General features: G+C 36.2%; 6 protein-coding genes and 2 long non-coding RNA genes across 12 annotated transcripts in view; 6 read left to right on the top strand and 2 right to left on the bottom strand.

Annotated features, from left to right (window-relative positions):
- The window catches only part of chn1 (chimerin 1), a 69,294-nt gene extending 27,090 nt beyond the window's left edge, over positions 1-42,204 (top strand). Inside the window, exons 6-13 of the mRNA XM_058786582.1 lie at positions 354-642; positions 27,656-27,733; positions 30,315-30,399; positions 36,688-36,861; positions 37,776-37,853; positions 39,401-39,538; positions 40,012-40,117; positions 41,207-42,204. Coding sequence (XP_058642565.1) covers positions 354-642; positions 27,656-27,733; positions 30,315-30,399; positions 36,688-36,861; positions 37,776-37,853; positions 39,401-39,538; positions 40,012-40,117; positions 41,207-41,378 — 1,120 coding nt within the window. The 3' untranslated portion in view covers positions 41,379-42,204. The remainder of the gene's footprint in view (positions 1-353; positions 643-27,655; positions 27,734-30,314; positions 30,400-36,687; positions 36,862-37,775; positions 37,854-39,400; positions 39,539-40,011; positions 40,118-41,206) is intronic.
- A 7,498-nt stretch (positions 42,205-49,702) lies between these two features.
- On the top strand, positions 49,703-52,279 carry LOC131547469 (uncharacterized). The gene is made up of 3 exons (XR_009272942.1): positions 49,703-49,735; positions 49,897-49,976; positions 51,802-52,279. It is a non-coding gene; the product is annotated as an uncharacterized LOC131547469 (long non-coding RNA).
- Positions 52,280-54,913: 2,634 nt separating this feature from the next.
- Positions 54,914-62,853, top strand: wipf1a (WAS/WASL interacting protein family, member 1a). 2 transcript variants are annotated; one of them, XM_058787227.1, is made up of 8 exons: positions 54,914-55,111; positions 57,287-57,371; positions 58,456-58,585; positions 58,763-58,906; positions 59,958-60,623; positions 61,499-61,684; positions 62,289-62,393; positions 62,599-62,853. In XM_058787227.1, exons 2-8 carry the CDS (start codon positions 57,318-57,320, stop codon positions 62,643-62,645), a joined length of 1,332 nt encoding a protein of 443 aa, XP_058643210.1. In that variant the 5' UTR covers positions 54,914-55,111; positions 57,287-57,317; the 3' UTR covers positions 62,646-62,853. The 2 variants fall into 2 exon arrangements, with proteins under 2 accessions (XP_058643210.1, XP_058643208.1); XM_058787225.1 differs by having other exon boundaries at positions 54,915-55,111; positions 59,955-60,623.
- Positions 62,854-64,331: 1,478 nt separating this feature from the next.
- On the top strand, positions 64,332-88,875 carry gpr155a (G protein-coupled receptor 155a). Of its 3 annotated transcripts, none has more exons than XM_058787224.1 (16): positions 64,332-64,613; positions 66,552-67,036; positions 68,512-68,911; positions 71,086-71,254; positions 71,805-71,960; positions 76,592-76,675; positions 76,845-76,965; positions 77,581-77,665; positions 78,197-78,287; positions 79,130-79,319; positions 82,479-82,565; positions 83,440-83,579; positions 83,968-84,063; positions 84,156-84,220; positions 87,331-87,465; positions 87,767-87,903. In XM_058787224.1, the coding sequence occupies exons 2-16, from the start codon at positions 66,610-66,612 to the stop codon at positions 87,771-87,773; spliced, it is 2,253 nt and encodes a 750-aa protein (XP_058643207.1). In that variant the 5' UTR covers positions 64,332-64,613; positions 66,552-66,609; the 3' UTR covers positions 87,774-87,903. The 3 variants fall into 3 exon arrangements, with proteins under 3 accessions (XP_058643207.1, XP_058643206.1, XP_058643205.1); XM_058787222.1 differs by having other exon boundaries at positions 64,338-64,613; positions 87,793-88,875; XM_058787223.1 differs by lacking the exon at positions 82,479-82,565 and having other exon boundaries at positions 64,336-64,613; positions 87,793-88,875.
- A 202-nt stretch (positions 88,876-89,077) lies between these two features.
- On the bottom strand, positions 89,078-98,359 carry scrn3 (secernin 3). 2 transcript variants are annotated; one of them, XM_058788108.1, is made up of 8 exons: positions 98,194-98,359; positions 96,884-97,040; positions 96,557-96,738; positions 94,085-94,284; positions 93,784-93,996; positions 91,924-92,086; positions 91,383-91,563; positions 89,079-91,089 (listed from the first exon to the last, which is right to left on the bottom strand). In XM_058788108.1, exons 2-8 carry the CDS (start codon positions 97,037-97,039, stop codon positions 90,928-90,930), a joined length of 1,257 nt encoding a protein of 418 aa, XP_058644091.1. In that variant the 5' UTR covers position 97,040; positions 98,194-98,359; the 3' UTR covers positions 89,079-90,927. The 2 variants fall into 2 exon arrangements, with proteins under 2 accessions (XP_058644092.1, XP_058644091.1); XM_058788109.1 differs by lacking the exon at positions 98,194-98,359 and having other exon boundaries at positions 89,078-91,089; positions 96,884-97,039.
- An 844-nt stretch (positions 98,360-99,203) lies between these two features.
- Positions 99,204-106,632, top strand: cir1 (corepressor interacting with RBPJ, CIR1). Its single transcript, XM_058788095.1, has 10 exons — positions 99,204-99,420; positions 99,668-99,762; positions 99,935-100,008; positions 100,258-100,271; positions 100,592-100,644; positions 100,719-100,767; positions 100,884-101,001; positions 102,718-102,824; positions 103,129-103,214; positions 104,525-106,632. Exons 1-10 carry the CDS (start codon positions 99,349-99,351, stop codon positions 105,210-105,212), a joined length of 1,356 nt encoding a protein of 451 aa, XP_058644078.1. The 5' UTR covers positions 99,204-99,348; the 3' UTR covers positions 105,213-106,632.
- A 2,050-nt stretch (positions 106,633-108,682) lies between these two features.
- On the bottom strand, positions 108,683-111,235 carry sp9 (sp9 transcription factor). Its single transcript, XM_058787571.1, has 2 exons — positions 111,132-111,235; positions 108,683-110,489 (listed from the first exon to the last, which is right to left on the bottom strand). Exons 1-2 carry the CDS (start codon positions 111,150-111,152, stop codon positions 109,191-109,193), a joined length of 1,320 nt encoding a protein of 439 aa, XP_058643554.1. The 5' UTR covers positions 111,153-111,235; the 3' UTR covers positions 108,683-109,190.
- Positions 111,236-111,399: 164 nt separating this feature from the next.
- LOC131547391 (uncharacterized) lies at positions 111,400-143,833 on the top strand. The gene is made up of 3 exons (XR_009272920.1): positions 111,400-111,529; positions 111,978-112,048; positions 143,486-143,833. It is a non-coding gene; the product is annotated as an uncharacterized LOC131547391 (long non-coding RNA).
- The last annotated feature ends 346 nt before the right edge of the window (positions 143,834-144,179 follow it).

The following is a 144,179-nucleotide window of genomic DNA, read 5'->3' as shown; positions in this document are numbered from 1 at the left end:
TTGTGCAAAAGCCAAGATAAACTTAAAATAGGTCAAAAGGTTAAAATACAGTGATAACCATGTAGAAAAGATGTTTAAATGTGTGTGTAAACTGGGCTATGAACTCTGTGTGTGGGGGTTGGGGGGAATCAGAGTATCAGGTCTTCATATTGATCAACATATGAGCTCATTACTCTCCAGGTTCATTACTACTACAAACCAAAGTGCAGGAAGTTGATACGTCCAGAGATGTTCAGAGAGTGTGTGTGTGTGTGTGTGTGTGTCCATGTCTCATTTCTCTGTGGATCGTCTCACAGCTGTGTGTTACAGCACTCGAGTCCAACACACACTCAATTTCTCTTTCTCTCTCTCAGCTTTGGGAATCAGACCCGAAACTTCCGTCTGTTTTACGATGGGAAGCATTTTGTGGGAGAGAAGCGCTTTGAGTCCATCCACGACCTGGTAACGGACGGCCTGATCACGCTGTACATCGAGACCAAAGCCGCAGAATACATATCCAAGATGACCATCAACCCCATCTACGAGCACGTGGGCTACACCACCCTGAACCGCGAGCCGGCGCTGAAGAAAGCCCTGCCCGTCTGCAAAGACATACCCGACGGGAAGGACGCCGCCGGAGAGGAGACCGGCCTGGAGGAGAGGGTGAGATACTGCAATGCAGTTACCCAGCATGCCTCTGTGTGTTTGTCTTGTCATGAGATTTCTTGAGTTTTGCTCTCAGATGACCTCTGCTTCAGCCATATGTGTGACAGGGGTGAAGAGTTCAGTTACAGCGTTTATGAATATGACTTCTACTATGGAAATTATCCCTCATTGCCATCATGGTCTTGTGCACCGCACTGTCTCCCAATTTAATTCTTAGTTTGTTTGTTTGTTGTTTTCAGGATGATGTGAGCTTTGGCAAAATGGTATTTTTCATTTTTTTTCTCCAGATAAACTGGCTGTTTATCGCCTGTTTTCTTGTGGTTTCTGGTGGTGCTCTGATTTATTTTTTTTAACTCTATGGCCTGAAAGCTTGAGATGTGTTCCTCATTGGCACCATTATGCTAAATGACCGCATACTATATAGTCAAGCTACCCATTTGAAACAATAGTCAACTATCGGTGACTGTGACTAATAAATAGTAGTTAAATACATATACAAGCTATTTAAGTGGTTAGTGTAAGACTTACATTGTTACAAAAGATTTTTATTTGTAATAGATACTGTTCTTTTGAACTTTCAAAAAATCTATCATGATTTTCACAAAATATGAAGCAGCAGAACTGTTTTTAACATCGATGATAATAAGAAATGTTTCTTGAGCAGCAAATAAATATATTCAAATGATTTCTGAAGGATCATGTGACACTGAAGACTGGAGTTATGATGCCAAAAATCCAGCTTTACATCACAGAAATAAATTACATTTAAAAGTGTTTGAAAATGGAAAAAGGTTAATTTAAATTGTAATATTTCACAATGTTACAATTATGTATAAGTATTTTTACTATATTTTTGATTAAATTAATGCAGGCTTGGTGAGCATAAAAGACTTTTCAAAAACTTTAAAAGACCCCAAACTTTTGAACCATGGGGTGCATACTATACTATACAATATAATAGATCATAGTATAGTAAAGCTTCAGATATAGCTTTTTAAATGCAAGTAAATACCTATTTCTCTATAAAAAAAAATGTATGTGCAGGGCCTTCTGGGTTAACTGGTGAATATTTTTATACCTGTTAGAAATGAGCCATCTAAATGAATTGTGTGTAAAAAAAAATTATAATAATAATAATAAAATAAATAATAAAAAAATTAGGTTAAGAGTGTCACTACTTTCAGTTGCTTCAAAATCAAAACCTATGTAATTCAAATGCATAATGCTGTTAATATTTAGAGGATTTTACTTCATGTTGCTTTTAATATTTAAAAGTACCATAGAATGCATTGATACAATATTTTAAATTGTTCTCTGATATCTACATAGAAGGTATGTGGCTTAGGTAAGGGCACAAATTCTCCAGAAACGGTTTTACATGTGCATTTACAACTCTAGGATTTCTGCCTAGAATGAAATGGTCTGTTATTGGCTTATTTGGAAGGGTCATGAATAATAATGTTGAGCTCTGCTCTGATTGGCTGTTTCACAGTGCTAGCTCACACAGCAGGAAGGAAACACAGGGAGGAAAATATACTGTATATTTCAATTCTTTCTCTCACGGTTATATCGTCGGGTAATTATACTGTATATAAAATGCGGGCATCAAGGAGCCGCTATTAATATGTGAGCACTGAAACTGCTTTCAAATGCACGATCACTTTTTACTTTCACTTTTGTTTTCGAGATTCGCGATCACACTAACTGCTTATACTATGGAGCGACAGTACTTGCCACACATTTTACAAGATCAGATGCTTGTCAGTGGTGCTCAGGATCTGTAAATCATTCGCCATCATCCTCAGTCATCTCTCCTTACTCTGTTTATGTGGTAAGTGAAATCTTATGTACTGCAATGTAACAGGCTACCGCTAGCAAGGAGCTAACCATGTCCCTTTAGTGGCTCGCGTTATTTTATTAGAACACGTTATTTGCTTTCCGTGTCTTTCTGAATACAGACACCAACCCATCCCTGCACTTCACATCCCCTGCACAGCCTGGAACATAACATTTATTTCCATGATCTGCCATTTTCACTGTTGTCCTCGCTTGCTTCTTCACAATACCTGCAAAACTTCTGATGGTTCGGCTGGCGGCTGGCCATAAATGGGTGGGTATGTGCAAATGTTGGGGGCGTAACTATTAGTGATCCCGACTGTTACGTCACAGTCGGTGTTATGTTCTGATTCGCCTATTTTTCAGTGGTCTTTTTTTATTCACGATATTTACATAAGGAGGAGGAAGCAATGGTGTTTGAAACTCACTGTATGTCATTTCCATGTACAGAACTCTTATTATTCAACTATGCCAAGGTAAATACAGTTTTCCATTCTATGGCACCTTTAAGATCCCCCCTTACATTGTAAAGCGCTTTGAGTGTCTAGAAAAGCGCTATATAAATGCAACAAATTATTATAATATTTAGAATGATCAGCATTTTGACTCACAAGAGCAGAAAACATCTGTTTATTGGATGTGAGTGATTGAAGAGCTGCTGTCGTGGCGACAGGACATTCCATAGTGCTGTGAGCTTTCAGATAAAGTTACGATTCATTGTCACTTCAGTTTTCAGCAGGACACTAAACCCTGAAAGATTTCAGATTTCACACTATGACAAGTGTAATGGAGAGGATAACTGCACACTCTGGCCAGGATGAATGGCTGATTACAGTGGCCTGACTCATCATGTTCATCTTAAAAGCCTTTTGAAAGCTGTTTGTGCTCATGCTGGCAATGCAAGGTCAAGTCCAGCTCGCAATATTTCCTGATCCCATCCCCATCAACTGCCCCATAAGAATGGCAAAATGGCTAAAAATAATGTTTAATAACAAAGAAAATGCTGTCATCATTTACTCACCCTCATGTCGTTCCAAACATGTATGACTGATTGACTTCTGCAAAACACAAAAGATATTTTGAAAAATGTTGGTAAACAAATAGTTTTTGTTCCCTTTGACTTGCATTGTATTTTTACCTTATAATGGGAACCGGAAGTCTTAAAAATAGCTTATTTTGTGTTTTGCAGAGGAAAGTGAGACATACAGGTTTGACACGACATGAGAGTGAATAAATGAAGACAGAATTTGTACTGTCCCTTTAAGCAGGTGTGTGAGTGATTTGTCCTTCTGTACAGCTGTGATTGGCCTTGAGTTAATGAAGAGCAGCTGACAGATGCACAGACTGAATTTATCTCCACATTAATTCATGCATGTAATCAGACAATCAGGGATGATTTAAACATGCAGTAATTACTCACAGTGGCTCGTCGCTGGTCCTCACTGAGGCTCAGTCTGTTCACAATGGCTGGGAAAGCCATTTTCAAGGGCATAAATATTATGATGGCAGTGTTTGTGTATTAATCTGATATGTGATGTTCTGTTCTGTCAGGTCTGTTTTGAACAGATATGCTTTGTTTCATAAATGTCCCAGTGCAGTGTGTTCGTTGGATCGTCTGTTCAGTGTGACTGTATCCAGACCAACACGTCTTCAGCAGAACTGTAGTATGTTATAGTAACAGACAGTCATATCCTGGAGGCCAGCAGGTATGATTAACACACTGTCTTTGGTAATATGAGCACAGATAATGAAAGAAAAAAAAACCCTCTGGCAGCCTTTCTGTGTCCAGTGCTGGCTTTTGACCCTTGACCTTCAAGTTTATCTATTTGGATCCTTACTTAATCTTATTTTTTAGACATTCATATTTTAGCCATATCATAATGAGTTGAAACAGTTATGAAAGTATTTCCATATCAGCTGATGTTTGTACCAGTGAGTTCTGCATGTGTAAGATGGCCTGTTTTCTCATGTTTACTTGCGACAGTAAAGAGACGCTGTCTTGGTTGCTGTAGGACATTTAGAGCGTGTTTAATGAACACTTGTGTAAAATGTGGTTATGCACGTTCTTATTAAGCAATGTTTCTGTTCATTTCTGCCCTTGCAAGCCTGGTCTGTTGTCATTTTTAGAGAGTTAGGCTGAACGATGATGCACAGTGTTTAAACAGCCTTAGCCTTTTTTTTCTTTTTTTATCTTTTCCATACTTTCCCTGAAGTTGGGTTACACTTTATTTTAGTGTCCTTGTCAAATTGTAGTTATGTATTTGTATTATTATTTAAGAATATGTACTTACTGTAAGATTAGGATTAGGGTTTGTTTAGTGTTAATTGCATGTAATTATGCATAAATTACATAAATGTTTTTACAACAGTAAATACATGTAATGTGTAACAGGGTCACTAAAGTAAAGTTTTAACCTAAAGTTTAACATCAATGCAGTGTGTACAGTGCATGTGTGTAAGTTTCGTCATCAGCATTAGGGGTGGGCGAGATGACCAAAATCTTCAAGATATAAGTAATTTCATTTCACAGTAAAAATATATATCAAAATATAGTTATTTTTGCTTTTAATAAGGTATTTATGAATACTATATGAATTTCAAAATTTTATCACCAGTGTCAAAATATCACAAAAAAATTCAAGCTCACTGAAGACAAGTAAACACTCAGTGATTAAATAAGAATAAGAAACTAATTACAAGCAATAGGACAAAAAACTACAGAACGAATAAATGCTACATACATTGTATAAAGTAATCAAATTAATAAAAACACTGCGTATTTTTCACTGTGTAAATTAAATATAAATTTTTATTAAAGTTGCAAAAGTGATTAATCAAGAGCAGTGAGAGATTTTTCTCTCTTCTGATGTTTGTTTAACATAAATGACAGACAGCAGGAATATTAGACTGCTGTCACTTTAAGAGCTGTCTGAATACAATATACTGTACTGTGGGTAAGTTACTCAAAGTAATCAACTACAAATTACTAATTACTTCTTTACAAATGTAATTTGATTACATTACTGATTACTGCATTTAAAAAGTAATCAGATTACAAATTATTTTACTTTCTAGTTACTTTCAAGTTTAATTTACTTTTCAAGTTACCAAACCTAAAAAAATACACTACAAAGTGAAACTGATAGTTTGTAAATTAATTTAATATGACATTTGTATAATATACAGGAGTAATTTTACAGCAACTTGAAGCATCACTTGCTTTTTCCTGATAACAGTGAAAAGAACGATGTTTCATTTTTGATCGTACAGATAAGAGTAATAAATCATTTGAAACTGTAGAAGGTCTACTTTTATTTGTATACACAATATCAACATATATTGCAATATCAACAAAACCTTTTTTTGCTTTTGTAAAATAAAGAAAACCAATAGGGTGAGCGTTCTGCATTCTCAGTCTCCGCAACTATCTTGCTGAAACAAACGAAAACTCAGCAAATACTTGACACACATACATGAGAAATGTAGTTAAAGAAAGCTTGAAGTGTCTATTTTTAAATTAAGTCATGTCGAAAACAAATATTTTCTGATAAAATAATCTGTATGAAACCAACTTGAGGTAGTCTTGAGCTCACCTATAATACATTGCGCGCTGTAAGTCAAGTCATCTTTATTTATATAGCGCTTTTAACAAAACAGATTGTGTCAAAGCAAATTTCCAAAATCAAAATAGGAAAATAGTGTCAACAATGTAAAATGACAAGATTAAACGCTCAGTTTTCAGTTAAAGGCATTTCATTATTGAATTCTGTGATGTTATCATCCCGCTCAGTTCAAGTTTAAATAGTATCTGTGCAATCATGTCGACGATATTCAAGATTCAAAAAAAAAAACTTTATTAATCCCAGAGGGAAATTACTTTCCATATTACAATTACAATTACAATTACTCTCAAGAAAAGAAAGAATGAATAAATAATTGTAGTAATAATAATAGAAATAAATAAATAAATATATACCTATATAGCAACGATGTCAAACCACAACAATAAAAATGACAGTTCAGATCAAATATGAAGTTAACTGAGGCGCAATGGAACAACAAATGCTGATCATGATAAGTCCAGCATGGTAACGGCAATTAAGCACAGCAATTTTACAGTATGTACTGCATACCAATCTCAGCACTGACAATAAATAAGCAGCAACAATAATAATACATTTGTATTGCACAAGAAAATCCCTTATTGCACATGAAATGAACATGTATTGCACTTGCATTACTCCTGAATGACCCAGCACTTATAAAGAGGAGTTATACAACCTGATGGCCACAGGGATGAAAGATTGCTGGAAATTAAGATCTTAAATATAAGATCATCCACGTGAAACCAGGCTTGAGACTCGCAAATATGTGAACGCCCACATCGCCTCTGTAAACAAAAAAAGATTCATCAAGTTCATCTCGGCTACTTTTTTCGTTTTTGAAAGAAGACGCACTGTGAGGAATAAGCCTTAAATTTACCTCAGAAGAAGAATGTGATGCCGACGCAGCTTAATCCAGCAGATCCCATTGTAATCATCATTTATTTTTACTTATATTAGTGTTATTGTGACACAAACTTGTACACATTCACTTGTTGAACTTTTCTCAAACTATAATGCCAGACTGAAATATGTGAAATTTTGAATTACGTCACTATATTTGGCCAGGTTCCTAACCACACAACAAGAGATTGAAGACGCATTTATTCAGTCAGGGCAGACAAAGCCATTGCAGTTCCTTCTGATTGGCTGAGAATGTTTGAATTTAACCAATCAGCTATTTTGTTTTTGTTTGGCAGTGTAACGGTCACATTGTAGAGAGAGAGAGACGGAGACGGCCTGTTTAACGAACAGTAAGATTCTGCTAATAAGACAAAGACAGAGCATTCAGTCTGCGTGAGTGACTGAGAGCAGATTGCTTGTTTGATGGCCGTTGGGGTTGTGTATCTTGGCAGTATCAAGCAGTCATCCTCTATTCACCCTCATTAGGCTTGTTAAAAGATTATCACACAGTTAAAAAAAGAACCAATACACCTCTCTGTCCTTGCTTATCAACACTGACCTCAAAAGATATATCGACACTTAAGCTGAATTTGTGAATTTTGCATTAGATGCAAAGTGGCATGTGAGTTGAAGTGCTGCTAAAGCTTTTCTCAGAACTAACTTCATTTAAAAAAAAAAAAAAAACTCCTGTGTCTTTGAATCAGCTGGTGATTTTTAGTGGATGTATGATGTCAGTTCTCCTCATGTTCACACAGGAACCACAGGTGTAGAGAATCACATTAACTGTCAACATGATGCACTAACATTTGACCACTGTAAAAGTGTCACAGTTTGGCTTCATTTTAAACAGTATTTTTATTCTTTTAACATTGAAAGGAATAGTTCAGCAAAAACTGAAAATTTGATAAATAGACGGGTGCATCTCAATAAATTAGAATGTCGTGGAAAAGTTCATTTATTTCAGTAATTCAACTCAAATTGTGAAACTCGTGTATTAAATAAATTCAGTGCACACAGACTGAAGTAGTTTAAGTCTTTGGTTCTTTTAATTGTGGTGATTTTGGCTCACATTTAACAAAAACCCACCTATTCACTAACTCAACAAATTAGAAGATGGTGACATGCCAATCAGCTAATCAACTCAAAACACCTGCAAAGGTTTCCTGAGCCTTCAAAATGGTCTCTCAGTTTGGTTCACTAGGCTACACAATCATGGGGAAGACTGCTGATCTGACAGTTGTCCAGAAGACAATCATTGACACCCTTCACAAGGAGGGTAAGCCACAAACATTCATTGCCAAAGAAGCTGGCTGTTCACAGAGTGCTGTATCCAAGCATGTTAACAGAAAGTTGAGTGGAAGGAAATAATGTGGAAGAAAAAGATGCACAACCAACCGAGAGAACCGCAGCCTTATGAGGATTGTCAAGCAAAATCGATTCGAGAATTTGGGTGAACTTCACAAGGAATGGACTGAGGCTGGGGTCAAGGCATCAAGAGCCACCACACACAGACGTGTCAAGGAATTTGGCTACAGTTGTCGTATTCCTCTTGTTAAGCCACTCCTGAACCACAGACAACGTCAGAGGTGTCTTACCTGGGCTAAGAAGAAGAAGAACTGGACTCTTGCCCAGTGGTCCAAAGCCCTCTTTTCAGATGAGAGCAAGTTTTGTATTTCATTTGGAAACCACGGTCCTAGAGTCTGGAGGAAGGGTGGAGAAGCTCATAGCCCAAGTTGCTTGAAGTCCAGTGTTTCCAAGTTTCCACAGTCTGTGATGATTTTGGGTGCAATGTCATCTGCTGGTGTTGGTCCATTGTGTTTTTTGAATGTGAGCCAAAATCATCACAATTAAAAGAACCAAAGACTTAAACTACTTCAGTATGTGTGCAATGAATTTATTTAATACACAAGTTTCACAATTTGAGTTGAATTACTGAAATAAATGAACTTTTCCACGACATTCTAATTTATTGAGATGCACCTGTACTCACCCTCAGGCCATCAGAGATGTAGATGAGTTTGTTTCTTCACGTGAACAGATTTGGAGAAATGTAGCATCACTTGCTCACCAATGTATCCTCTACAGTGAATGGGTGCCGTCACAATGAGAGTCTAAACAGCTGATTAAAAAAACCGTTGCAATAATCAAGTAATCCACACCAATCCAGTCCATCAATTGATGTTAGGTGAAGAGAAAAGCTGTGTTTGTAAAAAAAACAAATGCATTAAGAAGTTTTTATATATTTAACTTGAAGTACCCCATGAGATTTTAAGTAAATATTTTAATAATTTAATGGCCTTTGCATGTTTACTTCAAAAACATTTTTTATCCGTTTTAAAGTTTTTATCCAAATTATTTTACATACTGTAGCTATCGTTATTAGAGTTAAAATGGCATGAAAATTTCACAATTATTGTGACCAGGGTTTGGGAAACCTTCTTTAAAGCATAATTTTGTAAATAGTTTTGCTTAAAGTGTGACTTGAATATCCAAATACTTTTTGTTTGCATTAGATTGCCCTATACACTATATATTTAATATACTTTTTCCTCCAGGCATCTACTAACTAGCATTATGACGTATAATAAAATGATCTGGTGGTCTGAGGTTCCGTGTGCAAAATGAGGTCTGTGAGTGCGAATATCTCTCCATGATGATTATTTTTGACTTGTCTCTGGCGTAGCTGCTGCAGTAAGAGCGCCGCAGGGCTCATTAAATCAAGCTAAAGAAGTCTGACATTTGTGGAGCACACTGGACAGTGCGTCTCTGTGTGTGTCAATGGAAAGTCCCAGTTTGACTGATGATCAGCTGTGCATGTCATAGCCGTAGTCTCTGGTGAAATATTGTGTTGGTCACTTCATATTTTACACGTCACACTTGTATGAAGTTCCCTTGAATGTGAATAACACCAGCTCTTCATGACATCCGTTTATCTGTTACACTTGTAGCCGTATTATTCTGTTTGCTGAATATCTTTTTCCTCCTCACCCTCTTTACGCACAGCAGTAAATATTAGCGCTGAAGAGCTAGAATTTTCCGTTGTGTGCTTACGAATTATGAATCAGGAATGAGGCTCTATATTAAGCTGGCTTGTTTAGATATCCTCTCTAACACAGATAAACACTGTGCATCAGTGAAGAGAGCTCTGATGTAGGAGTTGTGTATGTCTTGAGATTGATGAATTTCAGTGTGTGAACAGGTTGAATGATTCAGGCAGGAACTGTGTTTTAGGAGCGCTGTAGTTTCCAGAAATCACCGCAGATGTTCATCGGTCTGGAAAAGCACTGTTCATTCGTGCAGGAAACATGCACACGCCACACTTGACGTGATCTGTATAGCGCAAACCTCTGATGATTTTACAAAAATAGCATGCTCTCATTCTTAGAAACGTGGGTTAGTGATAGACTGATGTATCTGCCAGAGTGATTCATCTGCTGGGGTTTTTTGGCCTGTTTGAGGTTAATAACATCCTGTAATTGGGCCAACATCCTTCCAAAGTTTCATATATAAAATATTTTTATCCAACAATTTCTCACAATTTAGAGATTTTTCTGACTTTGAGATTTGTCAGTTTATCACAGTTGTACAATGGCATTTTAGTGTCACGTAAAAAAGAAAAAAAAATATGATTACATAAGAATAAAGTCAAAATATATGAAAATAAAGTCTTAGCATTGTGAATTAAATTCCTAATATTTTGAGAATAAAGTCAAAATTACCATAACAATGTTGTATTAATATGAGAATTGTTGTGATTTTTTTTCACACAAAATATTACCTTTATTCTCAAAATATTTCAACTTTAATATGTTATTTCTGTGATTTTTGTTCTCATAATGCTATGACTTTGTTCTGGTAATTTTGACTTCATTCTCAAAATATTTCAAATTTAATTTCACAGTGCTTTACTGTCTCTTGTAATTTTGACTTTATTCTCAAAATAATTCTCTTTATTCTCAAAAGACTCTATTCTCGTCATCTTATTTTTAAATATATATTTTTTGATGTGGCACTAAAACAGTGATACAATTCAGACTTTCCTTCAGTTGCAATTTGTAAACACATTTCAACTATTTTATGCAATTTTTTCAGACTTTTTAAAACTTTTAAACTGATAAGATTGTGAGGTATATGGAAATAGTCAAATTTAAAGAAATAAAGCAAGAATTGTGAAATAAAAGGTCTCATAATCTTTTTTTTTTAATAATAAATATTGGAAATAATCTATATTCACATATTTCTGAATGGATTTTGAGTCAGTATTTAGTGAAATATTAGTTTCAGAAGCACATGAGCACATTTTATTTGCTAAGTAACAACATTTTCATGAGCAAAATCAGCTCTCCTATCGCTCCATTTTTCTCTAAGTGCCATTCGTGTGCACTTACAGGTTTCACAGTAATTATTATAGTAATTGTCTTGATCCTATTAGCAGCTACATATCTGATCTGACTGTTGAAACTAAAGATTCACACTTATTTAGTGCATTCTTAAACTCATCAGGACATCTATACAGTGATTTAAGTGATCAGATTTTCATTCACTGGCTTTTGTACTGATATGCTTTAGTCTCAGCACAACTGTCAATTGTTTTGTAGTTTAGTGGTTGGGAAGAACATTTTCAGACCCCATGACTATTTCAAAAGGTTGAGGTTTTAAAGATTGTCCGTTTGACTAAATTTGGTCCATGTGAAAAGCTGAAATCTCAACTACATCAAATGGATTACAGCTGTATCAGAACAAGCATTGTGATACAGGTATGGGTTAAAACACTTTGCTGGTCCATACGAGTCTCTAGTGTGTGTCTGTCCTTGCTCTCCTGTCATGCGGGGGAGACGGGAATGTAGCTGAGTTGCGTAACGCTATCGATCAGCAGTACACTGTGTGACAGTCAGAGGAAGTGAACAAGAAAGTTAGGATAGAGAGAGAGAGATGGAGATAAAGAAGCAGGGTTTGTGTCTCATAATTCTGCAGTAAACAGCTGTAAACTCAAGGGAAGTGTGCACTTCACTGCTGTACAGCATCAACAACATCAACACTGCCTGCGAAGGCTAAACACAGTTGCGGTGACAACGCTGGAGCTGAGAAAAACATGTTTTTGGTTCAATTGTGATGTTGAAATTGATATCAAATCATTAATTTGGTTATGGATATCAGTTGAGGCGAACCCATCTGTCAAAGGACGCCCATCTGTCTTATCATAGTATAAGAGACCCATAACTCAATTTTGACTCAATCTGCAGTTATTGTTTTGCTTTTGTAGCGTGGAATTGAAGTATGAAAATTCAGTCAAAAGATTTTTGTGCTTGTCTATGCAAAACTCTCTGGAAATTAGCCAGGGTGCTGCTATGGGGTTGCTAAGGTGTTATGAATATTTTTATGGTGTTGCATTGCGGTCACTAGTGTGTTAGCTGGTTTCTAAGTGGTTGCTGATCCAAGTAAAAATAAAAAATAAAAACATTCAAAGACTGTATAATATTATGTCCCTCCTTAAATGTACACAACCGTTCAAATGTTTGGGGTCGTAAGATGTTTATGATTTTGAAATAAGTCCGTTATGTTCACCAATGATGGGTAATGTTTTATCAAAAATGCAGTAAAAGTAATATTATGAAATATTATTAAAATGTAATTTATTCCTGTGATCAAAACTGAAATTTCAGCCTCATTACTCCAGTCTTCAGTGTCACATGATCCTTCAGCAGTTATATTGTTTAATATTTTTGTTGTTAATATATTTTTCATGATACCTTTTTCAGGATACTTTGATGAATAGAAAGTTTAGAAGAACAAAAGAATAAAAAAAAAAAAAAACAATCTTTCTGGCCTTAAACTTTGGAATGATCGTGTAAGTCTATGGAATTTTGTTGCATCGAAAGTCTATTTACTTATAGTCCAGGTGATATGTGAAAATAATGTTCACTTTTTCATAAAAGCATGAAAATTGTTACACTTGTAAAGTTTGCTGCCCTAAACATTTTCAAAAAAAATGGAACACCTCAAGGTTGCCATGACGACCATTTTACTAAGTCCATATTATGGCTATTATTTTTTTCTTTCTTTGATAATTAACTAATATTTTATTCAATAATACATTAAAAGATTTTTTTCAAAAATGCTGTCATGTATTTCAGAGAAAATCATCTCAGGTAAGTGCATTTTTCCTTACTTCTCAGGCATAGACAGGTAGGCGGTAGTGTGACGGCAATGCTATCAGGTGAACAGTTAATACTTAATTCAGTGACTTTATGAGAAGGATTACAATGAAATCTCATAAGATGCAGAATGAAATTTCGAACATATTTCATGTAAACTTAATTTACAATCATTCTCTAGGGCCAGAGTTGTCTATTATGTTGTCCACAAGGGGGAAGCCAGGGTCCTGCATGCGGGCAGGTACATGCAGGTGAATTGCTAATATTTGATGTAACGGGTGGAATAATATTTATGTGTAGGGTGTGGTGCGGGTGCAGGTCGGACGGTGACCAGCACGGGCGGGTTGCGGGTCCATTAACCAAGACTATTTCGACTCAATCTAGTACACGCTGAGCAATGTACCCAATCACGCTTCCACTAATTGACAGCTGTAGTGATTATATTAAAGTGAGCGCTCTTTGCTTGCTTTCTGTATTTAATCTTTTCACAATTTGAATAAAAGTTTTAATAAATGAGTTTTGTCTACCTCACATAGGAGATTTAATGCAGGTGCGATTCGGGTCCCAGTTTTTATGTCAAATGGGTCGGGTTTGGGATAAAATTTCTGTCAGATAACGTGTCGGGTGTTCTGTTAATAACCACGATTGTGGGAAGATCATTTCACCAGCCAGGAAAGGTGAACAAAAATGCCTCTCTGTGATGTTACCATGAGGCATCACTTACTTACAGATCTCAGGCTTCTGGAGGGGATGTAGATTCGTAATAGTGAGGAGGGAGTAGGAGGGAGCTGAGCCTGTGGCTGTTCTATATGCAAACATCAGTGTCTTGAACTTGATGCGAGCCACAACCGGTAGCCAGTGCAGCGAGATAAAGAGAGAAGTGAAGTGGGCCCTTTTGGGCTTGTTGAAGACCAAGATTTGATTGCGCATGATGGAAGTTCAGCCAGAAGAACATTGCAATAGTCCAGCCTAGAAATGACAAGGGCCTGGGCAAGAAGTTGTGCAGCATGCTCTATTTGGAAGGGCCTGATCCTCCTGATGTTGTGCGATTGCAGCATGATCGAGCTGTCTTTATGGTACGTGAAGCTCAGCTGGTCACCAAAGAATGATTTTTGATGAACCAAGCAGGATGTTGAAATCATGCTGTAGAGTCGGAGTGGCAGGGAAAACGAGAAGCTCAGTCTTTGCCAGGTTGAGCTGCAGGAGATGTTCCTTCATCCATGCCGAGATGTTTGACAGGCAGCCTGAGATCCATGCAGCTACTATTGGATTGTCTGGTTAAAATGAATGATAAAGCTGCGTGTCATCAGCATAGTAATAGTAGGAGAAACCATGTGCTTGTATAATGGGTCCCAGTGATGTAGTGTATATGGTGAAGATGAGGGGTCCAAGAATTGATCCCAGAGGAAACCCTGTGGCCAGTTGATGTTCTTTGGATACCTCTCCTCCCCTGGAAACCCTGAAAGACCTACTTGTGAGATAAGATTCAAACCAGTGGAGTGCAGATCCTGTGATGGTAGACGGGAGAATTGGATGATTCACAGTGTTAAAAGTGGCACATAGATCCAGCAGAATAAGAACTGATGATTTGGAATCAGCTTTCGCAATCTGCAGGGCTGTACTGACCGACAGTAAAGCATTTGAATGGCCACTTCTGAAACCTGATTGGTTAATGTTCAGTTGGTCATTCTGTGAAATAAATAATGTAACTGTGTCTATGAAGGTGTGGACCAAATGGTCCATGCCATTGGAATAACAAAGGAACAGTATTCCTCAGGAACGTCTTGTAGATTGCAGGATCTCCAGCAGGAAGGTCCTAACAGTATTGTTTCTAGCCCTTTTGTCTTCAGGTGTAAAATTCTATCCCACAGACAGAACTTTGGGAGAAGCTAGGATTCACAAGGGATTGTTTGAAGGAAGACATGCTAACATTGCTATTGAAGAACTGCTACACTACCATCTTCAATAAATTGTCCCCACAAAAATTTTGGTCAAGCTTTCATTCTTTGTTTTAGAGAAATCTAGTACATTGGTGAGCCACCCAAAAGACTGCTCGCAAATATACAGTAAATATGATGATACAATACAAATATGATGGGGCAACTTTTTAGGTTAGAAGGGTAGTATGCTCAGGCCTGTCTAGACAGATATTGTCTTGACAAGAAGTTAAAGTGGATCATAAAGTGTCAGTTGCTGTATTTACATCCAGAGATGAGAAATGAGTGGGCGAGAGAAGAGATGATGACACTACAGAGGAAAGATGGAAGGGTGAAAGGGAGTGTAGGTTTTGCATAAAAGTAACTGGTAGAGGAGTTGGTTTCACACAGCTAGTAATATGTAGGTTAAATGCAATAAAGAAATGATCAGAGATGTCTAGAAGTTTTACCAAATGTTGTCTGTGATACAATTGCATGTGTAAATTTAAGTCAAGCTGGTTGCCTGATTTCGAAGTCACCAAAGACTACAAGTGGACTGCCATCCACAGAGAATGAGGACAGCAGCCCATAAAGCTTCTCTATAAAGTTGCCCAGTTGATCAGGAAGGCGATAAATCATTACAATATGGAGTTTAACAGGAGCTGTTACCATAATAGCATGAAACTCAAAATAACTTTTATTGCATAGGGAAGAGTGGGTTGAGTATTTCCAATTATTAGAAATGAGAAGACCAGTACCCTTCCAACCTGACGAGGGGTGTGTGTGAGAGAAAGGGAAGTTGTTAGAGAGAACAGCAGGAGTTGCAGAGTCTTCTGGATGAATCCAGGTCTCAGTCAAGTCCAAGATACTAAGAGTAAACTGAGAAGTAATGGCCAGAATGAAGTTTGTTGATAGCTGACTGACAATTCTAGAGACCCACAGAAAATGACAGAGGTGCAGATAGGACACATTTTAGCAAGATTGCATTGCCGTCAGCGTGTGATGTTTGTTGAGAGAGAACAAGAAAGTATTGGAAACATACTACTGCATACCTGACTCTGCCTGAGAGGTAAGGAAAAATACACTTACTTGAGATTATATATTTTTTTATATCCCGGAAATATATGTTTGTATTCTTGAAAACAATCTTTTATTGTGCTGTTGAATAAAATATTAGTTAAGCTGGTGTTGTGTTGGGCGTTCTGGCGCAATATGGCTGCTGTCATCCAGGTGGATGCTGCACATTGGTGGTGGTTGAGGAGATTCCCCCTTCCATGTAAAGCGCTTTGAGTACTCAGAAAAGCATTAATCTTATTAATAATTATTAATAAGAATTAATAATTAATTAATTAAAACAATCTTTATTGTACTATTGAATAAAATATTAGTTAATTATCAAAGAAAGAAAAAAATAATAGCCATATGGACTATTGTAAATGCTGTGATACTGTGATGCTCAGATACTGTCATTTCCTTCTCACATTGCAGATTTCACTATTAACTCTTCACCTTAACAGTTTATGTTTTTGTATGTGGTATCGTTGTAATCCTTGACCGTCAAAACATAGGGGTAGACTTCACCTTTTCTGTTATCATGTTTGGTTCAGGAGATATGACACAAAATACATAATTTGGTTATGGCAGAAAGTAAAATGGTCACCATGGCAACCACGAGGTGTTTTTGCGTTTGCTCCATTTCTGAAAATGTTCAGGGACCTAACCTGTACAATTGTGCCAAGTTTCATGCTTTTATGAAAAAGTGAACATATCACCTCAAATTTTGCACATATAACCTGGACTATTAGAAATGTAACAACACCTCTTTCCTCAACAGGCTGCATAATTTTATTTTTCACACAATATTCTGGGTTCAGCAATTGAGCTTAATCAACAGCTTAATTAATTAAGGTTCTTCCTTTTCTTTAAAAATAAGCAAAATTTGTGTTTTATAGTGAGTCACTTACAATGCAAGTGAATGGGGCCAGTTTATAAATGTTAAAATATATTTAATTTAGTAGTATAGCTACAAATGTTAAACAACATGCATGTTAACATAATTTTAGTGTGTCATGTCAACACCACTCTAAATACTAAAACACTAAACCAACTGTAAACAATGATTTAAACACCTGTAAATCTCAAATAATACATGTTTTAATAGAAGAATTAATGCAAGTAAATTGTCTCTCTTCATTTCCATTAGAAGTGCTTCACTGTAGCCTACATTTTGATGTTTTTAAATAAAATCAGCGGTAAGTCAGTTATATCTATCAACATTATGCCACAAAGGCTGTTGAATGAGCTTAAATTATATTCATAGCTCAGGTTGGGGTTTGTATGAGCAGTAGTGTAATATATGAACCATCTCTGATGCTGTAGTAGCATTGTATCTGGGTTTGTACCAGCTTTATCGTCCCTGTTGTTATTTGTGTTATGAGGATGATGACGATGATGTGCGTGGTGAGACCTGCCTCCCTGTTCCGGTCTGCAGTCATTCATCATATATGGTGCTGTGAGTGTTTGCCGCACCGTTTGATCGCCTGCGCTGTGATTATGCATCACTCCATCCTTATGTAACGTTATATAACATAACCACCCACATCACTGCCGCTCTGACTGAAGAAACTTTCTCAAACTCAAGTGTGTGTGTTTCAGGGCACTGATGGAATGAAGACATTTTGATGATTGTAAGCCTGTTGAAACACTGAAACTCATGATGTTGATGTTATTGACATTTGTATGTTGCTCAGAAAAAGCAGAGAGTGAGCGGTGGGGAGGAGAGGATGGAGAGATGGAACAGGAAATGAGGTCAGGTAGCTGACGGTTATCATGCAAACTCAACAGCGCATTTAACATTTTATATAAGCAGAACATTTTATTCCAGTTTCTGCGTGGTTCGGGTTTGCTAAAATGAGGCTTTTGTTTATGAGAAGTGGGTGATAGTAGATTTCATGGCGACGCAAATTCCGCTTGCTTTTTTGAGATTAAAGAGTTCATTGTACTATGAATCATACTGTACGTTTCAGAGCTCAAAACTTGAGTCAGAAAAGGGCATTTATTGAAACTTAGCTGCAGAAATGACTTGTTCTGAATATACTTGAAGTTTTCAGATATCGTTTCATTTTTGGGTGAACTAACCCTTTAAGTAATATGATTTAGATTGAGAACTGATTTAGATTGCTTTAAAGGGTTAGTTCACCCCAAAATGAAAATTCTGTCATTAATTACTCACCCTCATGTCGTTCCAAACCCGTAAGACCTTCGTTCATCTTCGGAACACAAATTAAGATATTTTTGATGAAATCCGAGAGCTATCTGATCCTCTATAGACTCAACCATTCTTCTTCCCCGAGTTATGTCTTCCGCCATTTTGGAGAGTACCCAAGAACTTATTTTGACGTAATCAGCGTTGTTTACGCTTAGGCGAAAGCATGTGTATGCATTGTGACTTACTAAAACGACATAACTCAAGGGAGAAGAATGGTTGAGTAAATTGTTATTTTTGTTTTCTTTGCGCAAAAAAAGTATTCTCGTAGCATCGCAAAATTGAAGTTGAGCCACTGATGTCACATGGACTGTTTTAAATGTGAATCCTGCATGTTCTGTGTTTCTCTGTGTGAATGAACGAGCTGCGCAGACTTGCGGTTTTGTTTACTACACACAAGCTACTGAAACGCATGTGTTTTTAACCTCTGCCGCCTGAACACATGAACGGAAATCTCCAGAGCTGCACTGAGAGTCAGTTAATGAGCATTTTACTGTGTCTTTTGAGAAAAACTATCTTCATATCATATACAAACAGAAACTTAAAGGTCTTCACAGCAACCCATCAAAATAAAAGTTCAGTTTAACTTGAAGAAACTGTGACAGAAATATATTACTTAAAGGGTTAGTTCACCCAAAAATGAAAATTCTGTCATTAATTACTCGCCCTCATGTCGTTCCAAACCCGTAAGACCTTCGTTCATCTTCGAACACAAATTAAGATATTTTTGATGAAATCCGAGAGCTATCTGATCCTCTATAGACTCAACCATTCTTCTTCCCGAGTTATGTCTTCCGCCATTTTGGAGAGTACCCAAGAACTTATTTTGACGTAATCAGCATTGTTTACGCTTAGGCGAAAGCATGTGTATGCATTGTGATACTTACTAAAACGACATAACTCAAGGGAGAAGAATGGTTGAGTAAATTGTTATTTTTGTTTTCTTTGCGCAAAAAAAGTATTCTCGTAGCATCGCAAAATTGAAGTTGAGCCACTGATGTCACATGGACTGTTTTAAATGTGAATCCTGCATGTTCTGTGTTTCTCTGTGTGAATGAACGAGCTGCGCAGACTTGCGGTTTTGTTTACTACACACAAGCTACTGAAACGCATGTGTTTTTAACCTCTGCCGCCTGAACACATGAACGGAAATCTCCAGAGCTGCACTGAGAGTCAGTTCAAAAATTCAAATGGGAAAAATGGAATTTCGGAAAAAAAAAATAATAATTTTCATAGGGATTTCATAGGGCCCTAGTATAAGTGTGTTACTGCCAATGTGATTTTTTTTTTTTTACAGACTCAAAATAAAAGCGTCAGAACTATTTTGTAGTTAAAACAGCATAATCCAGATGATTATAGTTTAAGCTGTATTTGACCTTTTAATATTGCTGTAAAGATTGCATTGGAAGATAATATTGAGTGAAACATGTAATGCCTGACATATTAAATAATAGTAGGAAAAATCTATTGTTTTGATTTATTGAACCCTTAGACAAAATTTTATTAATATTTGCATATGCGTTTTTTTATAGTATACATTTATATAGTATGATCTAGTCAAATCTGGAGCTTGAACGTGAAAAAGTTTTAATCAAAGGCCCAAACCGAGCAAAATATGTAATATGGTGCAGTTGCTGATGTTTATGTTACTAAAAAGTAAGATGAAATTCTGATAGCCTTTAGTGTAAACCAGTATAACAGACTTAAAAATTGCATAAAATGCATGTAAATATCAGCTGTCACTCAATATTTCCCAATAAAATGTCTTAGTAAGATGATTTTTGAAAGATGTTTTATGATCAAATCTCAGTAGTTTTTATTGTGGGGAACAAAACAATATAATACAATGCAATACAATGATGATTGAGAGATGAACATGTAAATGTTCAGAAAAAGTCTGATACTCATATTTTAAAATGATTTTACTAAAAAAAAAAGGGTGGATTATCAAGTAAACTTATAATTTTATTAGACGAAGACCTTTTACTTCCTAAACTATCAGACAACAGAAGGCATGTATAAGTGTACAACATGTTTTTCAGCAGTTTTGATCATTTAAAGGCCTTTATGGGGTTGTGCTTAAAGGTGTGTCATTTCTGTGCCATAAATGGTGTCAAACAGAAATGCAAAAAAAAAAAAAGAATAAATACAATTGTTTTTGAACGGATTTCCCAAATACTCCCAACATCTGCCATTGGTCGGTCAAACTGACTCATGGTGTCAGTTATCACAACACTGGAGTCAGCTTTATGTAAAGCCAAACATCAAATAATGGCATCAGATTTAACTATTAATAACTCAACATCATACAGCAGCAGATGATGTGGCCAAATTGTTAGTCTGTGCATGTGTGTGTTTTTTTTTTTTTTTCTCTCTTTGGGCAAATCTGGCTCAGAGAACGTCAAACTCCTGTGAACCCATCAGGTGCTGAGTGTCAGACTGAATGAGAGATTGCACAAGCAGATTGCCTCGCTCGTGTCGTTTTGGGAGAAGAAAGGAAATGGCCTTGAATTAGCCATTCTTCTCCTCCGCCCCATTTATGACCAGCATTTTGCTCCAGACGCATTTGAGAAAGCAGAAAGATCAATCTTGTCAATTAGAGATGGGACTGTAAGCCCACTTCCTGCCAGACTGACTGGTCAGATGCAGCATGCTGTTGCGCTCCGGAGTAGCGGTCCTCAAGCGCAGGCCGAGTGCACTGCACACATATGAAAATACCTGCTGCCGTGTGAAGCCACCTGGCACAGGTAGCCGTCAGGGTCCGAGGGTTCCTTCAGGTCTGCCGGGAGATTGACTCTGACGCCGAGCGTTTCATCTCGGCTCCAGCGGTTTCATATTCTCTGCCTCCGTTAGGCTTATTGATCTGGAAGCCAGCAGGCGGGAGGTCTCTCATCCAGCCCTCCATTTGGGCACTTTGCTCACTGGCGCTGGAGAGGATCGAGTCCTGTGGTATTGATCAAAGGGAAACACGTGGTGTGTGTGTGTGTGTGTGTATGTGTATGTGTATGTGTGTGTGCTGGCATGTCTGGATCCAACATACTGCTGTCAGAAGAGGATGAACAGTCCAGCTGAGATAAGAGAGAAAGACAGAGGAAGAGTGTGTTCGATTATAATTAACATTCAGTTCAAACTACACATTTGAAGTGCTTCACACATGCAGCATGGCACATTAGTGGCAAAGTTAATTAATAAAACAATGAAAAATAGAGTTGTGCAGGAAGGCGCCGCTCTCATCTTTTAAAAAGCAAAATTTGTCGGTCTTGGCTTAGTGAAGTTTAAGTCAATCAACCTTCCTCAGGCTTGCACTAAACCTGGAAGGTTGATTGAGAATTTAGTGAGAATGCAAGTGTTTGAGGTTTATTATACATTGTTTGAGATTAAAGTAGATTTAAAATGAAACTAAAAGCATAATGATGCTACTGGAACATATGCATCTTAAACATGCATCTTAAGTTGACTATTTATTTATAAAGCAGGAAGACTATATTTAGTGTGTGTGTGTGAATTTTGGGGTCAGTAAGATTTTTGTTTGGAAAAACAATTGTTTTTGTATTTTTTTTTTTTTTAGCAAGGATGCATAAAATTGATCAAAAGCCATTTGATTTCCATTTGAAATCAGTCCTGTTCTTTTGAACTTTTTATTAATTAAAAAAAAAAAAAAAAATCTAGAGCACAACATATTGGTAATAATCAGAAATGTTACTTGAGCATCAAATTGGAATGATTTTTTGAAGGATCATGTGATGCTAAAGACTAGAGTAATGATGCTGAAAATTCAGCTTTGTATCACAGGAATAAATTACATTTTACAATATATTAAAATAAAAAGCTATTATTTTAAATTGTAGTAATAAATCACATTATTACAGGTTTTACTGAATTTTTGATCAAATAAATGCAACCTTAGTCTGCAAAAGGCTTTTTACAAAAAACATTAAAAAAAAAAAAAAAAATCTTACTGACCCCAAATTGTTGAACAGTACCTAATTTTACTTCAAATTTACCCCCAAAACATTTGTAAACACAGTGCATGTTTTGATTGACAGCTGTAGGTAAGTTTCAGGACAGACAGAAGTGAAGGTGGATTTAAAGCTGTAGTCCGTATGTTTTGCCTCTTTATCGCCATCTGTGTTTGAAAACCTGGAATTGCAGTTACTAGCGGAATTATCTTGCTTGCGTGGGTTGTACTCGCAGCTCCAGCGCGGATGAATCTAATGTTTTGAGGTGAATGTGTGGCAGTCAGTCACCGCACCGTTGTGGATATTTACTGTACTTTGCAATCACAGATTAGTTTACATCTCGGAATATATGACCCAAATAAGAATTTTCACCGTATATTGTCATCTGAACAAGTAACAAGTCTGCCACGTTTGTTCTGACCAACTAAGGAAAAAAGCATTACCACAAATCGCGCAACCAATGGTGATTTAATCTAAAGATCGGTTAGCTCATATCACATCAAACCATGCAAATTAGTATTATTCTTATACTTTATTCTCAAATTAACACCATCAGCATTGAGTCACTATGGGTATAGTGTGTATTAGCGTGTGGATTTAAATTTCTGTACAGTTTAATCTAATTGTCATATCATTCGAATTTTATATTAAGAAGTTCTTTTAACCCAAAAAGCAAACTATGCTCCCTTCGAACTGGTTTTCTTTCAAATACAAATTTAGTGTAAACTCAGGCTATCTGCTAATCAGAAGCACATTTAAAACTGGAATATGATTTAATTTCATTCACATGTGTTTCATAAACACACAATCCTTTCTGGATTACAATTCGCCATCAAAATGATACATTTAATTATTCTAGCTGCTGTGAGAAAAGGCTATAAACGATCCGCCACCTGCAGCATCCACACGTGCTATAGCCTAGTAGCCGGGACAACTTCTTTGTTTACAGATGTGACGTAAATGACGCAGTGCCATGCTCGAATTTCCAGTGAAAACTTACCCATACCACTCAAATTACAAAACATTATTATAAGCTAACCGTTGTGAATTGGGCTAAAGTAAGGCAGAAGTTTTGAACACTGGCTGGTTATGTACTTGCTCAAATATTGATTTCGGTTCATTTTTAACCAAAAAAAAAGGTACGGACTGCAGCTTTAAGACAGGCGCAGTTGTTGACCGATGCCTTTCCAAATATCAGGCAGATACCAGACAATTAATCATCCTGGCCAATATATCAGTGTATCAGTGTATAATGTGCAGTATAATAATAGCACACAAACAGAGACAGTGTTTAGACATAATCTCTGTCTGATCTGTTTGGGAAAAGATCCAGAGTCATTTGGCTGATGCTGTCATTGTGATTTATGAAGGCAGATTGCAGTATCTGATCGTGTGTGTGTGATGAGGAGGAGGGACTCATGAGCGTCTGTATGAAGCAGGAAGTTGATTTCATTACACACGGTGAGCAGGTTCAGGCCCGGTGAATCCCCGTGTCCAATATAGAAATTCACTCCACTTTTTTCTGGTGTTTTATTAATGTTTTATGACAAACCCATTTCACTGAACAGTAAATAAGTACATGGGACTTGAAATATTGATTTGAGTTGAAATTCTTTTATTATGTGTGAAGGAAAAATCTCTTGTATAATTCATATGTCTTGGCGTGATAAAAGAGATATGAAACTAGCAATTAAATAATTAGGGCTGTAATCAACCAAAGAAAATCTTGGTCGACTGAAGTCCTGAAACTTTCGACTAAAAATCGACTAAAAATGACGTTGTGGAGAAAAAAAAAAACGTACATTACATTAATTAGATGCGCACTGTGCTCAGTACTTGGTAGCCTTGTTGTCTGCCTAAATTAATTATAAATAAACATAAAAAACTAATAGGCTATTTGCAGTATATTAAATCATTTTTGACCTAATTATTTTGCACTGAAATGAGTCTGACACACGAGTCTGTCGTCTCTGACAGCGGTGCATCACGTGCACCTGCGCAATATCATAGCCTGTGATTTCTGAAAACAGTACTATGTTGTCAACTAGTGATATCACAAGAACTTTTGAGGAATGTGCAACATAATTTAGAAAATTATTTTTGTCATATGTTATAAGTATAACTGTCAGACACTATCATTTCAGCCGCTCTGCTCAGCTCGCACAGAGCGAGGCTGAACATAAGAGCTTAGCTTCGCGGCTGAGACACGAATAGACTTAAAGCTTTTACTCTTAATAAACACAAAAGGCGCGTCCACTTTAATAAAAAAAGAATATTTATTAAACAAACAAGAGCAGAAACCAAATAAAGTGCATAACTGAAAAATAAAGCATCTTAGGCTCAAAACTAACACAAAACAGTGGGCACAGCGCAATTGCGCATTCCAAATAAAAAATACAAAAAATAAAAAAAGTGCCCAAATCCAATAAATAATACTAGAAATAAATTTGCAGTTTTCACAATAATAAAAGGGAACCATAAAAGTAAAGTAGGCTACTACAACATGTTAATCATCCAAATTTTAAACGAAACCAAATAAAGTGAATACAACAACAAGGTAGCTGCACTCAGAACAAATACAAAAATAAGTAAATCAAATGCCCAAATCCACAAGTATTTAAAATTAATAAATGTGCAAAATTATAAAATGTTATTAATGTCCAAAACGAAATAAAGTGCAAAAAATAAATAAAGCATAGGCTCAAAACTAAAACAAACAGTGTGCACATGAAATGAGCGCGGCAAAAAATCGACCAATCAGAATTTTGGTCGAACCAGACCGTATCGACCAATTAATCGACTAATTGGCTGGGACGTTACAGCCCTAGAAATAATTAGGACATTGGTTACTGTGGGCAACAGTCAGGTTTGCGTAATAATTATATAGAAATATTTGACCACACAATTACTCAATTGAGCATTGTCAAGTATTCCTGAGAGCGGTGTCATAAGATACTTAGTAAGGCTACAAAGTTAATTAAAATGAAACCTCAATCATGATATGAATATATGCGCTGTGCTGTGTTACATATTGAAGTGCAGCACTGTGTTCATTTACACTTGAGCAGCTTATGATGCGCCAGTGTTTTTCGCTCAGAGCGGATTAGTTCACAGTAAATGCTGCTCCACACAAACTCCATCTCTACATCTGTATATAACATTGAAGTTTTAAAAAAAAAAAGAAAATAAGATATATATTGGTATTGGTAAGTATTAAATACTGTAATTTTACAGTAGTATTAATAGTAGTAGTAGTAACCTTCTTCATCTTCGTATTCGTATTTTTTCTTTGTATTCTTCTTCGTGTTCTTTGTGTTATTATTTGAGTTCCATTTGTAAAATTTAGTAATAGCCATATTTTTAATTAATAAAATCTATTATTATAAATGTTGTTGTTGTTTAATGTTTAAACATCTCAAAATGAATCAAATATTAAAAATTGTATTTAATTGAATAATTATTAGTATTGTAATCTTACACTTGCAATATAAAATAAAAATATTAATTAGTATATTTTTATAAAATACTCTTTTTATGTTACAGTGAAATATTACAATAGTTATTGTATTTTGCTCTTTAATTATTTATATAAAAAATATACATATTAGTCTACGTCTTGGAATATATGACCCAAATAATAATTTTCACCGTATATTGTCATCTGAACAAGTAACAAGTCTGCCACGTTTGTTCTGACCAACTAAGGAAAAAAGCATTGCCACAAATCGCGCAACCAATGGTGATTTAATCTAAAGATCGGTTAGCTCATATCACATCAAACTTTCACATTCTTATACTTTCTTATACAAACACTTTCTTATACTTTATTCTCAAATTAACACCATCAGCATTGAGTCACTATGGGTATAGTGTGTATTAGCGTGTAGATTTAAATTTCTGTACAGTTTAATCTAATTGTCATACCATTCGAATTTTATATTAAGAAATTATTTTAACCCAAAAAGCAAACTATGCTCCCTTCGAACTGGTTTTCTTTCAAACACAAATTTAGTGTAAACTCAGGCTATCTGCTAATCAGAAGCACATTTAAAACTGGAATATGATTTAATTTCATTCACATGTGTTTCATAAACACACAATCCTAATAATTAAAAATAAAATAATATTGTTTGACATTTAAAAATTAATTAGGACATCCATAATTATTAGTAATGCAATTTTACCGTTGTAAATTATATTAATTTTCTTACACTCTTTTTTTGCGTTTTACAGTGAAATATTACAACAGTTATTGTATTTTGCTCTTTAATTATTTATATAAAAAATATTATATTTTTCTTATATACACTCTTCTATTTAATAACAATAGCTTTTATTATTGTTGTTGTCGATGTTTAATATTTAAATATTTTAGAATAAATTGACATCCATAAATATTGCAACAAATATTACAAAAACAGCTGATACATAATCACAAAATTTTAGCCAAATTGTGCAGCCTTACAAACAAGCAGCAAACCTGTAATTCTTTTCAAATTTGTAATCGCAGTTTACATTTTTTCGTGTCAAGTCGTGCAGTCCTCATACAGTGTGGGTTCTGTTTATGGTGGATTGGTGTGGTGGCTTTGTGCTTTTATTAGAGGAGTATGAGCTCAGAGCTGATCCATGACTCATTCACCTCTCATTACCGTCCCACTCCTTATCTCCCCCACGCGCTCTCTCTCTCTCTCTCTCTCTCTCTCTCTCTCTCTCTCTCTCTCTCTCTCTCTCTCTCTCTCTCTCTCTCTCTCTCTCGCTCTCTCTCTCTCTCTGCCCACTCATGCGGTGGATTGGTTGCTGTAGGGGCGGAGTGAGCTCTCTCACAGACTCTGCTGGATTGGCTGATTGAAGCTGTGTAATTCAGTGTGACTGTGGTTGGGTCGTCCCCATCGCCCCCCTCGCGCTCTCTTTGAGGCAGCGTTCCAGAGAGGATATCTGCTGCTCACAGGCAGGACGGGATTAACTCAACAACTCATCTCATCTGCATATAGATGCCCAGAGAGAACCAGGCGCAGGGGCTTCACACACTCGCTGAAGAAACTCTGTTTGGACTAATTGGACGTTCACATTGGTGATTTGTTTTGGCATCTTCAGATCTCTGGCAAAAGATGTAGAAGAGTTTGTTAGGGGATCTCGGAGTTGTGCTTAAGTTTTCTTTAGTCGGTGTCTTTGGTGTGGAGTAGCTCTTCAAGCGTGCGAGATGCCGTCTCGCGAGTCCTATGTTCTCCGTAAGGAGGAGAAGTCTCTGGTGCACAAGGCCAAGGCAGAGGGCAAGGAGCAGGGGATGGTGGCCGCTGCTCTGGGGATGAAGATGAGTCCTCAGAAACCTCCGGCCACTCTCTGGCAACCTCTCAAACTCTTTGCTTATTCGCAGCTCACATCGCTGGTCCGTCGAGCCACGCTGAAGGAGAGTGAACGGGCTCCCAAGTACGAGAAAGTCCATAACTTCAAGGTAAGGATCCACAAAGGCTCATGGCCTATTTTAATGGGATTATCTTGCTAGAAATCATGATGTTTGCATAAAGTCTTGAAATAAGGAATATGCCGAGCTTTTGCTTTTTTTTTTTTTTTTTTTTTGTCAATTTGTTTGTCAGAATTTTCAGAAAAAGTTTATTTTTGTTACCCGACTGGATTTTTTTGTTCTTGTTTCATGCATAAAGCTTATTGTAGTGAGTTTGATAATCTTGGTGATATTTCTTGGTATAATGTAAATAATGTTGGTAATCTTATTATTTGTGGTCAATCAAAACATTTTTTTCATTTTTAAAATGATTTCAATTTGGCCTCAATTTTGCCATCATTCATTGAAATGTTTTGTCAGTTTTATGTTTTTGTGATTTTAATTGTCTAAAAAACAAATAATTTAAAGTATGATTGGTACATGATTACTGGATTTCTTTCTTGTTTCATGCATAAATCTTGCTGAATAAATTTTGATTTGTGCTTAAAAAATAGCAAAAACTATTTGCTATTGGGATTAGAAAAATAAATTTTGGTATATTACCAATAAATAATTTTGAGAATTATTATTTGTGGTTTATCAACTTATTTTTTTTTTTTTTGCATAATGGTAATATAACTTGCGTCTTAATTTTTCTATGATTCATTGAAATGTCGACTGTGTTGTTGTGACTCACTTTCAGAGCGACTATGTCATAACATGTTATGCAAATTCTCCCCAAATGTGATTTAAATGCGTCCCGAGGGGTGTGTTGTTGCTGTGGCAGCGAGTGCAGGTTTCAGGAGACGTTGGAAGAGTTAAGATGCTATAAGCCGTGAGTCTGTTTAAGACGGGGTTATTTAGAGGCACTTCAGCCAGAGGTTCTGAAAAACAAATCAAATAAAAACATCTTCTGTTTGCATGAGAGAGGAAGGGAGCACGAGGGAGGTTGTTTGGGGTGACAGATGGAGAGATTAGGAACTGATAGAGGATTGGTAAACATAACGGCGTTTCCTCATTTGGCTTCTGTCATCAGCAGGTAGTGGCGCCCCAGACCCCAACCCCCTCTCAGCTTCAGTTTGTCTGTAGAGTCCAGAGACAGAGGTGCGCAAACCCTCACAGACTGCTGACTCCACAAAGAGCTGTTTCTGCTGCTTGCTTTCTCTAATGCGTTTTTCCCTTGTTGTCGCATGGTAATTGATGCTCAGATACTGGATAGTGGCTGCTTTTGTCAGCAGTAGAGTGAAAATTACTAAAGATTCAGGTTATTATTGTTAGAAACATAGAACCATCTGTGTTTACACTGCACATTCATATACTAGACATGGTATAGTGGGATAATGTACAGCCAGCCAGTCACTTAGCAAAAAAATAATAAAAAATGCTACATGGGGGTTGTTGTGTATGTAATATATAATTTTATAATAAATTATAAAAATTAAAAATTATATTTTTATTCATAATTTAAAAATGCTACATAGATGTTTATTTATTTATTTTATTTATTAAAAATACTTTTTTATGAATAATTTATATTTATACACTAGTCAAAATTTGAAGTGGATCAAAACCTTTCATCAAAGTTGTCCTAAAACCAAAATCATTTTTTAGAATTTTTTTTTTAAATCCTCTTCAAATGTTGACTAGTGTATGTACACTATATATATATAGTTTCACTATTTCTTATTTATTACGAATAATACGAATAATAATAAAAATAAATTATTGAAAATTATATTTTTGTTAGTTTAGACAATTAAAAAAAATATATATATATATATATATATATATATATATATATATATATATATATATATATATATATATATATATATATATATTTATTAATAAGTGATATTTAATTTCTCTTCATGTTTTAAATATAAAATATATAATTATTTATTTACTGTATAAATAAACAAATTAAATATTGATTTGAGTTTTAAAATCGGATGCCATGGGCAGCAGTAAGTTATAATGTTTAGCCAATCAGAATAAAGTATTCCTGAGAGCCATTGTAAAATAAATGATTCCATAAATATTTATTTCATTAATAAGCAAGGCTTTCTTTTGATAATCCAGTAAGCATCATACTTTTCTTTGTCCTCTTTTCCATAAACTGTTAAATCCCCCAGCTCTGTAAATATTCAATCATTTAAATTCCTTAGGCCTCTTTTATATGTAAATAGGGCACTTCTCATGTTGATGTCAGTGTGATGTACAGTGATTTCATCATCTACTGTAAGATGGTTCTGCTGTTAGGATAGTAAACCCTGCCAGTTCCTGCTGCTAGACCTTAAGGGCTCTCAGAGAGCCAGGGGCCCATCCCTCAGGAGCCATATGCTTCTGATTGGATGAGCTGTTACCTGGTGGAGAAGAGAGAGCAAGAGAACAGGGCTTTCCTCCTGATTAATGCAACCCCCCCCCCCCCCTCTCTCTCTCTCTTTCTCTGCCTGTTGATTAATTGTGATTGGATTCAACAGCAGCCAGATTTGACACTGCTCGTGTCTCTAATCACGCATTCATCTTTATTAGCAGGTTTAAACGGCTCAGAGGAGCAGAAGTTGATTTGTGTTTGCGTGTTGTCCTGCAGGTGCACACCTTCAGAGGGCCGCACTGGTGCGAGTACTGTGCCAACTTCATGTGGGGACTCATCGCTCAGGGAGTCAAATGTGCAGGTAAATCAAAACACACCCAATGCAAAATCACCATAGAAAACATGCTTTCTCCCAAGTACCAGATTATTACATGGTTATTACATACTTGTGTAGTTATTGACTATAACATGTTTATTTTATTATATTTTATTATTTTATATTTACATACATTCACATAGAGACTCTTAAAAAAGGTTCCTAAAGGTTTTTTTTGACAGTGATGCAACAGAAGAACATCTTTGGTACCCCTAACATCCTTTCAGTGAACAATTCTTAAAAGAACCATAATTTTCTTGGTGTGAAAATCTAAAGAACCTCTTCCACCATAAAGAATCTTTTGTGGAATGGAAAGGTTAAACTTTAAAGGTTCTTCATGGAACCATTTATGCCAATATAGAACCTTCTTTTTTGAAGCGTGTAAGAAACATGGTATTGACCAAATGCAATGTTTTTACATAGTTATGTCACTATTGCATACTTGTGACTACAATTTTTATATATATATATAGTTGGTTTGTATTACACACTTTTTTTTTTTTTCCAGCAATGCAATAGAAGAACCATTTTTGGTTCCCCTAAGAACCTTTCAGTGATCAATTAATAAAAGAAGCATTATTTCTTATTGTTAAGATTTTAATAATCTAAAGAACCAGTAAAGAAGCTTGTGTGGAATGGAAAGGTTCTATGGATGTTAAAGGTTCTTCATGGAACTACAGATGCCCAAAAATAACCTTTATTTTTAAGACTGTGGGAAACAATTTCTGAAATCAATTGAGATGCCGGCATGAAAAAATCTAAAAGTCGGGGGTTCTCTGTGATTCTAATGGTGTACATTGTTACACCCTTGTGTTTGTAAATATAATGTAATTTGTGTGTCATTAAAGCTATTAACTTCCTCCCTCTGAACCCCTCCTGAAGTGTTCAATAGCTTCATCTGATGACATTAGGACAGATTTGGGGGTTTTTAAGGGGGTGAAGTGAGGATTCCTGCATATATCGCAGCTGTGATGCTCATGCAGAGTTGAATATGTGTTTATTCACACACACGATCAGAGCTCATATAGGTCAGTGTGTTGCTCTGGCTGATGTATATGTGAATGCTCATTAGCCTGTGGAGGCAGCGTAGACTGGCCTACATCTGCAAGAAACCGGTTGATCACATTATGATGATAACAGACAGATGAAGACTTATGTTTTATTCCTTATTGAGAGATGCATTGTTTTAAAAGAATATCCTCCACTTTCAGCCATTTGAAATTAAACCATTTTATTTTATGTATGCATGCATAAATGAATTTTTTACATGAATAGTGATTTGAGTGCTTTAATTGAATCATGGTTTAATTAATATTTTATTATTTTGTTGCTATTATAGATTAGACCTTGTTTTGATGATCATGTAAGATATAAAATGTCCATCATTTGTTTTTTTCTGTACAAAACAGGTTTTTTAAAATACATATTAGGAGTTCTAATCTCTGTTTAATTCAGGTTTTTTCTTTGAGGAATGATATTGTGGTTGCTTGTTTGTGTTTTAATGATTTATTTATAGGACAATGTGAGCGACACACATGTTTTCATGAACTGGCTTCATGAATAATGCATGAAGCTATTTTGAAAGCAGCTTGTGTTCAAAATCCCTTATTCTGAGACCCTTTTTACGCTACTTGTATCCACCTCCTTTTCTCACCTCTACCCATATCATTCTCTCTCTCTCTCTCTCTCTCTCTCTCTCATTCTGTGATGCCAGCAGAATCTAGGGCAGTGAAATCTCATTTGATGTAGAGATTTGCATTCAGCGTTGTGATCTGACATGCTTTCTTCTTTCTTTTGCTTTTTGTCTGTGAGAGCGAGACTCCGAGCTATTATTTTGGGTGTCTGCCAGCGTGCCAGCCCCAGTGCCCAGGCATGTTGTGCCACATTGCCTCATGAGAGGATAAAGCGTCCCCCTCCCCCTCAGCCCAGTCCATCATGGCAGAGACTGAAAACAAAGCTGGCACGTCTTTATAATGAGAAGAGGGGCTGAGAGCTCGCAACCAGCTCCACTTTACACACACACACACACACATACACACACATTAAAATTCAGGGCTCGTCGCAGCACTGGGTCACACAATGAGTGTGAGAGGGAATTTCAGGATACAGGAACTGCTCAAAACATTCTCACAATGGAAGAAGACATCTGAATTTAGCTCAAGATGCCTCTACAATGCCTTTGGGTAACACTTTAACTAAAGCCTGTATTTATAATGTGTTATGGATGCTCCTGATTAATTATAACACAGGCATAATGCTTTACTCTTTGTAGTGCAGTAAAAAAAAAAAAAAAAATTGTACTTAATTTTGTCATGCATAGGCAAGTAACCATGTATGCATGTGCCTATGCATGATAAAACTAGAAAATGTCTTAAGATAAATGCATTATATTGGCATATCTATGTTGTAACTGGTTTAAGCAGAATAATTGACTCTGAAGGAATGTGCATGCAAAGGATGCCTTGCAAACCCAGGTGTGCATTAATTTTCAATAATTCAACGGAACAGAGTCATTTACAGCTGATTATTGCGTGTCTTCTCAGCAAATGTGAATGCATTATAATGCAAAACTAAAACACTAGAAAAAAAATTTATTTACAAAATAAAATAAACATTAAATAAAATAATAAAAGAAAATTATTTTGATTTTTCATTTCAGCTGGCTTTCAAGGCAACAATATCTCATTTTCATTTAGTTTAAGTTGTAATTATAAGTAATAAAACAACTAAAGCTAAATACACTAAAACTATATAGACAGGCTAGACTATATAGGCTGTATAGGTAAAATACAAACTAATACTAATTACAAAAAACACAACAAAATTAATAAAAATTCAACAAAAATTAAGATAATATATATAAAACTAAAATATAATTTTAAATATTAATGTAACTGATAGTATATCAATGATACTAAAATAAGACTGCCATTTAATATCGTTATATTGAATTTTATATACTGGCTTCAAATAAACCCATTTTTCATGTAATAGCGCTTCTAAAGAAAATCTTTTGGCTATTTTAGCTGTCCTAAAGGCTTAAACTACATGCACTCGTTCTCAAGCAGAGATATGTTTGTTGTATGTATGCATGTCCTGATATGTATCTGCCCACATGTGGGCCAGGGGTCACCTCTACGCCACTTTGCTGAACAAGGCCTTGGCAGACCAGAGTTAAAAGATTGAATGCATTAGAGATGTGCCCTCTATTAGCGCCTGTCTCCTCCGCTTATCATAAACCTCGCTCTTCTTTTTCAAAAATAATTACAGTTCTGCATGGCTGAAGTCTCAGGACGACAGAGTCGCTCAAGGGGCCGTTTTTTAATCACACGCCGCAGAATCTTTACAATAAGTGTCAGCGAATAATTCACTATTTGCATTCAATGGTTTGGATTAGACTTCATTCTAATTCCAGGAGTCAAAAGAAAAAAGAAAAGAAAAAACTATCACTTATTATTGTTTTGAGGTAAAAAAGGAAATAAGCCGCCAGCTACAGATTAAAAATTGGGGTCAAAGATGTAACATCCTTTTTTTTTTTTTTTTTTTGCCCGCTCTTAAGCTCTTTATAGTCTTAAAATGCATTCTTACAGAAAACAACTTCAATACTTTATCTTAAAAAAAATAAATAAATAAAAATGTCTAAAAAGATCAGATGAAGCAGTTCTAAAATATTTTTTGAAAAAAAAAAGTATCTCGAAAATATCCCAAATTGGAAATTTATGACATAAAAACATTGTTCATGATTAAGAAATGTCATGTAAATAATGCTTTTTGCAGCACCTTGACAAAATATTTTTGTAAAACTATATATTTTTTTTTTATCTTTATTTCTTTTCAGTGTGAAGATGTGTACAGTAAGATTCATGAAGGAAGGTGTAACTTGCCATTTTTAGAGTCATTAAATCCAACTTTTTGTATGAAAACAGAGTATGAATATTATATGTCTAAGATAGTGGCACATGCATTTTAAGACTTAAGATTTTTGCTTTTCATCATCCTTAATTGTAATTGCTCTTTAGTAGACAGTCAAAGGCTGATGAAGTGATTCAGAATGGCAGTCTTGTGGGTTTGAATCTTGCAGGCAGTCAGAGAGGAGAGCAGAGCAGGGAGGGCGTTTGGCCCATTTATTGCAGGAAATGAGGTCTGGTGAAGCCCGCAGGACTGACAATCACTGCCCACTCCACCATTATGTTTGAGTACAGATCTGAAGAGCAGTAGCACTCCATATCTCTCTCTCTCTTTCCTCCAGGTCACGTTGTTTTCAGTGTGGCTCACTGAGCGTCCCACACATCTGGCCTGAGCTCGCAGTCTTTTATTTGTCTGCTTCTTGTCTCTGTTTTTCTGCGTTCTTCCTCTTTTTTTTTTCTGTTTTCTCTCTGGTACCTGCTTTGAAGCAGCTGGCCCATTTAGTAGGCCACATTATATATTAATCAGCTAATTTGCCTAAATTTGCATATGTCGTGCGAGTTTGTGTGTGTGTGTGTGTGTGTGTGTGTGTCTGGCCTGGCCTGGCCTGGTTGCTTGGGTGCAGTTGGGGGTTGGTTAGTTTTTGCTGTTTAAAAGAACTCATTTAAAGGTTTTTTGTTTTTTGATAGTGTGCCATTTAAGGTATTATTGATTTCCTGGTAGAATGTGAAACACTATCAGAAAGTATTGCTGTTTGTTTCTTTGTTTAAGAAACTCAACATAACAACATTGGCTCAACCAATAACATGAGTTGGAGGCGGGACAATATGTTTGTCCCATAAACGAAAGACAGGGAATTCCCATTTGAGAAAAATATTTTGTTTTGTGTTTTGAAATTCAGGTTCATTCATTAAACGGGAGCAAAACTCATTTTCATATAAATTTATTCTTATACAGCTCTTATGTAAATTTCTCATTCTTGCGTAAAATGTTCGTACAATTATTCTTGCATAAATTGTCACATTTTATGTAAATTGTAACAATTTACATATTCCGCTTGTGTTTGATGGATTCAGCTTTTTAGTTTCGCGTTTACTTATTTTTATAGGAACACAACTACATTACTTCGTTTCCTAAAACAGTTTGTTTGTTTGTTCGTTCATTTGTTTATGTATTAGGAGAAATGTATATTTGGTGAAGTGTTTTATAGTTCCACCAGAAATGAAAATTGTCATAATATTTTCACTTTCATGTCGTTTCAAACCTGCATAACTTATTTTCTTCTGCAGAACATAAAATGTTATTTTGAAGAATGTTGGTAACTACATAGTTTTGGTTTAAATTGACTTCAATTGTGCAAACAAGAAACACAATAAGTTAAGTTAAGGTCACTGAAACTGTTTGGTTACCCAAATTCTTCAAAATATTTTCTTTTATGTTCCACAGAAGGAAGAAAGGAAGCCCGTTTCCACTACTAAATAAAATATAAAAAAAGGTAATTGTGACTTTTTATCTCACAATTCTGACATTTACATATCGCAATTCTGATTTTTTTTTTTTTTTCGCGAAATTTAAATATAAACTCATAATTGCGAGTTATAAAGTCCAGTTTTGAGGGGAGAAAAAAATATTTTTCTCAGAATTGCGAGTTTATATTCCATAACTCTGACTTTATATCAAGCAATTCTGATTTGAGAGATTAAAAAGTTTTTTCTCAGAATTGCATGATATTAAACTCGCAATTGTGAGTTAAGAATTGTGAGATGAAAAAGTCACAATTGCCTTTTTTAATTTTCTTTTTTTTATTCAGTGGCAGAAACAGGCTTCCATACATACAGTTTGAAACAACAAATGTTGAAACAATTTTTATTTTTGGCTTATGTAACCATCCCTTAAATTAGCTATTGTTTATTTCATTTTTTCACAGGTTCTCAGAGATTTACTTTTGAGGGTTATGAAGCTATTAGGTGCCTGGAATTGCTCATGCATATTTTATAAGGCACCATTTGTATTCCTGGCATGTTCTGTCATCGCCAAGGTGACACTATTGAAATCCCCATCAGCCAATCAGAAGCGCTGTCATCACTGATCAGAGGTCAGGGGGGGTCACTGATTAAGCAGAATGAAAGCTCAGCATACTGGGGACTCTACTTTAACTAAAGCATATCCACCTCAGGATCGATAATATCTGTCGAAAACGCTGTCTTTTACACACAACATACTTATTCAGTGATTTCAGCGTATGACTGAACACAGTGGATTTACTGATTGATTTAGCCATTGTTTTGACAGGAATGATGAAATGAAGACTAGGATGGAGTTGTTTGGTCAGCTGAAGTGTATTTGTGTTTTGTGTGTGTTTCTCAGATTGTGGGTTGAATGTCCATAAGCAGTGCTCTAAGATGGTGCCCAACGACTGCAAACCGGACCTGAAGCACGTGAAGAAGGTTTACAGCTGTGATCTCACCACACTTGTCAAGGCTCATAACGCTAAACGACCCATGGTGGTGGACATGTGCATACGAGAGATCGAATCACGAGGTAACTAACTCACAGACTCTGATTTACACTAAACACCGATGCAGAGATATAAAACTTCTTGCCTGTACTGTTGACCAGTGTTATGGCCAATGGCTGATATTATAAGTATTTTATGTTGTGTACTTTTTTTTTTTTTTTGGTTTGTTTCTTTTTTCTTTTTTTTTATGTTTGGTTTTACATGGTGAGTGATATATTGTGCTTATCTGATAAAAACTGCTTGCTAACACTGATAACCGTTGTTATGGCCAGTGGCTTATATTATTTTATAAATATTTTATGTTGAGTTTTGTTTAAGTTTTTGTGTTTTGTTCTTTAATGTTGTGTTTTTTGTTTTGTTTTTATTTTTTGTTTATTTTTCACAACATGGTCAATGATATATAGTGGTTTTTCTAATAAACAAAAACTGCTTGCTAATGCTGATAACCAGTGTTATGACTAGTTCCCCCCCCCCCTATTATTTTCTTCTTCTTTTTTTTGCTTGTTTCGCGTTTTTAATTTGTTTTCACAAGATCAGATAGCCAATGTAGTGATATTTTTTTTTTTTTTTAATTCATCTATTTATTTATTTGTGTTTCGTGTTTTTAATTTTTGTTTTCACAAGATCAGATTTTCTAATAAACAAAAACTGTTTGCTAATACTGATAGCCAATGTTATGACCTGTAGGTTCTGTTTTGTTTTGTTTTTCTTCTGCCCATTTATTTTATTTTATTTTATTTTTTGTCATGGTTTTTTTTTTTTCACAAGGATGTCTTGTGAAATCTAAATCTAGATTATCTAAATAATCTTTTAGTTTAACAATGTTCAGAGCTCTTGACAGTTCTACACATAATTACCTTAGCTTTTATTGCATTATAGATGCTGCAAAGCATTATATGTACTGTATAACTCAATCTTCAAACGTCTTGTCTCTCAGGTTTGAAGTCGGAGGGTCTCTATCGAATCTCTGGATTCAGTGACTTAATTGAAGATGTGAAGTTATCGTTTGACAGAGGTGAGTGGCATTTTGTACTGATCCGTCACAACCCCACATTCCTAAACGCACATACACACGCGCCTACACGCGTATCTGTTTGTGTAATCCTGATGAATCGCATACACATGCTCACCGCTGCTTTTTTAGGTCACTCTTTGTCTTGCGTATAGAGCTGTGGGTTTATGTAATGTGAAATAGTCTGAGCTGCTTAAATGTTAAAGTGGCACATTTGTAGGAGGATTTTCGCCCATCTGTTGGTATTCAGATGCAATACTGTTTCATAATGACTCAAATTCCGGATATGAGGATATGAACAAGCTAGAGAGAAAGAAATCGTGTGATCTCTACAGGTTTCTACTGGATGCTGTGACGGCTGTGCGGCTGCAGTGTTATTTCAATTCAGTACAAGTAGAGTTCTCATAAAGACAGTTATTTGTTTATTCATTTATTTGATCCATCAGGGTTTTTATGTTATTTTTACTATTTACTATTTTACTATTTTTATTTTTAATTATTCCATTTTTGCGTTTTGTTAATTTAAATAAATCTCAGATAAAATTAGATAGATAGATAGATAGATAGATGAAAACTTAAAAATGCATTTAAGTTGAAGTAGTAAAATTACTAAAACGAAAACATTTTGTAAATATATAAAAAAATAATAATAATAAACATAACAAAACCATATAATTATATGATTACAGCTATACAAGGAAGTTCAAAAATGTTAATAAATATTATAATAGTAAACACTACCAGTCAAAATTTTGAATAATTCAGAATTTTATTTATTTATTTTTTTTGGAAAGACGTCTCTTCTGCTCACTAAGGCTGCCTTTATTTGATCAAAATAGAGTAAAAACAGTATATTATAAAATATTATTACAGTTAGTTTTCTATTTAATGTTAAAATGTAATTTATTCCTTTGATTGAAAAGATGAATTCCATCAGGACCATTTCCACAAAAATATTAAGCAGCACCAACTGTTTTTAACACTGATAATAATAAGAAATGTTTCTTGAGCAGCAAATCAGCATATTAGAATGATTTCTGAGTGATCATGTGAGACAGATAAAAGATGCTTGAGTAAAGATGATAATTGCTAAAAAATTCAGCTTTGCATCATAGGAATAAATTGTATTTTCATATATATTAAAGTAGAAAAAAAAAGTTTTAAATTGTAATAATCTTTCACAATTTTACTATATTTACCTCTATTTTTGTTCAAATAAATGCAGTCTTCAGAGAAATTTGAATGACTCTAAATGTTTGACCGGTGCTGTTTAAATAATACTGAAATAACACTGAAGCCTGGAATACAGAAACAGTTATATTGCATAATAACACTAAAACACCTGCACCATGCAGCGTCACAGTACAGAAGTATTCTCACAAGCTCAGAATAAGATAAAGTTAGCTAAATGTCTTCATGCTCAGTCCCTGGAGCCAAACAAGAGCGCTGTCTGTGCGGATGAGTGCAGTTCCCATTGCATTGCTTCTAGTAGCAGAGGACTGACTCTCCCTGGAGCTGAAGGTGAAATGTGTTTGTGTGAATGTGTTCAGATGGAGAGAAAGCAGACATCTCCGTGAACGTCTATGAAGACATCAACGTCATCACAGGTGCTCTTAAACTCTACTTCAGGGACCTGCCGATCCCTGTCATCACGTATGACGCATATCCACGCTTCATCGAGGCTGCCAGTGAGTCACACGCTCCGCATTTCTCCATTAGACAATGTGCCTGACGCTCAATTCCGGCTCTTTCCCCATATTTCACCTCCTTTTATTTAATAAAAAGCTGAATTCATCAAAAGTAAGAGACATTTGCTATGCTGTGCGCACAGAGCAGCATGAATCCTCCAGCTGTGTGTCTGTGATGAGCCAATGGCAGAATTGCCAGAACTGTCTTTTGAAACATATTGTTGTACATTAAATTTTCATGTTTATTTAATGTTTGTTCTTTGAACATAATCACATCAGCGTTTTAAACTTCAAAATTGTACCAAATTTTGGTACGGAGAAAACTACAGACCTCAAATGTAGTAAACAGAAAATAAAGCATCTCATATAATGTCTAGAAGTCTTGCTGCCTGCAGATCTGTTTGACAATCACACTGCAGATGTGTCGAGACAGATGAGAGTATTTGACCTGGTTGTTTGTTTGTTTGTGTCAGAGCTGACAGACCCAGATGAGCGTTTGGAAGCTCTGCATGAAGCTCTGAAGCAGATGCCTCCTGCTCACTGCGAAACACTGCGATATCTCATGGCACATTTAAAGAGGTGAGAATTATATAATAATATTAATATAATGTTAATATTCCATCTGAAGTAACAAAATGTGTTTTGCACCTGTAAATTACACTGATAATATTGCAGGTGGTAAATCAGAGACATGTTAAATTCACAATAATTTTATAACAAGTAGGTAAATACTAATATATAATAGATGCACAGTGTCATGCGTGTAAATACAAAACACCATCATGGAAACACATGACACTAAAATAATGCAAAAACGTTAATTTAAAGGGATAGTTCACCCAAAAATGGAAATTTGATGTTTATCTGCTTACCCCCAGGGCATCCAAGATGTAGGTGACTTTGTTTCTTCAGTAGAAAACAAACGAAGATTTTTAACTCAAACCGTTGCAGTCAGTCAAAACAAACATACACAGACAAAACCAAATTAAACCCTGGGGCTCATGACGATACATTGAGGTCTTAAGACACGAAACAATCGGTCTGTGCAAGAAACTGAACAGTATTTATGTCCTTTTTTTACCTCTGATCCACCGCAATGTCCAACTGTCCTGAGTGCATTCACAACAGCCGGCGCGGAAGCAATCTGTCGCGCGTATACGTCACTCATTGTTTAGATTGCTTCCGCGCAGTCGCTAATGAGGTATCTACGTGTGTGTGTATATATATATATATATATATCAACGTGCTCTGGCACATAGTCGCGTCATGCGCCGGCTGCTGTGAACGCGCTCAGGACAGTTGGACATTGCGGTGGATCATAGGTAAAAAATTATATACATAATATTCAGTTTCTTGCACAGACCGATTGTTTCGTGTCTTAAGACCTCAAATACCATTAAATGTAGTGTGGGAATGTCAGTTTACGGTTTTTCGCTGTAAATTACAAAATGACTGCATTTTACTTCCCAAATCTGTACATTTAACAGTACTTTAAAATTACATGAAATATCCCATTAGATTTATTAGTTTTTTTTTTTGTTTTTTTTTTACCATATTCACAAACATGATGTTAACCAATGAATAGGTTTTTAGCGTAGCACTTTTACAGTGTCGTACCATTGAAAGTACAGTTAAAGTTCATTTTTATTGACACTCGTGTGTGTGCAGGGTAACTCAGAACGAGAAGGATAACCTGATGAACGCTGAGAATCTGGGGATCGTATTCGGCCCGACTTTGATGCGGGCGCCCGATCTGGACGCCATGACGGCTCTGAACGACATCCGCTACCAGAGGCAGGTGGTGGAGTTACTCATCAAGAATGAAGACATCCTCTTCTAGCATCACTGTCGTGAATGCACCTCCATACTGTTTACCGCAGCTCTGCGCTGCGCTCTTCTGCTCTGACTCAGTCTGGACTCCCATATGAAGGACTCTTGTATTATAGTGCATTTTTGGACCAGTACTTACTAACACTTCTCCCTGTCTGATGGGTTCTTTTCCTGTATCTTGCATGTCTTCCTCCCCATTTTTGTCGGGGGTTGCTGAAGCTGAAGGGTGTGACGTACCTCAGCATTATTATGGGATGGCATCGCTCTGTCGTGTCAAAAGCGGTGGAGTCCGGCAGATCGGCTTTTTTGTTTTGTTTTTGTAAAACGTGAATTTTGATATGGTCAGTTTTGGAGACACTTTACCTGAAGAGCCATAAATAAAGATGGTGACATTGTGCAGGCATAATAATCTCTTCACATGATATATAAACTCTTGTTCAGACAATCCTCAGTCATCATTCATACTTATACATACATACATACATGAATAACAAACCATGAAAATGAATGTTTATCTTTGACATATTTATGGCTCAGCAGGTAAAGTGTCGCCAGGGGTTTTTCAATATCTGTGATTTGTTTTTATTTTTGGTTGTTTTTTATTCCTTCCGTCAGGTTGATCTGACTTTGTTCTGCCTTCACATGTCGAAAGTCAAACTAACTTCTGCTGTAGTTAGGAAGATTATTTACAGTCCATGTACATTTCAGGATCCTTGATCTTAGACTCGCCTTTAGAAAACACTCTTACGCTCACATGACTGCTTGATGTTTTTTGATTCTGTGTTTTTGTATTTGATTTCAGCATGGATACGTTAATTTATTAAAATTTACTTTTAGTGCCGTGTTCTGGGTCAATTAATTCTAAACAAATCTATCCATTAAAATGGTATCTTTTATTTTAATTAATATTTGAAAATGATTACATAATATGGAGGGCAGCAGTCCAGGAAGTAAAAAAAAAATCCCATTTATTTTCTCAATGGAGGATTTGATTTTTAGCAATAGTTTATAAACTTTTATAGACAGACCTACTGTTGCGAGGTTGTTAATTAATGGAGTGTTTCGTTAAGCCTTCAGCCCACATTATTTCAACTTTTTAAAACGATTATCATGTTTAACAGTGGCATTTCTTATGAAAAACTACATTACCCATGATTCTGCAAAGACCTTTCAATCAGAGATTCCAAACAAGCAAATTGCATCAAAAGAACTTTAGTGCCACAATAAAATGTTTCTGTATGCACAATCAACATCACAATCAATATTTATCTGTTGTTTTTTGCAGTGCTTCATGGTAGTGTTTCCCTAATGAAGGCTGTTAAGTACAGTCTTGCTGATTATCAAATATTTTTGTTTCGCATTTATAATGTGATTCGCCTCGTAGCTGGTTGGTTTGGTACATGGCTTATAACTATTTGACAAAGACAAAAAGACAATAGATGGGGAAAAATAGTTCAGAAACCAAGGACAGTGAAAAAGGGGGCAGGCACTGTTGAACTCCATTGTGACACCCAGGAAGTGACATCATCTTAGCATGATCACCATTTTTACACAAATTGTGTTGAATGCATTTGTTAAGTTAAATCGCTCAACCTTGTTACCCAAATTATTGTAAGCAAAAATCATTTATGGCAAATAAAAGTTTTGTAAAAATATATATTTGGTCACAAACTAAATAGTTGCTACTGAATGCTTAATTTAGGATAAATCTGTTACTTGCAATTCTGTACCCGTTCTGACTTTATTTTCATTTTGAATTCCTTCTATTTTAGAAAATAATCCCACATGGAAATTAAACTTCAAAATTGTCCTAAATTTTGGTAACAGGGTTGAAAAAATTGCACTTCTAGTATTCAAGAAATAGAAAGTAAAGCATCTGATATAATGTTTTGTTTGTTATGCTGAACAAACCACCACCTCCTACTGAGCCGTTTTCTGAGAACAAATAAAACATGGATTTTTTAAGATGTTGGAGCACTATTGTGTGCAGCATATTTTGAATAATAATTATGAATAATTACAAGTAATTGCATGTTTTTTTAGTCATAGCAGATGAGTTTGCTGCAGCTGGGTTTGTGTGAGATATGTGAAGTGACGGCTGATGTAACAGGCCTGAGCCCTGCAGGTCTGTCTCAATCATGCTGGTTTATTTACAGATGAACACAGACATGAGCGGTCCTGCGGCGGACCCTCTTCACGGCCGTGTTTTAATTGCTAGATGTACATGCAAATCGCTTTAGAGGAGACTTGCATGGTTTCACCCTGCAGTAACAAAAATGCTGTCAGGCTTTATATCACATTATATCAGAGCAAGCTCAGGGCTTTAGTTGACAGCCTGTGTTTCAGGTCGGACGGCTCTCCTTCATTCGTGACCCTTCTGTCAGCTGCAGAGCCTTCATTTTCCATGAAATCCCATTCTTCTCACTGGTACCCATGAATGGCCTTCAGAGCTGCACTCATAAAAATACATGAAGCGTGATGAGGTTTGATGGCTACCCTTGTTTTGGGGTTCTGTGACCTTTATTTGAATATTATCCATCATTGTTATGATGTTAATTTAAGGGTTTAAATATCTATCTATATATATATTATATAATAAAATAAAATCTGCAGGTGATATATATGTGACCCTGGACCACAAAACCTTAAGTCTTAAGTGTCAATTTTCCGAAATTGAGATTTATACATCACCTGAAGACTGAATAAATAAGCTTTCCATTGATACATGGTTTGTTAGGATCGGAGAATATTTGTCTGAGATACAACTATTTGAAAATCTGAGGGTGCAAAAAAAAAATCAAAATATTGAGAAAATCACCTTTAAATTTGTCCAAATTAATTCTTAGCAATGCATATTACTAATCAAAAACAACGTTTTTATATATTTACAGTAGTAAATTTACTAAATATATTCATGGAATATGATCTTTACTTAATATACTAATGATTTTTGGCATAAAAGAAAAATCGATAATTTTGACCCATACTGTGTATTTTTGGCTATTGCTACAAATATACCCCAGATGTCACATAATAGTATATAACATTCAGAATTTATTCAATACTTTTATTGAGCAAGGATGCGTTCAACTGATTTGAAATAATAGTAAATAGTTTAACATTATTAAAAAATAAAAAATCTGTTTCAAATAAATGCTGGAATTTATGTTTAACAAAGAATACCAAAACAAAAACATATATCACAATTTCCACAAAAATATTAAGCTGCACAACTATTTTAATCATTGATAATATAGACAATAAGATAATTTTTAATGCTTCTTGAGCAGAAAATTTGTATATTAGACTGATTTCTGACTGGAGTAATGATGCTGAAAATTCAGCTTTGATCACAGGAATAAATTACATTTTAAAATATACTGAAACAAATTGGAATAATATTTCACATTACTGTTTTTACTGTGCTTTTTTCTGAAATAAAATACATTCAAAAACATTACAAAATCTTACTAACCCCCAACTTTTAAACAGTACTGTAGTAAAAACAAATGTATAATAACCAAATCACTCCAGAATCAGCTGACAAAATTGATTTAATGACATTTCAGTATTTATCACAGATAAAGCCAAAACCAGAGGCATTTATGAAGCTGAGAGTGAAATATTCTGCAGTCAGATTCAGACACAAGACTGTCCAGCTTTATAACAGACTGGCTGCATCATTTTCTGTCTGTGGTTTGAACAGATTGTATTCACAGTTCTGATTCACACCACTGACTCCATATAAAATGGACCAAAACAGTATCATTTATGGGGGGAATTATTGTGTGAATTAGTAATCCATCTCCATTAGTAAAGAGTCAGTCTGCTGAATAAGAAGGTGATTTCCGGCTGGCTGCTGTGGAGGTGATGCCACAGTGCTTGATTTACACTCCACATGTGTCAAAAGACGTGCCACGGCTGCGAAAGAAATTACGGTTTGATGGAATATGTATTTGTGCTTGTGTGTGATCCATGAAATAAGTGACCTTTCTCTGTGCGCTGATTGACATTAATTCCAACTTTCCACACATGGTGTGCTCACTCAAATAGGCAAATGCTAACAATGAATACTGATATAACCTCAGGTGTTTGAGTGACCTCAAATGCTCAACCTCAAATGATAACTTTGACTCTTCAACATACAGTACATGCATACATGAGCCAATAGGTAATTAGACCATCGGAAAAAGAAAGAAAGAACCACCCCACAATAACATTAGTGGTCAACAAATCTATTTTTAATGATCAATTCTTTATTACCTCCAAACCTAAACGTATAGTATAGCCTTGAAAAGTTATTTATGTTATTTATTGTTATGCTACTCTATTGAGTATGAATGTTTGCAGTTCATATATTAATAATTTAAAGAAATAACTGGGTAGAGTCTATGTTTGACAGCATTATTTCAGAAAATGTTTGTTGCCAGTCCTGTTACAATCTTGTTCAAAATGTCTTAGGGTTGAAAGTTATGAGTCATTATGGCTAATATAACATTATTGCCCTAGCAAGTAAATATCATTGTGCCACTATTAACTATATATATTTTTTTTTCTTTCCCATAAAATATTGAAAATATGATTTTTTTTTCCTTTAAAATGTTGGAAATATTGAATGTGACAAGGCCAATATAAGTGTTATAATGAAAAATGGATTTTCTCTGCTAGAGAAAAAAATCATGTGATACAAAAAGACTTTTATAATGTTACTCCCTCAAATATACTCAAATATAGTAAATTCAAACTTGAATCATTTCTCCACAAATCCAGAAATAGAAAATGAAAATACTGCACTGACCGTAAAAGCACAGTGTTTTAATATCAAAGAAAGTTTTATTTTCTATATGGGGACAGACAAATTAATTTTTTGAATAGTTTAATAATAATAATAATAATAACAGTAATAACAATAATAATAATGAAAAATTTAGTTCTTCGTTTTAATTGCATATCATTTTGAGGGTTTTTATAGTAAGCCAGTGAGACACAAATGTGTCATAAAATGTACATTTCTGAGAATTACCTATACATGCATTATAATGCACAGATTGCTAAATAAGAAAAAAAGAAATATGACAGTGAAAGCACTGTTATTGATGTTTTAAAATCAATAAAATCCACATTTAAGAAGAACTTTTTAAAATGTTATATATGTGGGGACGTGCAAGTTAATTCATATTCTGATTTATTTAATAATCATTTTATTTATTAATAGTATTATTTCTATAAGTTCATATTTTGATTAATTTAATAATATTATTTTTATAAATATAATTTTTATGTATATTATTTTTGATAATGATATTATTATTATTATTACTACTACTACTAATTAATAATCGTATTAATAGTGCATTTTAAGTGTAGTTATTAACTTAATTTTAGATCATGTTGAGGGTATTTAAATCAGTAGTAAGCCATGAATACACAAATGTGTCATAAAAGGTATAACTTTCTGAGAATTACCCATTGCATGTATTGTAATGGACAGACTTTTATATAACAATTAGCATCTAAGCCTGTATATCCTGGTGTACACAGTTAAGTACTTTGGTGTTAGCTATTAACATGTATATATAATGTTCCTAGTGCTCGGTGTTGACAGGAAGCCTTTCCAACGCATGTCTTTGTTGACAGAAGAACAAACAATAATGAAAAATATCCAATTACACTCCAATGCCTAGAGAGAAAACTCTAATCCAGCCTGAGGACATGAGAGGACACGGGGGTGAGTTTACTCTCCCAGCATGGCTAACAGATGTTCAGCATGGTCCCCATGTTTAGAGTCAGCTTTTACAAGCCTGGTAATCAAATGTAAAAAGCACATTAAGAAAAGGGCAGGCTGTCTGCCCCTGCTGGGACGCAGGGCTCTGCCGGTGTGCTTCAGAAAGCTCTGCGTTTGACTCCTCTGAATGGCCTTCTCCTCTCGGTCAAGGTCGAATGGCTTTAATATTTGCGGGGGACACGTGTGGGGGTGCTGAAGGGCGGGTGGAGTACTGATCTCTCTTAATTCAGAGGTTGCCAAATGTGACAGTCCGGGTCTAAGTAAGATGAATGAAGCATGGTGTTGAGTGTGTCCTGTGAAGGGGAGAAACGGGGAACGCTCACCCCATCAGCAGCTCAGCAGGATGGGGGAGGATTTCAGACGGCGTAGGGGTGGGGGTTCTTTCCTTCTTTCCTTTTGGAGATTTGGGGTTTGGCTGGTGAGAAGCAATAGATGTTAAGTCTGTAGTGGTGGGCTGTGCATTTACTGGGATCATCAGCCAGTGATATTGTGGTTTTGGGAGGCGTATAAGCAAGGGCAGCGGGTCTGCGGGTGGGGGCAGGTTGTGTTGAATCTGTTGGAGGCGGGCGGCAGTGAAATGGATGTTAGACGCTGCTATCTGGAAAATGAAAATCTAAATCAATCCAGTCAATCACCTTTGTGAGGTAATGGAACAGGACACACAATTTTCAGCCCTGCGTTTGTGTGTGTGTGTGTGTGTGTGTGTGAATGCATTTATATGCCAAACACACCCATTCAAATAAATATATTCACACACAAGAGCCCTTTTCAGTGGCAAAGACAAAACCCTTACAAAAGGTGCTGTAGTGGTGTATATATGATTATCATATTCATATGCCACAGTATTTTTATGGTAACCGTGCTGAAAAGAACAGACCAGTATACATTTTTACTCTAATCCAAGTTGGTTTATGAAGATTAGATCCACCATCATATAGCACACCATCATCTAAAATATATTTTTTATAAATATGTAATATATAAAAATAAAAAGATTTGCATTTACAGCAGATTTATTTACACCATAACTTTATCCGAACATGTAACATCACAACTATGGTTTGTCAAATGCGTCACTTCAATAATATCACATCATGAACAAGAGTGTTGTTGTTCCAAATATCTCAAACCTGTGTAGGTCTGATACAGTATAATTATGACTTTGATATTGCTTTCATGGAACAGTATAATAATAACAAGAGTAACACTGAGTTAATATTTTAGATACGATACTGCCAGTTAATCTGCATTGTCTCAATTAAATAAAATTGTTCTAAACAATGCCACAGCAGAACGAACCATTGCATATCTCTGTAAAACACGGTAGTGATCGAGTCAGGTGAACAAATCGGTTGAGTAAATCATTCAATGACTTACAAAGATTTTTCACTTTTTTCATTCCTAAATAGGCCAGTAGTTTTGAACAAATTGGTTGAGTGCATAATTCAATGACTCACTCATAAAGATAGTGATTTGTTTCACTCCTTACTGGATCAGTGTTTTTGAACGAATTGGTTGAGTGAATGATTCAGTGACTCACTCATTAAAATCAAGCAATTCCCTACTATATAGTAGACCAAAAACAGTACATGAAATGTCTGAATTCACAGTATTCATGAAACAGTACCCAGAAGACTTACTGCTTCTGGTGAGATTCTGAAGTGTACATCCAGTGGACATGTCATGTTGCCACAGGATGTCAGTGAAACAACACAACTGACACTGGTAGGTCACATAACAAACAATTAAATTAAAGGGATAGTTCACCCAAAAAAGAAAATTTGATGTTTGTCTGGGGAAGTCGTGGCCTAATGGTTAGCGAGTCAGACTCGTAATCCAAAGGTTGTGAGTTCTCGGGCCGGCAGGGATTGTAGGTGGGGGGAGTGAATGTCCAGCGCTCTCTCCACCTCAATACCACAACTGAGGTGCCCTTGAGCAAGGCACCGAACCCCCAACTGCTCCCTGGGCGGCGCAGCATAAATGGCTGCCCACTGCTCCGTGTGTGTGTTCACTGCTGTGTGTGTGCACATTTAAATGCAGAGCACGAATTCCGAGTATGGGTCACCATACTTGGCCATATGTCACTTCACTCATGATTCTCATGATTCTTACCCCAGGGCATCCAAGATGTAGGTGACTTTGTTTCTTCAATAGAACACAAACAAAGATTTTTAACTCCAACCTTTGCAGTCTGTCAGTCCTATAATGCCAGTCAATGGGCACAAAATCTTTGAGAGAAAAAAAAACATGCACACACAAATCCAAATTAAACCTTGCGGCTCGTGATGATACATTGATGTCCTAAGACACGAAACAATCGGTTTGTGTGAGAAACTGAACAGCATTTATATAATTTTTTACCTCTGATACAGGCAATGTCCAACTCTCCTGAGCTCATCCACAACATCCGGCACGTGAACATAGATGTATATATACATAGATATATACGTAGATCCTTACGTATGGCAGCCCATAGAAACAGTCGCTAATGAGGCATCTATGTATATATATCTATGTGCCAGAGGAGGTTGACGTGTCACGCGCCGGATGTTGTGACAGTCGGACATTGAGGTTTATCAGAGGTAAAAAATTATATAAATACTGTTCAGTTTCTCGCACAAACCGATCGTTTCGTGTCTTAGGACATCAATGTATCGTCACGAGCCGCAGGGTTTAATTTGAATTTGTCTGTGCTGAATCTCAAAGATTCTGTGCCCATTGACTGTCATTATATGATTGACAGACTGCAACGGTTCGAGTTAAAAAGCTTCGTTTGTGTTCTACTGAAGAAACAAAGTCACCTACATCTTGGATGCCCTGGGGGTAAGCAGATAAACATCAAATTTTCATTTTTGGGTTAACTATCCTTTTAATACTATACACATTCGCACTTCATATTTTTAATGGTTGTGAACTAATTACTTATGCAAAATTAGTTCCTATTTAGGGATCATGCAATTTTATACCCAGCCATAGTCACTAGTTTCATTCATAAATAGATCCAACAGTTTTGAATGAATCAGTTGAATGAATGATTCAATGACTTACACACAAAGACAATCGATTATCGCCACCTTCTGGTGTGTTGATGTAACCTGCAGAAAGTCACTGAAAAAAAATCTCTAATGCACAAATTGCCAGTCTGCCTGAAATGCACGAACACAAGCATTGTCATAAAGTGAAATTTCACTCTTTGATCACCGCACTGTCATTCAAATGTGAGGACTGATGTTTATACTCTGTGGTAGGCTTTATGGACAGGTACCAATCAGGTAGCAAGAAATAAGAATCAAGCAGGGATACAATATTCACAATACAGTTGTATAATATAAACTGTTGTATAATGCAAGAATATTGAATGTTCTAAAACAGACAGAAGACGAGTGTAAATGAGAGCACATTATAGAGGTATGGCCACTGTGTCTCACGGTTTCATCTGTAGTGACTGCTGGCAGCTGGCAGGTGCGCCAAAGCAGTTGGCATCAAAAAAGGCACAGACTGCGTCCACAGAGCACTGCTCTCAGATCAGCCACTAGAGGAATGACAAAGAATGAGCAAGAGAGGACAAGTTAACCTTTCTGCCTCCTTTTTCTCCTGTGAAGGAAAGATGAAATGTATAAGACTGTTTAGCCAAATGATGGTACAAAATTACTGCAGTATCTGTGAAATAATTTCATTTGCTGGTGTTTTGCTTGGGTAAAATACACAAAAAATCTATTATTATTTTGACACGATTTCATTTATATCATGCCACATTGGAAAGGCTTGTGTGTAATTCTGATGCTGTAGATGTGTGAAAGTAGGCTAAGTCATGCCCTGTGACAGTTGGTGATTCAGGCACTTTTCTAATTCTGATCATTTCCACACATAAAACAAATCTTCCTAAATTGGACATCTGTTTTAGCTGATATTTGAGCAGCTGATATGGTTTATTAGTGATACTCTGTGCCCGTCATAGCACCTCCCTACCACCAGAGGTCGCATTCCTCAAACTGTGCTCTCATCTTGAGAAAAATGTCTTGTTTTCTAGCATTTATAGGCCAAAACAAATGCGATGTAATTGGCTCTAGTTACACAGCATTTACTGGCTAATGAATTAATTGACACAAAATATTGATTTGAGCTGAAATTTCGCTTGCATTAGGCCTACCATTCTTTAAAAGATAACACAAGACAAAGTGTACAAATATTTTTGGACAGAGGAAAGAAAGAGTGTGTATATGAGACACATGAGGCTGGCAGAGCTGTATAGGAAATTTGTTGACCTTTTATAGTTTTGTTTCCTTATAGAAAAAATATTTGGCCACAGAATGGCACATTTGACCAGTGACACACAACTGACCATCAAAATAAAGAGTCTAAAACCTTTCATGGTCATGTCATGTCTCTAAGAAAAGATATTTGTCAAAATATCCTAAAAGATGTGTAAAGGAGTCAGAAATAATAGGAATGAATTCTAAAAGGATTTTTTTTTTAAAGTATCTTCTAAGAATCTGCAAAGATCCCACTGGATAAACTGAAATAATTCAGATGACTTTTATGACAGAAATTCCATTAGCAATTCTGTAAACATCTTAAAGATGATTTTAAAAGCTAAATGTAAATATTTAAATACGAAATCAGTGTTTATTATCTTCTGTGATTAAAGGAAAGCACCCTTCAGCAATGGGAGGATGTGAATCCCTGCCATGGACAGATGTGGACGGATCCAGAAGATCAGAGTTCAGTGCGGGAGAGTTTGGTGATAAGATCAGATCCCAAATAAGCTTGATCACCATCTCATAAACAGACACTGCTGAGTATTGTTGAGCTCTGTCCGGTGTGTATGGGACCGGAGGACTCCATCAGGATAATTGAGTTCTCTCCATCAGTATGCACACACACTCAGGGCTTTTTCTCCCTGACGACGGCTCTTGAGCATGTGAGCCCTGCACTGGTTGCTCTCTGGTTGGCTGGCACGGCTTGCAGTGAGGGTGGTGTTGAGCCAGGCTCCTGGCAGACTGTCGTTTTGTCTCCATTCTCCTTTCCATCCTGTCTCTTCTCATATATAAGCTACACTTCCTTATTCTATTCTTATCCAGAAGGCAAGGTTCAGAATTCAGTACTTGCCTACTACAAATACTGCTATGCTACCTACCGCTTTTATTTTACAATTTAAAGTATATTAAATAGTATGCAGTGTACAATAAAACTTTAATGGTGCGGTGTTAGTGATTTAGCTTTTTTAATCCATTTTTTTTCTAAATAACGAGTCAAGAAAACATCTTAGGTTATGTTTGATGTTACTTCCTGTTATTCATCACACTTGAAATGGAAGGTAAAACTGAATGCACTGCATTGTAGGATACAGTTTTACATACAGTGGAGATTTGCATATTGCGCACAGTAAATTTAAACCATTTTTAGATACATGTTTTGATGCCAGCAGAACAACTCAAGTCAACTTAGTGGCAATATCTGGCTCACTGCTGCCACCTGCAGTTCACACACTGAACAGTGGGGTGTTGTGGCATAGCAGTTAAAGTGAAAGGCTTTATAACCAGAAAGGATGAGCAATATGAACAGTATTGTGCCTCAGATTACTCCAGAGGATTGTGAAGTAACACTTTAATTTGATAGCCCACTTTAGACATTCAAGTAGCTTAACTTTGCAGCTATGTCATATGGCTCATATGATTTGATAGGAGAATATGGAGGTCATATTCTAGGTGGAAAAACACCTTTCATTCAGAGGCCCAAACTGAGCAAAAATATCTAGTGGAGTTGCTGATATTTATATGGCCAAAAGTATGATGAAATCCTGACGGCTTGTAAACCAGAGAGGTCTTTATAACAGTATAATGGACTACTTACATAAAATGCATATAAATATCATTTGTCAGTCAATATCTCCCAATAATATGTCTTAGTAAGGTGATATATAAATGCTTATTTTATGATCATAGCTCTGTAGTTTTTATAGTGTGGGGCAAACCATAAAATGCAATGTAGTATAGTGATGATTGAGAAATGAACAAATAAACACTCCTCAAAAGCCTTATATATCATATTTGGTACTTATGATTTTAAATAAATCAATTCAGTTCAGTCCAGGAAATGTTCATCTTGAATTATACAAACAATATCAAAGTTATACATTTATTTGATAAAAATCAGCAGATTGTTTGCAACAACAAAGTTTTTCAGCAAAAAAACATGATCATGTTGATCATTTAGAGACATTAGAAATGCTTTGAATATAATACAGCAGGCTTTATAGGGTTAAAGAAGCACTTTTGGATTACAAACAGGTACGTTGTATTAGTATAATGGTTAACCACTGCATAAATGTTTAGGGCTTAAATTACATTACTGTAATATTATATAGTGCGTCATTACATGATCCCACAAACATTTAGACACTGAAACCACACTTACAAAATGATCATAGACACTAAATTTGGTATTGTGGATCACGTTACACTGAAGACTGGAGTAATAATGTGGAAAATTCAGCTTTGCATTACAGAAATAAATTACATTTTAAAATAATTGTTTTACTGTATTTTTGGTCAAATAATAAACATGAAAAAAATCTTACAGACCCAAACTTTATTATGGTAGTGTGATTCTTTACACCAGTGGTGTTACTGTGTGAACACTGCTATAACTAAAATAGCATGATACAAATATTATAGCATGCTTTTGCAAATTAAGTAAACTTGACACCTGCAGATTAAAAGTCAGCAAAATGACTCAGAAAAGTGAAGTTAGTTCTGAGAAAAGCTCCTGCACTAGTTGAGCACAGATATATATATATATATATATATATATAAATATATATTTTAATTTTTTTTTATCATAGATACCTTTGATATTTAGTATCTAATGCAATGACCACTGTACATTTTCTGGGATCACTGTAAATCTGTCTTATTTGCACAACATTTCTCTTTTTCAGACATAAACCTATCCCCGATTTCCTTTCACAGAAACATGCTCCCTGCTAAAAAAACAAAAACAATAGAAGCCCAATAGAAACCATCACAGAAATTCTAATGGTTTCCATTAAAATACCATTATAAACCATTAGCTTTTTCCAGTAAAACCATTACAAAATATTTTTTTTCCAATAGGATTTAACATCCCACCAATAGAATCCATCACATACCAGTAGACACCATTATAGTTTCCATTAAAACCAATACAATTCCCATTATAACCATTAAAAACATTACATTTTCTATTGTGTTTTGGCCAGGGTTCTATTTGTTTTTTCAGCAGGGCTTGTTTTGCTTACTAGATTAACACACATTTTGTGGAGCACACTGAGAATATCTGAATCAATGATGACTCCAGTAGTACTAAATCCACAGATTCAGAGTATATTTGCACACTGTAAAAAGTGAAAGTTGACTTAACTTAAAAAAAAATGAGGAAACCCGTTGCCTTAAAATTATTAAGTACATAATAATTAAAAAAAAAAAAAAAAGTTAAGTGAACTTGACAATTCAATGAACTTATTTTTTTTAAATTACTTAAATTTACTTAAAAATTTTAAGGCAACGGGTTTCCTCAATTTTTTTAAGTTAAGTCAATTTATCACTTTTTACAGTGCACTAAAATGTTCCCAGAGGACCGATTTGAAGAACAAGCTCAGTGTGAGCAGCAGGCGAGAACAGCATCAGATCTATTTTCTCAAAATTAGTCAGTTAGTTCCTGTTTCTGTTAATGTTCTCAGTAGTTGAAGTTCATAAGAGCCCTGGCCTGGCTAATCTCACTCTTTCACAGACACTGTGTGAGGAAACGCATGTGGTCACAATCGTTTGCATGCTGCGATCATCAGCTCGTTCTGTTGCATGAGCAGCTCTTCACAGCACCACTGCTTACTTTGATAGGTCTGTGGAGTCACAGAGAGGAAGTGCAGCGCAACTTTCTACAAAACCTTGGATCTGGTGACTCCAAATGCTCTGACACGGGTGAGTCTTTCTTTAAGTGTAGGAATGAAGGAGTGAAGCTTGTGAGGGAGAGAGCAATGCATTGTCCAGGCTAGAGAGCATCCCTTGTTGGACGAAAATTGGTGTTTCTTTTTAAGCCGCTGCTTTTCTAACAGTGCTCAACCACAGAGGAAACTCAACAGAGGAAATGTAGCTCACTGGCTTGGTTTTCACACAGCTTCTGAACAAAACTATAATAACTGTTTACTTGCTGTGCTAGCTTGCATTTCAGATCATAAAAAGCATTTTCAATGCAAATTATGTGCATCTTTGGATGTAATGTGTGTAATAACTTCTTCTTTGAGCTCACAAAAATGGAGAACAGGATACACATGAATCTGAATGCAAATATGTAAAATCAAAGTAAAATAGTGTCTCTATAAATTAAGCAAAAATGTAATTATATTGTAGCACACTTGTCTTTACAGAGCAATGTCGAATACTAACTTTCAAAATTTTGGATGTCAGACACGCACACACACACACACACACACACACACACACACACACACACACACATATATCTATAAAGCAAGGATGCACTAAATATTTTTCAATGTTGTACTTTTGAACTTTCAATTTTTTAAAGCATCCTGAAAAAACAGTATAATGGTTTCCACAAAAATATTAAGCAGTGTAATTGTTTTCAAATTTTTGAAATACTAAAACTTTATTTATTTATTGCAGTTTTTTTTTTTTTGACACAACATTTGACTGTTTAAATTATAAAAAATTAAATATTATTAATCGACCTAAATTGATGCAGTATATTAGTTTATAAGCATTCATGGTCACAAGATTATCATACATTTTCAAAACAATCTTTTAAAAAAAAATCTAATATTATCTCAAATCTTTAAAAGTTTTAAGAGTCAGAATGATTTACTGATGTTTGAACATTTTCTCTCATTCTCTCATATTGCCATTTAAACTGGTCACTGAAAACTGTAAAGAGCATCAGACTGAAGTTAATGCAAAATGAGCATTTTGTTCTCAAAAATGGCTTTTCTATATATGCGCACCAGTTAGAATAACATGTATCGTAGTTCTGCACGTAGGCCACTTTGACTTCGCAGGGGGTTTCATTAACCATCTAATGGACTGTACATGGACCATCTGAAGGTCATTGTATAATCTGCAGTGAGAGTGCAAATTAAGCAGTATGTCTGTGTTTGGTCCATCTTTCGAGCTGGAGAGAGAGATGTGAACCGTGTTTAATTGTAAGCTGCTCTCTGTTCAGCACAGCCATGTTTATTTCTGTTAGAGTCAGGAAGCCATTGGCTTCAGTGCGATCACTTGAGAAGCAGATAAGACCTTTTAACTAAGCAAGTGTCGTACAGTATTTAAGTGTGAAATAGGTCATGTTTTGGTACATTCCACAAGCTGTCATTTTGGCAGACTGCCTTCAATATAAGATTTTAGACTAAAAGATAGATTTAAGATTTGAAACTTACAGGATGTTTTTATAGCACAAAGATCAATGGAATTTTGCTTTGTCAGTTCATGCACTGACTAGTCGCCTGAGTGTTGATTGACAGGCTGTTCTGGGTGGATGTTAGGGTGTTGGTAGGGAGTGTTAAATACCAGCGGTGCTTTTGGTTTGTTGTGTGGTTCTTGTGTATTTCAGTAGCAGTTCTGCTGATAAAAGGAAATGAGTGGAATTGTACTTCTGTACCTGTTTAATTTAAGAGACACAAGCAGCACTGCATGCGATGATTTTACTGCCTATGTAAAATATTCACATATTCACAATCAGGTCACAGCTGTTCACTTATGAATAACCCTTATTATGAAAGTCTTTCTGCCGCTGGTGTTCTACACAACATCAACCAAAAGTTTATTTTAGCTTTCCTAAAAATACATTCAGGGTTAAAACTGAGCATGCTGAGCAATATTAATTATTATTAAATAATCTCTCTTTTAATCTCACTTTACTTGTGTCACCCTATAGTGAACACCTGCTGTTTTGTTACTTTCAAATGTTTGTATTAAACTGCAAAAGGGTATGTTTGAAGTGTGTGTGTATCATGTGATATCTTGTCTGTTTCTTTGGAAATTGGAACAAAAACTATTGAAGATGAGGTATGTGTCTTCAGAAGATGTGCTAATGTGACTCTTCCTTTAAAACGTATGTATTTTTTATTTGTGTGCTCTCAGTCTTCTAGGTTAGAAAGAAAGAAGAGGAAATATGTCTGGCCCGCCACCACCACCCCCTCCTGGCCCTCCCCCAACCTTTGCAGTGGTATGACAGCATTGTTCACATCTACATATTTTGATGATTATCTTAACTTATCAAAATATTTATACTGAACCTAATACAGTTATTTTGGTACTGATTATGTTACTAGTTCATTTGTATGAGCTAGAATAGTATCTTACATAAAACAAATGTTCTGGTGAGTCTAGTTTGTCATTTGTTTTCAGGAAACAGTACGAATTGTGCCTGGTTTTTTATATAATTTCATTTGACAAAGCTACTGTATTTTGCCATCTAAAATTACTGGGGTGAATCCCACTATAGGAGAATGAGATTATTGAACATGTTGTTATAAATTGCTGCAATTGTGACTCTCTTCGAATCTTTATTGATGTTGTCAAATAACTAATAACTAGAAAATAGCACCAGTAAGAAACCAAGTAACCAAAATCAAATACCAATTTTACTTTTTACTTCTACAGTGTGTGCGTAATTATAATGCAAGTTGAAATTCTGGTCATATATATATATATATATATATATTGTTTTTTTTTTTTCTAAACACATTTTACCAGCTCTAAACCACATCAATCTTAATAACTACTATTAATTTTGTATTTAATAATTTATAAATGACATATAATTGTTAATAAGGGCTGGAAGTGAAAAATGCTCAGGTGTGCATAATTATTAAGCAGGTTTCTGTTTATGGGTAAAATGCGCCAAAAAGGAGATTTAGCTCACACTAAAAAGTCAAATATTATTAAATACCCATGATAAATATTCAAAACTAATGCAATACAGAAACTGCTAAATTAAATCATGACCACTGGACAGCTAAATGTGAAATGCAGTTGGGACTACTATAGTATAGTATAGTATAGTATAGTAGTAGTCCTATTGTCATTTCAGACCAGAATATGACCAGAATATCAGCTTGCATAATTATGCACACACTGTATTTAAATCACGTTGTCACAAATGCATAAATGTAGCATGTGTAATTATAGCATACACCTTAATTCTGTTCAAATTCTTAATTCTTGGTATTCAAGGCTCAACAGCTATTTTGAGTTGATGGCAATGTGTGTTGTTTGGAACCTGTCTAATTTACAATGACTATCACTAGGCAAACATAGAGAAGCCCAATCTGAACAGATCTGAGCAGCAAGGGAGAAATGCTTTACTATCAGATATCAGCAAAGGAGCTCGACTGAAGAAAGCCGTCACCAATGATCGGAGTGCTCCAGCGCTGGACAGTGAGTACACCTTGTTTTCTGCAATATACTTTGTTTTATATATATATATATATATATATATATATATATTGTGTGTGCAAATTTGTGTATATCTTTTATTTTTAAGAGTGTAGAGCCATTTTGAAGAATGAATTCTTATGATCATAAAATTTTATGCTAATGTTTTTATTTACGCAGAGCCCAAAGGAGGCGGAGGAGGTGGAGGTGGAGGTGGTGGAGGAGGAGGTGGAGGGTTTGGGGGCGGAGCTCCAGGTGGAATGGGTGGGCTGTTTCAGGGTGGAATGCCAAGACTGAGATCATCAGGAAACAGAGACAACACTGGTAATCATCTAAATAAATCAATAAATAAATATACCGTAATTTAAATAAATATAATTATAAAAAACTAACTAAATTAATGAATAAATAAATATAATTTAAATGAATATAATTATAAAAAACTAACTAACTAACTAACTAAATAAATATAATTTAAATAAATATTACATGCAAAAAAATACTACTACTAATAATGCTATTTATAATTTTAACCTATTATTTCTGCATTGTGACAAAAATTTAAATCAAATAATAACAACTTGCATACTTACAAAATACATACTATACTATACTTATTTCTTTAATAATAATTCTAATTGTATTTATAATTAAATCATATGTGCATTGGGACAAAAATTGAATCAAAATGTTTACATAATACATACTATGCTATAATACTACACTACACCGTACCATACCGCACTATACTATGCTATACTATACTATATAATTCGATAATAATTCTAATCTTATTTATAGTTGAATCATACTATTCTATACTCTGTTGCACTTATATAATTTAATATTAATTCTAATCTTAATTTTTCAATCTTTTTTGCATTTTGACAAAAATTTAAATAAAAATGTTTACTATACTACACTACACTATACTATAATTTTATGCATTGAGATAAAAATTGATATCAAAATATTACTATACTATGTTATACTATACTATATTGTACTGTACTGTACTATACTATACTATCATACAATACTATTACATTTCAAATTTGCACCTAACATACCTGTACATACTAAATTGTCTATTTTGTATATTTGTATATTATTCTTTTTATTATCTGTGTCTTGTCTTATCACTGTCATTCTGTCGCACTGTGGAGCTTCTGTCACCAAAACAAATTCCTCGTTTGTGTAAACATACCTGGCAATAAAGCTCATTCTGATTCTGTACTATACTAATATACTATACATTTATAATAATCCTAATCATAATTGAATCATTATATTGTTTGAATTGTGACAAAAACTGAAATGCGCTATACTTAGAACTTTTCTTCATGTACTTTGTTTTATGATGACACTAAAGCAGTAAGACCACCGATGCCTCCTTCAACGGGGAGATTCCCAGCACCCAGCAACCCAGCAGGAAGCAGACCCCCACTCCCAAGCGCCGGACGACCTTCTCCTGGGAGGGCTGGACCCCCACCTGTACCAGCCTCATCTCGCTCACCCCAGCACAGCTCTCCCAGCGGCCTACCGCCTCTACCTGGAGGGCGACCGCCAAGTTCCTCACCTTCTGTTCCACTCCCCAGCCAGCCGGCCAGACGTCCAAGCGTTCCTCCCACCCTGAGGGAGTCCCAGTCTTCCTTCCCTCCACCCCCAATGCCCGCAAGTGGCCGGCCGCCATTACCCACAATCCCAAGCAGACCCTCAGATGACTTCCCTCCTCCTCCACCACCCACTGGAGGAAGAAGAGCGTCATTTTCTCGAGATGGACCACTACCACCACCGCCGCCATCCAATGAGAGTAAACCACTGAGTTCTCAGAGGCCTATGGGTAATCCGCCTCCATCCTTTCCTCCAGCAAGAGGAGGGGCCCCACCTATCCCACCATCCTCACGGGATGAGCCCAACATTAGAGGCTCTCCGAGAAACAGCCTTCCACCTCCACCGCCTCCTGGACGCTCCAGCCCACTTCCGCCACCACCCAGTGAGAGGCCGCCTCCATCAGGAAGAAGCCCATCAATACGGTCAGGTATGAGCAAGGTCATTCCTGTTTTGCTGTTTATTTTTTACTGTCACAAAATGAAGTAAATTTTTTTTTTCTTTTTCAAAATCCAATTTATTTATCAAATGTATATATATATTTTTTTTTTACAAATTATAATTTTTTTTATAAAGCAGCTTTACAGAAAATGCTGTTAATGTGAAAACTTACTGTATATATCCAACTTAATATAAAGAACTGTGCAAAAATATGCAATATAAACAATCAAGTAGTTGAGACTTGCTATATAGTATACTTTGTATACTTATATCCAACTCTATATAAAGAGCAGTGCAATACTATAGTTTACTTATTGCAACATTATTTGAAATTCAACTAGTATGGCTAACTAATATGATGCTAAACTTTAAATATTCGATGTTAATATTGTATTTATATAATAAAACATACATTGCCATTCAAAAGTTTGAGGTTGTTAAGATTTTTTATGTTTTTGAAGAAAAAAATTATCATGCTCATCGAGGTTGCAGTCTTCAGTTGCTTCATATTTTTGTGGAAGCCATTATACCTTTTTTGGGATTCAGAATAGAAAGTTCAAAAGAACAGCATTTATTTTAAATAGAAATCCTAAAGATGCATATCTTTACTGTTGATTTTGATCAATTTAATGTGTTCTTGCTGTATAAGATTGTTATTTTCTTTTAATAAAAATGTAATGACCCCAAAGTAGATATTAGTAGAAGTAAGAAATGCACTATATTATGCTTTTAAAGTGTTCCCCATTTTTCAGATAACATTTTTTGGAAATACCTTCAGACACACAGTTTTATGTGAGGCATATGAATGAGAGGAATTGTTTTATTTTGTGGACTCATCATTTTGTGACTGCTCCTCCCCTTCAGGTCCTCTACCACCTCCACCCAGTGGAGGAGGAGGCAGAGGAATGTCTCCCCCCGTGCCTCCTCCTAATCGTCCCGGAGGATCAGGCAGACCCCCTCTACCCTCAGACCCTCCCAGAGTGCCCAGCTTCCCTCCACCACCCCCTGACACCATCAATGGCTACCAGTGCCCTCCACCATCTGCCACAGGTATGACTGCCAACCTTATACCTGCTGATGAGAAAGAGGCAACCTATAGGTCAGCAATGCAAAAGGCAGTGAGTTTAAAGCTGAATGAGTGGCATTTCTGCATCACTACCATCAATAAACAGAACTGCAAATAAAGTAGATTTGAATAAGAGGAAGTGTTTTAAAAGAAAATGAAAACATACCATTGGGCAGTTTAAGCTTGAAGGAATAATCACCCAAAAGTGACAATTCTGTCATCATTTACCCATCCTCATATTGTTCCAAACTTGTATGACTTTCTTTTTTTCTGTGAAATGTAAAAAAAGGTGATATTTTGAAAAATGTTGGTAATCAAACAGTTTTGGTTCCCATTGAAATTCATTGTATGGACAAAAAATACAATGGAAGTGTATTCTGTATTGCGCAGAAGAAAGAAACTCAGGATTGCAATGATGTGAGGTTGAGTAAATGATGACAGAATTGTCAGTTTGCGTAAACTATCCCTTTAATGTCTATGGACAGACACAGCATGATCTGACGTCGATATAAATATTGACTCAATATGGTAATGAAACAGCTATTGAAAAACTGTGTGCTAATATAATTGTTATTGACTGACTCTTAGATGAGTGGGGGTTGAGGTTTTCCTTCCATTCTCTGTCTGAATTACCCCCACCAGAGCCATACGTCTCCTTCTCCAAGTCTTACCCCAGCAAAGCTGGCAGCAAAGGTGAGCACTGCAGCATTTTGTGCAGAATTGTAATAAGAATTGTTTAAAAGTTATTCTTCTGTGTGTGTTGTGCTGTCTACCCTCAATGCATTTTTGATTTTTTTCTGCTTTTACATAAGACATGTATTGTTATGCAATATTTTAGTGTTTTGATGTCGTAATAATCCATTTGATCAATTCACATCTATCTGTATTTGTTTTCCAGGAACGAGAGACAGAGGAGCGCCACCCTTGCCACCACTTCCCAGATAAAAATGCTTTGACATTATATAGTGTGAGGTGGATTTTCATCTGCTGAATGAGACTCAGGAACTCATTTGTGAAAATATGAATGTTTTTAGCTTTTCAGTTACATTTTTTTAAAATCACTTTTTCATGCATTTTAATCCTTTGGGGGTAATTTTATATCATGGTACAAATATATGTCCAGATATGGCGATTAAAGTGCATTCTGTCATCATTTGAGAAAGTTTGTTTTAATCATTTATGGCATCATGTTATTCTACACATTTCCCTAATGTGGAAATGTCATGTGAAAAACAAACCACTGTAGTTCCCCACACTGCCATCCCTTCAACCACACGTCTGTGTGTGAACTGGACAGTACTACTTTCTCAGTCTAGTAAAGATGCAATCTGATTGGCTGAAAGGGCACAAGTATACTTCAAGTACTTGAAGCTCTGAAACATTTGCACAAACTCACAAAGAAATATATTAAAGGAGGGCTTACATTTTTCCATTTGCATGTTTGAATATGATATTTACCCAGCAAGAAAACAAAGCTGACAAATTAGAATTTAAATCACACTTAAAAAAGAGAATATCTTGCAAAACAAATGGGGGAATTGTCTCCATTTTTAATGTTAACCAGCTATGAATATCAAACCAGAATTTAGAAGTAACCTCGGTAAAAGAATAGGTGATCTCATCTGATGAGAATAGGTTTCAGGAAAAGAAGAACAAAAGCAACACAGGTCCAACTGAAAATGTTTTTTTTTCTTTCTGTAACATAATTCTGTAATGTGTCTCCTTAATCTTTGGAGCAACTGGATATGTGAGATAAAAGGTAAAAGCTTATGCCTTAGGCTTCAACATCTCCCAAAAATAGCACTGATAATCCACCGTGAAAATACATTTAAACTCTTTATAAATAAGTTTGTTATTACACTTACTATCAAAGACACCTTCATAACATATTTTTGGATTATTCTTAAAAAACCAGTGGGTATAGCATTGCATACTTTATCATAACCTTTAATTGTAATTCTAACTCCATATTTATTAAAATAATACATTTGTATATTTTTAAATCATGAATAAAAGTAACGCCTTTACTATACCAATCACTTTTAATCGAAGACTTCCTGTTAATAACTACAGCCCTATTGTTCAAAAGAGTGGAGTTGTGAGGGGAAAAGTTATGGATAAATATCATTTCCCAAAAAAGCAGTACTTGCTTATAAAAAAAATGTAAAACCTTCAAAGGAATTTTAAATTAGATCAAGATTACATCTTAACACATATTCAAGGCCACCAATGTTTTTGAAAATATGATTAGGAATATGGTACCATATTGAGTGAGGCTTTGCTAAGCACTCTTTAAGACATTTTATTCTGAATGTACCAAGAAGAGATACAAAGTCAATGGCTTTCAAACAGTTCGACCAATAATCCTAACTATTTTTTATTTTTATTATTCACATTGTGAATCCTTCACTTAGAGAAATTCTGCCCTCTATCGGTCATTACGAGAACTTGACTTGGTCGTATTTTGTAAGCTGTCAAAAGAATTCATACGATGAATTGTTCAGTTTTTCAGAATGAATATATTTTAATGTTGTAATGTTAATATTATTCCCTATTTAATCGAGAGATTTCGTAACTTTTTAATAAAAGTGTTGGAGGACTGAAGTCTGTTTTGGGTTTATGCAAAGCACCACGTGAAAGGTCCCTGCGCACGCGCAGTCTGGGCTGCTTTCTATTGGCGAGCTGAAGCTCGTGTGTGATGATTACTTCACTGCAGCGGTGTGTGTGTGTGTGTACTGCGATAACAGACTCATGCTTCCTGCACTGAGAGCATAAGCGAGCAGACCCGAGGCGGAAGGGCTGTTATAGAGCTGAGTTCACTGCTCAAAGTCATCTGAATGAGACAGCATGAGTGAAAGTGTGTTTGTGTGTTTCTCACACACTAGATCGGATTTACAGGAATCAGCTGATCCGGTGAGTCTGTCAACAACTCACTAATGTTACTGTACATACAGAAAATACACCTAAAGTAGACTCAAGTGTTGATCAGATCATTTGACCATGCGGAATTATAGCTATTAGGCTATTAAGAAAGTCCCACAAGTAGATATTTAGTACGACGGCAGGACCATAATATTAATAGTGATATCTTGGAGTAAATAGTTACGTAAATATGGTAATCATTCAGTATGGTATCATGCTACAGCGCTTTTTAGGGTCTGACTAAAAACATATTCCCATGTGTCTACATATTGCATATACATATACATCATGATAACTTTTTAACCACTTAAGTCTGGGATACTGTATGCAATAGTCAGAATATATGTATGTATGTGTATGCACAAACAAACAAAACATGGTCGGTCAAAGTGTCTGAATAATTTTTGTTCCAATTTTTTTTTTTTTTTTTACTGGTAGTCCACTGTATGAAGAATTTTTGAGTATAATGTCACGGTTCACTTTATTTTGCTATCCTCACTTACATAAATGAACTATAGTGTCCTGCACTCACTAGCAAAAAAATATCAAATATTATATCTGGTGTCTATAATTTTTGGTTTGGAACAGGTAATTCAACCTTTATACAAAATAAAATATAAAACTATAAAACATGTAAAACTATAAATTAAAAAGAAAATCTAAAAAAGTTTGCATATGTGTTATGTTATGTTTAACACCAGGCTTTTATGGCTCATATAGTATGATATGGTGACAATATGGAGCTCATCTTCACCTCAGTTTAATTCAGAGGTGTCATATGCAATTTGGTGCAGTAGCTGATGCCAAACCTGATATTGCCAAGTGCAATGTGTTCCTGGGTCAACATCTTTGTTGACCCTGGAACAACATTGTGATTAACCAATCAGATTTCAAGAACCAGTTTATAATTATGTGAAGTTTAGGATTACAATCAGTGTTTGGTGCTTGTACATCACTGTAATTAATCTATCAGTTCCTCTGATTTTAGGGATTACTCATGGGTAAGGTTAGGTTTAGGTGTAGGAATATGGTTAAGATTATATTTTTGGATTAAAATGTTGTTCCAGGGTCAACAAAATATGTTGACCCAGGAACACGTTGCACTTGGCAATATGTGCGTAGCTGATATTCATATGGCCAAAAAGATGAAATTCTGATAGTTTGTAATTGAGATTTTTATAATAATATAGCAGACTACTTAAAATGCATATAAATCAGTTATCACTCTATATCTCCTAATAATATGTCTTAGTAAGATGATATTTAAATGCTTAGTTTTATGATAAAAGCTCTGTAGTTTTTATCGTGGGAAGCAAAACATAAAATGCAATGCAGTACAATGATAATTAAGAGATGAACAAGTAAAAGTTTCTCAAAAGCATGTTGTTTCAGTGTCAAAAAAGTTCTAAAAAAATGATGTATGGATATGCAAGTAAACTTAAATTGCTTCAGTCCAGTAAATATTTATCTTGAAATATGAATAATATAAACATTATTATTATGTTTACTTTATAAAAATCATTCAGCACATCAACCTCAAGGGAGACATTTTGATAATTATACTAAAAGGCCTTTGGATTTGTAAAAAACTATCAATGAGGCAACAGAAGTCATGTAGAATATTTTGCACAGCAGGCTATTTAGCCAAATTTTGATCATGATGATAATTTAGAGGCCTTCGATCCTTCACATCTATTAAATATGATATAGTAGGTTTCGTAAGGTTAAAGGTTCGACTAGACAGTGCCGTTATACCAGGATTTGACTATCTACATATATTCATATAGTCACTGTGCTACAAAATGTTTGGTTAGAAACACATTTACATATTCACCAGATAGGTATGACTGTTATATTTTGTATTCTAATAAAAAGCAACACAAAACTGTCATTTGGATAAACTAATGAAGTTTTTTCCTTTGCTTTCAGAGTGTTTTGGTACTTTACAGTTGTTTACCCGTCTGAGGAGCCTGTAGTCAGCCAGAAGATGGGTGATCTCTCGGTTAATAGCTCCATCTTCAGCAGCAGGGATGGATCTGACCCCCCCACCGTCCCACCCAGCATGTCAATCGACAAGCTCCTTCCAGCCCTGCTCGAGTGTTTTGGGATCATTCTCTGCGGATACATCGCAGGCCGTACAAACATCATCCCAGCGACACAAGCTAAAGGACTGGGCAGCTTTGTGTCCAAGTTTGCGCTTCCAGCTCTGCTTTTCAAAAACATGGTGCTGCTGGACTTTGGCGATGTAATCTGGCCTTTTTTCTTTAGTATTTTGGTGGCTAAAGTGAGTGTGTTCTTCTTTGTGTGTGTCCTCACACTTTTGGTGGCAGACAGAGAGAGCCGTTTCTCCAAAGCTGGCCTCTTCTCCATATTTGCCACACAGAGTAACGACTTTGCTCTGGGGTTCCCTATAGGTAAGTAAAAAAAGGAAAAGCCATAAGTAAAAAAATAAAAATAAAATACTACAGCATGGGTCATAGACCTGTTACCATAAGGAAACTCCATATTACAGGTAACAGAACAAATCCAAAAATAAAACTAAACCCACAAATCATGAAAAACTTGATTCTGTGATATTTCCGACTGTCTACATATATGTTCTTTCGTTTTCATTTGCCCAAAGTTATCTTCAAGCATTATGAGTTCATAGGTAACACAATCCATATGCTGTACAGCCTGTTAGTTTAGTTTGAGGTTCATTTTCTTGAATGCATTTCCAGGGCTTGGCACATACTACTGGTATGATTCACATGATACCTCACCTCAGTCGGCATGTGCTTCAACATAAAAAAAAAAAAAGTCAGTTGTGGTTTCAATATTGAAAAAAAACATTGAAACAACATTAAGTGCTGAATGGTTGTAAAAAAGGTTAACAAAATACTTCTAAATCAGTGTTGAAAATTTAAATGTTGAAACAACATTTTGATATCAACATTGATTTACAAAATTGAAAAAATAAAAAATAAATCAATCAACCAACAGCGATTTAACCATGATATTGATGCCCCCATGAATGAATGTAGAAATGTTGATATACTGTATGATTTTTTTCAAGCTATAAATACAGAGAATAAGCCTTAAGTCTGCTTCAGAACAAGAATTATGTCTTTGACAATAAGTAAAATATACTGCTGCAACTTAAAATAAAAAATTTGAATAACTATTGAATAACTAATATTTATTAGCACTTGCCGCAGTTCTGTTGTCTGCTGCTTTGCTCAAGCATTTTAAAGTCAAGTGGATTCTGATTGGCTGTCAATGTTTTTAGCGTTCATCCACAGAAAAAAAAATTCCAATTATATTGTTCCTCTTTGTCATTATCATCATATCAGTGGTGTCAACTTCACTGTTCTCATAGAATTAGAATGATTCATTAAACTGTATAGATATAGTTATCATACTTGCTGTGAATGGGCCTTTAAACTTAAAAAAAATATAAAGTATTGGATGATAGTATAAGATAAATGGTGTTCCATTAACCTTTAACCCAGAAATTGTGCAAACAAAAAGCCAAATGGAACTGAAACATGAATTTACGTATACTTTGCTTCTCGTTTCCACCACATGCTGCTGTTCCAACCCATTTTATCTTCTGTCTTCCACACAAGAATCTTCATAGAAGAATGTCCAAGCTGCTCTTTTTGGTGTAATAAAAGTGGAGCATTTGTGCATATTCAGCCATGGCTCTTAAAACACAAACCAATGCTGTTTGGTGCTTTCATAAATTTATGGTTTATAAAAAAAAGAACACCTTGGACATTGTGCTAAACATCTCATTTTGTGAAGAAAGAAAGCCATAAGGGTTTGGAACCAAATTAGTTTGAGTAAATAATGGCAAAATGTTGACTTTTGTTTGATCTGATATCAATTGTCTCTGCCTCCTCCACAGTTGAAGCTCTGTACCGCAACACTCATCCTGAGTATCTTCAGTACATCTACCTGGTTGCTCCCGTCTCCCTCATGGTCCTAAACCCGCTAGGCTTTGCGTTCTGTGAGGTGCAGAGGTGGAGGACTGGAGAACCTCACCAGCAGAGTAAGCTGAAAGTGCTGGGTTTGGTGCTCCTTCAGGTGGTCAAAAACCCCATTGTCTTTATGGTGGTGATCGGGCTCATTTCTCACTTCCTGTTGGGCCAGAAGATCCCAGCTTTCATGGAGGAGTTTGTAGATGGTCTGGCAAACTCATTTGGAGGAACAGCGCTGTTTTATCTGGGTCTAACCATGGTGGGTCAGCTGAAAAAGCTTACCCGCTCCACTGTGGTAGCACTTATTCTCCTCATCACAGCAAAACTGTAAGTCTACCATGCAAATTGTTAGTAGTAAAAGTAGTAAAAGTTTCATTATTTGTTGTTCCAAAATTTTCTTTCATCTGTCGAACATAGACTAAGAAGTTTAGCAGAATGTCCATGCTGCTCTTTTCCATTCAAACTGTTAAAGGGACAGTTCACCCAAAAACAAAAATCATTTACTTGCCCTCATATTGCTCCAAACCTGTATGAATTTCTTTCTTCTGTTAAACACAAAAGAAGATATTTTGAAGAATGCCATTGACTTCCACAATATTTTTTTCCAAGAAGAAAATTCATATAAGTTTGGAATAACTTACTTATAAGTGTGGGTGAGTACATGATGTCAAAATGTAAATTTTTAGGTGAACTGTCCCTTTAATCTTCTAAATGGACCAAAAGAGCACCATAACAATAGTCCATATGGCTTGTGTGCAATCTAGGGCTGGTCAATTATGGCAAAAATCATAATCATGATTATTTTGGTCAATATTTTAATCACAATTAAAAGAGTAAAAGAGTGAACCGCATGACCAAAACTTTATATGAGTGATTTATTTAAAGAAAGCAATATACATCAAATATATATTTTCTGTAAATAAGGTTACTATGGCATCCGTCTACATTTTATATACCAGTGAAATTTCACAATTCTCAACACCACAGCAGAATATTAGGGAAACTCATATAAGTAAAATCCTCAAAAAATTATTGAAAATAATTATATAGTCAGTAATACAATAAAAACAAAAAAGGAAAGGACAAATACAACAGAAAAAAAGAGCAAAATGAAACAAACAGTAATTTAAGTTTTTTTGCAAGTCTAAAGTGTTCAGTTAACAGCCTACTACAGAAATTTAGTAATCGAATGTAAAATAAAACCGCATAGTCTTCACTTTAGGAATTAAACTTGCTTTGTTTCTTATTAAAGCTACAAAAGTCCTTCAGTCAGGAGCAGTGAGTGATTATGTCTTTGTATTTTGTTGTTTGATTAATATTAAGCACATAGTCGGCAGCAGGAATATTAGCCCACTGTCACTTTAAGAGCCGCACGGATCCAATTTACACGTATGTTCACAATATACAAGTATTGAAATTCTATTTCAAGCTTTTAAAAATATGAATAAATCTAATAAACTTTAATAAAACCAAGCATGTCCCATTTTGCGAAATTCGCATTACATGATTTTACTGATTTGCACGTGAAATTGGATTTTTATGGAGGAGCGAATGCGCACCGTTGGAAAGGGGCGGAATGGGGCACATTAATGTTTTATCTTGACTATTGGGGGCAGTTGTGGCCTAATGGATAGAGAGTCGGACTTGTAACCCAAAGGTTGTGGGTTCGAGTCGCAGGTCCGGCAGGGATTGTTGGTGGGGGGAGTGAATGTCCAGCGCTCTCTCCACCCTCAATACCATGACTGAGGTGAGACCCTTGAGACCCCCAACTGTTCCCCGGGCTCTGTTCCACTGCTTTGTGTGCGTGTTCACTGCTGTGTGTGTGCACTTGGATGGGTTAAATGCAGAGCACAACTTCCAAGTATGGGTCACCACACGTCACTTCACTCACTATTGTATTTTCATAATCGTTGAAGGCCGAAATCAAAATCAAAACTGTATTTTGATTAATTGCACAGCTCTACTTCCAAGTCTTCTGAAATCATTCGATAGCTTTGTCTGAGGAATAGACCCACATTTTGGATGAACTGTTAGATGAACTGTACATCAGTATCGTATCAAAATTACATTTATCTTCACCCATATTATTTGGAGTGATCTTTGCATGTTGTACTAAGGTGAGCAAACTTGCCCTCGGGTTGTTTGAATCTGTAAATATGCAGGTAGCAGCATCCAGTGTAACTTGGCAACAGTACAACACTGTGTTGATCCAATGGGAATGTTTCTCAGAGCGTCAACAGAGTTAATCCATCTGCTTTAAACGCACAAGCTTAGTTAGAGGACAGAAACACTGTCTATGGCAACTGATCTGTTTGACCTGCTCATGTTTGTCCTGTATATTTAGTTAACTCCCTAACTCTTTTTCTGTTCTTCTTACTTCTGTTGATGAGTAAGTTTAAACATAATGTTGTTGACAGTACTAAAAATAGTTCCTGTAATCTGAAGTTCTTGGTTTCATTGAATAATGCTGAACTCACTCTGTTCATCTGTGGCCTCTTTAGGCTAGTGATGCCTCTGATCTGTAGAGGGATGGTTGAGGTTTTGGACTGTGGAAGCAGAAGCTCAGTGAACCACACCAGTCTGTCAAACTACGCTTTCCTGTATGGAGTCTTTCCCACTGCCCCTAGTGTGGCCATATATGCATCACAGTACAACATGGAGCTGGAAGTGGTATGTGCATTGTGTAGATGTGTTTTACATCTTTATTTATTTATTTATAAAAGTCAATAAATTGATCAAAAGTGACCGTAAAGTCTTTGAACTCTAAATCAGCATATTACAATGATTTGTGAAGGATCATGTGACACTAAAGACTGGAGTAATAATGCTGAAAATTCAGCTTTGCATAACAGGAATAAATGACATTTTAAAATATATTAATATATATAACAGTTATTTGAAATTGTAATAATTTTTCAAAAATATTACTGTATTCTTGGTGAATGTAAAATACTTTTACTTTAAGAAAAAATGTATAGACCTCAAACTTTTGATGTCATTCAATCCACATCCAGCTGAATTTGAATTTTCCCAGTTAGGTTCTATGTGTCTGCATATTAGAAATTATATTCTACATTTGCATCATTTTTTACTTGACACCACTCCCATGGCACACTTAATTTAATTTTAACCTTATTTAATTAGTTACATTTCGATTGACTCGTGTAGTTTATCAAAGTACTGCCACAGTATTTTTGTGATGAACATTTGTCCCGCTCAGGTGACCTCAGGGATGGTGATCGGCACGTTTCTGTCTGCTCCCATCATGTATGTGTCTGCCTGGCTGTTGACCATTCCGTGGATGGACTCGGATCCACTAGCTTCAGCGCTGCAGCACGTCAGCTTCAACATCAGCATTATCAGCCTCTTTGCATTGGTGAGTGTTGAGGGTTTCATTTCTTTCTCTCAGTATTCCAATTTTGTCTGGTTTTGCTTCCTCTTAAAGACATGAATGGTTACAGTGTGTCGATTTTTCTGTCATGCTGGTGGTGAGAGCACATGTTTGTGTTGCTTCTGCTCTCATGCAGGTGATTATTATGAGAGTTAAATCTGTGTTATTACCAGTATTGCCGGAGATGCCATGGAAACCAGGAATTAAATGGATTTTAATGGACATGTTGTGGGAAATCTGAAATGATGTAAAATAATGTTTTTTGTTTTGTTTTTTGGGTAATTGAGAAAAAGATTTGATGATATGGTGTACGTATTTTTGTCTGGTTCTATAAATGTATTCAAAATACATTTTAATTTATTAAAACATTAAATGTGTTTAAAGTCTAGTAATATATTAGAACATTTCTGACTTCAAATTAATAAAAAATTGTTGAAGAGTGGTATAGTACAACTATCCTAGTATCGTAATGAATATCAAAAACAAATATTCTTTAAGCGAAATAAAAGTTCTTAAAAAAAAATCTTAACATTTTGTCATAATCTTTTTACCATTTTAAGTTAGTTCAAGCTGTAAAATGTCATGTGACACAATTAATTAAATTAATAATTCAAATAATACTTCATTATATTTGTAAATATATTGGAAAAATGTCTACTTTTATACAATTATTTTTAAATAGGTAATAAATAACAATAATGAATAAGATGTGTGCACTCACATGTATTGAGGGTAAAAAAGAAAACTTTATTTTTTTAATTATTTTATATATTTTTTATTACTTGGTTATACCACATGACAAACATAGTTGTTAAATGTGAACTTTTGTTGAAAAAGGCATAAATGTTTTTCAAAACCATATGACACAAAAATGAATACGAAGAGTACATTTTTAGGAGTTAAGTGTTTACATGCAAAGTGAAATTGGGTAAAGGGGAACAATAAATGTGCGCAGATCAGAAAAGAACTGCTGGTGTTTGCATGATCATACATGTTATCAGGTTATTAAGCATAATCATTGTAAGATGCATGTAAACACTCATTTTCATCTTAAGTTGTTATGATCAATGAAATTCAAACACTTCATTGCAGGTTCAAGCAGGTCCTGTGTTTGCGTGTCTAGTTTAGATGTTGGCTGCAATGTTTCCAATCTCAGATTGTGTCATGCTGTTGTCAGATGCAGCTGTGTTGGCACTTCCTTCCTCTTTGCATTCAGCTTGAGGAAAAAAAACTAAACAACAAACTGAAGTTTGGTTCAAGCTTATACAATTGGGTCCATATGTATTTGGACACAGGCACAATTTTCTTTTATTATTTTAGCTGTTGACAAAAATATATTCAAGTTACAGTTAGATAATGAATATGAGATTAAAGTGCACACTCTGAGCTTAAATTTGAAGGTATTCTCAAGGGACCATAAGTAATTGGACAGTTGACTCAAAAGCTGTTTTATAGACAGATGTGGGTCATTTCTTCGTTATTTATACATCAATTAAGCAGGTACACATGTGGTCAGAATTGTTGGTACCCATGGTAAATATGATCAAAGAAGGCTGTGAAAATAAACCTGCATTACTAATCCTTTTGATCTTTTATTTTTTTTTAAATCACAAAAATCTAACCTTTCATTGAACTAAAACAATTGAAAATGGGGGAAAATCTCATTATGAAATGTTTTTTTTTTCTCAAATACATGGGCACAATTATTGGTACCCCTAGAAATTCTTATGAGTAAAATATCTGTAAGGTATATTCTCATTCATATTTACAATTTTGAGCACAGAGTGATTATCCAGCCATGGCTTCCTGTTTCACAGGAATATAAATTGGAGGGAAAACAAAGACCAAACTCCCTTAATCATCCATCACAATGAGAAAAAAACAAAGAATATATTTCTGATGTGCAGCAACAGATAATTGAGCTTCAAAAATTAGAAAGTGACTTTAAGAAAAGAGGTAGAACAGTGAAAATTCCCATTTCCACCATCAGGGCAATAATTAAGAATTTCCAATCAACAGAAAATGTTACGAAGCTGCCTAGAAGAGGACGTGTGTCTATATCGTCCTAATGCACAGTGAGACGGAGAGTTTGAGTGGCTAAAGACTCTCCAAGGACCACAGCTGGAGAATTGCAGAAAATAGTTGGGTCTTAGGGTCAGAAAACCTTAAAAAAATGTATATATCAAACAGCATCTACACCACATGTTGTTTGGGAGGGTTTCAAGAAAAGAAAATCAAGAAAAGAAAATGCTCTCATCCAAAAACAATCCCCAGCATATTCAGTTGACAGACACGACTGTAACTTCAAACGAGACTGGCTTCTATGGTTAGATGTAACTAAAAAATGAGCTTTTTAGGAGCAAACACTCAAGATGGGTTTGGTGAACACAGGGATAAAAAGTACCCCTTGTGTACAATGAAATATACTGCTGTATTTTTAATGTTGTGGGCTTATATTTCTGCTGGAGGTCCTGGACATCTTGTTTAGATACAAGGTATCTTTGATTCTATCAAATACCAACAGATAGAAAATCAAAAGTGACTGACTCTGTTAGAAATCTTATAATGGGCCATATTTGGATCTTTCAACCGTACAATAATCCAAAAACAAAACTTAAAAACACAAAAATAGGTCACTGAGCACAAAACCAAGCTTCTTCTATGGTCATTCCAGTCACCCTGTCGAAAATGAGTTAGGTGAATGAAGAGGAGAAGCACCAACATGGAGCTGGGAATCTAAAGGGTCTGGAGTGATTCTGGATGAAGGAATGGTCTCTGATCTCTTGTCAGGTGTTCTCTAACCTCATCAGGCATTATAGGAGAAAATTTAGAGCTGTTAAACTGGCAAATGGAGGTTTCAAAAAGTATTGAATAAAAGTGTATTGTTAATTGTGTCCAGTGTGTATTAGAGAAAAACATTTATTTCGTAATGATATTTCCCCCCATTTAAAATTCTTATCCAATGAAAGGTTATATTTTTGTGATTTAAAAAAAAAAAAAAAAAGATCAAAAGGATTAACAATACAGATTTATTTTCACAGCCGCCTTTGATCATATTTACCATGGGTACCAACAATTCTGACCACGTGTGTAAAAGGTCTGGAGTTGATTCTAAGTGTGCCATTTGCATTTGGAAGCTGTTGCTGTGAACCCACATCATGCGGTCAAAGGAGCTCTCCATGCAGGTGAAACAGACAATTGTTAGGCTTCAAAAACAAAACAAATCCATCAGAGAGATAGCAGGAACATTAATGGCCAAATCAGCAGTTTGGTACATTCTGAGAAAAAAAGAACACACTGGTGAGCTCAGCAAAATAAAAAGGCCTGGACATCCACGGAGGACAACAGTGGTGGATAATCGGAGAATCCTCTCCATGGTAAAGGAAAAAACGTAGCCGGATGAACATCCAGCCAAGTGAAGAACACTCTCCAGGAGGCAGACGTGTCACTGTCAAAGTCTACAATCAAGAGAAGACTTCACCAGAGCAAATACAGAGGCTTCACCACAAGCTGCAAACAAGGCCAGATTAGACTTTGCCAAAAACATCTAAAAAAGCCAGACCACTTCTGGAAAAGCATTCTTTGGACTGAAATTAAGATCAGCCTGTACCTGAATGATGGGAAGAAAAAAGTATGGAGAAGGCTTGGAACAGCTCATGATCCAAAGCATACAACATCATCTGTGAGCAGTGTGATGGCGTGAGCATGCGTGGCTTCCAGTTGAACTGGGTTACTGGTGTTTATTGATGACTTGACAGAGGACAGATGCAGCCGGATGAATTCTGAAGTGTACAGGGATATACTCTCTGCCCAGATTCAGTCCAGTGGAGCAAAGTTGATTGGGCGGCGCTTCATAGACCACATGGACGATGACCCAAAACATACTGCGAAAGCAACCCAGGAGTTTTTGAAGGTAAAAAAGTGGAATATTCTGCAATGGCCAAGTCAATCTCCTGATCTTAACCCGACTGAGCATGCATTTCACTCGCTGAAGACAAAACTAAAGGCAGAAAGACCCGCAAACAAACAACAGCTGAAGTCAGCTGCAGTAAAGGCCTGGCAAAGCATCACAAACGAGGAAACCCATGCAGTCTCTGGTGATATTCATGAGTTCCAGACTCAAGGCAGTCATTGCCTGCAAAGGATTCTCAACAAAATATTAAAAATGAACATTTTATGATTATAATTATTTGTCCAATTACATTTGAGCCCCTGAACATGGGGGGACTGTGTATAAAAATGATTGTGATTCCTAAGCATTTTATGTTATATTTTTGTTCAACCCCTTGAATTAAAGCTTAAAGACTGCACTTCAGTTTCATCTTGATTGTTTAATTTTAATTCTATTCTGGTGGCATACAGAGCCAAAATTATGAAATTTGTGTCAGTGTCCAAATATATATGGACCTAACCTGACTGTATATAACAATTTTCAAGCACATACATGCACACACAGACTCTATGAACCAGTTAAACTGGTTTTGAGAGGTTACTGTAGGTTTATATTCACATTGCACCAGAAGGGATGGAAACATGTTGTGCTAAAAGTATTCAAACTCTGGCCTGCACTTCTCTGAAATGCTCTGTTCATGTTTATGTTCTTCCTGTCCCTGCAGGTGTGGAGTGTTGCAGTCATGCTACTGAGCAAAAAGTTTCACAGAATTCCTCACATTTTCACCATTAACCTCTTTGTGGCACAGGTGATCTTAAAATTAGTAGTTCCTTGGTTTTAGAGACACTGTACATTTCCATTAATATCACAAATATGTTTCTGAACATTTCAATTAACATTAAAGTGCAGTCAAAATGCAACCTGATGATTTTAACACTGAACATATTGTATGAACTAATACTGCTCTGTGTTTGTAGCTATTAGCCTGTGTTGGGATGATAGCGTGGAACTTCATTGCAGAGCAGGATAACTTCCTGGGTCAGGTGTTGACCTTTACTCTACTGTACGGCTCTCTCTACAGCACCTATATTTGGCCTGGTGAGTCATTCGAGTTTATCTTTGAAAAATCACTGAACATTACCTGTTCCAAAACATCTGGTTCAACACCATTAAACACTACCTGGTCCACACAACAGCATTAAAAACTGTAAAAAAAACAATTTATCTATAAAAAAAAAAAAAAAAAAAACTGGACATGAAAAATGGAAAGTGGGCTTGTTTACAGTAGTTTACAGGTGTGGGTTTTTACGATGCAACTACTGTAGATCTGCTGACAAGAAATAAACTGTAATGTAAGCAACTAAACCTTTCTTATGTTAATACGTGGATTAATCCAAAGTTCACATGGCGCAGCGGACTGGTTTCTTTCGCATCAACAGCCAATGGGCTTGCTGCTTAACATTCAAATATTTAGCTAGTGCTTGCTGTAGCAGTTGCAGTGTGCTTCAGAAACAGTGTTCAGTACGCTGTTCAGTAGCAGCATAGCAGATCTATTCCACCAAGACCAAACACATTAACATTGCCCTGTATATTACCATGGTAAACTCTCCAAGAGTTGTCATGACAGAACTATGACAAAAACAGACTCTCATTCGATTTTCTTCCAAAGTAACAGGCTTGTGTTTGAATAATGTTATTTATTGTGTTGTGAAGGTCTGATCGCTCTGTCTCTGCTCCTCATGAGGAGAAACGAGGAGGTGAACTTCAGGCCAGGGCTCACTGTGATCACTGGCTGGGGGTGAGTGGCACATTCAGCACAGTTACATAACAACCAACTGCGTTACTGTACATGATGAACATGGCAGAATCAATTGATGCTCAATAATATGTTGCATACATACTGCAGTATAAACTGACTATGAGGTCTGAGATTGTTTGTCAATATATTGGTTAGAGTTATAACAACTGAAAATTAGTTTTACCATAATGTCAAACGACATTACCCATAATCTAATCAGAGAAGTTGTTGTTGTGTTGTAATTGAAAACAGCCCCATAAAATAAATCTACATATTTTCTAATCAATGATTTAATTACACAGGCTTTTACCATTGTCCCTCTGATTTTATTTCACAGTATCTTTGTAATATTGTGATTTTGCCTTGGATCTAAATGATTTGGTTCTTATAACCTTTAATTGAAGAAATTCTGAAGAACCAAGGCTGCTAAAAAAGCAGGCAGTCAATGTTGTGCTCTATTAGACAACTGAAATAAGTCTTTCTAAGCCAAAAACACTGAAGTCTGCTGTTGTTTCTCTCTGTCTCTTGCAGTGTCCCTTTTCTGGCTATCAGTGTCCTCCTCCTGACAGGAGAAAGATTGCCGAACACTATTGACTCTGCGTTCTTTTATGGAAAGACACAGGTACAAAACTGATGAAAGAAAGCCTTTCACGCTGTGCACAGTTCCACATGTCCTGTGCACTCTTATTTTGCAATTCTGATCTGTCTGTTCAGATAATACAGTCAGAGTTGATTGATTAGTAATGGTGTAAAGGTAACATGACAACAGGATGCTTTCTCCTCTGATCATGAAGTCACAAAATCCCATCAACAATGCATAAGATACTACAGTCCATGACTCTGAATACACAATCTGTCCTCATGTACAAAAGAAAGTCCATTCCACCTTTTTAGTCAGACTAAAACACAGTCTAATGTTTATTGGATTTCAAACCACATATGAGTATGACTTGAACTGGTTGCGAAAATGCAAGAAAAAAAAAAAAAAAACTGATTTCATTACATTTTGTAGGTGTTCAGGTGACAAAAACTGGGCTATCAGTGTGAGCTAGGCCCAAATATGACAACAACACTAGAACTATGTGAAGTTTTATCTAATTCAGCCTATCATATTTCATAATTATTAACTGTAAGATGTTTTTTTTTACTTGTTTTAATCTAGTGTTCCCCTGATGTAGATCAAGTTGGTGTTGTTGTGTAGTCATGCCTCCAACTGGCAGCAGGAAGTGTGTTATTTAAAACAGACTTTGAAATAGTACTCTTATATAACATGCATTTGCATGTTTGAGAGCAAAATGGTTTTGTGATGTTTAGTATTTCAGTTTTAAGGTCATTTTCTCCTGAAAATGGACCTGTATTCATCCTGAATGGATAAACCATGTGTTTACTGTCAGTAATCATATAATGAGTGTATTTGTACTGAAATATTGTTGTAATGTTTTGGCGGTTGTTTGTGTGTTGTAGGTGACGTGCACATCTGTGGTGTTATTTGTGAGTATTGTGCTGTGTGCCGTCTCGCTCACACTACTCAGCAGACGAACTCAAGACTATCACAGCCTTGAACGTGAATCGCTGTCTGACAGTGAGGAGGACGTGAACCTTCCCTACGACACACACACAGAGCAGCCCGGTGCTGTCGGCAGCATCAACACAGGTCTGACACTCACTACTCCTCCTTTGTAAAACTGTGGGTCCAGAGAATCATGGAAATCTTAAGAAAGAAGTGAAGAAGTTTCCAAAGATAGATCCCACATGAAAAAAAATACTATAGTGTTTTTGAACCATACTATAATAAAGTGTATTATACTGTACATATTATAGTATTTACAACACTACAGCATACTGTATGATTAACTATAGTGAACTGATAAACTGTAATAAATACTGTAGTATACTTTAGTTTTACTATAGTAAACTCTTGTGTATTGTAGTATGATATACCCTATAGTTGTAGAAAACTGGGTAAAGTAATTTGTTTATATTACTATAGTTGTTATATTTCCAATAAATTAATTCAAGTAATTTACTATAGTATGGTTCAAAAAACACTATATTGTAAAAAGTATAAATTACTATTCATGTGGGATTGTAAGACGTTCACAAGAATGCTCCTAAGTGCAGTTCTCAAAAGAACATTTCCTTAACTTGTTTTTTTTCTTAAGAAGAAAATGGAAGGCAGGAGTTTAATGTGGCGTTTATTTTAAATGGCGTGTTGCTTTTATTTGTGCTCTCTCGTCTGTTTTTGTTTGCAAATTTCGATTTCAGCAGAAACTCACCGATTGTTTACATTTGTCGATGTGTCACTTCAGAGCATTTATGCACATCCCTAGTAATAGTAATATGTATTATATGTATCTATGTTGTAATATTAATATTTTGTTTACTATTTGAAACAACCCAATAAATTCATCATCTTACCTTTTGGGTATTTAAGACAAGTTAGAGGATATCCTGTCTTTAAGAGGTTATATGTGGTGATTTTTAAGAACATTCTTTTCAGGAATTCCAATTAATCTTAAGTTTTGTCTTTAGAACAAGCTTTAAAAAACATATAAAAATTCTTGAGAAAAGTTTTGGGAATGAAGTTAGAAAATAAGAGGATAATTGTAATTATCCCATACTGTACAGTGTGTGTATATATATATATATATATATATATATATATATATATATATATATATATATATACAGTGGGTACGGAAAGTATTCAGACCCCCTTAAATTTTTCACTCTTTGTTATATTGCAGCCATTTGCTAAAATCATTTAAGTTCATTTTTTTCCTCATTAATGTACACACAGCACCCCATATTGACAGAAAACACAGAATTGTTGACATTTTTGCAGATTTATTAAAAAGAAAACTGAAATATCACATGGTCCTAAGTATTCAGACCCTTTGCTCAGTATTTAGTAGAAGCACCCTTTGATCTAATACAGCCATGAGTCTTTTTGGGAAAGATGCAACAAGTTTTTCACACCTGGATTTGGGGATCCTCTGCCATTCCTCCTTGCAGATCCTCTCCAGTTCTGTCAGGTTGGATGGTAAACGCCGGTGGACAGCCATTTTAGGTCTCTCCAGAGATGCTCAATTGGGTTTAAGTCAGGGCTCTGGCTGGGCCATTCAAGAACAGTCACGGAGTTGTTGTGAAGCCACTCCTTCGTTATTTTAGCTGTGTGCTTAGGGTCATTGTCTTGTTGGAAGGTAAACCTTCGCCCAGTCTGAGGTCCTGAGCACTCTGGAGAAGGTTTTCGTCCAGGATATCCCTGTACTTGGCCGCATTCATCTTTCCCTCGATTGCAACCAGTCGTCCTGTCCCTGCAGCTGAAAACACCCCACAGCATGATGCTGCCACCACCATGCTTCACTGTTGGGACTGTATTGGACAGGTGATGAGCAGTGCCTGGTTTTCCACACATACCGCTTAGAATTAAGGCCAAAAGTTCTATCTTGGTCTCATCAGACCAGAGAATCTTATTTCTCACCATCTTGGAGTCCTCCATGCGGCTTTCATGTGTCTTGCACTGAGGAGAGGCTTCCGCCGGGCCACTCTGCCATAAAGCCCCGACTGGTGGAGGGCTGCAGTGATGGTTGACTTTCTACAACTTTCTCCCATCTCCCGACTGCATCTCTGGAGCTCAGCCACAGTGATCTTTGGGTTCTTCTTTACCTCTCTCACCAAGGCTCTTCTCCCCGATAGCTCAGTTTGGCGGACGGCCAGCTCTAGGAAGGGTTCTGGTCGTCCCAAACGTCTTCCATTTAAGGATTATGGAGGCCACTGTGCTCTTAGGAACCTTAAGTGCAGCAGAAATTTTTTTGTAACCTTGGCCAGATCTGTGCCTTGCCACAAATCTGTCTCTGAGCTCTTCAGGCAGTTCCTTTGACCTCATGATTCTCATTTGCTCTGACATGCACTGTGAGCTGTAAGGTCTTATATAGACAGGTGTGTGGCTTTCCTAATCAAGTCCAATCAGTATAATCAAACACAGCTGGACTCAAATGAAGGTGTAGAACCATCTCAAGGATGATCAGAAGAAATGGACAGCACCTGAATTAAATATATGAGTGTCACAGCAAAGGGTCTGAATACATAGGACCATGTGATATTTCAGTTTTTCTTTTTTAATAAATCTGCAAAAATGTCAACAATTCTGTGTTTTTCTGTCAATATGGGGTGCTGTGTGTACATTAATGAGAAAAAAAAAAAAGAACTTAAATGATTTTAGCAAATGGCTGCAATATAACAAAGAGTGAAAAATTTCTGGTGGTCTGAATACTTTCCGAAATATATATATATATATAGAAATTATACTGTCCACTTATTATATAGAAAATCATTATGGTTCTATATGGTCACTATATATAGTACTGTATTTTATAGTGAAATGATGTTTCAAACAGTATGTTACATGATCTCATTATGTCACATTTAGTTCAGTAACTGGCGCAGCCCAGATATCATCTTGGAAATAAAATTTTCTTCTCTGCGTTTTGAATTTAATTTTCTAGGAACATTTGAGTTAAGAAGATAAGACAGTCATCACATTAGAAATGGAAGTCAAGCGTGCTGCATTGTGGGATACAGTTATCCACACACAGTGCTCTGGTTGTAAGCATCTCATTTTAGGTTCATCTAGTCGTTTCATAAATACAGAAGTGAGCACAGAATACATACTACTTTGAGAATGAAAATACTAGTGAACAAATGTAGTAGGTAGTATATGCCATTCAGAGCCTGTAAAAACAATGCATGTAAAATAACTAAAGATTAAGTCTGTGAGAGAATTTGACTGATGTTTGTGTGTGTTTGTCAGACTGTCAGATGTGTGAGTGTGTGTGTGGCCGTCTGCAGTCCGTGCCTGACATGACAAGCACCAAAGAGGAAGCATCCATCCAAACAGGTTCTCTCTTTCTTTCAGTTCCTGTTCATTCACTCTAGATAGCTAAGAGAAGGCTTCATTGTGCTCCTTAGAGGCATTACTGTATCTAGAGCTCAACAGAACATACAGCAAATGTATGGATAATTCAATTTTCCTAATGGACCTGCATTGAAACTGGCCAATCCAGTGAATAGTTCTTCCTCGTAATTGCTCATATCAGCATTTTAAACATCTGGTAAGTTGATTATAAAGATTACTTTCAAAGAATCTAGGTGTAAAATCTAGAAGATTGATCCAGCCCACTTTATGAAATTAATATTTAGTTTACATGCTCACTACATCTGAAAACAGGCACCACTGTTCTCAGTTTGTCTAATCATGTTCTCAATCGTTGGCTCATCTTTATACACAGAAATTTAACTGTGTGGTTACAGCATCTCTTTCTGGTCTTTGTGCATGTTCAGATGTCAGATTTGAACTTTGTAAATTTTGCGATGAAATGCAGAGGTGAAGTCTTTAACATCAGCATGTCTAAAATATCATCTGCAACACACAGCATCAATTATGCAAATGACGAATGAAAAGTGTTTTTAATATTATTGATAACTGTTCCTCATGTGGGCCACTTTTCAGACCTTTTCAGCATGGCAGACAAGGTCAACTGTACTTTATAATATGAATGATATTGTATGTATGGAAAAGTTGCTTGATAATTTGTGTAAACTTTGAGTTTTAAATGAAATTGGGTGCCTGTTATGATAGAACTTTCATTATGACATGAACTCTTTCTTTAATGACTTCTGCTTCAATAAAACATCACTGAAAATCAATGGAATACATTTTGAAAGGAACAAATGTACATTCAAATATGAATAATATTGAATGCTGTTTTTAGGTCAGTGTAGCCAGCAGTGTACATCCACAAGCTGCCTGCTGGTCGAAGAGGAACAGAAAGTGGCAGATAGACAGAACACAGATATACAGTCAACAAGACATGTGCTTGTGTGTCTGTTACTGACCGTCAGTCTGCTCGCTGTGAGTACAGTCATTTAGCAAGCACATGTAATTTAGACTTTGACATTATACCTGTTACAGAAAGTACCATGGTGTTACTTAAAAAATGTATGAGGGTCAGTATTTTGATGAATCTTTGTTTTTGTCCAGATCTATTAATTTATTCAAATATGAATTAAAATTACACTACATAGAGACAATGACTTGAATATATCTCTTTTATGATGAACATGATATTTTTGTGCCACATAAAAAGTGTGACCAAAAGTGTGATTTTTGTTTGCTTTGTATATGATACCATATTAGCTCATTTCATAATGCATGCCACTCTTATCTATGGGTGGGGTTTCACTATTATTCAGAGTCTAGTCATTCTTCTGTGAATTAATTGTGTGTGTGTGTTTTGTAGAATCTCTCCAGCTGTATGTGGTGGCTCTTTAATAAAGATCCAGGGCGGCTGTATCTGGAGCTGCAGTTCTTCTGTGTTGTGGCCAACTTTGGGCAGGTAAATCTGTGTGCCTGTCACATGTGTTGTGCCGAAGTCTAACTATAACTTTTACTGAAACACATGTCTCTTATTGTCTTTTTCCACTGCAGGGTCTCATTTCATTTGCCTTTTTTGGCCTTGACAAGCATTTGATTATTTCTCCGTTCAAAAAGAGGTAACTAAACAAAACTCTTTAAGCTTTATCAAAAGGATCATATGATGATGATTCAAATTTTCCATAATCTTTTGAGAAATTATGAAAGCATACTGTTAATTTCTGAAATTACAACTTTCTCTCCAGTCCAAGAAGAGCATTTATTGAGATTAAGCTGGAAAATGGCTTGTGTCATACTTCTTCCACAACTTAGAGCAAATTAATTCATGTGAATGCATTATCAACACGTGACAATCCACGTTTACACATTAATGATGAAAAATACATGCAATTCTTCTTCTAACTTGCTTTGATACCAGAAAATATTCTTGGTTCAGTGGATATTCCACGATTAGTTTATGGGCCAAAATGAACACCTCTAATATTTGAAATTCTTGCACTGATCTGCTGCACTCCATTATGCAGCACTCTGTTTGTTGTTAGGATGACAAAACCTTTTTTTTAAGGCTGTTTTGCCTCACGGGTCCAACAGTTCTCGTCAAAATGATTGAGATGGCCAATCAAGCCAAAGTAGGTTTTAAGACTGCTAATAGCACATTATAAATGCATTGCATATCCTCTTTTTACCTACCTGCTGCCAAGTCACGGTTAGGTAATACAGGAAAAGCTGTATATAGAATACAGCGGGTAAAATAAGTATTGAACACACACCACCATTTTTCTCAGTAAATATCTTTTTAAAGGTGCTGTTGGCTTAAAATTTTCACCAGATGTCGGTAACAGCCCAAGTAATCCATACATACAACGAAAACAAACCAAATAAGTTCTGAAATTAAGTTATGTGTAATAAAATGGAATGACACAGGGACAAAGTATTGAACTACTGAAATTTGTTGGTAATGACAGCTTCATGAAGTCTCCTGTATGGAGAAACTAGTCGCATGCATTGCTCAGGTGTGATTTTGTCCTATTCTTCCACACAGTCTTCAAATCTTGAAGGTTCTGTGGGCTTCTTCTATGAACTCCGATCTTTAGTTCTTATTTTCTATTGGATTCAAGTCAGGTGATTGGCTGGGCCTTTAATTTATTTTTCTGAAACCAATTGAGAGTTTCCTTGTCTGTGTTTGGGAACATATTCATAATATGATCCCTAATATTCATTTCCACCGACAAGTGGCAGGGTTGCATTCTAATTACTGATAGATTTCAGCTGGTGTCTTGGCTTTCTATGCCTTTTCGCATTTTACCTCCCTTTCTTCATGTGTTCAAAGGGGTCATCGGATGCCCATTTTCCACAAGTTGATACGATTCTCTTGAATCAGCTCTTGTTTTCATCAAGCCATTTTAGTCCATGTTGCTTTAAATGCTAATGAGCTCTGCTGACCCCGCCCCTCTCTTCTGTGGGGTGATGAGCAGACTTTAAACTTCAGCCGCGAAACTGGCTAACTAGCACAATATTAGGAAAGGCGATTTGCAAAGATTCATAAAAAACCCTTATGCTCACTCCTTCTGTAGATGAAGCTGGATTACGAATGATTCGTGTGAACATAGATGCATTTAGGCAGATCGGGATCGGTGCATTCCTTTCAAAACGAAAGTAACGTTAATCTTCTGCGTCTTCAGCGGCTCAGATGTCGGAAGTTAATGATGACTGCTATTACATCCAACAACAAAACGTTCCCAACATTACAGCGCCTGGAGCGAAGAACAAGATCCCCTGACCTCTTAATAGTTTAAGTGGAAAATTTCAGTTAGGATTGCTTTGTGATCCTGTTACAGTGTAATGCAGCTTTGCAAAAAAGACTGTTGTTGAAGGATGGAGCATTTAAAAACAGCTTTAAAGCTGACAGAAAACCCGCAGCTTTTACAGTGCAGTGAAATGCTGTCTCTAATTGTACATTCAAATATGGCATTTTCATGAGTCTTAACGGCTCAGCTGCCTGTTTAATTTTAAGGGTCAGCGAGAGGGTAGAAAATTGGAATAAAAAACTTTATTGACATTTATAAGTGGTGGGAAAAATTTATAAATAATTTAATGTCCATAATCCACTTTTTTGTAGCATTTGTAGTCAAATTACTGGTTTAATGTCATTTGTAATGTTGAAGTTTCTTCCAAAAACAGTTTTGAAAAAATTTTTTTCAAATGTTTTTGTCGCTTTTCTTCAATAAATGGTCTGGACAGAGGAAGGAGCTTTTTTTTTTTTTTTTAAATAGAGGTAAAAAAAAAAAAAAAGTTTTAAATAGTTTTTAATATTTCATCCAAAAATGAAAAATTGCTGAAAATGTGCTCACCCTCAGGCTATCCAAGATGTAGATGAGTTTGTTTCTTTATCAGATTTGGAGAAATGCAGCATTGCATCACTTGCTCACCAATGGATCCTCTGCAGTGAATGGGTGCTGTCAGAATGAGAGTCCAAACAGCTGATAAAAACATCACAATAATCCACAAGTAATCCACACCACTTCAGTCCATCAATTAATATCTTGTGAAGTGAAAAGCTGTGTATTTGTAAAAAACAAATGCATCATTAAGACGTTTTTAATTTCAAACCATTGCTTCTGGCTAAATATAGAAGTCTATACATAATATTGCTTTCTCCAGTCAAAAAGTTGTCTCGTCTGAATCAGGAGAGAAATATGCACAGATCAAACACTTTTTATGAGCAAAAAGAGTCCAAAATGGTTCTAAACAAATATGTGGGTAAATTTTGATGTGAGGGAAAACGGGAAAGACTTTTTCACTGGAAGAAGCGCTATTACGGATTATGGACTGGTATTTTGGCCAGAAGCAACAGTTTGAAGTTAAAAAACTTTGATGATGAATTTATCATAAAGACACAGCTTTTCGTTTTACAAGATGTTAATTGATGGACTGGAGTGGTGTGGATTACTTGTGGATTATTGTGATGTTTTTATCAGCCGTTTGGACTCTGACGGCACCCATTCACTGCAGAGGATCCATTGCTGAGAAAGTGATGTAATGCTACATTTCTCCAAATCTGATCAGATGAAGAAACAAACTCATCTATATCTTGGATGGCCTGAGGGTGAGCATGTTTTCATTTTCAGGGGAACTATACCTTTAATGTGAATTTTTAAAAGTATAACACATGCCGTATGCATAATAATGAACATAAACTGATTAGGTGTTCATCTGTATGTTGGTAAAGGTTAGCGAGCCTGTGGCAGGGTTGGGGTCAGGAGGTCACAGGCTCTGCAGCGTCTGAGGAGATCAGACTGACCTGTACTCAGTTCCTCACATATCATAAGGAGCAGTGTGTCAGAGACATCGTTCACAAGAAAAGGTGAGAGAACCTCCACTGCTCTCCCCGTTTTGTTTTTGTTTTTTTTTGCACTGAATTAACCGTTCATTTGCATGCATTTTTGAAATGATAGACTTATTTTGCATGTTACATCATGTTTGCATGTTCATTAAAACATATTTGCATGAAACTTATGATTTAAAAAAAAAAAAAAAGCATGACATTTTTTTTTTTTTTTCAAACCTCATCCTTGGCTTTCTAATCATTTCCTATCTATCTGCCACTTGCTACCCTTGCCTGCCTGTCTGTCTCTCTGGTCTGGTCTGGGTTGGGTTGGGTGTAGTCGGTGACACATGCTCTGCTCTGCAGGTGTGGACAGAGAAGCAACATAGAGACGTTTCTGGGCAGTGATATGGTGCGCTGGCTGCAGAGCGTGGGATTGGCCAACGACCCGGGAGAGGCTCTGGTGTACGGCTCGCGTCTGCTGGAGGGAGGAGTCATTCAACACATCACTCTTGAGCACGACTTCCAGGATGAAGCTCTGCACTACCGCTTCACATAGAGGAGCTAATCGCTTCTAAGGCTGGCAGACGCACATTTCAGTGAATTATTTATTCTACCGATACTAACATCAATAACCAGATGTGAAAGTAGTTGGTTATAATGAGGTCTTAAACACTTTAGCTACCTCACACATACAGTATGGAAAAGGGGTGACTGGAAATCCTGCTCATCTGCTTTTTTTTCATGATTTATTTTTTTGTTTTGTTTTTTTTAAATTATTATTATTGAACTGCCTGACATTCGTTTCACATTTTTATTTATCCATAACAGATATAATTGAGCTGATTGTAAAGTCTAAGGTTTACAGCTGATTCTGCACCACACAGGCTGTTGTTGCAGTTTTATGAGATTATTTTTCTTTTTTATGTTGTTATTATTTTGTAGACAGTTAGGGAGTCATTTTTATGTTTAAGTCCTGCCAACTTACAGTTTCCACAATAAAACATTTCTCCAGATGAATGCTTCTGGATTGTTTAACTTTACAAAGCACTTCGATGAAAGTGTTTGTTGACTGCATGGGATATCTGCTTCACAGATACAATATATTTTCTTTAGATACAATTTTATAAAAATATTGTTTCTAAGAATATTGTTTAATAACCACCCAGGCCAAAAAATACAAAACATTTGCACTTATCCTTTAAATGAATGTACTATATCTAATTTTAATAATGGTAGCCCTTTATTTTACAGTCCTGTTCTGTATGTACATATTATGTACTTATTGTAGTAGTACATTATAGTGCAATAACTGGGAAAATAAAGAGTTACTAACCCTGAACTAATATGTAGCTTATACTACCCAGTACTTTATTTGGTAAGTACACTGTAAGTGCATATACTGGAAGATACAGTGCAACCTATTTAATAAACACAATTATAATGTGATTATAGCGTCTTGTCTTTTTTTGTGTGACTACTAAAGTAGTGTGACTACTAAAGGAACAATACCAAATACAAAATGGGTCAAAACGCAGTCACATCTCCATTATTTGTGTAGTTTATTTGGTTTTCCAAATAATGCACCAGGTAGGCTTCATTCCAAATGATTCATTATCTTCACATAATTGATTGGTAGGAAGTGGTTGCGTTTCCTCTCCAGATACTTTTTGGTTTCTCTCTGGATTACACAGAAAAGTCCAACAGATGAAGGTGACAGAGAACACTGCTGTTATTGAAAGAACACTTTCAAGACTGATGTTATTTATCAGCTGTGACAACAATATTGCGTTGGTCACTGAAACCAGAATTCCATGAAACAATAATAAAGACTTGCTCATTGTGTTTGTGGTGTGGACTTTATTGAGTGTTGTAATGTTCACACAATCAAACATTTCTCAAAGTGAATCCTTTTGGGATTAATTAGTTAGCTTTAAGTGTTTATTGAGTGCATAGGATATCTGTGCATCATAGAGACATACTCTAATTAAAACGACTGGAATTGGCACTGGATTTCATAACACATGGACATGAGGCATGAAAGACACAATTTAAACTTCCCATTTGTGACCCTGGACCACAAAACCTGTCTTAAGTGTAAATTCTTTAATAAACAAGCTTTCCATTGTTGTATGGTTTGTTTGGATCGGACAATATTTGGCTGAGATACAACTATTTGAAAATCTGGAATCTAGGGTGCAAAAATATCAAAATATTGAGAAAATTGCCTTTAAATTTGTCCAAATGAAGTTCTCAGCAATGCATTTTACTAATCAAAAATTAAGTTTTGATATATTTACGGTAAGGAATTTACAAAATATCTTCATGGAACGTGATCTTTACTTAATATCCTTATAATTTTTGGCATAAAAGAAAAATTGATAATTTTGACCCATACAATGTATTTTTGGCTATTGCTTCAAATATACCCCAGCGACTTAAGACTGGTTTTGTGGTCCAGGGTCACATTTGAGATCCTTGACAAACTATAAAACGGTAAAAACATACCATTAGTTTAACTTTAGTAACATTTCAGTAATGAGAACAATGTGACTAAACCATTAACAAGTTCAAATATATTACTGCCTTCTGTACAATAATTTCAAATTATATTCAAACATACAGTAAGTGCCTAAATGATTGTGCAAATGACATCTCCAACTAGCTCTTGGCAACAGTATAAGGGTGTTTATTCAACTTTGGGAACTTTTATGTCTGAGGGGTTGAGTGGTTTTTAAATATGAAGCTGTATGAAGGTCATTAAAACTGTCTTGGATTTTATTAACCATGCCTTCATTTATATTTGTTAATTTTAAGATGTTTATATATAGACTTTAGTTTTACACTTGTCTTAGATAAAAAATTTAAAAAAAGATTTATTTTGTGACACTTTACAATTCGTTAACATAGGTTAACTACATTTGCCAACTTGAACTATCAAAGAAAAATACATGATCAATTTTAGTTTGTTAAATTTAACATTTACAACTTGAGCTGAACTAACAATGAACTGTTGTATTTGTATTACCTAATGTTAACAAAGATGAATAAATGCTGTAACAAATGTATAGCTCATTGTTAGTTAATGTTAATTAATGCATTAACTAATGGGACCTTATTGTAAAGTGTTACCAGACTGAATAAACTTAAACAATGAAAATCCAATTATAAAACCATGAGTAATTACATGGTAAACTATGATTATATCAGAAAAAAGGGACTTATGTTATACATATATAGTTTAGTATCAGTATAAAATACAATTAGCTTCAGTGCCGAGCTAGAAATTACATTTTTGAGACATATGATGTGTCAGAATATTCTGTTCATATCACTTGTGACCTGAATATTTTTATTATGCCTCCACTCCAATCAATCTGCAAGTTAGTGAAACTAGTGACAAAGTGATTAAGGGTCCACAGGTCCAAAAGTGCCCATTGTTGAAGAAACACCCAAAAATCAAATTAATTCTACTCATGTTTTTTAATTGTAAACTAAGTCTCAGGCGTTGCTATAAATACTAAACTCCTCATCTACAGTGTCTGTGAAGAGATGAACCAGCAGCGTTGCATCTTCAATCCCCTTAGTTAGATATTCCTCCATCTCTGCCAACTTCTGCTTCTCCAGAGCTCTCATTTTCTCTACGATCTTCTGTCCTCTCTCCTGAACAAACAAACAAACAAACAATAATTTAGATTATAAATGTTTATCATTATTTGAGATAAATGAAAAATTTCCTGCATTTCTTCTTGCACAAAACAACATTTGTAATTTCGTTTTTTTAGGGGAAACTTCTCTCCAAAACAGTTTTGGCTACTGTACCTTTAAGATTTATGTGTTAATGACCTTTGTTATGATTGGCTAACCTCTACGCATGTGAACTTTGTAGCAGAGCTTACTTAATAAATACTGGCAGTATAAAAACACTTTGTGCTTTGTAATATTTTGTGGCTCACCCCGGTGTTGTCGATGATGGCGGCGGCCACCTCGTGTTTCAGAAACAGAGGGTGTTTGCGGTTGGGCTTGCTCTGGAAACGGGGTTTCTTCTTCACAGGATCCTCCTCTCCAAAACACGGAGAACACGTATGCTTCAGCTGCTTTATGTCCACTACAAAAATAAACGGCTTGAAGACAGACCTGTGGACAAAAGAACAAGACATATGCATGTTTACAGTTACAGTTTACATGTGCATGAATTTGACAAAGGATTAATTCATCAATAATTTGATTTGCATAATTCAATTTTTAATTTATAAATCAACGTTGTATCGTCCACCAGGCAAAGCAAATAGCAAATAAATTAAAATTTAAAGCAATAATAATAGTGATGTTTGCCACTAGGATTAGTCACAATATATTAACTAATTGACAATTTATCTTAAAAATCATGTCTAATCTGCAGTTATGTGACATGCCTATAAAGCAGGAAACACTGCTGCAGGTCTGCATTGATTACAGCTGTTTCTTGTGAATATCAGTGACTCTGTTGTACTGTACCGGTCAGGGTCTGGAGTAGCAGTGAAGAAGTGGATGCCGGGTAAATTTTGGTCTTTTGGGACTACAGACACCATACTTCCTGTAGTCATGAACATTCCCTCCATGTTGATTCCACTTTCCTTATTTCTCAAAATCTCCATCATTGTCTCTGCTGTGATGTGGCCTGTAAGACGTTATAATGACAGAACAACTTGTCTAACAAGTTTAGAATTCTATAAAACTGTCCATAAATAATCTATACAAAATAAATAATCTACTTTACAATCATAAATAGCAATTTACAGTGAGGTACTGTACTAGTCAAAAGTTTGACAAATCTATTTGTTCTTTATTATTATTTTCTACATTAAAATAAAAGTAAAGTCATTAAAACTATGAAATATCACAAATGGATGTATGGAACTTTGCTAATTCAAAATGATCAATTCTCTTAAAGGGGTGGTTGACTGCTTTTTTTCTAGGCTTGATTGTGTTTATGGGTTGCAGTCTAACATGTGTTAATGCCTCGTTTAAAAAAAACAAAAAAAACATTATTTTTCACATAATTTACCTTCATTCTACACTGCTCTGTCCCTTCTCCTTTGAATGCTCCGATGACTTCCTGTTTTTATGAAGCCCCTCCCTCAGAAATACGCATTGGGCTCAGATTGGTTAGCTGGCTGAGTGTGTTGTGATTCGCTAAACTGCCTAGTGCACGTATAAACGTCACACCCCTCACCTGAGAATGTGCTCCGGTTGTATTGTAAACAATGGCGTCGTCAATATTGCTTATGAATTTGAGTCCGACTGAGACGCAGAGAATATTAGTGAAGAGGATCACGCAGAACCTGTGCAAGCACAGCTCTCAATGGTATGTTTTTTGTTTGTTGTTGTCTCATACTTTTAGATACGCTGTTATTTGTAAATGCTACTGCTTATGTTAGCTTCTACTATACGGTTTTATCCTGATTAAAGCTTTAATACAGCAGAACACATGATTGCATTGTAGCATTTTTGTAAGGTAATTGTTTACTTTGTAACAGTAAGAAGTGTTTGCCAGCAAGTATTGCTTGCTACCACAGCAAACGCGTGCTATATTTAACGCTTCTCATAGTTATGTGAAACATATCTGTCTGTCTATATAGTGTATTACAGTTCATTGATGGAGCTGATGATCTGAATGAGAGAGAGAGAGAGATATGCAGAGCAGGGCGACGCGAGGAACAGGATTAAGAACCGCTGCTTTAGAACATTGATTTTGAAACTTGTGAATCCATTAGAATCGTTAGAAGACAGAATCGCAATTCATATATGAATAGATTTGTACGTGCACCCCTAGTTTTCTCTTCCTCTTCTCTAAAGCAGTGCAGCATGGCCTCGCCCCCTTCGTTGCGTGTTCCCAGGGGTTGGCTTTATCTGGGTTTGTGACGTCACAAACCCAGGAAGTAGCTCGTTGTAGTCCCTACGAGTCATTTTTGTAGGCATTAAACTGCCAGAATTTTAAAAGACGTTATCTCTGTTTGCATTGAACTTTCAGCGTCGTAACTTTGCAGATATTGTTTATGCTCAAACAGCAACATTACACACTAACTAAAGTTATAAATGTGAAATCGCAATCAAGCACCCCTTTAATTTTCAGCTTCTTTGTCCAGATTCTTAAACCAAATAAATCCAATTAAGTATAAACTATTTTAATTCTAAACGAAGGCAATCAAAAGTCAAAATTACAGACAAAAATAAAAAATTGTCTAGACTGAAGGAATTCTCATGTTTACAGAGACCAAAACATTCATTAAAAACAAACAAACATTAAATTATAATTTGTTTTGTAAAAAAAAAAGGCACTATTATTCTCTTTGCATGAACCAAACTGACAGCCACCTTTGCTCTTCTGCAGAAGTTTGCGGCCCTCACAGTAGCGTCCTCCTGCGGCCTCGATCCGGGCTGTATTGGAGTAGGAGTAAACCTGAGCAAAGTTGAACTCAGCCTTTCCATTCCACCAGCCCTGCTTCTCTGCATACGTCCTCAACTCCTGGTGCTCCCTATCGATTTTAGTAGTGATGGAGTACTCATTGGAGATGTTCCGATAGCCGGCTTTAAGAGAGAGAAACAGCAGCAGATCTTTTAAATGCTTCGATTTATTTCAGTTTAAAGCTGTAATGTTGCATGACTCAGGATTTACCCTCCACTCTCTCTGCTGCCCAGTATTTCCCAGCAGTCTCCAGCACCCAGGCCTCTGTGCGGTCTGATATGAGGAAGCTGTTATGGTAGGTGAATCCACACTCATCCTCCATACAATTCCCTCCCTGGCCGTGTTTCTCCAGTAGACCTGTTATCACGTCTACAGCCTGCTGAGCAGTGTCGGCCCTCTCCAGAGCCAGCCTACATACAGACAAACAACATCCAACACTTTGTTTAAAAATGCATTTAAAAGCAAAGTTTACCCAAAATGTATAAGTTCCTTTCTTTCGAGGAACATAAAGACAATATTTTGAAAAATGTTGGTAACCAAACAGTTTTGGTTCTCATTGACTTTCATTGTCTTTTTACATTTTTTCCATACAATGAAAGTAAACGGGAAAAACTGTTTGGTTATCAACATTCTTCAAAATATCTTCTACATTTCACACAAGAAAGTAAGTCATACAAGTTTGGAAAAACATGAGTAAATGATGGTGGATTATTTTATTTTCGGGTGGACTATCCCTTCAATACCTATTTAAAGACCTGCACAAATAAAATTAATACTGTATGTCCATGCAGAACAAGCCCATACAATCTTGGATTATTTTACTTCATTAAAAATATTGGGCCCATATTCTACTGCAAAACAGATTAAGTGCAATTTTAAAATACTGAAATCACATTTTATTCAACATATGTATTGTAACTGGTATTTATATGTACTAATATACAAATACACACACAAATTATTATTATTTTTAATTACCAGGCAACACATTTTGAATTATACAGGTGCTGGTCATATAATTAGAATATCATCAAAAAGTTGATTTATTTCACTAATTCCATTCAAAAAGTGAAACTTGTATATTATATTCATTCATTACACACAGACTGATATATTTCAAATGTTTATTTCTTTTAATTTTGATGATTATAACTGACAACTAAGGAAAATCCCAAATTCAGTATCTCAGGAAATTAGAATATTGTGAAAAGGTTCAATATTGAAGACACCTGGTGCCACACTCTAATCAGCTAATTAACTCAAAACACCTGCAAAGGCCTTTAAATGGTCTCTCAGTCTAGTTCTGTAGGCTACACAATCATGGGGAAGACTGCTGACTTGACAGTTGTCCAAAAGACGACCATTGACACGTTGCACAAGAGGGCAAGACACAAAAGGTCATTGCAAAAGAGGCTGGCTGTTCACAGAGCTCTGTGTCCAAGCACATTAATAGAGAGGTGAAGGGAAGGAAAAGATGTGGTAGAAAAAAAGTGTACAAGCAATAGGGATAACCGCACCCTGGAGAGGATTGTGAAACAAAAGCCATTCAAAAATGTGGGGGAGATTCACAAAGAGTGGACTGCAGCTGGAGTCAGTGCTTCAAGAACCACTACGCACAGACATATGCAAGACATGGGTTTCAGCTGTCACATTCCTTGTGTCAAGCCACTCTTGAACAACAGACAGCGTCAGAAGCGTCTCGCCTGGGCTAAAGACAAAAAGGACTGGACTGCTGCTGAGTGGTCCAAAGTTATGTTCTCTGATGAAAGTAAATTTTGCATTTCCTTTGGAAATCAGGGTCCCAGAGTCTGGAGGAAGAGAGGAGAGGCACACAATCCACGTTGCTTGAGGTCCAGTGTAAAGTTTCCACAGTCAGTGATGGTTTGGGGTGCCATGTCATCTGCTGGTGTTGGTCCACTGTGTTTTCTGAGGTCCAAGGTCAACGCAGCTGTATACCAGGAAGTTTTAGAGCACTTCATGCTTCCTGCTGCTGACCAACTTTATGGAGATGCAGATTTCATTTTCCAACAGGACTTGGCACCTGCACACAGTGCCAAAGCAACCAGTATTTGGTTTAAGGACCATGGTATCCCTGTTCTTAATTGGCCAGCAAACTCGCCTGACCTTAACCCCATAGAAAATCTAAGGGGTATTGTGAAGAGGAAGATGCGATATGCCAGACCCAACAATGCAGAAGAGCTGAAGGCCACTATCAGAGCAACCTGGGCTCTCATAACACCTGAGCAGTGCCACAGACTGATCGACTCCATGCCACGCCGCATTGCTGCAGTAATTCAGGCAAAAGGAGCCCCAACTAAGTATTGAGTGCTGTACATGCTCATACTTTTCATGTTCATACTTTCCAGTTGGCCAAGATTTCTAAAAATCCTTTCTTTGTATTGGTCTTAAGTAATATTCTAATTTTCTGAGATACTGAATTTGGGATTTTCCTTAGTTGTCAGTTATAATCATCAAAATTAAAAGAAATAAACATTTGAAATATATCAGTCTGTGTGTAATGAATGAATATAATATACAAGTTTCACTTTTTGAATGGAATTAGTGAAATAAATCAACTTTTTGATGATATTCTAATTATATGACCAGCACCTGTACTAGTTGAATAATATCAGTTAATGCTGAATATGAAATACTTAATGGAAAAATAGTTTCTTGGATTACCTGACGAGATCCATGCCCAGGAGAGCTTCTTCATCGTCCACACTCTCTTTCCCCCAAACCGCCTCATTCCCGATGCATACCTGATGCTCGTTTGCCCCCATCTCTGCCCCCCACAGCCAGGCGGGACGACTCAGAACCACTGCATATGTCTGAGCCACCTGCTCTATCTCTATATATGTACACTGATCACATGACAAAGAGAATAATTGAATAGTCCATCTAAGACAGGGTGCTTTTATGTTTAATAATCAGCCCAATCAAGCGTACACTACACTCATTTGAAGCCTGTGGAAGAAAATACAGCTGTATCAGAAGTTCTCGAGATACCTCAACTTTTTCTTCTGGTTCATGGAGTTTGGCAGGGAAGTAGACCACCTCTTGAACTTCATCGCAGGGTCTGTCCGAGTTCTTCCCGAAGACTATCCGCTGACCCTCTGTAGATGGAGGCAGGGCTACAAATGTGTCGCAGGAGGTTGGGTACATCCTGAAATAAAAAGATGCAAACAGCAGTGTATGGGACTGACTAGTTACATGTAGCAGAATTATGTAATTTAATTACAAAATAAATGTAACTGTAATCTGGTACAGATTACAAAAAAAGTGTAATAAAATTACAGTTACTTATGAAAACGTTACAGATTACAAAGGGGGTTACATCTGAATAGTTTCACACACATACAGATTTAATTGATTTCTTTTCCAAATTGCACTGACTGCTCTAAAATATGAGACAGTAATGTTTCACAAGTTTAGGACACGTTTATTTAATAACTGTTTTATTTCATATTTGGATTTAAACATACGCTTTATTTTTTAAGATTAACTTCTTTTTTCCCCCAAAGCATTGCTAAATGCCAATGTTTCCTGTCATAGCTATGATGATTTGATTTCAAAACAGTATCGTAGCTATTAAGCTATATCTTGTTATGATTTTAAATCTGTATTTAACCTCAGAAATATATCTCAAAGTAAAAAGAGGTGCTAAAGACTGATTTTGTGATGGCTGTGATTTAAAATTAAATTATTATAATCTTAATTCAAGTGATGAAGGACTTTGAAAGTCTGACAATAATCAGTGTTGAGTCCTACTGTAAGGTTAACCCTTAAAATGTTTAGATGTTTGCTTTAAATGTTTGAAAATGTTTAACGGTTGAAAACATTCCTTCGAATTTATTTAGAAAAGTAATCAAAAATAATAATGTAATCAGTTACATTACTTGAATAAAGTAACTGAAATAGTTACACTATGAATTACATTTTGAATAGGGTAGCTTGTAATCTGTAACCTACTACATTTCCAAAGTAACCTTCCCAACACTGGTAAACAGTAATATTCAAGTGGAAATTATTTCAAATTTTTTTGGCCCAATAACATCCAATGTTCATGTGCTGAAAAACTATTATAGGGTTAACGAAACCAAGATCTCTATGTATGCACAGATGACAAGGCAATCACTGATTCAGAACAAAACACTGACCTTGAAATATTAGGAAATTAGAACCTTTTTTTTCTACACAAAATATACCACATCAACAGCGTGCATGAACTCTTAATACAGACCTTTGCACGAAACATTCATTACCACTAATATGGTAGCAAATATTAGCAGTAATTAGCCTTAAATAATTTGATTTACCTTGTCCAACTCAGCGTTAACACAAATACCAGGTACGAAGAGAATCGCTGCTCTGTTCGATGAGATTAAACATGTGTTTACTTTCCTTTTCCTTTCTCCATAAACATAACTGCCCCGCAGCCTTGACACAAATCCGCATGCACGACTATCTGATTCATAACTACTCAAACAATCCGCTCAAGCTGTCTGACACATAAGTCTAGTCGATCCACGTGCGTGTTTAATCAGCGGGTAAAGTGGGCGGGGCAACGGCGCATCAGTCACATGGTTGTGCAGTGGCATTTCTGATTGGCATTTGATTTCGCTGTCGCAAACACGAAACACACTGCAAAGCACTGAAAATGTCAAATAAATCACCATAATATAAAAAGTATAATATAAATAACAAACATTATAGGAGTGCAAATACAATTATATAAAATAATGAAAACCAATAAAATTAAAATGAACCGCATGTATACTAATGTATTCAGATGATTTGACAGTTTGTTTATTTATTTAAGAAATATTATGATGTATAATGACATGCGCTGTACGTTTTGAAATTAAAATAAAAGTATTTAATTTTTAGTTTTTATTAATTTTTATAATTTATTATTATTACTACTTATTAAGATTCACAAATACAGCTAGGATGTCTGCATGTATGTATTTATGTATGTATAAATAAATAATACATAATTAAATGAATAAATAAACATTAGCTCATTTTACAGCTTTCCCATTTTCTAATCTAATAATGTTTTTATGTATTGTTGAACTTATTTCTCCCACATTTATATCTACGCATAGCAGTTATTTGGCTTAGTCAGAGAGCAATATAATAGTATTCTGTAGGTACAGTATGGCCCTTGTTTTGATTTCATTTCAGTGCGTTCGAGATGCACTTCACTAGCCTGCCACCGGCTGGCGAGAGAAGAGCTGGAGTAACATCGCAGAAGAATAATCCAGGAGATGGCGGTAATGCAACGCTCTTGGATGCAAGCCGCCGTTAAACCTCAGTGAAGAAGAAGAACCCTGGATGTGCTTTTTTTGCGTCGCTGTCATCATTGCGTCATAGAGAGGCGCCGCGGATGGTGTTTTGATGTTGTTCGACGGAAACGGTTTTAATAACAGTTTTTAATAACAATTTGATCGTTACGCTGGTGGTCAAACATGGGGAAATCTTTTGCTAATTTCATGTGCAAGAAAGATTTTCATCCTGCATCAAAATCCAACATAAAGAAGGTAAACGGGAGGTTTTAGCTAGCAAGCTACGTTACTGTTGCTACGGTGTAAACATTAGTTCAGATCTTATGTTTCTAACTGGATACGCAGATATATTTAGTCACAAACACATCATATGGTTGTAATGATATAATGTTTTTTCCCCCCAGTTTGATCAGCTAATCATATAGAAAGCTGTCAGGTGAAGACATTCATTTATTTGTGTGTTGAGAGTGAAACTGCTAAACTCCTAAACCCTGATTCTCAGGTATGGATCGCAGAGCAAAAATTAACCTTCGAGAAGAAGCAGCAGGAGGAACTGATGCAGGCTTACGTGAAGGAGCAGGACACATACAACAACAGGTTAGAGGAGAGGACACAGGACTAGATCCAGCAGTCACATGTGCTGGAAAGACATCAGCTCATTAAATGAAATATGCTTTTGAAAACCGCAAGGGTCCGGGTGTTCCCTGATTTTATGGAAATAATCAGGTCTTTACCTGTAACTTTGTCTCTTGTATGTATTATATTCCAGACTGCTGATGGGAGATGATCGAGTGAAAAATGGCCTTAATTTCATGTATGAAGCACCTCCAGGAGCATCTAAAGGTTATAAACTTGCTGTTTACCACATTCTTCATGTATTCTTTATGTTGTTGTAGGATAAGTCTTTAACTGAATGTAACGGATGATAACTGATCATTCGTGTCCACATCATGTGACACAAACATATAAGATTTTCGATCAAATTCAAAGTGTTAGAAAACCAAGAAACTAAAAAAAAAAAAAGTTATTTGAAAGTGTATGTATTCACCTGTCTTTTTTTCTTTTATCTATATCATCACCAACTTCCTCCAGAGGAGACTAAAGAGGTAATGTTCGTTTACATTACGTTAAAGTTTGTTGTTGATTATTAGGGACTGTGCGCTGTCAAACTTTTAAATATGAATATTAAACTTATCAAGTATGTTTAACCCCATAAAGCCTACTTTATTGTATTTGATATACAACTTCTTAATCATCAACATGATCAAACATTTACTGAAAAACCTAAAATTTTGTCTAAATGTGTAAATTGTAAAATGTTTCATTTCATAATTACATTTCTTAAAATTTGATTTTTAACTGAGTTAAGAAGGCATTTTGTGAATTTGTGTCACCTAAAATGACCTTGCACTTTTTTTCTCCTTAGGAAGGAGAATCTGAGTACAAGTTTGAGTGGCAGAAAGTAGCTCCTCGTGAAAAGTAAGTTCGCTAGTCGTCACTTCTCAGATTTGCACATTCATGCATTTCATAATGCTTATTTTCTGTCTTCTCAGGTATGCAAAGGATGACATGAATATTCGAGATCAGCCTTTTGGCATTCAGGTGATGTTTCATTCTGTGCTCTACACCTTCAGATTAACTACGTTTACTTATCCACAAATGTCTAAATGCAGTGATGTGGGCATTGTGCTTGTTTTCTTGTTCTTTCATTGTTTTAGGTGCGGAATGTGCGCTGCATTAAGTGTCATAAATGGGGTCACGTGAACACGGATCGTGAGTGTCCCCTCTTTGGCCTGTCAGGGATCAACGCCAGCTCTATGGCCAGTGATGAAGCAGGTAAACGGCTCTTTCCTTATACAATATATGAGAAATAGGCCTGGTTTCACAGACAGGGCTTAGACTAAGCCAGGATAAGGCCATAGCTGAATTAGGACATTTAAGTAACTTTTATAAAGTGTCTTAGAAAAAAAACATTACTGGTTTTCATTGATATATTTTAAGATCAATCAGTGCAAGTTTCTTTCAGCTGAAACAGCTCAGATTTACATTTTAGTCTGGGACTAGGCTTAAGCCTTGTCTGTGAAACCGGGGGATGGTGTCCAACTTGCTGTTCTTATATTAGAGCTGATATACACTTTCAGACCTGTAGATGGCGGTAGTGTCTAATACTACACCTTGAAATTCTACAATACCAGGACAAAACATTCCCATTCATATCAAGTTCTGAATACAGGTGTTTTTGGGCCAATGCCATGTGACTAATGGCATCATATGAAACGGATGTCAGGAGAACACTGTTTGAACATTAGAACCCACACAGTCCCTAACCTTCAGTCGTGACTATACTGAGCTGAGGCAGTCAGGCAGAAATATAAGTGCATTTCATGTTTTTAAGATTTTAGATGATCTACTATTATCTAGTAAACTATTTGTTTACATGATGCTGGTAAAGTATTTTTATTTTAATATAGGCTAACCTTACAAACATTTACCTCTTGTAATATATGAAGCATATGGTAGCATTGTGTCTGAAAATCTTCATCTTGATGAGATGATTCATTTCTTTTGAAGGATAAAAATATGAAGGAATATTTCATACACAAACTACTATCATTACCCAAACATGTCAACTCAAATCCAGACAGGGTTATTATGGTTTTATTATAAACTAAAACCATAAAATACAAAAAAAAGGCATCATTTCTAATTTATTTAGTTTACCTTGAAGTACTAAAATAACTAAAACTAAATGAGCTAAAACATTATTTAACACACTATTTAAAAAAACAAGATTAATAAACATGACAAAAACATGCAACAGAATTACAATTAAAGTGAAACAAAGTGGTTTAAAAAAAAAGAAGAACTATAATAGTATGTCAATGATTCTAAAATAACACTGATTCCAGAATAAAATCAAAATTGCTTTGATGCTTCACCCAAAATGTAAAAAGAAATAAGCATCTTTCATCATTTACATCCTCTTTCTTTCTTCTGCAAAACAAAAGAGAAGGTTTTTTTTTTTTTTTTTTAAAAGAACATAGGGAACCAAACAACCCTGACTTGGACAGAATTTGACAAGTAAACCGCTGATATTTCTCAAAATAGTTTTAGAACAACATAAGTGGGGAAAATAAGCACAAAATGTTCATTTTTGGCTGAAGTATCCCTTTAACTTAGAGTTGGTAGAAGTAGTGTGGTGTACTTTGATACTTTTCTCTCAGTTTGTGTTGTTGTGTTTCTGTTATTCAAATAAATCAATGTGGTGGCACTGGCAGTGTCTCCCGAGAGAGTCAGTACAGTAATATGTATGTTGCAGCAGAGCGGAGATAGATACTACTCTTGTGTTGGTGGGAAAACGTTATTATTTGTTGTTTTGATTGGTTGAAACCTCTGCTTCTGCAGAATGATACTGTGTACGCCTTACCCAGCTGGGAGACGAGGGAGTTGATTTGATGTGTCTTTGTGTTAACAAAGCCGCTAGTGTACATCTCTCAGAGGGGGGGCATGATCATACATTATTTGTTCTGAAAGAGTGATTTGTCCTAACAGGTCCGTCAATGCACCCCTCCGAGTTAATGGCAGAGATGCGAAACAGTGGGTTTGCGCTGAAGAAATGTGTCCTTGGGAGGGACAGCACCATGAGTGATCCAGCACAGGTAATCTCCAGGTCCCTGCCCAAATATGACCCATGATATCCATGCCTGGAGCTCAGCGTGTGATTGCAGGAAAACGTCCAATTATTGAATGGATGGCTCAGGAGCGATTCCCGTCGGTTAAAGGGTTAGACTAGAACTGATGAGACCAACAACTACAATTGCAAGAGAGACGAGACATGCTGTATTTCACACTGTGCTTCTACACAAAAGTGCCTTTGTGATTGGCCTCTTGTATATGTATGGTCAGCAAGTGGACCTAGTGATTGTGTGTGTGTGTGTGTGTGTGTGTGTGTGTGTGCTTCAGGAGCTTGTGGCCAGTGAGGAAGAGGACGACCCTGAGGTGGAGTTCCTGAAGTCTCTGACTACCAAACAAAAGCAGAAACTGCTTAGGTATGAGTAATTATTTATTACACGTACACAACCAGCTGTCTTCATAATAATACAATTGATCGTCTGATTACTATTAACATAAATCGTTGTAAATAAAATGGTCACACTTTAGTTTGGGGATGATTTCTCACTGTTAACTATTAACTATGACTTTGCCTCAATAAACTCCTAATTTGCTGCTTATTAGTAGTTAGTAAGGTAGTTATAAAGTTTAGGTATAGTGTGGATTAAGGGATCTAGAATATGCTGGTGCAGAATAAAACATTAATATGTGTGTTATAAGTACTAATTACCAGCATACTGGCTCTTTATATGCATGCTAATAAGCAACTAGTTTATAGTGCGAATTGGACCTTAAAATAAAGTGTTACCAATACGATGAAATGGGGAAAAAAATTAAATGAAAAAGATTATTTATTTTTAGAATTTTTTTTTAGAATTTTTTTTTTTTGGAGATTGAAAAGTAAAATATCTGTATTTGTTTTTTTAATTCTTTAAAAACTAATTTCAGTGCAGGCAAGTAGCTGTTTAACATAAATATGCATTAGCCTTCCATTTGTGTTTTTGTAATTTATTAACACACACACACACACAAAAAAAGTAAAAAGGCCCAAAATGCACATTGGTCATATATACACATTATATACCACCGTTTAAACGTTTGGAGTTTGAAAGAAAGATTTATAAAAATGTTTTTGAAAGATGTCTGTTATGCTCACCAAGGCTGTACTTATTTGTTCAAAAAGACAGTAAATACAGTAATATTGTGAAATTTTATTAACTTTAATCTTATTTTAATTTCAAATAACCATTTTTAAAATATATATATATATATATTTTAAAATGTAACTTATTCCTGTGATGCAAAGCTGAGTTTTCAGCATCATTACTCCAGTCTTCAGTGTCACATGATCCTCCAGAAATCTTTCTTATATGCTGATTTTGCTGCTCAAGAAACATTTCTGATTATTATCAATGTTGAAAACGGATGTGCTGCTTAATATTTTTGTGGAAACCATGATACTTTTTTTTACATTTATTTCAGGATTCTTTGATGAATATAAAATTAAAAAGAACAGCATTTATGTGAAATAGAATTTTTTTTGCAACACCATAAATGCCTTTACTGTCACTTTTGGACAATTTGATGCATCCTTGCTGAATAAAAGTGTTAATTTGTTTAAAAACAAACAAACAAAACGTACTGATCCAAACCTTTAAATGCTGGAAAAAATGGAAAATGTCCACAATATACTATAATGACCAATCAGTCTGCAGCCTGTTTAATCTCATCCCCTTCTTCTTTTTAGAAAACTTGACCGTCTTGAAAAGAAAAAGGATAAGAAGAAAAAGAGTAAAAAGGAGAAAAAGAAGAGCAAAAAGAAGCAGAAAAAGAAACAAGCCAAGAGTGAGTGTTCATCCAGCAGCTCATCAGACAGCAGTGACAGCAGCAGCGACTCTGAGGATGAGAAACCCTCCGGAAAGAAAGCCAAGAAGAAGAGCAAGAGAAGGAGGAACTCAACCAGTGACAGCAGCTCTGAGAGAGAGCAGGAGAAAGAACGCACCCACAGTCTGGACTCCAAACACGCACATTCAAAACACAATGAGCACAGAGTTCAGAGGTCACCAGACAACAAGCACAGCAGAGAGAGATGGAGGGACGACAAAGAGAGAGGTAAAGATAGACACAGGAGCAGGAGTAGGGAGAGGAGGAGAGAACAAAGCAGGAGCCCTCAGCGACGGAGAGATGAGAAAGAGAGAGGTAAGGAGAGATACAGGAGCACGAGCAGGGAGAGAGTGAGAGAGAGAAGAGACAGGAGCGGAGAACGTGACAAGGGCAAGAGGGAAAGAAGCAGAAGTCGGGAAAGAGAAAGAAACTCTGATAGAAATGTCAGGAGGAGGAGTGTCAGTCGGGAACGAGGGAGGGGCAGTGAAAAACGCAGCAGAAGTGATAGTAGAGATGCAGAGAAGAGGACAGAACGCAGCAGAGGGAAATAGCTGGAAGTGGATGGTCACTGTCTTGTCTCTGATTAAAGGATTCATTCAAATCAAACTTCGTACATCATTTTCTCACCCTCATGTTGTTCCAAAACCTAAGCACTGTGAGTTTTTTTTTTTTTTTTTTATATAAATACTCTGGTCTACTCTTTGGCCTAATTTATATATATATATAATTTTTTTTTTTTTTTTTTTTTAATAAACTTAATATAGAATGTGGCTGTCAAGCTCCAAAATGACAAAGCAGCACCTTAAAATGAGTCTTTGTGGTGGTTCTTGTCTGGTATTACACGTCTTCTGGAGTCATACAATACCTTTTATGTGACAAACAAACCAAAATTCAAGTCATTATTCATGTAAATAATTCCCCCCTTTCTTTAAAACATCTCTGGGTCACCTGAGAACTATTGACATCTGATAATAATTGGTATTGAGAGCAGGAAAGGGGAAGATTTTCAGTGAATATTAACTTTAATATTAACTAAAGTGTTCTGTTTGTCAAATAAATTTATATTCAGAAGACTCGGAATACAGAAGTGTTTTTTTTTTTTCTTCATTTTGGAGCTTCATAGATGTCACAACTGCTGTTGTGTGGAAATATTAGCTGTTTAAATGTATATATTTTTAAATTTCCTTTTCTAAATGCATAAGGGTTTGGACCGACTTGAGGGATGATGATGAAAAATGATGAGAGAATCTGAAATTTTTTGGTAAATTATTTGTTTTGTGCGGCTTTTCCATTTGTTTCCCATTTACAGGCAGCTCTGAGAATTTCTCCAGAAGAGGGCGCTCTGAGAATGTAGAAACGGAACCTGTTAAAGAGCACAATTAAAATATAGTTTGACACTTTCATTTTTTTTTTTTTTCAATATTTGCTGTAGTCCTGGTTGCCTTTTCTTTTAGCGTTTAGCCCATCCAAAATGTAACGTTTGTTTGACTCTTTGAGTCTTTTTTACAAGAGGTTATATAGCCTATTCTACACACAATACTGAGATTGTACTGTACAACTCTCAAAATACTGTATAACTCTCAATGATTCATTTTGCAGCCTGTTCAAGTTGATTTAATTATAATTTTTTAGCTTCTTCCTCACCTTAAATGTTTATACTCCTTGTAAATTCAAAAATATGTCAAATAAATGTATAATGAATGTGACACAAAACTCTAGTTACTCTTCAACCTCGACCACATTCAAAATTTTTCATCTCAAAGACGACTGAAAATGGTTGTTTAAATTATTTTTACACTAATTTTGGAGTTTTATTTTGGTGGCTGTTTGGTAGTTTCTTAGGAATTGTATCTTGATTTAAATTCAGGGTGAGTTTATTAGGCTATTTATGTGTTTAGCTGCAATGAATTTTGTTTTTAATTTTCCAGTATAAGCAACGGAACTGAACTGTAACTGAATATATTAATATAAATCAATACAAAATCCACTGATTCCGCTCCTCATGTTGAAGTGTCGGCGTTCAAAATTCAAAAAAGGTAGGCCTACATGTGAAAAGCGGCAACAAAAATATTCACAGCACGACATGTTTTTCATTCAGAGCGCATGGTTTATACGCATAATACGAGCACATAACCATATTAACAAAATCGCGCGAAATAACAACTCTCAGTATTTTGCAATATTCAAATAAACCCAACCCAAGGGTGGCGCTGAAGTACTATGTAAAAGTCGATTTAATTGCAATTCAATTTGTTTTTAATATTACAGTAGCAAATACTGGCTACTTTACTTTTTTTGTATGTCACAGGAAAACATAAATAACCCACTGAAAGGCTGAATGTGACAGTAGAACATTATTAATAATAATGAGCATTTAATTTGTAAACACGATCTGCGCTTGATGGACATTTTCTGACTAAAGGGGAGATGAAAGAGCAGTGCCGCTCCGGCTGCGCGGGAAACTCACACTACCGTCACGGCTGAGTTTCCCGCGCCGCGGCCGGAGCGGCGCTCCTCTTTGATCTCTGTTTTATTACCGCGCGCAAACAAAGCTGACTTCTGCCTCGCGCTCAGTCAGAGGGCATTCCAAAAAACGCGAACAAAAGGCCGTGAGTGACAGCGCCACTGTCCGCCACCCCAGGCGCATCATTCCCCTCCAAAAGACTGAAAAGCGTTTAGATCTTGTCCATGTAAAAGCTCCCGTTTGTAAATCTTAATAGAACCATATAATTGTAAAGCGTGCTCGTGAATGCCTTCATGCCCAAATAGCGCTCATTTCCGTAACACAAATTTTGAATTGTGTGCCATAAAATCGTTGCATCCTACATTAACTTTTAAAAGACCGAGAACTGTGTTCTGTACACCTGCTATTTGGAGAAAACACTTGCCTAAATTGGTGTAAAACGGAAATTGCATTTTGTTGTGGGCTTATTTTAAACCTCGGATGTTTGACCAGTGGGCTACATTTTACAAGATTTATTAGCCTTAAATATTTTTTATTCGTTATTTGCAAAATGTCATCAGTTTTTTCCACGAGGTCATTAAATGATAATGGACCGTTTTCTATATTTGTGTATTTTTTTTCCTGAATAGGCTACCGCCTGTACGGCACCGGCCACCAGCACACAAAAGGAAATGAAAATAATTTTAGTCTATTGCCTTCTGGTCAATTTACCTTGTAGCACAGAAAGCGTGTGGAGCAGACGCGCAGCCCTAACGAGTTCCCAGGCAGGGCTCGAGCTGTAATTATTCCGCCGGGTTTTCTGTGGGATCGGACGCTGCACTGGATAAACACAAAGAAGTCAGAGAGCATCCTTGAACCTTTTCAGTACAGGGCCACTGATATTCAAATAACAGCCAGAGACCATTTGACTGCGAGAGCGTTTTAAATTCAACATTTGCATAAGGCCTCTCCCCATTTCCCCTTTCAAAAGTGGCACCCAGAAAAGGCAAGAAAGAAAGAGAGGGGGGAAAAACTGTTCCCATAACACCAAATCAAGTGTAGCGTTTTATAAAAGCTAAACGATGCTTTATGCCTTCAGCCCTCTCTTGGATGGACATTTTCCGTTTGACATGCAAATTTAAGCAGTTAATTTGAGCAATTCAAATAAATATTCAGAGGCCCTTTGTCACTGAATCCCCTCGGAAAATGTGCGATAAAGAGCTGCTGAACAAATGATGTCTCGGAGAGTAATTAGATATTTGATAAGACACGAATCCCTAATCGCCAATACAAGACACATGGGGCTGCGATGTGCTCCAAGTCATAATTAATACTATTTAACAAGATTTTCATTTGGACAAAAATGCCTTTCCGGGGCATTAACTATTGATTTATCCCACTGGGGAAAACGAGTCTACATCAGCGCAACATTATCGATGTTTAGTCGGCAGTGTTTCATTTTTCTAAAATATAAATACATGTGCGTAATAATTACGCGCGGGCTTTAAACGATTACAGCTGAGACTAGCAAAGCCTAGGTTGAATCGGATGAAAACATTTGCACCAGACAACCCAATCTTTCGATTTTAAATCCCTTTAATTACAAAATGAAAGCCTTATAAGCGTGACTTTGTACAATTAAACATTTATATATTTTTAGCAAGGTAAAGGAAAGGTTAAATGAATTTTAAATAGCTGTGTAACATACATACTGACATCCACAAAGTGCGTCGAAAGGAAAAGAAAATTCCCTGAATTTCAGGATCCACCACAAAACAATCATAAGTAACATTTACAGGGAAAAATAACATGTTATTTTTGTGGATAGGCTATATGTACACAATTAGCTCAACCGGCAGCCGTGGTTATTTAGTTCCCGCAGCGATTCTGCAGCAAATGTCCACTGTTAAAAACACTGAGCCTCGACGAGACTTCATCGTCCTGAAAGCTGAGGAAAAGCGTTCGTCTGTGCGCAGCAGAAAAAAGCCAGTGTTGCACTGAAAGTGCTCTTTCCAATGCAATGTCAGAGTTTGTCGCATACTCCAGACCCGTTTCCTTTTCTCGATTCACCTAAAAGAGGTCAAGCTCAGGACTCGTGGTGCGGAGACTGATCTTTGACCGTGACCCGTGGGTTTACACCCTCTAAAATCAGTTCGGGCGACTCGGACCTGGGCGTCTCCAGGTTGCTGGTGTCGGTGTCACTGTCGCTGCCCTTTTTGCCTCCGCCTCCAGCGGTGTGCGTTTTGATGTGTTTGCTCAGGTGGTCGCTCCTCATGAAGCGCTTGTTGCACACCGGGCAAGCAAACCGCTTCTCGCCGGTGTGAGTGCGCAGGTGCCTCTGGAGCTCGTCTGACCTGGTGAACCGTTTGCCGCAAAAAAGCCAGTTGCACACAAAGGGCCTCTCGCCAGTGTGCCACCTCAGGTGCGCTTTGAGGTGAGACGTTTTCCCGTAGACTTTACCGCAGCCTGGGATGTGACAGCTATGGAGTCCTTTCCTCCGCAGGCTGGCCCCCGCGGGCCCCAGCCGCTCCGCCTCTTGGCAGTTTGGGCAGTCGCATGTGGCGCGTCCGGAGTATCTCCTGGAGGATCTGGAAGAGGTTCCTATGCCCGAGCTGGCGCCGGAGATCATAGCGTTTGTGGCCGACGCGTCAGTGTAAGTGGGGATCACAGTTTTGAATCCCTCCTGCGTCAACAGGTGCTGGCTGGTGGACAGGAGATGGGACGCAGTGGGGCTGATGCCGGTGGAGCTGAACGCGGAGTGCGTAAGGCTGGAGAAGTCTGGGTTGTAGCTGCTGAGCTGCGAGTGGATGGCTTGGGGGGTTCCGGAGTGCAGTGAACTTTGCAAACTGCCGGCTGGGTTTTGCACCTCGAGCCACGAGCCTGGGTTCGTGTGCACGTCCCACCACGCTGACGCGCCGTTGGCCACCTCGCCAGAGATGGTGGAGTGAAAGCCGGACTTGTACCACGATTCGTACGGGTGCGCCATGCCGACCCGCGGATATAGGGTCTCTGCAGACGAGTGCACTTTGGAAATGAAGGCGGACTGTCCTGACTCCTGCGAGGAAACGCTCGCCGTGTTGGAGAACAAGCTGCTGTACTCAGCGGAGAACGCGGAGGAGGTCGGCGAGGTCGAGGCCAGGCAGAACGCGCTGTTTGCCGAACCGGTGTTGGTCGTTAGTCCCGAGGTGCTGCGGCTTGTGGCGACGGTGAATCCGGGCAGACTGGAGCCCAGGTTGCAGCTCGATGACGATCTCTTCCAGGGATGAAATCCGCCTTTGGAAAACGCGCTGGAGTCGGGGAGAGTCGTGAGGGGACTGGTGTTGCCAATTTTGTTGCAGGTTGCAGCCAGCATCGCTAAAGGGGTAGTTCCAAACCGCGGCTCTTCCTGTTTGGATGAGAAGTTTATGCTCTTTACTAGACTGTAAAACATAGTTGGGGTGTTTTGAAAATCAAACAATCCAACAAGTCTAAACCAAACGCCCGAATCAAACCAAAACACTAAGTCAAGCGCGAAAATGAGTTGCTTCACTTGTGATTTTTTTTTTTTTCAAAATAGTTGTACGAGTTGTCATGTCTTAAAAAAAGTCCTTAAAGAATTCCACGTTTACATTACGCTAGTAGCCTATTATCATTTTTAATAACTAAAGGAATATCAATACACTATAAATTCAGTCCTTTATTTTTTATTATTAGGCTATTATTTTCCAGACAGTATCGTTTCGCTGAACGTGGTTTTCAAGTTTCCAATGTTTTATTATAGCTTCTTCAGATCAGCGCATTGGTTTCAGCTTTCATTTAAAGCACCAGTACTAGTATATATATATAAAAAATAGAGAATTAAAATCTCTCTGTGAAAGTTGAAAAGGTTCTCTTGTGGCATCATTCGTTTTAAGAACGTAAATAAAAGCCATTGAAAAGTTCGAATGCAAGCGAGCAAGCAACACTGAAATGTCAATACTACCGGAGGAATTAGTGCAACTAAAAGAACGAAAATACGTCGAATTAAAATAAAGAAGTGCTTACTTACCCCAAGTATAGACGTAGCCATATCCAGGGCCTTTCCTAGACAGCTAGTTGAAGAGAACAATGACTCAGTGTTCCAGTGTGACTGAGGGACAGTGCGCTGAAGCTTTACTCTCTCTACTCGAGTTGTATAGTGAGCGCGTGCTTTGAAGTACAGCTGGCTGCAATACTCAGCCAATCTGAGCGCGCGACGAGCCGCGTCCGACCAATAAGCGACGCGACCATGACAGAAATACTAAAGCTGCACGTCAATCAATGACTGGGGTACTGATCCCACTGTCAAGCAATAAGCCATCAGCTATTTTTCATCGTTTTTTTATATATATATGGCCATCAAGGCGCAGAATCTGCACACACTATAGTGCTCAGCTCATATTGGTATTTAATAGGCATCCTCCGATGGTAAGCGGCTCATCTTGATTTTATGCATGATATCCATATCTGTTTTGTGTGTCGATGTGCAAACGGATATGCTTAAAATTAAAGGCTGACACGCGTAACCGTTTGCAGCTGTGATTGCGATATTATTTTAATGTTGTGGTTATTTTGTAGGTAGTTATATTGTGATTTGATGTAGGGATTAAAACCATAACGATACATATTATGGCTAAACATATTTCTGTTTAGGCTCGTTAGCGTTGTTATAAGGTGACATTACGCAGCCATGTTTTGTGAGGATCCAAAATCATAAGTATCATACAACGTCAGTGTCGTTTTCTTTTCTTTTTATTTATTTATTAATTGTATTATTATTATTTATTTATTTTTTTTAAATGTATGAATGTTTTAGTCATGCTTTGAACTTATTGAAAATTCCAAATATTAAAAACATGTCGAACTTTCAAATTAGAACCAGTCGGTGAAATGCAAGAATGCATCTTGGAGGAAGAGGACGCAGAGGCACCACTGATCCCACAACAGGTGTGTTAGACTTTTGTTGAGAGTGTTTCGTGTGTGAGAGAGAAAAAGAGGGAGGGATGTTGGGGGGCGCAGGTTAGGGTTTGGGGTGTTAATGCGCGCGCGCGCTCACCCTCGCGCTTCCTTTAAATGCCTTCAGAACAACACGCGAGCACATGACTCAAAAACCGTAGAAAATCGTTAAAAAATATTTATTCTTCTTATAATTTAGGCCTATATGAATTCTTAATGCAAAGTTTGAGCCTAAATTATGTAGAATTAAATAAAAAGTAAATTAAACATAAAATAAATACAAACCTTTTGGATATATATATATATAAAAATAACAGATCAAATAATTAATTATGACATTTTTTCTCAGTGATTCTTTTTTATATATAAAGATCAATGCATTATAGCAGTGTTTTGCGCTGCTTGTTAAAACATTTAAGGCTAATGACATAATGTAACAATGGCCTGCTTTGGAGTGAATCGCCTCCTTTTAAAAGTTAAAGCAATTTTCTTGAGAATAGCCCCGCCGAAACGCTGTGCATTACTGTATTCAAAATGACCAAATAATGCTCCATTATAGCGGTTGAACGCTGCCAGTCAGGCTGGATGCAATTTACTCCAAAGCGCTTTGCTTTAAATTCCCTCCTATGGAGAGAGCTAGGGAATATAAAACAATTTATTCAAATCCAAGTGGTGGAGTCTCGAAAATCGCTTGATTTCCGCAATCACTGCAAATTGACGGAGGAACAATTAACACTATTAAACGTCTGTTCAGCATAAACAAATTGGCCTGAAGCTCGGAGAGGTTTAGGTTACATATTTAGATATGTATGTATGCGCATGTACTGCATGTCTATTCACACTGCTGCTGATGCTGCTGCCAGTGAAATAAAATTGGGACATCTGATGTGCATTTCTTACCAGTTCAGGCGAAATGTGTCCAATAGACGCTGATGAAAACAGGCCATTAAACAGACTACTCGCAATTAATATATGAATTAATATATTCACTTTGAGTGGTTTCTTTTAATTTGTGGATTGATTACCCCTGTCAGCTTTTATGTGTCAAATAGGCTATAAAAACTACATTTTATAATAAAGACAGAAAGAAAATAAACATTAAACGGCACATTTAAATTATATATAAAAATGTTTTGTAATTTGTTAAATCCAAATGTAGCCTATTTTTGTTTATTTTTTAGAAGGAAAAAAAATCAAGTCTTTCGTTTAAAAGTAAGCAAGTTAGATGTCAATGAATACTATGACAATTTTAATTCAGTGTAATTCTGATCACCAGAACGAACCGGACCTTACGCTCTGCATATTTAAATTAAGACTCGAATTGTATTAAAAAGCACAGTCCGGCTGGTGGCTTGCGAGCACTTTTCTGTGGTAATTAGGAGCCTATTACAAGTCATTAGATTGATCAATGTACCTTAAACAATGCGAGTGATTTATTTGGTAAGAACAAAACGCTGTGCATCTATTGTCTTGAGCCTGAGTGACGATATACATCCATCACAGCGTTAAACAACACAAGATGAATGATTAATCCGGACCTATTCATTAAAAGGGTCTGGCCCGCTCCAGAAGCCCTGTATTCGTACAGAAGCAGGGAGAGAGGGCTTTTCAGAGGAGAATTTTTGTCGGTTGCCGCTGGGATTAATTTGTCCCCACCCTTAAGAGGAAAAGCGCATTTGTGGATAATTAACTAATCTGGCTCATTTTAAAATCCCTCTCTACTACAGGTCCTTCACTTGATCACCCCAAACAGCCTGGTTTCCTCCCTCTAACAATTCAAAGAGAGTCACAACAAATATTAACTCACATCTCAGTTGCTTTTTTTGCAAATAGTGTCACTTCTGAGGCACCTCGCCTTTTGGGATTAAATGTCTCTATTTGGAAAAACTCTTTATGATTTTGACAATAAAACAAACGCTTGTTATGTCCGTTGACAGGTTCAAGCATGTTCAATGAGCTCACCGTGATTCGAGGCTCTAACCAAACACTGAGGACTAAGTCCTCATCTGTGCAACTGTGTTATTTTTTAATAAACCCGTATGAATGGACGCGGGGTTTGTGAAAGTCTTGACGCTGGTGGCGCAAAACAAAGCGCAGTGAAGAGAAACGCCTTTGTGCTTCCAAGCAGAACATTTTTTTCCTCAATTATTTCAGTTGTTAGATTTAGACAAACGAAGACACAGATGAAATCATGTGTGGCTTTTTCGATTTGCAGATTCATTCATATAATAAATTCGCAATTTATTCACGCCACGCATCTCTGTTGGATATGTGGCCATTGTTTTTAGGCAGATGTGAAAGCGCACAGGTCACCGGTATGACAAGTGTTCGCCGTGACATTCGCTTCCAAGTAAATCTGCAATTCCTCTGGACGACGGATTTTACTGCATGACAGCTATTAATATAGCTGTTGACACTACGCAATTAAACCAATCAAAAAACAGTTGCGTATTAAACTAACACTTGTCAAATTTGGTCCTTGTTTATAAACTGTAGTTTCAGATGAAGTCCAGTGTCAGGTGCATTTTAGGGGCCCACAGTTTTAGTCACATCTCTCACTCTCTCGCTCTCTCATCATCCAGCATTATTTCATCTTAAAAACAGGAGGAACAGATCACTAGGGTTACAGCCTTCTGTGGCCATTTCAATATCCAAACATGGTGATCTTATCCGTGCACATTATGATTTCATAATTTGCTCACAGACAAAGAGCCTGTGGAGGATCGCTCTGACAAGCAGCGCGCAGGTCATGGCGAAGGATGTCGTGTTTGTTCTTAAGTGGCCAGTGAATGTTATCTGCTATTCTCCGCCTGTCACAATAGAGCAACAGTGACACTGCGCACATTAATGCACGACTATTTCTTGGAAATTTGCATATGTATGCCATATGATTTAAAAAAAAAATATTAATTTTTTTCTCTTCTCACTAGGTGTTTGTTAATGTTAATTCCGTTTTGGGATATTTAATTGCGGGATCTTGCTATTTCCCCCCCACGTTATTTTGTTTATGTATTTTAATTAGATTACATATATACATATAGTAGTTTTATTCTTTTAAAATAATTTAAAAAATATTGAATTCAAATATTGTTTTAAATGCATTTTTTTTTTTTATTAGTAGCTTTACCAAAACATAACAAGAAAGAAAAAAATCCCCAAGCAATGCATTTAGCACGTTAGGTCGCGTTTCTGAGTCGAAACGTGTCTGTCGTTGTAGTCGCAATCAAGAGAGGCTACTGGTTCTGTCAGGATCCAGCTCAGATAAACACACGCGCCAACAGGTGACTAGTGAAAATCCCTCGGTTCACGGCGCTGCCGCGGTTCAAACTCTACACGACGAGGCTGTCGCCTGTAATTTCTGGCGCAGAGGGATGGGTTGTGCGGAGAAGTGCTGCGGTCCACCACTGCTCATCTCTGTAGTGACCGTGTGACTGACGGCTCTGTCCAGTTGAGTTTGGACTCGTCTGAGATCTCGTGAGACGCGAGCAGTTTGCTATGAACTTGTTACAAATAGAACGATGTAATTAAACTGCTTACACAGGCCTTACAAAAAGAGAGCACTGTCATGATGGTGTTACGATTTAAATATGGTGTATGAGGATGCTAAGGTGCTGTTGCTACATCACAGCGCCATGTATTGCCATAAAGATGTATAGGCTACCTTGGCAAAGGCAATTCTGTCATTTAATTTTCTTTAAGGACCTTTTTATGTACTGTTTCAGTATATGAAAATCCATGGCATTTCCATCTGATACCATCAATGAAGCACGGTTCAAACACAGTACTTTATTTGCAACGGTATCATGTTTCTTTTTCTTTCTTTTTTTTTTCTTCATAAGAAGTCTCTTATGCTCACCAAGGCTGCATTTATTTGATTAAAAATACAGTAAAAATAGTAATATTTTAAAATATTAGTACAGTTTAAAAGAACTGTTTTCTACTTGAATATATTTGAAAATATAATTTATTCCTATGATGCAAAGCTGGATTTTCAGCATTCAGCATCATTACTCCAGTCTTCAGTGGCATGATCCTATAGTATATATATATATATATATATATATATAGTCAAACCAAAATTTATTCAGACACCTTCAACATGTCTCACACTATCACAGTTTATTTGCAATAGTTTTGAAAATGGTAATAAAATATGACAAGAACTCAGAGTTAAACAGATTCTTTTTTTTTTTTTAATTTTAAAATAAATTTTACTGCTAGTCCACTGTATGAAGAATTTTTGGGTATAATATGTCACAGTTTACTTTATTTTGCAATCCTCACTTACATAAATGAACTATAGTGTCCTGCACTCAAACTGAATAATTTCTGATTTGACTCTGTGTATATATATATATATATATATATATATATACATATGTTTGACTGACTGTATATTATGATATCATGGCTCTCACATATAATTTCTTGGCCTTCATCTTTAGCAAGTCAAAGCAGATTTGACGGCCCTTGCAGCGTTTTATAGCTGTTTACAGAGAGGTTCCTTCACTACTTTAGAGGTCACTCTTAAAGTGCCCTTGAATTATATTCTGCTGTCAGATTGGATGCGTTATTCTGGGCAGTGAAAGACCTCGAGCCCTATGTCATCAATCTAAAGCAATTTCAGCCCTATTGGTTTTTGCGTTTCGACCAAGCAGTCATTCACATTCCCAGCAGCAGGTGAGGTGGAGACAGCTGGTCTCGCGGTCACCCTTTCCCGAGTGAAGGACTCTTCAGCTGCCGCAGAAATCGCTCATCCTGCTCAACATGGGGCCGTGGTCTCACACCACCACTCCACCCGCGCAAACAATTTACCCCTGAATCCCAAATCCAACAGATCTATTATGGGATTAAAGGCCTTGTTATCAGGCTTTGTGCTGGAATAATAGCAGAGCGTCAGTTCAGATTCGTATGTTATTTTCCTTTGTCTTTTGGAAATGAGACAATGTTCTTTAGTGTCTATACAGTTCTGATCCAGTCATGAACGTCATGTCAGTGTGTGCGCTGTGTCTCTATTTTCAGGAAGTCAGCTCGACACAACAGCGCGCCGCATCTCAAGGCTTCCTCTTCCGCATCACTGATCCAGATAAAAACACTGAATCCAGGCACCACCAACGCTGCCATTTGCCCTCCTCGCAACACACACACACACACACACACACACACACACCTGCCAGGTATGGGGTTTGTCTGTCTCATACTGTGCATCTGTCTGTCTGTATTTGTTGAGAGCTTTCTTTCTGCACCAGACACAGTCAATTAAGGTGCAAGAACGAAAGGAAAAGATTAAGAAATAAATATATCAGGCCGTATACATTTTGGAGTCCTGTCAATGCTATAAAAATGATTAATCAAACAATTATATTCTGCCATCGCTAACTTCATTTTTTTTGTACCAGCACCCACTGGGCCACTATCCTATAGATTTTTATTTTATTATATTTACAGTGGCTCCAAAATGCATTTAGACTATCCATATCATTAACTATAAACATGTTTCATTTGACAAATAGAAAATGTCTAAATACACTTTAACAGAAAACCTTTTTTTATAATTAAAAACTTTTTCAATTAATTAATTAATTAATTAATTAATTTGCTTGATATGAGTGCTTTTAAGTGAGGAATTTATTTAAAATAAATGCTGCTTGGTTTTATATTTTGTATTTAATTCAATGGCACTCAAACATTTTAACTGGGCAGTACAACTTTCATTTGATTTATTTATTTTGATCTGATCTTATTTTATTTTTGATTTAATTTAATTGAATTTGATTTAGGGTTGTCAAATTGTTTAATCGTGATTAATTGATTCACAAAATAAAGTTTGTATTTACATAATATATGTATGTGTACTGTGTATATTTATATGTATTTATAAACACACACACACGTATATATGTTTTATATATATATATATATATATATATATAAATATGACTTATATATAAATATATTACATATTTTTCCTAAATATATTCCCACATATATTATCTAAACACAAACTTTTATTGTGGATATCGCGATTAATCGTTTTGACAGCCCTAAAATTTAATTTAATATTCAGTAGGCTCCACAGTGAACTTCTGAATATATTTTCTTGGCTCAGAAGTGATATTGTTGATCAGAATTCTTTTCTCTGATGGTTTCTGTCAGGGTGTGTAGGATGTATTTAATGTATATTTTTCTGTCAAGGAGGTGTGTGCGGTATGTAAAGCCTTCCTGTCACGCAATAGTTTTATGTTCGGCGTTGAGTCATGACTGAGAGCGTCTGTCTGGCCGGCTCGGGATGGGACCGCACCTGTTCCTTCTCACACACATTTACCTCAGCAACCGTGAGCAATGCAATGACTCCCTATAGTTTTATGGCTACCTCGTCATGGAGGTTACTCATCGCAGCAGTGTGCAGGAGTCTTTAGAATTATATCCGTAAAAGTGCACCCACATGTTGGCATGTTGCTTAACACGAAATCACAAGGGCCGACATGATTCAGAGTGTGTAGTTTTGGTCAGAAAGATGTTTGCACGATAACAGAGTCATATTAAACTGTCTGCAGCTACTCGTAAAGCTGTTAAATTATGCTCAAGCTGCAACTCTTTTGTACTTTAGTTGCCTTTCACAAGCTGCTAACTAAAAGTGATTGAAGGTAAAAGTAAAGGAGCTATCAAATAACATATTTTATTATTTGTCAGATCAGAAAACAGCTTTGCTACCCTCACATACTGTTCAAAAGTTTGGGGCTGGTAAGATTATTTAAATGTTTTTTTCATTAAGTCTTTTAATGCAAGACGTTTATGCAAAAATACAGTAAAAACAATTTAAAATTTAAAATAACTATTTTCTGTTGGAATCTATTTTAAAATGTAATTTATTCCTCTGTTGCAAAGCAGAATTTTTAGCATCATTACTCCAGTCTTCAATGTCACATGGTCCTTCAGAAATCATTCTGATATGATTATTTGCTGCTAAAGAAACATTATTATTATTATCAATGCTGAAAACAATGTTGCTCAAGATTTTTGTTGAAACCTTAATAGAAAACAATATAAACGTCTTTCTTGTCACTTTTGATCAGTTTAGTGTGTCCTTGATTAATAAAAGTATACATTTATTTCAATCAATCAATCAATCAAATAAAATCTTACTAACGCCAAACGTTTGAAAGGTAGTGTATGCTTAGTTACTGCTCTCTATCAGCCATTCAACTCGAAACCAAAACCAGATCCAGGCTGACTGCTGATATTAAGAAAGTAATAATTGAAAAAATTTAAGTTAAAGTTAAATATTAAAAATAAGAGGACTGGATGATGTCAATTAACCAGTAAAATGTTTAAGAAACCATTGAAGTATGTCCTATTGAAAAAGGCTCATCGTGATTTGCTATAGCGATTGCTAGTCAGAGGTAGGTGGTAATAAGATGTACATCTGCTTGGCAAGAGATGATGACCCATCAATATTTTTGGTCTTTTGACTGTACATTTTTGTACAAATCTTCTAAAAGTTCCTTTTGTCAGATTTTAGGAGTGCACTAACATGCAAATGGTCTCTAAGTAAACAGACATGGGCTAAAAATCACTAAACTCCAATTTGAGTTTAATAGGCTTTTGAATGCAAGTCAGAGTTGGCCACTAACAAAAGCATAATAAACACAGCATTCCCAGAAGAAACGGTGGATTAAAACCATCTCTCTGAGAAAAAAAAGATCAATATCCTTGAAAGGCAACCCTCAATGTTTAAATGCTGCAAATGAAAACCGTGTTGTTTAACTGCCAATAATGAAATCCAAGACGGCCTGACTTTGATATGCTCCTAACTGCATTTCTTTATCTTCATTAAGAGGCTGACATTCACAACAGCTTAAAGACAAACTGTTTGTCTCTGCCTTATTATGGCGACTAACTACAAACTGTCATTTGGCATCGGCGGAGCGGTCCACACTCAATGCTTATCACATGTCATCTCTGCGTGGCAGCACAGAAATTACGCTCCTCTCATGTTTCTTTTGTGCTCTCGACATCGTCTTTGTCTTACACAATTAAGGTGTTACACGGTAGAATAATTTAAATTGCCGGCACTAAAATGGAGACGGAGGCTCTTTTTAAAAATAGCAGAATTTGTTTACTGATTGTATGCAGCTATTGACTTTCCCATTACTGGAGAAGAGCTCTGATTAGTGGATGTGCCGTTTGCCGCGGGAGCAAGAGGCGGAGGGGATAGGGTTACAATACAGAGTGCTTATTCTCATTGTTTAGTGGATCTCTTTGCTTGGCATTACCGCTGGACATGGGAATAAAGGTGTCACGGCAGCTCTGAGGCCATTTTCTGACAGATGCTCAACGGCCCTTGTGAGGCGAGACAGGCTGCGTCAGTCTTACCTTTGGAAACTCTCTGAAAGGCTCTTGGAGATTTTCATATTTTACACAGTGTTATGCGTTTCGTGTTCGCCTCAGACTGCAGGTGAAAACTATTATTCTGGAGCTGTGTGTAATGCGGATGTCTGTCAGGAAGTGATTGTTTTCTTTGGGTATATCCACATGCAGATGTGCAGTCCTGAGGATGAAAGCCAGTGTATATGTAGAAATGAGTTCATATGTGACCCTGGACCACAAAACCAGTCTTAAGTCGCTGGGGTACATTTGTAGCAATAGCCAAAAATACACTGTATGGGTCAAAATGATTGATTTTTATTTTATGCCAAAAATCATTAGGACATTACGTAAAGATCATGTTCCATGAAGACATTTTGTAAATTTTCTACTGTAAATATTAAAACTTAGTTTTTGATTAGTAATATGCATTGCTAAGAACTTCATTTGGACAACTTTAAAGGTGATTTTCTCAATATTTAGATTTTTTGCACCCTCAGATTCCAGATTTTCAAATAGTTGTATCTCGGTCAAATATTGTCCGATCCTAACAAACCATACATCAATGGAAGCTTATTTATTCAGCTTTCAGGTGATGTGTAAATCTCAATTTCGAAAAATTGACCCTTATGTATTGTGGTCCAGGGTCACATATGTGAAGCATTTCTTGAGGTTAATCTACTTTTCTTTTGACATTGTGGTCCTTGACAAGAAACCACCCAAACAACAATATATTTCCATTGTCTGAAAGGAAAACTGTCTTCATTTGAATAGTGTAATAGCAGTATTATCTTGTACAAGTGTACTTGGAGGTTTGCAGTATGGAAGAAAACTTCTTTCTCCATGAGCTGCGTGTGTGAGCCACTGACACTCTAAAAAATGCTGGGTTGTTTCAACCCAACTTTGGGTCAAATATGGACTAACCCAGCTGTTGGGTTCAATTTTTACATAAAATTTTTAACCCAAAAGTTGGGTTAGTCCATATTTGACCCAAAGTTGGGTTGAAAAAACCCAGCATTTTCTTAGAGTGTATCATGAAGTTGTCTTTACACGGCTGAGTTAAGCCAGGTGTGTTGCGACTCCAAATTCTCTGTAAAATCCCCCAATTAGTGTTGGGGAAGCTACTTTACAACTGTAGCTTGTCAAACAGTTGTTAGCTACACTATAAGTTGTTTATTCAAAGTTCAGGCTGTTTGTTTAAGCTAGGCGGTATTTGGTAACACTTTAGTTTAGGGGCCAGTTCTCACTATTAACAAGTTGCATGCTAATTATATTACTGGCATATTGGCTGTTTCTTAGTACTAAAGCACATATTAATGCCTTATTCTGCATGACCATCTCTTAAACAACAACCTCAACAACTACCTTACTAACCATTAATAAGCAGCAAATTAGGAGTTTATTGAGACAAAAGTCATAGTTAATAGTTTGGTCCCCAAACTAAAGTATAACCATTATTTTGTATTATTATTGTAGTAAATATTATAATTTGTATACGTAGCATTAAAAGAAGACACACACTGCATGTGTTATTTTAACAAACTGTCTGAATGAGCTGATTTACCAAAATGAATCAGCTTTATATGATAGCGTGGACATTTTGGCAAAGAGATTTGATTACCACTGAGCTGCATATGCCAACAATATCAACCAAAATAGAGATGTAGCATCTTGTCACGCTAAATTGCTAATCAAAAATAGCTTTTTACTAGAAAAGAGACCAGGGGTCTGACCATTTCTGCTGGCATTAGTATCTATCATGCAGCCACTGTATAATTTGGCAAAGTCTAACCATGTTACTGGCACTGCATTGGATACATCGGAGTGGTGGTTATAATTCAGTCCCATGAATCTAGCATAAGTGATATATTTATGCCGCCTCTGTCCTGTTAAACAGACTGCATTCGCTTTTTTATGATATTCAAGCAGCTTTCAGATGCAGCTTCAGGTCAAATTACTAAACCACATTTTTCACCACTGTACTTTACCACATTTCTAGCACTGCAGATCAGTCTTGCTCATATTATATATATATATATTGTAATTGGAATACAATTTGGTTTATCAATTATTTTGATATATGTTTCTCCACTCATTTGTTGTGTAATAGCAGGGTTTGTCAGTAAGTAACAACTTCACAAACCACAAATCCCTTTTGGAGCTTCCATTAAGGCAGTATGCTGAATCAGATATCTGTGTAGCTGTTGGATGGTGGATGAAGACTTTAATTTAGGTGAACAGAATGCAGTAGAATGTGTGCATATGTATGGCGTCCAGTATTTTTGTGTAATACAGGGCACATATGGCTGATGTACTGTGACCAGCGGGAGGGGAGCTGTACATTAATATTGGTTTTGTTTGCTGGCCACCATGTGTAATTCAGTGAAGCAGGTTTTTATGTGATTTATAACTGAATTACTTGGACGATCCACAACATTTTGCACAGTGCCATGTGCTAAGGCATGCATTTTAGGATTGCTTATACTCAGCATTAGGAGTTTGTTCAAATTGTGCGACTTGGTGGGAAGTGAGCAACTTCTTTTCTAAGTGATAGGAGTTACGTTTTTTCCCCGGCGGTTGATAAAAATTAGACGTATACTGAAGAAGGGACTCATATCTATACACTAGAGACTTGCACCACTCACACATGGCCTTTAAAATATGTAAAGCATCCAGTCTATATGGTTTGTCTTTACTTGTGTTGCATATTAAAAAGATTAAATGCTCCCAGAGTTCATTGCGATATTGCTGTATTTTATGGCTCCTTGTATGTTTAACCATATCCAGCTCCTTTTTTTTATCTTTGTCATAAACAAAGCCTGTGAATAGAACTGGAAAACCAGCCCATAAAACAGACACTTTTCTTTTATGAATTTACGGCTCACTGTTTTCACTCGCCATTGTTTTCCTTGAACAGATTCCACTGAGTATAAATGGTTCCTCCACCACTTAACCATTAACAATTTCTGTCTTTGTTTTGTAATTATAGAAATGTTTTATCCAGTGTCAGCAGGGACATGTTTCAACATCCAGGGCTCTTCTTTTTATCTCCTGATTATATGGTTGTGGGAACACGCTTTTTCTTGCATCGAGATGAACGTTTGCCAAATGTGTTGAGTGTTCAACATAAAACTGTGCTGTGGCACAAATATCTGTCAGAATATGCGTGAACGTACTGCTTTTTATGGTTTCATATGAAAGGTTATGCAGACATTCAGACCTTACGGCAAACCGGAAAAGTCATTTCAATTGATTATAGGATTAGTGTAGAAAACTGCTGTTTATGAGCATGATTGTCAGAGGTCATGATTGGGTTTAGTTCTGTGTTACTAGGTCATGTATTGATGATTACCCTCGTTCTGTGAAAAGTCTCGCAAGCACATGCAACATTGAACTGGGCTTGGATAGATTAGTCGACATTATCAACAACATTGACAATAAAAAATTGTTGAAAAATGTTTTTGTCGTTGTACAGTCGTTTGATCTCATATCATCTTATATAAGGTCCTGCAATGATGCAGTTTGACCAGTGTGTAAGATTGTACTTCAGCCCTTCCAGATGCAATTCAATAGACGAAGACACACTCATGAGACATGCAAATGAAGCCAAACCAGATGAGTCTGGTTATCAAAAAAAAAAAAATGCTGTCATGCAAAGGCCCCGATATGCTAATGGAAAGTTCTTTTGCATTCTTCCGTTAGGGGTAAAAAGAAGTTCGATAAACGCTTTACTGTTAGCGTTAATCTCAGCATTTTTTTACATGACCTCAATAACACTCAATGACACGATACACAAGCAACAAACATGACAGCAGTGAGAAAACAGCAGTTAAGAAAGCATCTGATCATAGTGATGTGGATATGTTTGCACAAGATCTGCAATCGACACTCCAGGAAAGTCTAGTCACGTCTATTTATATCGCAGTTTATACAATAGACTGCTTTAAATCAAGCAGATTTTCAGTTTTAAACAGTGTCAATGTTGCTCTCAGTTAGAGTTACAACTTCATTTCCTGCTATGAAGCAGCTTTTATGTATATGAATATGCATAGAATATGTATAACTCAATATTTGAATGAATTGCAAAATCTGAATAATCAACCAAAGCCTACTGATTCATTGATAAAATAATCAACAATTAGTCGATTAAGGGTTTTAATAATTATGGCGGGCAATATGCTAATGTTTCATGTTGACGTCAACATGAAACGGCTTGGGATTCATTTTAAAAACGACTCGTTTCAATGATTCAGAGTCGACTCTTTCTTTTGAGAGACAATAACTTTATACACGGTGCACTTTCGGATTTAAAACTTTACAGGATGTTTTCATTCACTTAGAGCTGTGTTACACACTGCACGAGAGGTCATTTTCAAAAGTCCATAATAGAGGCACTTTAACACAAGGTTCAAACTGGAAATCAAACTGTTCATCCCAACACATTTGCATGTTATTTCAGTGCAAAAATCTTACTCACTAACCACCCCAATCCAGTTTAACCAGACACTAGTTTAACCCTGAGCTTGTCTACCACTTGAATCATGCATATTGAATATGTGCAAACATACCTTTTTGTGTAAAGATTGTGTCTTATTCAGAAAAGATCTATTTGCCAGGTGCAACTGATGATTTGATATTATTATAGTATTGTGATATTTTTAAGGCTGGTTTGTGAACATTTTCATTAGATCCATGGCATCAGTAATTAATAGAATGATGATCAAATAATGCAAGTGATTCTGGTCTTTGGATCTCTGTAGTGGGACGATGCTGAGTCCTAGTAAAGTATGCCAGATTATAGTGATCTGCTGTATCCTCCACAACTAAGCATTCAGAAACAGCCTGCAAGAATTGCACTCTGCAAGTTACATTATAATTTATTTTGGCCATTGCCCTAATTTGCAAAATTCTTTTAATGAACCAGGCACTAAGACAAATAATGCATAATGCAAAATAAGGCATGTTCAAATAAAAAAAATTCTTCATTAGTGCATTTCCCCATTGTGATTATTTGGAGTCCCACAGCAACTCTACCCCTAACCTTGGTAGCAGTAAATGTGAATCTGATGAGAGATTTAGCAGAGTGGAGTTTATCAGACCATTGGAAACCAAGCATGTCACTGTGTATCATGTAAAATTTAAGCATCTGGACAAATCTGAACACATTTTAGATCATTTTTTGGACATAAGAGGGTGTCATTCATTCGTTGTGTCTCGCTATGATAGTCATGGTTGTTTCATGGGTTTAACCGCTGCTGGCTGTAACCAGTGTTTTATCAGCGAGTGATTGGAGCCAGGCAGCGGTTGGACTGGAATTGCAGGCTCTTGCAGAGACTTTTGAAGTACAAGGAAATGTTGCTCAACCTTATACCCTGCAGTATGTGCCGAGATATTTTCTGGTACTCTAATGATTTCAAAAAGGCTGTGTAAACAGTGGATTTATTTTCACTCTGAGCCTCCAAAAACTATTAGAGAGGAGTTTGGGGATCTGAGCGCTGAAAACTGAAGCCTCGACGTGCCTCATGTTCGGAAAGAGCTTCACGGTAGCTAACCGATGGCCTACTTCAGCCGGGAGAATTGTGGTTTGTCTGTGAGTGTAGAAATCTTCCCATCTCATTTGCCTTAGTCTGGTACACATTATGAGTCTCTTTCCGTGCCGCTCTGTTATTCTTGCTCAAGTCCCGTCCGTGGCCCAAAGCTCCCCAGAGCTGTGCATTTTCACATGGGCTGATCGCCATTGTTGTGCTTGGCTTCTCTAAACGTACACCTTCTATAATCACTAATGACACCGGCACCTGCACACGACTACGTATCAAATGCAGCTCTGTGAAATTACGCAGACTACTGAAGACGACTGTTATGTTACAGAGACTTACACTCCTGTAGAATTGCAGAAATCCCATTTTGTTTACACAGAGTTGGTATCAAGCCAAACAACGAAGAAGAAAGCCAATGTGGTAGATTCAAACGACTTGGAATGTAGTCACACCCTGAAATGAGTTTTGTGGTACTTTACCTCAAAATCTTACATTTCAGCATCTGGCACCTCTGGAGCTGCTGGAAGCTGACCATATTTCATATTTCATCAAAATATCTCTGGGAGATGCTCTGTGATGTGGTACGTGTGACATATGTCCTTAGCAAGATAACATTCTGTCCACATGCAACCAGCGGCCGTCTCTTTGTTGTGGGAAGACAATCATGTAATTTTTATCTCCCAGGGGCAGTTTGAAAAGAAGGTTAACAAGTGCATGGAGGTGATGTAACGCATGTTGTCACGCTGTAATCCAGGCTTTCACTTTTATAGTATTGAGTGCTCATCTTTCTGACCACCTAAATGAACAGTCAGTTGGTTTTGATCTACAACGCTGTTCAGCAATTCAAGACATGAACAACTGTTGGGGAAAAAAACAATAACAACTCATACATATAAGGCTGAACAAATAACCCTGAGATTAAAACTCAATTCATCCTGCACCATTTGTGAACAATACCTGCACTCATTGGAAAACACAACTATTTATCAATTTGCCAAATTAGTGGTGAATTCACATGAATTTGTATGAAAATGTATGATTTTTAGAAAAAGAAACAAACTCAAAGTCAAGTCAAAGTCAAAGTCTGCTTTATTGTCAATTCTGCCACATGCACAGCACATACATACAGAGAATTGAAATTGCATTACTCTCAGACCCTTGATGCATACAGATAACACTAAACACTAACAGTAGAATGTAAAAATACAGATAAATACAAATTAAGGTAACACTTTACTACTAACTCCTTATTGTGTTGGTCTCCCAACAGATATTCTACTGACTGTAAGTAACTTTGCAAGAACGTGTCAACTTAATCTAACCCTAACCCTACCAGTCAACTAATACACTACTAACACTCTAATGAGAGTTAGTAGAAATGTAGGTGCAACATTACTTATAGTCAATAGAATGTGTTACAGGGACCATCAAAATAAAGTGAAACCCAAATTAAATATATATATATATAATACAACTATTACAAATATACAAATAAGGACATGTAAAAAAGATAGATAAAGTAGCATAAGGCACATGGCAGATAGAACTTATATTGTAATATATTATATTAATAGGCATTAAAAAATATATTGTAAGGATTTACTGAAGACACAGTGCAACATAAGCGATGAAAAGGTGTGGATGGTCATTTTTGCAGCTGAACTTACTGATTATGCATTTGTCCGTCTGTAAGTGAAAATGAAAATGATTTTAAGGTGATTTACTAAGTTTTGCGGTGATCAGTTTACTGGTATTTGTGTCATTATTTACCATCAGAAATAGCATGGCTTTGTTCGAAATCACACACTCTCCAGTTGGTACTTTTTTGAATAAGTAATTACTTTGCGACCTCAAAAGGAGTACGTTCTGTGTGTATGTGTGCGAATGTGTGTAGTATGAATATAATCTGGATGTATATTCGCTATGTTGTCATTGTCATGTGACCAGCGTCAGTTGTGTCGCCTCACTGCCATTCATAAATCCTCTCCCATGGCCTCATGTGATAGTAAAGTTTCCATCGTATGCACACTTCAGAATCACGCCGGAAGTACTACTCTTTTATGAGTACGATAAATTCGGACATACTTCTTTTGGTAACACTTTATTTCGATAGTCCACTTTAGACATTCTACTAACATTAAGTAACTTTGCAACTACATGCCAACTAGCAGTCATTAGAGTATTAGTAGACTGTCTTAATATCTTCAAACACTTTATTTTGATGGGTCCACAACATACAATATACTGACTATGAGAAACTTTGCAAGTATATGTCAACTTATTCTACTAACCCTAACAGTCTACTCTGAGAGTTAGTAGACATGTAGTTGCAAATTAATGAGAATTAGCTGACATGTAGTTGCAAACTTATTTATAGTTAGTAGTAGAATGCCTAAAGTGGACTTTCAAAATAAAGTGTAACCCTTCTTTTTTCACATGCTGTTTTATATAGTAGGGAAGTATGCTATTTCGGATGCAGCCCATGTCTTAACCCAATTTGTGCATGTGTTGTTTGCGCCTGATTATCATTGGCTCTGCTTGTTTTTGACCCTACGCTAATTTGCACTTTTCTTAGTAGATTGCGTTGATCATTATGAAATTGATCTAACTGCGTGTTCTTTAATTTGAAAATTTTTGTAAGTAGATCAGCTGCAGAACTTTCCACACCCATCGTCACTTTTATGGGATTGCGCCCTGTTTAGTAAATCTCGCCCTTAACATAAAGGTCCACCCTTAAACCTATAACCCTCGGCGGGGTGTAGCATATGAAAACACACCATCAACTGAGTTCTTATGAATTCATACCAATTCGCCACCAATTTACAAAACATAAAAATATTTACAAATTATTTGTGAAATTTATTAGCAGTTTCTGAGTGGATCCTACACCAATTTTTATTTTTCAGTGTAGAGCACCCTGACAACTATTCACAACATCATGGCAGGAATTTTGCACTGACGAATGATACAAAAAGCAAGTTGTTCATTTTAAACGTTTTCGAGAGGAACAGCTTGGCCTGTTCTCAGCTCTAATTTTTCCCACAGCATAGCGACAAGCATCGAGAGCATTTGTACCATTTTTCCGCGTAAGTGCACACAAGTGCTTGAGGCACTAGACAGACACATACACCAGGTCTCGCACTGATGTCACAGCACAGTGATTTATAAAGGAGAAATCCTCCCGATGTACAGTACACACTACAACATTTACACACTCTGTCACCATGATGAATTATGTGATTGCAGTCAATGAGAAAATCTACTGTATTTTGAGCGCCATTTACAGACAGGCGCGGCGAGAGAGAGAGGAGGGGGTTTCAATCCGGCGGAGCGTGTTTGTGGCCCGTGTTGAAAGACTGTCAGCGTTTAAAACGAGCATTTTGATTAGGCTCCGATTGAGGAGTCTCTCTCTGCCTTGCCTCGTCCTGGGTGATTAGACTAAAACGGTCGCTCGTCTTGACTGGAGATCGCAGCAGTTCCACATAACACGCTCCGTGATTGAAGGTCGAAATATTTTGAATTCTAATGGAGGCTGGCTGGATGAATTGCCTGAAATAGACTGTAGAATTTGCGAACAGCCTCAACCTCCCTACCTCCTCCCCCCCAAACCGCCCCGTGTCCGCTGTGAAAAGAACGGTTGGGAATGGCTGTGCTTGATGATCATAGAATTACTGGATGGTGATTCTAAACCCCTCAAAGAGGAGTTGCTATGGAGATCTCGTTCCAAACTGTGAAATGATTCCCCTCAGAAAGCCTGGAGAGCAGAGGGCTGAACACATCATTGTTCAGGTGGTGGTTGGTTAGGAAATTGCCGGTGGCTGAGCAATCACAGCGGCGGCTATAGTTAAGGATCTAAAACGGTTTGCTCTCGGAATGGTGTGGGACAACACGGATGTGCATATGATGGTTCCTTTCAATCAAGCCGCTCTCAGACTCACTGGGGCAGGGAAATGACAGACAGAGAGCTCCCGTGAAAGACGAATGAAAACCATTATTGTCTCTCAAAGCTAATGAAATCTGGGACTGTCCTGATATATCTATTCTTTGACTGCATGAATCTCAGAGCCGGTTTGAAAGGTTATCTTCCCTGTCAAGTGAAACCTCTCAATGTCTCATCTAGCGGCGCTCTTGGCCTCTATAATATTATGTTAATGAAGTATTTGGGAAAAGATTTGCGCTGTCTCTGCGAGAGAGAGCAAACACTTTGGCCCGCAACAAATGAGATATTTTCAAGTTGCATGCGGTATCTGAAACATTAGCAGTTTGTCCCCTCGAATTTGCAAGACGAGGACTCGTCTTGTTTACGCTCCGTAAACGTGGCGAGTCCATTATATTTGTGTACGTAACTGGATTATTTTGCTGTTGTGTAGACAGAGGCGAATGGCTTCTTCTTCTGACAGACTCGTAAAGTAGCTTTTACGGTCTTGAATGCCAGGGCAATTGCAGCGGCACATTCGTGTAGAACATCTTAACAGCGAGCCAAGGAATGCAAGTGATCTAGATGTGCTCTTCCCTTTTCACGTGTGAGAACACGCACAGGAAGCGGACTGCCGCTGAGTACTGTAATTTGAGTGAATGATGTCGATCACATGATCTCGCAGCCGTCAACAACAAAGGAGACAGTTGTGGCATCAGAATCTGTCCTGAGTGCGTCATATGTTTTTCTGCTTAATAATGGACTTACGTCGCACTGAATATCTGTGATATTGAAGAAAACAGAAATTTCTTGCTGTGCAGCTTTTACCACAAAAACCATGTATATAGATACATCACATTGATGTAATATGAACAGTAAATCACAGGTTTTAGACCATACAGTACATATTTGGTGCATCTTGTACAAACTATTTATGCAGCACAGACAAAAGTTGAATATCTGTTGGGGCAAAGCTACTAAAATTATACATATGTATCACAACTGACCATAAATTGCAGGTACTTGTGTATACATGACATTAAATATGCAATATATAAATGACTAGAAAAGACCTATGCATCAATACTTCCTAAAAAAGTATACACCCAGTTGTTGAATATATGTAACTACAATAATTTGCACAATATGCATTGAATTTACCATAAATTACAGATTATACATAAATAAAACACAGATGTATCACATAAATATAGATCAAATATAAACAATTGTTTCTATATCTAAATGTAGACCATTTTTGTTACTTATTTCTTTGTCTTTTTAATTTTCAAGTTTGCTTTTTTAAAATTTTAAACTACGTTTTTACCACAGTAGTTCTGTGAAAAAAGCTTAAATCTCTTCATAGGCAGTTAAACAATCTCAAATGTGATTTCTTTGTGTGTCTGTGTATATGAACACTTGTATTTGCTGGTGTTGTGGCCCCACAGATCTCTTTTCTCAGCGAGACTTTGGCTGTTCTGTTAAAGATGAAGGCTTCGGTTGGGTCAGACAGCCCAGGCACACCTGCTAATGGCCCCTCCAAACATACAGTAACTAAAGAACAGCAGTAAAATGGTAATTGCCAGATAGACTTGACTTCTGAGGCTGCTCTCCCTCTTTCCCTCCTCCAGAGCTCTTTTTTTTTTTACGGTTCTTCTTGTGGCTGGCTGTGGCGCCGTGCCCTCATAAGTACAGTCTTCTCAGAGAACTTTACCCAACCTGTTGTTAAAGGACTAATTGTGAAGATTTCCCCTCGGCTTGTCCTCTGCTATCCGTGTTTATTCAAACATCAAACAGACGCTTTCACTCACTGGGAAATGAAAATATTGGAAAAATGTGAGAGACCTCAAGATGCAGAACTAAACTAACTCATGTTTTATACCTATAATTTTTCCCACTGATTTTAAATGAATTAAATACGTTCAGCATTAGTTTTGTCTATACTTAACAAAATTATTGTTTAATTTTAAAATAAATAAATTGTCATTGTTAAAAACCCATTAAAATGTATGATCTTGTAAAATGCAGGTCTGCATATTTATCATAAAATCCCTGTGTGAAATGATAAACAAAATATCGAAAGAGAGATTCCCTTGAGAAATTAAATATAAAAAAATACAATGGTGCTTAAATGAGCAGATATATTTTAATATATTTCTGGCCATCCAGGAACGTCTCGTGTCATTTTTTCTTAAAGTTCAAGCATTAACGCAGAGAACAATAGCACATTTTCTTCCCAATCACTGCAGAACTGGGAGCCGGCAAATTGAAGCAGCAAAACAATAATTCCCTTGATTAGCCCCTTTCTGTGTGGGGTAAGTGAACTGTTTATACTATGGAGTACCTCAGAGAGAGCAGAGCAACCAAAACAGCCTCATTAGCCGCGCAGTAATTGGATAACTTCATTTCAGCAGGACAACCAGAACACGTCATGACAGCTTTCTGCAAAGTGCATGATTTTACCTTGCATATGACACAGGGCAAAGTAGCCTTCATGAAATCTTTTATTAATAATATTAAGTCACATTGTTATATTAAATACAATGTTTAATATATAATTTTTAATGTCATGAAATGTTCACTCATATATTTCAATTTGTTCATAGGTGAAATGTACCGGATCTGTTAAACATTATTTTTGGACTTAATACAATAAACAAATAATCTGTTACCAAAATGATTTTCAAGTTATTGAGATGATTATGCTTTTTTGTTTTGTTTATAACCCATAGAATCTTGGAATATTAAAAAGTGAAGCCTTTTTTGTTTTGCATATGGATTCATGCAACTGATACAAATTAAAGCTTTTGTTTTGTTTAATAACATAGAATCTTACAACTGTTTGAAAAATAACAAAAGTTCCATGTTTCCATTATTAAAATAAAATCTTCACTTTCTAATATGCAATGATTGTATAGGTTATCAACAAAACAAAACAAATATTCACTTTGTAGCAGTTCCAAGATTCAATACACCAGGAAAAACAAAACAAAATGTTCCTTTTCAAACAATTTTATGATTCTATCAAACAAAACAAAATGAAAGCTTAAATTTGTAGCAGTTCTGCGATTCCATATGCAAAACAAAATCTTCACTCTAATATTCCATGACTCTATAGATTATAAACAACACAAAACAGAAAACAAAATAAAACAAAAACTTCACTTTCTAATATTCCATGATTCTATTGATTATCAAAAAAAAAAAAAAAAAAAAAAGCTTCACTTTGTAACAGTTCCATGATTTTATATGCAAAGCTAAACAAATGATTCAGTTTCAGTTTTATGACTCTATAAACAAATTAAACTAAATGATAGCTTACATTTGTAACAGGTCCTTAATTCCATTTGCAAAACAAAACTTGTTTTAACAAAACAAACAAAACAAAACAAAACAAAACAAAACAAAACAAAACAAAGGCTTCACTTTCTAATATTCCATGACTACAGATTATCAACAAAAAAACAAACAAACAAACAAACGAAACAAAACTAAACTAAACTAAACAAAAACTTAACTTTCTAACATTCTATTATTCTATAGATTATCAGCAAAACAAAACAGAAAACAAAATAAAACGAAAACTTCACTTTCTAATATTCCATGATTCTATTGATTATCAAAAAAAGAAGAAAAAAAGAAAAATAGAAAAAAAAGCTTCACTTTGTAACAGTGCCATGATTTTATATGCAAAGCTAAACAAATGATTCAGTTTCAGTTTTATGACTCTATAAACAAATTAAATTAAATGATAGCTTACATTTGTAACAGGTCCTTAATTCCATTTGCAAAACAAAACTTTCTAACATTCTATCATGCTTCTAGATATTAACAAAACAAACAAAACCAAACAAAGGCTTCACTTTCTAATATTCCATGACTACAGATTATCAACAAAACAAAACAAAACAAAACAAAACAAAACAAAACAAAACAAAACAAAACAAAACAAAACAAAACAAAAACTTCACTTTCATTCCATTATTCTATAGATTATCAACAAAACAAAACAAAAACTTCACTTTCTAATATTCCATGATTCTATTGATTATCCAAAAAAACAACAACAACAACTAAAGCTTCACATTGTAACAGTTCCATGATTTTATATGCAAAGCTAAACAAATGATTCAGTTTCTGTTTTATGACTCTATAAACAAATTAAACTAAATGATTGCTTACATTTGTAACAGTTCCTTAATTCAGTATGCAAAACAAAACTAAAGCTCCACTTTCTAACATTCTATCATGCTTCTAGATATTAACAAAGCAAAAAACCCTTCACTTTGTAACAGTTCCACAAATCTATTGCGCAAAACAAAATATTTTGTTTGGTAACAGAGAATCATAAAACCATTTAAAAAATAATATTTTATTTTATTTTGAATCATGAAGTCATGGAACTGGTAGAGAGTGAAGCTTTTTTAAATTTTCATTTGGGACGGATAGAATGTAAAGCTTTTGTTTTGTTTTATTTTCATTGATGGAATTGTGTAATAATTTATCTAAGCAAAATCAGTTTTGTGTCATTGTTTAGGTAAGTGAATCATCAATATTTTCTAGCTCAAACTTGTTTGGCATCGTTAGAGTGACATGTAAGATAGATAGGTATGAATAATTGTCATGACGTATTGCATGCGGGGCCTGTGCTGTCATCGGCCGGCTCCAGAGAGGTGTCAGTTAAACGCCTTCAGGCCTATTGCAAAAAACACACATTCCGATCGTAGCCACTCATGTCCCCTGCTCGACGATTGGGCACCAGACATCTATGATTTATGAACGACAAAGTGTGCTTGCTTAATGAATATAGACTGTCTTCAGCTTGCAAGCACTAATACTTTACCTCATTTTTGGTATGCAAACGCATTGTTTGGACTGTAAAAGCTTAGCATGTGTATGCATGTATACAGCGTGTGTTTGTGTGGTTGTGTAATGATGAGTCTACTGTTTACGGCTTCACACAGCATGCGGGCTTTCCATGGAATTACTAAAAACTTCATGGCAGATCATGTGACCTCTTCTGAGTGTCATGAGTGGTCAGATTTGTGACTCGTTACCTCTGAGAAGACCTGTAAGGCGGGCGGCGATTGGTTCTTGTTCCGCACCAATCACAATTTTGCTTTTTATCTGTGTGCGTCTAGCAGCCCTACCATATAATAATGATGGTTGCACTGAATCAGACCTTAAGTGTCTCAGAGATTCATTATCTAATCACTGCCAGGACGACCCTCCACAATACACCCTGATTATGATCAGAGGACCCTACACTCGCTACACTGCCTTCACTTTCACACCAACATATATGCAGCAAACACGCAGCGCCACCGTTTGCCCTGTGTGTAAAGAGACCACCCCGGTATGAAGAGGGACAACAGCTACAGTGTTTTTTTCTCACCATGACTGTGTGAATATGAGTTTTTGTCTGAATTAATCTTGCCTAATAAATTGCATAATAATTATTAATGATAATTACTGCTTATTATTTCTTGCAATATGTGCCTTTGTAAAAAAGAAGTAGACTAGCAAAGTAGAGTATTTAACACAGACATTATTCAATTTAAAATAAATTACTTAAATTTGAACTTAATGTAATGTTTTCTGACACTTGTGTATTAATTGCTTTCATTGTATTATAATTAAAATTTATATTAAATGCAATTAGCTGAATTTTTGAGTGCTTTTTGACCTACTTAAGTAGGAAGTATTTCATAATTACTCCTAACAAGTATTTAAGATGAGCTAAAATATACTTTGTTGTCAAGTCTAAACTTTTCATATATGTGACCCTGGACCACAAAACCAGTCTTAAGTGTCAATTTTTCTAAATTGAGATTTATATATAATCGGAAAACTGAATAAATAAGCTTTCCATTGATGTATTGTTTGTTTGGATCGGACAATATTTGGCCGAGATACAACTATTTGAAAATCTGGAATCTGAGGGTGCAAAAAATCTAAATATTGAGAAAATCGCCTTTTAAGTTATCCAAATGAAGTTCTTAGCAATGCATATTACTAATCAAAAATGAAGTTTTGATATATTTACGGTAAGAAATTTACTAAATATCTTCATGGAACACGATCTTTACTTAATATCCTAATGATTTTTGGCATAAAAGAAAAATCTATAATTTTGACCCATACAGTGTATTTTTGCCTATTGCTACAAATATACCCCAGCGACTTAAGACTGGTTTTGTGGTCCAGGGTCACATATTTAAATATATTTGCAATTACACATTTGTAATGAAGTTGGAATTTAGGACTTTTAAAACATATCAATATTAAATGTGATGTTGAATAACAAACTACTGAAAAATTATAATCAAGTAGTTTACATGTGATTTAGTGTTAGTCAAAACATGAAAATAAGTGTACTGCTTTAAAATATGAAAAAAAGATTATTAAAGCATAATGATTTAAAATGTACTTAAGTAAAACTTTGAAATATCTTGCATTTAAAGGCTGATATTATCCAAAGAAATACAATCACATCAACAGTGATATTAAAACACATTTTAGGTTTAATATTAAGGAATGTTCATTGTGCACAAGTATACTCCAAATTATAATTTTTATATTAGTAAGTCTCGAGAGATATGTCAGTAAATATGTTAAGTTTAGATGAACTACTTGAAATATATTATGAAATATACTAAATATACTATGAAACTACTATTGAACTACCTATGAAATAAGTGTATTTAAAATACATGACTTTTTGACTATAGGGACTCCTTTTTTAAGGGAGGGTTTGTGTGTTTGTGAATGTTTTGACAGTGTTTGTGTGTGTGTATATCAGCTCTTGCACAGACGTCACTGTACTATATCTGACACTGGAGTAATTGTACGCTTGTAAGTGTTTGTTTGCAGGTATGTGTTTCAAGGAAGTGAAGGATGTAATCTATAAGTCTGAAGGGTGAGAGGGTTTATTGGAAAGATCATCCACACACACACACACACACACACACACACACACACACACACACACACGGTGCTCTAGAACTACAACCAGTCAATGCCCCAGCATGCACCACCCTCCCAGCATGCCTCAAATCACTGCTCTCTCATACCGTTCCAATCTGAAAAATATATGTATTCTTTCTTCTGTTTTTTTTTTTTTTATCTCGTTCCCCTCTCATCCCTCGTCCCCCTCCCCCTCCTCTCGCTGGCCCATTTCTCTTCTTTTTCTGTGGAAATTGAGAATGTTGGCAGGTCAGGGGGTTTGTGCTGCAGAAATCATTAGCAGAGAGATACTAACACAGCGGCTGAACCCAGGTCAGCGCTCCACGCTAATGAAAGTCTCTCCAGCAGCAGCTTTTCATCTGGAGTCAAACTCAAATCAGAGCTGCTTACATTCACAGACCGAACACTGAGGGTGACCCACAATCCCAAAGCAGGACATTAATCCAGGAAATGTTTAGAATGCATATCTATCTATCTATCTATCTATCTATCTATCTATCTATCTATCTATCTATCTATCTATCTATCTATCTATCTATCTATCTATCTATCTATCTATCTATCTGTCTGTCTGTCTGTCTGTCTGTCTGTCTGTCTGTCTGTCTGTCTGTCTGTCTGTCTGTCTGTCTGTCTGTCTGTCTGTCTGTCTGTCATTCTATCTATCGTTCTATCATTCTATTGTTCTATCGTTCTAAAGTTGTATCGTTGTATCATTCATTGTATCATTGTATCATTCTTTATTGCTAGATCTTTATCTATCTATCTATCTATCTATCTATCTATCTATCTATCTATCTATCTATCTATCTATCTATCTATCTATCTATCTATCTATCTATCTATCTATCTATCTATCTATCTGTCTGTCTGTCTGTCTGTCTGTCTGTCTGTCTGTCTGTCTGTCTGTCTGTCTGTCTGTCTGTATGTCTGTCTGTCTGTCTGTTGTTCTATCTATCGTTCTATCATTCTATTGTTCTATCGCTCTATCGTTCTAAAGTTGTAACGTTGTATCATTCATTGTATCATTGTATCATTCTTTATTGCTAGATCTTTATCTATCTATCTATCTATCTATCTATCTATCTATCTATCTATCTATCTATCTATCTATCTATCTATCTATCTATCTATCTATCTATCTATCTATCTGTCTATCTGTCTGTCTGTCTGTCTGTCTGTCTGTCTGTCTGTCATTCTATCTATCGTTCTATCATTCTATTGTTCTATCGTTCTAAAGTTGTATCGTTGTATCATTCATTGTATCATTGTATCATTCTTTATTGCTAGATCTTTATCTATCTATCTATCTATCTATCTATCTATCTATCTATCTATCTATCTATCTATCTATCTATCTATCTATCTATCTATCTATCTATCTATCTATCTATCTGTCTGTCTGTCTGTCTGTCTGTCTGTCTGTCTGTCTGTCTGTCTGCCGTTCTATCTATCGCTCTATCATTCTATTGTTCTATCGCTCTATCGTTCTAAAGTTGTCGTTGTATCATTCATTGTATCATTGTATCATTCTTTATTGCTAGATCTTTATCTATCTATCTATCTATCTATCTATCTATCTATCTATCTATCTATCTATCTATCTATCTATCTATCTATCTATCTATCTATCTATCTATCTATCTATCTGTCTATCTGTCTGTCTGTCTGTCTGTCTGTCTGTCTGCCGTTCTATCTATCGTTCTATCATTCTATTGTTCTATCGCTCTATCGTTCTAAAGTTGTGTCGTTGTATCATTCATTGTATCATTGTATCATTCTTTATTGCTAGATCTCTATCTATCTTTCTATCTTTCTATCATCTATCTATCTATCTATCTATCTATCTATCTATCTATCTATCTATCTATCTATCTATCTATCTATCTATCTATCTATCTATCTATCTATCTATCTATCTATCTATCTCTCTGTCTGTCTGTCTGTCTGTCTGTCTGTCTGTCTGTCTGTCTGTCTGTCTATCTATCTATCTATCTATCTATCAGATAAGGCTGGGTTTTTCAGATCAAACACATGTGTGAGGCTGCAGGAGAGAATGAAAACATTTGCTGGGTAATGAAGCAGCAGTGTGTGTGTGTTAGTGTGTGTGTGAGTCTTTTAAACACTGGGATAAAGCGGCCCGCCTCTGTTCTGTCGTGTGCCAGCCGGGCTGAGGCCAGCGTCTGCCGTGACCCTGGTTTGTAGGGGTTTTGTCGAGTGTGTGTGTGTGTGTTGTGGGGGGGCGGGGGCTGGTAATCCTGCTTTTCAACCGGCCTGTTCCAGCCTGGGCACACACAGCCTCTGACCACTCATTATCCTAACAAGAAGGGCCATTTCACCTGCGACTGGAGGCCTTGCACGCTCCTTGTTAGTGTAATCCCCCCTCTCTCTCTCTCTTTCTCTCACTCTCACACACACACACACACACGCACGCACGCACACACTCTGCCAGACCCGCTGCCATTCAGAACAAGCAGGTGGCCACTGACGCACATAATTGCTGACAATTTGAGGCAATGAATAAAAATGATCTACATTACTTCTTGCCGAATGTTGTGTGCACTTGGTGCCAAGTGAAATCTATGGAAGAGCCTCTTTAGATAGCACAGAAAAAGGCCCTATCAAAAGCGCTGCAGAGGAAAGGAGGAGGAGCGGTAATTAATTTCCTAAAGAGTGAAAGAGAGATTTGACACATTCAGAAGACTGCCGTCTCTGGGGGTGTCAGAGAGCAACCAAGAACAACATCTTTCAAACTGTTTCCTCCAGATTGGACCATATAGCTCGTATACAATCTGCCTTTTCTGTTTTCCACTTAACTTTAGTTTGCTTCAACTGTACTGGTTTGACATAAATATGCATAATGTACACATAAGAAAGAAAAAAAAAAGGCAAATTACACCTTTTTATTATCTAAGCTGTTTTTCCTAGAGAACAATTCAATAAAAAGCAGACCAAGCTAAAGTGGTCTGTTTCTTAGATTTTACTCCAAAGAAAAAGACCTTAGTATCTCACATATAACTTGTAGAATTTTAGCAATGTCTCAAACTATGCTTTAATTTGATGGCATAATATAATTTCATTATAAACTTCCCTCAATATAAAAAAAATCTCAATACAATTTCCCATCAATTTCTTCTGAGACCAAAATGATCTGAGCTTTAATGGCATCTTTGGTTCCTTGAAGAACTTCAACATTCATGGAATCTTTCCATTCCACAAAATAATCTTTATACTGGATAAAAGTTATACAGATTTTTAAAATCTGAAGAACCTTTAGATTTAAATGTTTTATAACACTAAGAAAATCAAGGTTCTTTTTAGAACTTTTCACTGAAAGGTTCTATGGGAAACCAAAAATGGTTCTTCCATGGCATCACTGTGAAAACCGCTTAGTAGAAGAGTATAATAGATGGGCATATTACCGATTGTATTTTCATATTCACTGTGCGTCTTTAACTGTATGTCAACAAGACTCATTTGTGTGTAATTATATTTTTAGTAGAAACATCAAATATGAGCTACATTATGTTTACAAACTATGAAAGTACAATTTCTCAGCAATAACAAAGAAATTAAGACTCTTTAAAATCGCATTGTTTCTTCAATATGATTAAAGGAAAGCAAGCTCAAACCTCTTGAGTTTGGTGCTGAGAAAAAGGCCCTGTTAAATGCACATGTGTCTCCTATATCAGAAAAGATCTCAAAAATGTCTTAAACAGTGCTCAGATTTGCCAATATACCAAAGTCTGTGATTTTATAATTTCAGTACGGATGCCATTGTTTGTAGTCATTTTATAGCTCTATTACTGTATATCAGCAACTGGCTCATTTTTATTTCTGCAAAGAAATTGCGAGGGGACAAGGTTACTTAAATGAAACACAGTGAGAAGTATGAAAAATCCTCTCTTTAGAGATTGTTTTACTCTTCATTCACAGCACATGATATAATATTTATATTCATCAGTCCAATGCATGTTTTAGCAGCAGTTAAGTCTGTTTGAGATGATGGAGAAGTGTGATTTGAGGTTGGAGGATATTATCTCCAGTGAGCCGTGATCAGATGCAGTAATGACTGAATTGAGTGTGATAATACGGCATTCACCAGGCCTAATTTCGGTACCTCCAATTACAGAACAATACATAACCTCTGCATTCACAGTCAAATTACTGCAGATCAGAGTGGGTCACGGCAGCCTGTCTGAGAACGAGAGGAAGAAAGCAAACAAAAAAGCCTGGATCTCCTTCATGACTTGTCAAACGCCGATCCAACAGGGTTTGCATGTGATCTAGCGCGTCAGTGCATGCATGTAAGCATGTTTGACCCCGGCAGACCCGTTAGTCTTTATTAACACCTGCCTAACGGAGCGCTACCGCTCGGTGACGGGCCCAACCTGGCACAAACTCAACCTGTGACATCGGCAGTTAGCAGCCTCCATTTCACACATGATTAATCTGAGCGAGAGAGAGAGAGAGAGAGAGAGAGAGAGAGGGGAGGAAAGGGTGGCCCGTGTTCGGTCCGCATGGCTAAAAGGTCTTTTGAATTCCTGCGGAGAGAGCCGCGGGCAGAGTGAATGTAACCGGTTGGGGGTCACTGAGTCTTTGTGTAATTGAGGCAGTGGCAGCCTCTCTATCCTCTCCTCCTTTCAAATGGAGCGAGGGATTGTGAAGTGTGGGGAAGAGTGCTTGGAGGAGGGGTCTTTTTTTGAATGTTTTTATGAAGGGGAGGTTAAGTTGACAAGAACAGAGTGAATGTGTTCTGCTTACTTCTGCAGCACGGCGTCATAACACTCTCTACATCTTTATTGAAGCAATAAACCATGAGAGGATGTGCGTTACAGTGATTTTACTTCAGGTGGCGTGCTTAGACATGGCGCAATGACTAAAACTCACTTAATCATTGTACAATCACATGGTAAAAACATAACTTGATCATTGCTTTTATTAAATGGTGACAAGAGCAATATGGCAAAATATACAAACATATCATTAATAAGCAGTGTTTCGTATTATCAAGATGCTATTATAGGTTTTAGGAATATTTTGAATTCGTTTTTATTTTCTATTTTTATTCAATTCTCACTATTAATTCTCACTATTCTCACTTTTAACTAGTTGCTTATAGTTGCTAGTTGGCTGTTTATTAGTACTTATAAAGCACATATTAATGCTTTATTCTGCATGATCATATTTTAGATCCTTTAATCCTACCCCATTCATATCAACTACTAACTGTTAATAAGCAGAAAATTAGTTTATCGAGGTAAAGGTTGTAGTTAATAGTTAGTTAATAGTGAGAATTGGAGAAGTGTGTCCATTTAGTTTTAGTTATTTTAATGCAAGTTAAACTAAATGAAAAAAATATATGTCTTGTTAACTAGCTGAAATAATATTTATGGTTTTGGTTTTAGTATATAATAACCTTGTTAATAAGTAAAATTTTGTTCAACATATATAATTCAAGAAATTAATTATAGGTGAGATCAGGAGTGTTGTAATATTTTAATTCTTTATTTTATATTTATTTTTACATTTTTTTTTTTTTTTTTACAAATTGTGTGTGAATTTATTGTGGTAATCAAATTAATTTATTCAAAATAATTATGAGAGCACCACCCCATCTTCATTTACTATGAAAAACAATTGGAAATAAATATAGAAATATATACTTTTTTATAATATATAATATATAATAATTATTGAAGGCAATTATTAATTAAAATACATAAGGAAAATAAAATATGTTTTTATTACTCTTACAATTGTGTCAAATTCCATCTTACATACATCTAGTCCTGTTTCAACCATCCCTCTCTGGTCAGTCATGATATTTCTAGATTTTCATGTCGATGAATATCTTGCATAGATGTTTAATATCAAATCAAACAATCTTCTGAGCCAGATGATACCACTTCTGTCATTTAACACCCATTAACTTGATCATAAATCAAATTATATATCTAAAATTGTACTTTTTTGAGCTGCAAGTCCTTTATAACAAATCATGAGCAATAGCTTAATGTTTCTGCCAAGTGGTTCATTAGTCTAACTTTAGACCATTTACACTTGCCAAGCAAAACAACATGTTTTGTTTTGACACAGAATTTATCTGAACACATTACAACTTAGAAATGGATTTTTTTTTAATAATACAAATTATGACAGACTCTGTCATTCTGCACTTCAACTAATCCTTTTAGCCTTAAGGTTTTACCCTACTTTTACTACGTTTACCCCACTGCATAACCACTGAAGCCTCAGCAATGTAGTTTGTCACACTAATCCTTTAGTGCAACATTGTAGTCTGATAAGTACACTTTTAACAAGAATAACAAGCGTTTGTGTTGTTTGCACAGGCTGTGTTTCTGCGGTCAAGCATCTGCTTTTCATTTTAAAGAAGTTTGTGTGTGTGTGTGTGTGTGTGTGTGTGTGTGCGTGTGCGTGTGTGTGTGAGAGAGAGAGAGAGTGTGTGTGTGCATGCCATCTCTGTCATACCTGTGCCGTGCGCACTGCAAGGGAGCCACATTGTTCAGTGCAACATCAGGATGTCGTGCATTTAGGAAATAATTACCCAGCATCCTGCTGTTTTGAAACTCTTTTTCATCTTCTCTAATGGCTTCTTCTTCATTGGTCTCTAATCCCAAACAGGACGTAACGTGCAGAAGGAAGACGCGGCCGCTGCTGTCCCCACTGGAGCAGAGAGGACGTGAGCCTTTGATGTTCCACTCAAAATTATTAATTCCCCGCATCAGGTTCTGTGTTTCATCTACATTTAAAGTCCAAATCTTGAGTTTGAGCAAAGCTTCTGCTATGCAAATCAGCGCCTAATGTGCATGCTGGGTTTGCTGGGGATGTTTAATGTATTTTTTTTTTTTTTTTGAGAAAATTAATGACATCTGCGTCAGTTGATATTGATCTAAAATCTAGATAGACGCTCCCCGCTGTGCGTCAGATGAGCTTCATGTCTTAGCGTGGCCTTCACATCACTAGGACAAAAGTTTGAGCACATGAAACTAAATCAAATGTTTGATCTTAAAATGAAGATCTATTAAAAGTTTATCAATAATAAATGTGTAGTTCAATGACAATTCTTTTATCATTTACTCATCCTCACATTGTTCAAACCCCCATTACTGACTTTCCTGTGTGGAACCCAAATTGAGATGTTGCTGCTCTTTTCCATAAAATATTAAGTTAGCCCTTGCATGTCATTTTTTTAGTTTTTTAACTAACAATATTCCCTTTTGAAGCTCTCAAATCTCATCACTGACATTAAGCCTGGGCAGATGCGTCATGAATCTCCAGGTTTGAATATGAATGAGATTTGAGCTACAGTGGAGAC

This window comes from Onychostoma macrolepis, chromosome 09 (assembly GCF_012432095.1).
Source record: "Onychostoma macrolepis isolate SWU-2019 chromosome 09, ASM1243209v1, whole genome shotgun sequence".
In the NCBI taxonomy this organism is placed as follows: domain Eukaryota; kingdom Metazoa; phylum Chordata; class Actinopteri; order Cypriniformes; family Cyprinidae; genus Onychostoma; species Onychostoma macrolepis.
This window is presented reverse-complemented; position numbering and strand designations above follow the sequence as displayed.

Coding starts and splice junctions, on each gene's coding strand:
- wipf1a (XM_058787225.1), top strand. CDS start 57,318: ATGTCTGGCCCGCCACCACCACCCCCTCCTGGCCCTCCCCCAACCTTT. Junction 58,586..58,762: donor GAGTGCTCCAGCGCTGGACA/GTGAGTACACCT, acceptor TTATTTACGCAG/AGCCCAAAGGAGGCGGAGGA. Junction 58,907..59,954: donor AGGAAACAGAGACAACACTG/GTAATCATCTAA, acceptor ATGACACTAAAG/CAGTAAGACCACCGATGCCT.
- gpr155a (XM_058787222.1), top strand. CDS start 66,610: ATGGGTGATCTCTCGGTTAATAGCTCCATCTTCAGCAGCAGGGATGGA. Junction 67,037..68,511: donor TGCTCTGGGGTTCCCTATAG/GTAAGTAAAAAA, acceptor CCTCCTCCACAG/TTGAAGCTCTGTACCGCAAC. Junction 87,466..87,792: donor GACATCGTTCACAAGAAAAG/GTGAGAGAACCT, acceptor TCTGCTCTGCAG/GTGTGGACAGAGAAGCAACA.
- scrn3 (XM_058788108.1), bottom strand. CDS start 97,039: ATGTACCCAACCTCCTGCGACACATTTGTAGCCCTGCCTCCATCTACA. Junction 96,739..96,883: donor AACCAGAAGAAAAAGTTGAG/GTATCTCGAGAA, acceptor TCATGTGATCAG/TGTACATATATAGAGATAGA. Junction 94,285..96,556: donor CTGGGCATGGATCTCGTCAG/GTAATCCAAGAA, acceptor GTCTGTATGTAG/GCTGGCTCTGGAGAGGGCCG.
- cir1 (XM_058788095.1), top strand. CDS start 99,349: ATGGGGAAATCTTTTGCTAATTTCATGTGCAAGAAAGATTTTCATCCT. Junction 100,768..100,883: donor ATCAGCCTTTTGGCATTCAG/GTGATGTTTCAT, acceptor TCATTGTTTTAG/GTGCGGAATGTGCGCTGCAT. Junction 102,825..103,128: donor CCATGAGTGATCCAGCACAG/GTAATCTCCAGG, acceptor TGTGTGCTTCAG/GAGCTTGTGGCCAGTGAGGA.
- sp9 (XM_058787571.1), bottom strand. CDS start 111,152: ATGGCTACGTCTATACTTGGG. Junction 110,490..111,131: donor TGGCTACGTCTATACTTGGG/GTAAGTAAGCAC, acceptor TCATCCAAACAG/GAAGAGCCGCGGTTTGGAAC.